Below are 125,803 nucleotides of genomic sequence, written 5' to 3' on the forward strand. Positions count from 1 at the left end.
TATCGAAGAGCCACAATTGATCGACAACAGTAAGATTTAGTCTCTGATGAACAGTATACTTATGTTCAGAAATCATTATTGATTACTTATAGCTTGTAGTAATATCGCAAGTTGTATCGTTTGTTATGATAATTAATTAATTAATACACTTAAGTGTATTACACTAGAACGTATTTATTATGAATTTATATAATTCACCTTACAGCGAACACTCATTACATCACATGCGCTGTGCTGTCACAGACTATATCGTGATTCACACTGTCAATGTGGCCAGAACCACTTGACAACTACTGCATCCATTACATCTCCCCCTTTTACACATAATCTTTGAACCAGTAAGGTTTCTTTACTTTTCTTTCGGACCTACGTGGCTTATCACCAACTACTCCCCTTAGATTGACACCACAACTAGTTTCTGTCACATTTTGATTTCTCGTTACATTGTCTTGTTCTATGGGTTCTTGATTTTCTTGCACACCCTGTACATTATTATTAGTTACATCATCATACTCACACAAGTTTTGAAATTCAAATTTGTTTAGAGACTTTCTTAAATGTATTTTATTCCTGCGATACACCTGATTGTTTGTGTCTTTTACTAAATATGATCTTGGAGTGTTTTCAACATTAATTACTTGACCTGGTACCCATATCTTATCCTTTTGCAACAAACAATTTTCCCCTGGTTTAAATTCAGGCCTTATTTTAGCTGTTTTGTCATAAAGCATTTTATTTTTCTGCTGCTTCTTTAGTAACATTTTGTGTACATTTTCTTGAACTTTTGGTTTTAGCAGCTCTACATGTACTGGCAACTTAGTTCTTACCCTCCTACTCATTAACATTTGAGATGGTGACATATCTGATCCTAACACAGGAGAATTGCGATATTCAAGTAACCCTAACCTGTAGTCTCTCCCTTCTTCTTGGCTTTTCTTTAAAATTCTTTTTGAAATTCCTACCGCTTTCTCTGCCAATCCATTCGACCTTGGATACCTTGGACTACTAGTTATAATAGTGAAATCCCACTCTCTAGCAAAATCCCTGCATTTCCTTGAGCTAAATGGTACATTGTCAGTCACCACAATTTTAGGTATACCATGTGTTGTAAATACATTTTTAAGTTTGTCATTTACTTCTACAGAAGTTTTTGACTTCAGTGGTAAAAGTTCAAGCCATTTCGAGTAATAATCCATTATGACTAGAAATGACTTACCCCCAAATTCTAAGATATCAACACCTATTTTTTCGAATGGTAAATTTGGTATGTCATGGGAAATTAACGGTTCTTTGGTATTTGACATTCTGTACTTCTCACACGTCGTACATTTAAGGACCATATTTTCTATATCCGTTGCTAACCCTGGCCAATACACTATCTGTCTTGCTCTTGCTTTAGTTTTTTGCACTCCAAAATGACTTTCATGCAACTGGTTTAACACTTGTTTCCTTAAACTAACCGGTACAATTACTTTTTTACCTAAAAACACTAGGCCATTTTCTACAGTAATATCCTGTCTTAATTTATGATAAAATTTTACACTGTCATCTAATTCCTTCTTATCATCTGGCCAACCCTTGTAATACAGATCTAAAATTCTACTTAACACAGGGTCTAATTTAGTTGCTTCAATGAACTGCTCTTTACGTGCATCACTTACTTGTAAGTGAGAAGTTAGACTATGGATTACTTCAGTAAGTGACCTGTCGTCTTCTTCAACCTCATTAAGATATGACCTTGACAACAGATCTGCAATGTGCATATTTTTGCCTTGCACATAAACAAGTTTAAGATTATAATTCAGTAATTTGAGCTTCATTCTTTGTAATCTACTAGAAGGCACATCTGCTACATATTTATTCATTATAGAAACTAGAGGCTTGTGATCTGTTTCTACCTCTACTTCCCTACCATAGATGTACAAATGAAATTTTTCCACCGCATATACAATACTAAGTAACTCCTTTTCGACCTGTGCATATGATTTCTCAGTTTCTGTAAGGCTACGAGAACTGTAAGCTACAGGATGCCCATCTTGTTTGAGACAGCAACCCAGCCCTTCACTTGAAGAATCACATTGTAATGTAATTTTCTTATTTACATCAAAATTAGCTAACACAGGAGCACTAGAAAGTTTTTGTTTTAACGTTTCAAAAGCCTCCCTATGTTTCGGTAACCACTGCCATTCAATATTTGATTTTAACAATTCCCTTAACGGTGCAGTGATTGTAGAGTAATTTGGAATGAACCTATTTACGTAATTTACCATGCCAATTACTCTTTGTAATTCCTTTTTATTTTTGGGTTCTTTTAACTCAAGTACAGCTTTTACCATGTCCCTATTAGGTCTAATTCCCTCTCTACTGTACACACGCCATAGGTATTTAACTTCGTGTACCTTATATTGTAGTTTTTCAGGATTGAACTTAATGTTCAAATTTCTTGCTCTCTCTAGCACTACATTCATGATTTGATCGTGTTCTTTTTCAGATTCTGCCCCTATTAAAAGATCATCAAAATAGACGACTACACCAGGAATATCTCCAAAACACTTTTCATTTAATTTCTGAAACACTTCTGGAGCTATGCTTAGACCAAAAGGTAGCCTTAAAAACCTCCAACACCCAAATGGTGAGCTAAACGTACACAATCTACTTGACTCTTCATCAAGCTCAATGTGATAGAAGCCATCTTTCCAATCTAAAACACTGTACACAGATTTTTTATTTAGCCTTGCACAGTAGGGATTATTGCATAATTTCGTTTAAGAGCTTTATTTAAATCTTTAGGATCCAAACACAATCTCAGGGACCCATTAGGTTTTTCAACTATAACTAGATTGCTTACCCAACCGGTTGGATTTTCTTCTTTACAAATAATTCCATCTTTTTCTAGTTTTTCGATTGCTTGCTTAAGTTTAGGCTGTATACTTAGCGGCACCCTTCTTGGTGGCTTTGCAACAGGTTTTGCGTTTTTGTCAACTTCTACGTGTAGTTTCCCCTTGTACTTACCAATACCTTCAAATACGTCCTTATTTTGAGATATAAATCTACTCTTGGTCATTGTTGTTACAATATCAACAGGTACTCTTTGTATTAAATGTAACTTTGTGCATGCACTTAGGCCTAATAACGGCTTAGCTGCGTTACTTACACCTTCAACTATTACAAAATCTAAGTATTCATCCGCGTTTTTTGACACACAATGTAAGTTTACAATACCTACGGGTTTAATTTTATGACCACCATAGACTTCTAACAACATTTTGGTAGGCCTGACCTTAAATTGTTGATTTACACGTTTAAATTCTCTAATTGGAAGCACGTTGACTTCTGCACCTGTGTCCAACTTAAATGTGATTTGTTTATCTTCCACCTGAATGGTTTCTTCCCATTCTTGCCTTCCTGACATTACAGCATTAATGTGAGATATTGACACTTCTGATAAATACAGTACATCACTTGTGTCCGTCGTTTCCGCTACTTCTTCCTGTATGCACTGGACTTGTTTAGCCTTGCACCCCACTGCAAAATGATTAAACTGTTGACACTTTCTGCACTGTTTACCGAATGCTGGGCACTGCGCTTTCTTATGTACTGTGTTGCACTTCTTACATTTGTACTCATTATTGTGAAAACGCGGGTTCCTTGCACTGTGTTCTTTACACTTATTTTTGTTCTCTCCTGTTGTCCATGCTTTACCTGGCGGAGCTGATAACTTTTTCCCACTTGCACTTTTTCTTCGCACTTCACTAACTTGTTTGTTCTGTATGGTATCTGTTTGTTGTCTGCTCAATTCCGCTGCACGTCCCATTTCAATAGCCTTATCTAGTGACAGTTCTCCTGCACGTAACATTCTTTCCTGTAATACCTTATCACGTATTCCTAACACAATACGATCTCTTATTACACTGTCTGTTTGGTCACCAAATTCACACGTCTTAACCAGTTTCTTTAAATCGGTAACGAATGAGTCAAACGATTCTCCTTCATCTTGCACACGGGAGTTAAAAACATAACGTTCTACGACCACGTTTTTCTGGGGATTGAAGTAAGTTTCAAAAGTTTGAACAACTACCTCGTACTTCTTTTTGTCTTCATCACTTATCTCAAAAGTGTTGTAAATTTCTACAGCTTCTTCACCAACTACATTCAGTAATATGGCAACTTTGGTGGCACTGGGCTTTAAATCTTGACCGCTTGCAGTCATATAAATATCAAAATTTTGTTTGAATTTTCGCCAATTCTCACACAAATTACCGGTAAGGCAAAGTTCCTTCGGGACTTTAGCTGACTGCATTTTTTGTTTTGCTAGATGACAGTCTCACTGTTAAAAGATAACCGACTGCGCCATGTATCGTTTGTTATGATAATTAATTAATTAATACACTTAAGTGTATTACACTAGAACGTATTTATTATGAATTTATATAATTCACCTTACAGCGAACACTCATTACATCACATGCGCTGTGCTGTCACAGACTATATCGTGATTCACACTGTCAATGTGGCCTGAACCACATGACAACTACTGCATCCATTACACAAGTTCTTGGTTTAGTGTTTACATAAATAAGTAAATACAATTTCTTAATACTACCATAGGTTCCCATGTTTAAAACTACGTCACATTCATACTACCACTCATTCGATATAAATTTAACATTTAGGGCACGAAGTCCATATATATATACGGACTGCGTGTTTCTTCTAGAGACGCGACTTCCGTATTTATACGGACCAAAGAATTGTGTTATGTATGACTCTCAAATTCGTATACAAACGGATTTCGTTGCACGGATATTGTCTTTGGGGCTTGTTTTAAGGTTTTTGCCATGTTTTGGCAGTATGGTTGCACCAAAAGTGACGGGAAATAAGTTATGTTTCGCAATCGTTTTGTGTTTATATTCGTGTAATATGGCAGAACGTTGTAGAGAAGTTGTTCCAGACGATGAAATTTAAATGTTGATTGATAAATTGTCGCGTTATGGTATCAGTAACGAATGTTTACCATCTGAAGAAATTATACAGATGACATATCAGATATAGATGAGTATTTCGATGAACCATTCTTCGTTTCTGTGTTCGAAATCGATAAGTATAGTGTGTAGTGTTCTGATAAAGCATAGAAGTTGGTTCAATGCGTACTCGCGGAGAAGAATTTTGACAGTTCAATTTATTATTGATCATTGTGAAATAGTTCGAGGTGCAGTAAAACAAGAATAGAGCATTTCCTTTTTTGGTAATCACACCAATAATGTTTGCACTGTTTATACAAACAGGCTCTGTATTGATGTATCATTGGCAGAAACTAGAAACTATGCAGACAGTATTGGTCGGAACACTTATGAAACAAGAAAACTATACTTGTGCACAGGGTGCGAATTACCGGGGGGGATGAGGGGGATTTCCCCCCTCAATCACATTTTGTTCCCCCCCAAAGAAGTCAGCTGAAGTATCCCCACCGGGGATGCTCGCTTTCCCCCTCAAACTATGCTTAGTGTAACTCCAAATTTCACTGATTTTTGTTATTTCTTGTAAATTTAATCTTCTAGCTGTATTTCGAAATGATCGATGTAAACTGTTCAGTTTTGGTCATTTCTACTTACCACCTAATTACCCACTATTTTCAACGTTGTTTAGTAGAACTATATTATTATGACTACGGTTGTTACTTGCAACTATACCTTCGTACCCTTCAGTTCGTCATCGTTTGTGAATTTGAATGTACTAATTGCGTATACCATACTTGGCGAAGTTCGGATATGTCTTATTCATCCTCTATATTTGTATCGATTATCATCTTATTTTAATTTTTGTTATAACATGTTATTTCATTTTCCAGTGTACTCTTTGTTAGCACATTGTCTTCATTCCCTAGTGGGTTGTGTGTATGCAACTCAAAAGTTGCATTTAATTTGTGATAATTAGCATAGTAATCACTGCTTTTACAGTTTACGGAAATGAAATTTTGAAACTGTACTCAAAATCTGAGATATAGGTATTCTCTCGTAAGTATATGTTAACGTACACGCTGGGGGATACGCTCGTAGTGAGCAGACATGTTAATGAAGGTGATTGTTAGGTGAATAAGCGAATAATTCAAGATTTGTTTCAGCACTTGTTAATACGACTGGTTCTCCGTGTCATTGTCCGTGTCTGTATAAGCATTTCAACTGGAGCGAGTTTTTTAAAAGTTAACCCTTCATTTTTCCATCTTTTCGCTGTACAGTTTGCTGTCCACGCAATTAATGTTGTCTGAAAAACTTCAGTGTAATGTTTTACTTTATTTAAATAGCGTAGCCCATAGTGAATCAACTCATCTTCAACCTAACAGTAAAGTAATTTTTAAGTGTTGACTTTCCGTGCCCATCACGGAATCGATATTTGGAGAAAAAAAGTCGTGATGAGCATAGCTTTAGCGGAAAGTAGAAGCACAAGCTCGAAATTTGAATTGAGAGATTTTAAATATTTGGCCTTCGATTTGACCTTGATGTGAGAAATCGGGAACAGCAACAATCCATTTCTTATTTGATAGGCTAATATCTAGATTTTCTTAAAAAAAAAATGTCCGGTTTAACTGGTAATTTTAGTGGTTTTCACAAGACTGAAGTAGGTTTCTTTTCGCAACCTGTATGTATTAATGCAAAGTGGAAGCTTTCAATATGAGTGGAAAAATTAACATATGCTTGTGATCATGGCTATCGCTCGAGCCAAATTATTAACTAAATAAACCTTAGAGAGCTACGGGGACAAGAGTGAGTACAACATTAAAACACGTTCAGAAAGGTTTAGTGGGGTGTGTGTATGTCAGACAATATATATGTGCATAGTTATTGTCGGTAGATTTATTAAATTAATAAATATCTCATTTATTACAGGTCACACACACACACACACACATCATATATATATATATATATATATATATATATATATATATATATATATATATATATATATGGGGGTAAGGCATTTATTGTCTCATTTTGAAATTTGAACCTTCAGACTATGTCCTTTGGCCTAATTTTATCCCCCCCAATATAGATTATCTAATTCGCACACTGCTTGTGCACAGCATAGTGAAATCACAAAAAAATGTATATTTCACGTTTTATTCGCACAATCAGTTCAACCAACAAGTAAGACAGGAACGCAAAATATTGGTAGCGCGAAAATTGGCCGGCTGGTTGAACGGCACTTTGCAGAAACCCCCTGACACAACGAAGATGTGCAGTGTGCACTGTGAAAGGGAAAGCAAAGGGCCAGAGAGTAAAAAAGGACAGTAGGTATTATTGCCCACATTGAAACGTTGTTCTTTGCGTTTCGGAATATTTCCGTTTATCACAAACAAAAAGCAGATGTGATTTGTAACTACAGAGATCTACGAAATACAGACAAGTTTTGACAGGTATTTTTGGTGCACCCTGTGCTTTGTTTTTGGTGCAAGTAGTACATTCTATTCTCCTGTGTATCATACAATTCTCTACTGTTCGTGGGATGCATTTTTTATGTAGAAATAGTGTTATTGTACTCAGTTTGTATCTTTATAACATTTGTATTCAGGTTTATAACTTTTTTCAAACTAAAAGATAGTTTCTTTCAAAATATCGCAAATATGCCAATATCAGATATATCGGAACAAAAATACGCTAATTATTCAACGAAGAACCATACTTTATTATTTTAACAAAATTTCACATATTATTTTATTTATTGCTACTGTATGTCAATTTGAAAAAAAGCCAAAAATCCTGCCGCAAGCGGAAAAGGACAGTGCTTAAAGCCTCCGCACCCAAAGTGATAAACATTTAGATATATTAGATTAGATACATATCAAAATAAAAATCATTACCTACTGTTTTACAGAAAGTAATTATTGCAATCAACAAAAAAGAAGAAAAAAGTAAGAAAACCACCCTTTATAAATGACAATATTATTACTACCAATCATTATGTCATATTTGATATGATAATCTTCACACCAAGAGGGTACGTTGTTTAAATTTATTTTGTTATTCAGAAACTACTCATTGGAATTCCTGTTTTCTGAATCTATTAAAATCAGACCTAAGTATAAAAACAAAGAAATACTGAGCTATATAAGGTAGCTAAAGGTCTAACATATATCGTCTGGGAAAGAAAATACACTCTTATTTCGTCCTTGAAGAAAGAAAAGAATTATTTTGTATGTCTTTCATGCTCAAAATTAAATGATACATATATTTCACTTTTTGGGCTAGTTTTATCGTTTATTTCTTATTGATATGTAGTAATGCACTTGCACGCTGCTTAACACGCAGCCAGAAACTAAAGTGCTTGGAAAAGGAAAATACACACCGCAGAACCGTATGTTTCGAAACCTAACCTAATAGAACTAGAAATCACTATAAAGAAATACAAACCTAAGGGTGTAGACGAAGTTCAGGCTGAGTTAATTTTAGTTAGAGACAAAAAATTGTGGAACAAGATACTTAAATTCATTCACCTTATCTGGAACAAGGAAGAATTGCCACGAGAGTGGAAAGAATAAATCATTCTTCCAGTTCACAAGAAAGGCGATGAAGCTGATTGTAACCATTTTCGAGGCGTTTCTCTTCTGTCAACGTCCTATAAAAAACTCTCAAACATTCTATTAGCAACATTAATCCCACACGCAGATGAAATTATTGGAGGTTGTCAGTGTGGATTTAGGCGAAATCGATGAACTATCGACCAAATATTTACCATTCGATAAATACTCGAAACGAAGTGGGGATACAATACCCTGGTACATCAACTATTTATTGATTTTAGAAGGGCTTACGACTTGGTTGGGAGAGAAACATTGTACAACATTCTTACAGAATTTGGAATACCGAAAAAGCTAATTAGATAACTTAAAATATGTTTAAATATCACAAATCCCAAAGTAAAGTCCGGGTAGGAAAACTTTTGTCCACGAGTTTTCACGTCGAGAATAGTCTGAAACAAGGTGATGCGTTGTCGACATTATCATTCAGCTTTGTTCCGGAATACGCTATAAGGAAAATTAAAGATAGGAACCAGGGCCTACAGTTGAATGGTGTTCACCAGGTTATGGCATATGCTACTGATATAAATTTAATAGGGAATGTTATGAGAACAATAGAAAGAAATGCAAAGGTCTTATTAAACGCTTGCAGGGACATGGGTTTAGAAGTAAATGCAGAGAAAACTAAATACATGGAAGTTCGTCGGGATCGTAATACGACAAATTACGGATGCGTTAAAATATCGATTAATACTTTTGATAAACTGGACATTTTCAAACATATAGGATCAATATTAACAGACGAAAACTATATTCACGAAGAAATTAAGTGTTGACTAAAACAGGGAATTCGTGTTATTATTCAGTTCAAAATCTCTTGTCGTCCCAAATTCTGTCGAGAGCTTAAAATATATATAACGATAATCATGCCTGTTCTGTATGGTTGTGATACATGGTCGCTTACTCGGAAGGAAGAACATAGACTGAAAGTATTTGAGAACAAGATCCTGAGACGAATATTTTGACCCAAGAGAGACGGGAATTTCTGAAACTTCATAACGAGGAACTACGTAAATTATACGATGTACCAAACGTTGTTAGGGTCATCAGATCTAGGAGGTTCAGGTGGGGAGGTCATGTAGCAAGGGTGGAAGAAAGTAGGAACGCTTTCAAAGTCTTAATTGGAAAACCAACCGGGAAATTACCATTAGGAAGACCTAGGCGCAGATGGGAGGACAATATTAATATAATCTCGCAGAAATAGAAATACCAAGTATAAACTGGATCCAGTTGACTAAGGGTAGAAGTCAGTGGAGTCATATGTATTTGTCAACGTGGCATTGAACCTCCGGGTTCTATAGACCATAGAGTTAGTTACTTAGTTGGTAATGCACTTGCACTTTTACGTCGTTCCAATTTAAGACATTAACAAATGTTTATGATGATACTTGGACACAAATGAAATGGCACGACAGTCTATACAGTCATAAATCGGTTAGTAATTTTTCGTCCTTCCGGGCTTCCAGTTTCCAAATGTTTAAATTACTTATTTGATTCTAGTTAATTTTATGGGGGGAGGGTAATTTGTCACCTTTGTCGAGAAGTTTCCAAATAATAGTTTGTCAAATTGACTTTTTTTTTTATTGGGAAACGAACAATTATCCAAATAGACGCCACTAGGAACGAATACCATTGGGAAGGTACCTCCAACGGATTAAATATTAACCATGTTTATTGAAATCAATCAATCGAAATTTTTGATTCACTTAGTTTTACTTTTAGTTTACACTAACTAGAACTAATTCGGAGATACGGTAATCACTGAGGAGAAGATGGAGGGTAAGTTACATAATTCTAAGAAACAGGATTTTACTGCATGGTTCACAAGTAAATCGTGGTAACCTGCTTATCTGCTTTATCCCATACATACCTTTTAGTAGGTGTTAGTACGAGAGTTAAGACAGAAATACTTCACACATAAACCCACATTTACTGATCTAGGCGGTATATTTTTATGGTTGACAAAAACAAAGAATTCAAAACCATAACCATTCAAGACAAAACTTGACTATTAGATTATATTAAATTCATTAATCATTCTATGGACCACGTTACATGTACACTTGTATAAAATGGTATAGAACTCGTCAGTAAATAAATTCGATACAATATTTAGTACAAATGCAATGCTCTTGTTTTCAATAACTTATGAAACATCTAGTATATACAATTCGAAATTAATTACTTTCAGAAGTTTCAAAATTCGCTTCTAAGATATTCATTTTCAGTGTCCGCTGCTGTTCCAGGTAAATTTGTGTAATTGATGGAATTATAGATCAAAGTATTTAAATATTCTGAAGTAAAATTTGGTAAAAGGTGCTGAAATGGGAAGTAAAGGAGAACTTCCAGTAGTTCCAGGATAACGATCCCTAGCACAAAGCACTCAATGTGCATTCGTGGCTCCTTTGTAATTTTCCGCATGTGCGGGAAACACCTTCGTATTTTCTTGATATTAGCGTGTGCAGGGTCCGCAAATTGTAAAATGTACAGAAAAAATTGGTCAAATCTTAAATTTGCCCATTATATGTCGAGAACAGAACCCAACTAACCCCTGCGGTGCTTCTAACCCGTTCCTTATACTACTAAAACTCCAACTACTGCTTATAGTAGAATCTGTATAGTGAAACTGCACTATTAACATTATTCAGCACTTAGGGTATGTGGTCATTTGGAAAACCGGTCAAGAAATCATGCTATTAAAAGAAAGGAAGACTTGGAATCAGTACCTCAGACTGAATGGGGAAAAATTTATCCTTCCTTGTGGGAAAAAGAAAAAAAAAAATGCAAAATTCATACCCGAAAGATTGAAAGCCATCATGTGAAGTAGAGGATTGCCAACAAAATATTAAATATATCTAACAACACTACAATTTTGCTAGAAATTAAATTCTTTTTTGACATGGATTTAACCTGTTTTCGCTCTTTGTATTTCTTGATAGTCATGAAGTTGAGTTTTGTCAGAGATGTCTCTATTTTTCATAGGTACACAATATAGAATAATTAAATATATATACATAATTAAACATATACAAGAGAATAAACATTTTAAAAGTTCGCTTCAGACTAATATATATATTTCTCTGAAGCGAACTTTTGGAATATTTATTCTCTCTTGGAATATGTAAAGAGGTGTATGTCCGACTTCTATTTTGAGCCAGTGTATATGTTTGGACAACTTTGCGCCTATGGGAAAATATGTGTCGTTGTGAGGTATACGCAAGATAATATGATCATTGCATTAATTTACTGGCAATCAAACAATTCTGCTCGTCCGTGTCAACTTTTCGCAGTTTACTGAACATTAATTTTAACCAATTTATGTACGTAATCAATTCTTGCACATGACAATTTTAATGCAATAGCCGACTTGACTCGATAGTCGCGGCTAATGAGTTATGTAATTCATAAATATTTAATTAACTTATTTATTATACCTGATTTTTAAGGGTACGTAGGTAATTTGCTAAGGTAGTTTTCACGCAACAATTCTTTATGAATATAGTATTTGACTTCAAGCATTTATTCCTTGATAAACTACCAAATAAAAGTCAATACTGAAGACAACAGTGTTTATGAAGTGAGGTTGCTTGTGAAATACATATACTTCGTGTCTGCTTTCACGTACACAAAATTCCGTTTATTTCTTATTGTTGTTAGCTTAATTCCATAAAGTATAGCCCGCTCCCCCCAGTGTTTTTAACGAATCATAATGATTCTAACGATTCATATTAGTTCATAATGAATCGGAATCGCATGTTATAAAGATTTAAGATGTAAATCTTGTGGTAAGGAAGCTTTAGTATAAGTAGTAGTAGTTAGTAGCAATAGTAGCAGTAGTACTAGTAGTAGTGGTAGTAGTAGGAACGGTTAGAAGCCCCGCAGGAGTTGGTTGGGTTCTGTTCTCGATATAAGTAGTAGTAGTAGTAGCAATACTAGTAGCGGTAGTAGTAGTAGTGACTTCCAGTTCCGGTGACAAAGCACTGGGGGAGCGGGCTATACACAAGCCTAATTCCATTTGAATGGTGCACAGTTTTGAATTCTATCTCTGTGTTAATGCCTTCCTCACATGCCCATCGTTTACATATCACTCGTATACCTTTTTTTTTTTTTTTTTTTTTTTTGTAAATTAGATAATAGGTTATACGTGTAACTTTTCAAGGCATATGCATATAAATTGTTGCTCTCCTCTTCTAGTTAGTTATTATGTTATCACTTCAGGCCTTCGTTATAGTATTTCTTGCTACAGTATGTATGACTAATACATTATAGTCGTATCCCGTGCATGCCAATTTTGGAAGTTTAACCGGTACTGTGATACGATTTTATATATGTAAGATTTAAGAATAACTTTGCTCCGAAATACTCAGTTTTAGATAATTTTGCTAAAAATACTTTTTAACGATCAGCCCAAAAGTATTTCCTTGCTTGCAGCATTAAAGGGTTAAGTTTAGAGTTACCCCTACAGTTTCAAACCCACAAAAAAGCAGTTAAAACATTAAAAGATTTTTAGGCTAGGTTTGGTTAGTTTAGGTTAGGTTAGGTTACCCGTTATAACTAGTTAGACTAGAACAGTGACTGGAACCAGTTCTCATAGAAGCTTCAATGGCCTACGTTTAGCAGAAGGGGTCCAGCTCTTTTCTCTAAAAAATGTTACAATTTTGGTAATTTCTGTTCACATTCGGTTAGTTTATATTATATTAGTGTAGGGGTTCGGCATAATTTTCAAAAGAATGAGATAAATATGGACACATCTAAGGTTTTTATTTTCATCTTTCACACAGTCTGCTGAAAACTCCATGAATAAAGAACGATTCTCTAGTTTTAACTTAGTCGCCTTGAGTAAAATTCTTACGGTTAATTTTCTAGATAGACTGGTGTGGGAAGAACATGGTTTGAGCTTAAACAGTAAAATATGCAGTCTAAATTTTGCTTTATATAGACTACAAGGCACTGTCTCTCAACATACTTCGCTTTTATTATACTGTGCTAAGATATATTCATTTCTCAGTTTCGAAGTTATTTTTTGGGGAGTATCGCATCTTCCTTATCCATCTACCGCATACAGTTAAAAGCTGTACGTATTTTGTTTAATTTGTAACCAAGATCATCTTTTAGAGAAATATTTTAACCCCATAGAATTCCCTCGCTCCCATCTCTCTACATATACAAAAGCATTGTCTTTCGTAAGATTAATTGGCATTCCTTTACAGTTACATCTTCTACGGATGTTTATGATTATAGAAGATTGTATAATCACTTACTCCAGCATTTTAAAAACATTAAGAACATAAAGGTGTTAAGAATGGGGTGTTTAAATTTCCTGTAGATAAAGCTCTTATAGTGTTATTGAATATTTAGAGTGTAATTCTTAAACTTACAGTTAGTATATATTTAGGTGTATTCTTTGCTACTAGTTGTAATCTAATTTTTCTTTTTAGTGTTTTATTTTACTTTTTATTATTATCTTTGTAATTTGATGTATTGTTTTCTGACGTATCCTATGTGCTTGGTCTTCTGCAACCTCTATGTGCAGAAAGAATGAAAATAAACTAAACTAGACTGAACAAGTGATTTTCTCACAGAATCACATCTTACTTATCATTGTTTAATAAGGTAAGATAGGGATAAGTAGGGTAGGATCGGGTCAGCTTAGGATTAGGGAAGTTTGAACCCATTTGTTAAAATTAATATAGTGTAATTTCTTGTATTGCTATGTATTGTGAATTGCTTCCGATAAATGTTCTGCTGAAAGTGATTTTTGCCGTTTCCTTTACCACAGAGTAGGAAAGTACAAGAAAGAGTAAAATAGGATTGAGACCTAAAGTAAAAGTAATTGAAAAACTTATTAACTTCAGAAAACCCGCTCCAATTATTATTCTTACACAGACACGAAAAATGAATTACTTTCGTAATATGACACTAAACGGTCATATACGCACCTACCCCAACACACCTGCCTATTTCGGATGGTACTCCTAATACTGATCAATAAAAATGAAAGTTTTTAGTGTAATTATGGTAGTAGTTGTTGTATTAAAATATAAATTATTTTATTGGGAAATAGTATTTTGATTTGTTAGAACTGACAACCTGAGCATAAGAGATAAGTTTATTTTTTTAATATGTGGAAGTTAAGTAAAAGAACAGTTTTACCTCTGAATGCTTGGACCACAATTTTATTAACAAAATTATAATTTTAACGAAAGGAGAATAAGAACACTATATACGTTTTCTCAGAGTTGCTATTAACACGTCAGTACACGCCCCCCAATTGTAACATGAGGACACGCCATGACGGCAATTTGCTCACGCAAGTTTTGATAGCTAATTTCAGTATTTTTACATTTTTATTGAGAGTGAAAAATTTATTCTATGAAATTTTGACTTCTTAGCTTATTATAGACACTTTCAGTACCTAAAAAAGAACCTAAAGATTTTGGTAAAATTTTTGTTATGTTTTCACAGTTTTTGAATTTTCTATTACAACACGAGAACACGCCACGTTAGCATATTGCTGCACTCTTGAATTTACAAAGTAACGCCAGAACACGCGCTGTGAGCAAATTGCCGCATTAGCTATTTGGGCTATAGGAAATTTTCTCCGTCATATTGACACACGTTTTATTATTACAAATACAAAAAAAAAGTACAAAAACATCATTAATGTACTAGAACAGTGATGTTATGAAACTAGTCCAGTGAAATTTAGAACGTATATTTACATGTCACCTTTTCCGTCCTTATCGTTTACAGCTGGTCCTTGGCCACGTTCGGTGCAGTTTGTACATGATGGTCTTATGTTTTTTGCATATCGGAGTGTTGCAGTTGATGCATAAGACAGTAGTTTTCCTGTTCTTTCTACGAGGGCAGATACCGCAAACTCTATTGTGACTTCGCTGATCAGGTGCTGCTTGAGGTTCTTGTCTAATTGGCTGAATATTTCAACTAGCCGGTCCTTTATTGACCTTGCGATTGGGTAGTTTGCAGCTATTCTTATTTGCGCATGATCCGAAAGAAGCTGTCGGTCAAGTGATTTCAAGAAGTCTTTTCTTGCAGGCTTCTTGAATTCATCGTCTTCCATGTTGTTGGCTTTCCAAATAACAAACGAATTTATTTCACCAACATTCAATTCAAAGAAAAACATTGTTAGTGGCCAGCGATTTGATACACGCGATACGCTATACTCTTTTGCATGACGTCACTGACATCTACACCACATTTGATTTGTTGTAAAAGGTAATTGATCGTTTGCATGCATCACCTGTACTTTCACCAATCTCATCGTCCCCCTGCCATGTGGAAAGTAATACAATATACTTGTTATTTGCAGCTTTGTACGATACTAGTGTCACCTGTTGTTTTACTCTTCAAACAATACGTTTAAAGAATGAGCAAACGGCCCTTAAAATACAACACTTAACACTAGAACACGCCCGTTAGCAGCCTGCTCACAACAATCCTTATGTGGTTACACGCGCCGTTAGCAATTTGCTCACGGTGACCAATACACACCCTTCCACTCCAAAACCATGCGCATGACGCAAAGCCGTTCAGGGTCAGGTAGAGGTGGGGTGGGTAGGGGATAACTCGGCCCCTCCGCCCCTATTGTCTTAGAATAAGGAAAGTGCAGGTGTTTTTGCAAAACTGCGGCAATTTGCCGCGGGTGCGTGTAACGACGAGTTAAGTTATATGTCACAACCATATGTTCGCAAAAAGAACAAAACTGAAAGCTCAGACATATGTTAATGAAGGTGACACATGCATATATGAGAACCTGTAAGTCCAAATTTCGTTCTCACGTACATAGGTGCCTCTATTCCCTCCGTCTGCCACATTTGGTAGTTGCCAAGACCAATGGTGATCACCCGGTTCATTTAATTACAAATTTTTAGTTGTTAATTTGAAATTAGATCCTAAAACTATGATTTTTCAGAAATTAAAAGTCCCATTAGGTTATATTACCTTTGTCCCTTAAGGACAAGTTATTTTCAAAAGAAAACTTTAATAGTTCATTCAGATTACAATCTCAAGATCTTTTTCTTTTCTTATAACCACACTTAATCAAAACCTTGTAACATATTAGCATCTCCATTTATGTATTTATTTTTTAAATAAAATCTTCGTCCTCAAAACAACTTACTCTGCTGCTTCATTCTTTTTGATACGGAATAATCTCAATACATGCTGGTAGATATTTTTCGCACAATTGCACTGAGCATATCATATAATAAATAATACAACAATGCCATCTGTCGCAAAACATTCCTACATCTGTCCTACTTTTTTTTGTGTAAAAGTATGAACTAGTGCGTGTAATGTTGAACTTACACTTGCATTAACTCTTATGTGATAAAGAGCACACTTTGCATTTCATATTTCTATTTTATTATACATGTGAAAAGTAAGAGGCCGATATACTTTGATTACTTACACAATCCTATTCTGAAATAAAGTAAATCATTTCTTCCGTAGGTTTTACATATTTTCTCCTAAAATAGAATAGCACCTTTTAATGAACGGTGATAAGAAGAAACCAGCTTTTTATTATTATACTGAATTTGAAGCTGTTTAAGAATTTTCGTGAAATTTTATTGATTCTTTTGTTTGTTACGTTGAAATAGAATTTTTATTTTTGTCTCGTGAATCGAACCCTTTTCCAGTCATGTTTGGTGATGTTATCTTTCTGTTTCTAACTTGTTTCGTCGTAGCACGGGGCACTTCTACCTCAATTTAAAAAACTTTTTCTTTTTTAATTGTGTACTAAGAAAGATAAGAAACACGAAATTCTTATGTTGGCCGATAGTCCCACCGCCCACTCTCTCGCTGGTAAAATCTGAAATGACGCTACTGTATTAAGATGTGGATTTCTGTCAAGTTTCTTTGTCTTCATCGAATGGGTACAGTTTGTTTTTTTTCTTTCTTTTCTTCTCCTTTAGCCTAAACGGCATAACCGTGGGGCGTAAAACTGAAAACTCAAAAAACTCTTTCTTTTCTTTTTTATGTGAATATAAATGAAGCTTCTAACCAGCCATTTATACATCGTGAAATTAATATAGCTGTAGAGCCTTTTATTTCTAGTGGATCATCAGAATGATCGCTTACAAATGTTTTCAGCAGTCACTTCCATGTTCTCTTTAGATAAATATTTTAAATTTTCTTCAACATGAAGATTAATCAGTCTCTCTCTTCTGGCACCAAATCAGAAGGTATTTGTGTTTAACTACCTAGCCTATAAACACAATTATTTTTTGAAGTACCGTAATAAACAAAAGAGTTTTCAATAAAGAAATATATAATACATTATATGCAAAGTCAGTTGATAAAATTATACACATTTCAAATTATAAAGAACAAATTCATGCAGTATATTTAGATCCTACCATTGTTATTTTGTGTTATTTATGTTCTACGTATTACATACCTTAGATGGGTTTTTATGTGTGTAGTTTGGTTTCTTGGTGATATTTTCTTCTTAGTTGTATTGCGGAATTTTAACTTTCTGTTCATCTACAATGAAAAGAACCATAATCTAAAACGAGTTTCTCATTATTATGAAAGCTTTAATTGTAACTTGCTACATGCAGTGCTGGATTAAGCTTCGTCGGCGCCCAAGGCACAAACTTAATGTGCGCCCTTCTCAAAAAAAGAATAGTCTTTGCAATATTTTAAGGCTAATATAAAATTAGCGAACATATTGAAATAAATCGTGAAGGATAAAAATCAATAATCGAAGTAATAGACCTAGTACAAACAATTCATGTGTTATACCTAAAATTATGCAACGTATTAAGAAAGTAAATTCACCAGTCATCAGGCATAAATGAAGCTGCTTCCGCCGCACTTTGTTTGTTGCAAACTCGTGTATAAGTTCTTGAAAGTTGATGTGTCCATCAGTCAAGATGTCTGCTTCGATGTGGAGAATAGATAACTCGTTCAGTCATTTGTTACACATGGTTGAACGGAGATAAGGCTTCAGTCTTTTTACAACCGAAAACGAACGTTCAGCTGAACATTTTGTTACAACAGTACACAAAAATATTAATGCAATATCCACATTTGGAAACACAGATTGCAACTTTTCTTTCAGATAAACGCTAATGTTTCTGCTTATGAGTCACAGATTCCTCTGGTTTTCACAAGCCCCGAAAAATGCACATATTTATTTGGAAATGTTGATTGTAGATCAGTTTCATATGCAGCTTGAAGGTTGGCTGTGCGTTCAGAAATAACACAAGAAGGACTTTACAGAAACTTACTAAAAACCATGAAGTTGCCAGGCATTATTTTATAGCTTTCCTTTCTTTTAATTAATCAACGTGCAATTTATCAAGAATAGGAAGAAACATCTCATCTTTAAATTTTTCTCTTCCTGTTGGAACAACCTCATTGTCTCTTACTTCATCAGCTTGAATGCTGCGTTTTCTAAACCTTTTATAACTACACTCGTAATCCATATTAGTTTTCTCCATGGATTTTTGCTCATAAGAGTCGAACGTGTCACAAAGAGAAGTTATAAAGTTCACAAGTGATTCAACTAAATCATGTACTATTGATAAATCTATGTTGACACTTTGTAATTTCACGGCGACACTGGAATCTCTGCAGTATATCATTCTGTGATCATGAAAGCTGTTTCCAGCCTGTTGATTCAAGAGAGATAAGGCCTCATTTCGAACTAAAGGTTTCTCAAAAGGATAATCGCTTACATAGTAAGGGTCTCAATTACACTACCCCAGTTTTCATATATACATGTACAAGCCTCCTCTCGTGGTGGCCAACGTGTCTGTAATAAAGATTTTAGTGTTTTCTTTCCTGGGTACATGAAAGAAGCAAGTGAATTCCAGCGTTTTGTTGAGATGAAAAAATAAAATTGTAAATATTTTGAAGCATAGTGAGAAAAAAACACGCTTCTGTAGAAAAGCTTGCTGCATTGCTTCCGTCCAAATTCAAAGAATGAGCTGCGCAGGGCACATAATATGCTTTAGAATTTATTCCTTTAATTCGAGCCTGTAAACCTGTATATGCCCCTGACATATTGCTGGCATTGTCGTACAACTGACCTCTGCAGTTAGTAAGGTCAATAGAATGTCTGGTTAAAATACCTATCTCAGCTTCGGATAGATTTTCCGACTTGTGACCTGGATTTGACAAACGAAAAAAGCCTTTCAACAAGTTTACACACTTCATTAACAAATCTTAACACAAAAGCTAACTGATCAGTATGCGAAATATCTGGAGTTGAGTCAACTATTATGGAGAAATATTTGCTTTGTTTTATATCATTAATAATTTCTCTTCTCATTCTATCAGCAAGCAGTTCAACAACTTCATCACAAATTGTAGAAGACAAGCAGCTTGTATGACATTTTCCCCGATTTCCATACCGTTCAATGTGTTCCGCAAGAAATAGATCAAACTCGACAATAAGCTCTAAAAAACATCATGTATTGCCCGCTGTGCAGAGAATTAAATTTTTCTTCGTGACCACGTACGGGAAGCCCGCGACTTGTCAACTTCTTTACGACAGAGAAAGCTCTTCTTAAGATACTGACCCAGTACGTATGTTCTGTCAGAATATGTGATTGAAAATGGTTCTCAAGGTTCCAAGAGATTTCCTATCTTGTTAAGAGTGCCAACTTGCAGTTTTGTGTTCTTCAGAATTTTCGTGTGATACTAGAATATTTGAAATGTTTTTCCAGTCTGAAATGCCGTGAGTTGCGATCCTTGTCTTGCCTTTCAACAACCTACATGATGCACAATAAACGGCGCCAGTGCTACACTAATATACGAAATAATTCCGCAAAATCGATTCGCCATTTACAAGTTTACAAAAAAAAAAAAAAAAAAAAAAAAACACTGTTATTTATAAATCTTGTCTTACCTGCTATGAATCTTTGCGATTTAGAAAAATAGTTTCCAGTATTCTGATTAATTCCACGTCAATTGTAGACTTATTCAGTCACCATTCGGCAGTATCGTCACTAACGAAATTTGCATTCTCACTGTCACAATCACTAAATTCTACAAACTAAGGAGACATTAAGTGCACTTTCTTTCTCCGCTAAACCCACAATATTGTCAACATTTTTCGCTTCACCGAGTTCACTCGATGTAACCACTTCCACTTCACTTACTGAACTGCTTTCGGAAATCACTTGTTCCTTTCGCCTAAAAAATGTGTCAACTGTACTAAGCTTTTTCTGCAAGGTTGCTTCTTTTTCACGCTTTTTGTTTGCAAGTTTACGATAAGCCGCTCCAAATTATTTTGTTAAGTTGTATGAGGCAATGAAAAAAATATGTCCCTTAATACAGATCACAATTTTTCATTTTATCCTAAAGTTATACAAAAATGGTTACTCGGAAAAAAATGATAATAACTTGTTACATTGCCTATAGTATTAGAAATATAATAAAGAAAGAATAATCCTTCTACGCTAATTAGTTTAGAAGTTATATGGCATAAACTAAGTGCATGTGAGAAATCTAAGATGGCAGACTATTTATTCAAAATGGCGGAGGTTAATGAGGAAGAGGTCATGAACAAATTCCAGAAGCTCCCATCTTTTTATTCGAAATGTCTTGGTTTGGCCCGTTGTTGATGTAATTTGACGGCTGTTTTCCGTAATTATAATTTTTTTTTTATCTGTGTGTGTAGTGATGTTTTGAAAGCAATCACAGGTGTCAGTTCTGAATATATCGCAATTGATTTTGGGTTTTGAATGTGTATTGATTCTTGCGTTTGATTGACTTCAAATGGTTCAGAGTACAGATAGTGTCTAGTTTTTATGTAGTTAAATTCCTTTAAAAGTATTGAAAGAACTAAAAGTTTGATTTGCCATCACAATAATGCTAAATTAGTTTGTATGCTGGAAGCAACAAATGATAAATAAAATGATATATATTGAAAAACGGGTAGAATAGACATGTGAGAGGAAACAATCTAATATAAACAGAGGACCATATTGCCTACTCTATAATACTTCTTTGCTTACCTCTACTCGAAATCGAAATTTAGTATTCATAACTACATTTGTATCAATATTATCGTGTCATGTATGTTGGTTGTATTATGACAAGTTAACTTCCTGTAATCTGCATTAAGATAAATGTATTCGCTGAATTTTACTAGTTATTTCGAGCGTCCAGCAAGCAGAATAAAGACCATTACTAATGTGAATACCCATAAATTAATTAAGACAATTCGTTTTGTATCCATAGCAAATAAACTTCGCTTGTATCGCATTTACTCAAACATGTCATTTTAATCACTTATCTGAAGTGCTTTTACACTTGTCATACGTACAAAATAATAGTTAGCCGAATCATATTACAAACAAAATTTAAAAAACTGCTAGCATTTAATGTACGTTTTGTAAAGTTATGAAAGTGTGCTTTGCTTTGACCATTATGGCGAACGACACAATAAAGCAGATGAGTTTCCACTGGTGTATTTAAATCTTTAATGATTACTTCAGCTTTAGTAAACTAAACTTTTAAGTAGATAGGCAGTTAATGCTGTAATCACATAAACAATCGAAAGTATATTTTATTCACTTTCTTTCTCTTTTCAGATTATAGTCGCGAACCTTACGCCGTTAGAAGACACTCAGTGGCGGATGAAGATCGATCCAAAGAGTATAATACAATTCAAAGTGTAATAAAGAAAGTGGAAAAATTATGTATGAGTAAGAATATGGTAATGGATATTGCGTAATAATTGTGCGAGCAACTCTGGAAAAGGAGAGCGTGTTTTAATGTAATATACCAGTTCTCTCATAAACAACTTACTATGCTATTCCGTGTCGGTTTAATTGCATCTTTCTTGGAGTTCATAAACTTATAATAACGTCCGTGAGTCGAGTTTAAAATCCCTTCATAGATATATTTGTTTTTTGAAGAAAATGAACATATTAAAATTAGTCGAATAATTTTAAAATGACTCAAATCAGTATGGTTTTTAAATAATTAAGTATCTTTTTTATGCCATTTTTATCATAGTATCATTTTTCTGAATAATGTATGTTTAGCGGCCGTTATAGCATCGAAGCTATAATTCTCAGTAATGTAATATTGTAACTAGCTAAAAATTGCTTTCTATGTAGCTATGACTCTTTTCCTTCAATGTAACACTATGAAGTTTCTTTTAGTGCTTTTGAAATTTTTCATATCTCTCAAATACTGATTAGTGAGGGTCTGAAGGGTCATTGTAAACAACTGTTGAGTTTACTAAATGACTTCTTACTCTAATGCTTGGATTGAAGGTGAAATAAAAACAGAAAATGTGTCTATAGAAGATTGCAGTTACAGCAAGTATAATAGTAATGAAAGTGACTTGGAATGTAAATATCCCCTTCCAACGTGTTCTTTCTCATATTTGAATTGTATTAACTTAGAAGATGGAACGGATAAAAAGGACGACTTTAAGTTGTCCGTCTCTTTTGAAGGTCATGAGGATAATGCAATAGGAGAACCAGACAGTAACACATCTGACATTATTGGGAGTCGCATCGAAGAAAATGTTCCAGGAAATGCTGTTCCAGATATTGTTAGCAATTCTCAGGAAATCAGGTTCGTTTGCATGTCGGCTTTTCTTTGTTATATATTTTTCAACACTTTCAGTACTGTTTGCTTTTTTTTTTTTTTTTTTTTTTTTTTACATTAGACTACTTCCACTGCAAATAGTTTGGTAATATTAGAGAAACACATAACTTAGTAGCTAGCATTGAGATTTTTATTTTGTACTTAAGTACGATGCGTTAGGTTACCCCTAGGACGTTTAACACTAGAAGGACCGAACGGTTAATTTGACAGTTTTTCTGACTTTTCCCGTTGTTCTTCTCTAACCATTTCACTTAGAAATCTGAAAGTACCTGAGCTTTTATCATTAATAGAGTAGACTATGTGTAAAAATTTTGGAGACTGTCACATCATTATGGGAGACGCTATGCCGCAATATCCCAGAAAGACCAAGGGGTCATTTTGACTGCTTGCTTATACTGGCACTGAAAATATTTTGTTTGCAATTGATGGTCAGTAATTTGGTTGCAATTGTGGTGTGTGAAGTCATTGTTATTGTAATAACACTTTTCGCGCGCACAAAAGGAATTATCTCCGAAAGAATAAGGAATTGTATTCCACTGACATTTACAAAAACCGTAGTGATAAAGCACTGACAGTTTATCAAGTGTCTTCCTTTATACCATTTTCATTATGGTATCATTTTTCTCAATAATATATGTTTAGCGGCTGTTATAGGAAGTGTAAAAGAATCAAGAGTGTAGCTATTTTCAGTGCCATTCATAAGACAGTTCGTGTGTCATAAGATAAGAAGAATAAACTTGAGACTGACTTTATTACAACAAAACAAAATTTGGTGTCAATATCGTTGACCAGATGCTTCGGAAATGCTCGGTAAAATGACCCAGTAGGAGGTGGCCGCTTCATGTGTTTTATAATGAAGTGGATATAGCATGTCTCAAATCCTGGATTGTTTATAAGTAACGAAAATATATATATAACCAGAAGGCAATGTTTGACTAAAGCTGAGCATGTACAGGGCAAGAGTTACAGTTTGTCGGATGCTGATGAGCGACCACGGTGCAAAAAGAGAAAACAAAGTCAAATTATGCTATGTAATGACAATAAAACTACGGATGTGTGTAAGATGTGTAAGAAGTGAGTTTATAGAAAGAGTGTCGGAAGATCGGAAGAAAGTGTTTTGTAAGAAATCTGTTTCTCATTAATGTTCAATTTGGAAGAGATTGCAACATTGCAACAGAGAAGTAATTGATATACATGTAAACTGTTTCTGTATAAAACATGAAAACTTATTTTCATCAATACGCAATAGACATTCTGTGGTAAATGAAAGTATTTCAAAATTATTTCAATATTGTTTTACTCTTTTAGTTTAAAATTAGTTTTTTGCATGTGTGGCTATTATAATATTGCAGGAAATACATGACATTGCAGTGGATATCTAAGATATTTACCTCCAATCTTTGTTTGCAAAATTTCTTTTTCCAATGATATTTCAAAATTAGTCTGAAATTAAATACACAACGTAAAGAGTTTTTAAATTCAAATTTAAATGTATACTTCTTATCGGAAATATATATAACAAATGTTATATACTTGTTAATTTCTAGTAACGGATTATGAAGTTATTAAACTATTAAAAATTATGATTGGCAAATTGAAAATCAGATGGTATCAAATAATACTATAGAAAATATACAATAAATCGCCAAAAATCTGCTACCACCTTCAAAAATAATTTAGCGGTCAAAGTGACCGCATGATCCTTAGAGGGGTTAATTTTCCCGGTCCTAGTGTTAAGAGCAGCTTTACGTGCAATTTATTAGTGAATGTAAACAGAAATAGCAAATTTGGCATAAGTATGCTAAATGGCTTGTGCCTAATCAAAATTAGATCTCCATATGCTATATACAGTAAAACAACCTTACAAAAATCAGTTCTTTGGAAATTTTGATAGTCAGCAGCTTTACATTTCTTTCCAACACCGAAACTATATGAGGCATAGACCTACAGCTTAATGTTGACTCCGAAGCAGAAGAATTCACATTGGGATTAAACTCACTGCTTTTGAATTGAGTTCAAATGCATGGTTAATAGGAAATGAGTAATTGCCGAGACGAGAAAACGTAGCATTAAGTTGATATACCCAGGTATATAACTACAGGAAAATGTATAAAATGTCAAGATATCAACATGTTCCTTCCAGAATTGTGATAAATACAGATCTATAATTTTATTTACTTAGAGATCTTCATCAGGAAGTAAAGCCCTCAAGCCCAGACGTTGATTAGGTTCTGAATGTCGATGTGATATTTTGCACTATGTGTGCTCTTTCTAATAATATGTTACGTAATACTTAATTTTCATATATGTGGAGTACAGAGATGTGGATTTCAGGTTAAAAGAGATTTTAAGCCACCTCAGTATTGATATCCTAAACTGCAAATAATTCCAAAATAAATAAATAAATAAATAAATAAAGATATTAAAATGAAAATCTAAAACTATTATTATTATTATGATTACGAAAACCTATAAATGAATATTTTTGTAATAAATATTTAAATAGGATCCGCGATGGCTTAGTAGTAGAGTGCTCACCTCTGGTACATAGTGTCCCTGGTTCGATTCCAGATTTCAAGTTGGTTTTGTGGTGGAAAAACATCGTATGTTCGAGTTTTCTTGAGGTTCTTCCATTCCCTCCCACTTCCTTCATTCCAACATTTCATCCAACTCATTATCACCATCCACCTTAGCCTCGGTGCATAATCGTGGGGCATTCAACACTCTCGCTGTATATATGCAGTAATGTCTACCCGTTGGAAAAGTTAACGCTACGCTAGTGAATTTTATACAGGATGTCATTGACGTATATTAAAATTTTAACAAATCAATTTAATTACGGAATGCGTTTCTATGGTAAATGTATTCATATTTACTTTTTTTGTATGAAGTAGTTCTAAATATTGCTTCGTTGTCCGAGAAATATTTTAAACCGTAATAATGCTTGCTATTTTCCATATTTGGAACACTGAGTATTTAAGAGCAAGAACGTTCATTAAAACTCGTTATTTACAACAAGTCATCACATACTTACATTCAGAAATTTTAGCTACACAAGAGGGAACTAGATGTTTACTATATTTAGGAAAAGTATAAGGGTTACTAGTATCAAAACTTTATTTTGAAATAAATAATTTGAAGCTGATGGAGATGCTAATTTTATGTAATCATTCTATTCATTTATACTTCGTCCGGTTGGTGGATCACACAAAATATTTAATTCAGCAAGCAATCTTCCACTAGTTAACTAGTCAGTGTTTCGATCTTTATAAGAGTCAAGCAACGGAATGTTACCTACACTTCAATGAAGTGACGGTGTAATTCACTAAACTGTACATAATTTCAATTTTATGTCAACTTTGAAGGACATTTTCAACTTGTTCGTTCTCAGCCAGCTATAAATTCTGGATTTTGTTATTTGTGTGACAAGAAAGATCCAACGTTATTTTCCATAAAATATAGAAAACTTTATATGGCATCATTCTCAACCAATCCAAGGAGTGGCAACGTTATTTTCAACTACATTGGCTTCTTATAACCTACAGGTAACGTGTGGGATTACCAGTTGAAACCACATATAATGCAGCAATAAAAACTAACATTAACTCATTTAAATTTATTGAATGTTAACTTTCATTTAATGAAAATCCGTGCATTGAGTGTCTTTTTTTTTTTTTTTTGTATTATACAAGTTCAAAGCTGCAAATGTGTTTCTTCGTTGTTTCTCATGAGACTATCAAGTCCACTTTCATAAGTTCAAACGTTCCTTAGCTTTTCATGCAGAAGGCAGGTCCAGCTATTAAAGTATGACCATTGTTTGCAACTAACACTATATGGATAGAAACTATAATTAGCGCGTTTCTTCTGTAATAATACCGTGCATATACGTTATTATTGATGATCCGTAGGGTATACTGGATAATAGGAAAAAAAATAAAATTGTGAAGATCAAGACTAGTGATCATTATTCGTTGTGAAGCAGGAACGTACCCTAATATCCCCAAGAGTAAGAAAGAAAGACTATTGAATTCATAGATTACTCATTTCTTATAAACTGCTGATTTTGCTCGAAGAAAAAAAAAAAACTATAACATAGTTCTGTAAAATTCTATCTTCATTTTAACGCCCCATGATTATCCGCTTTAGCCTAAATCGACGGATGATTAAGGTAAAGTGAATGATAGTGGAAAAATTGGTGGAATGAGAATGTGAGAGGAAACGAGAGTATTCACAGAAAACCCAGGGACACAAAGTTCACCATAAACTTTTTACGCTGGAGATGATCAAGGGACCTCAGGCACCAGAAGTAAGTCCTCCACAGAGCGATCCTGCTTCGGCTTGGAGTCTGTCAATGTAACATTTATCATGGAATATTCTAGATGATATAGAGTTTCGATCATGTGTGTGTTAATCCTCAGTGAATTCTCGACCATGTCCAACAATTTTAAGTCGTTTAATTTAGTTTTCGGTTAAGATCCAAGAATTCATGAGATGCATAAATTATTTAACCATTTTAATATGTTCAGTACGGTCCACTACAACCAAAACTGCAACGATAACTTTTATATAGTGTTTGTGTATATCCAGCTTTAGGGCAACATCCTTTAAATATCGCATTAACCAGAGGAAAAGGAAACGTCAGTTAAAAATTGTACTGATTAATATTGATTTGTTTGTTGATTATGCCTTGTGTGTAAGTTGACTCCTGTATTTTACCCTTTGTTATTGCAGCAAATGGTATTAAGAGACTTGTTTAATTATTACAGTAACGATATAACGGTTTAAATAATCAAACTATAAGGACGCATGTAAGTTTGCAGAATTGTATAATACAAATATTACTATTTGTATTATACACTTTTGCAAACTTTTGCAAACATGTTGGATTTTTAAGTTACTCCATCTAATGTGTTATTATTTTCACGTTGGGTAGTGCATATTAATTATTGCACTAGACTAGTGCACCTTACACTGTCAAAAGAGATATAATTCTAGGGCAAAATCAGTATAATCCTTCTTTTAATCAGTTTTTGTTAAGCTAATTTCTTTCTTTGATTCTCCGTACTACTTGGTTTTATTTCTTCGTATTTCCAATTCTAACTTTAATTTCTGAGCCCTTGTTTCTAATTGTTTCACTTTCCCCATCATTAATATTATCCCGATTAATACTTGATCGTGATTTTGTCTGAAAATAATATGTTACTATAGTTTCTTCATTTTATTTACAGCTTCTCTTTCCTTTTCCATGTTACTTGTTCGACTTTTACTTAAGTTCTTTTCTGTCAATTCTGGCTTTCTTAAGGAATTACATTGCGACATTACTTTAGCCTTTATCTGAATTAACTTGCTTTGTTTTGATTTTTTCAATATATAAAAAAGGTATAAACCAGTAAATATTAATACTGTTACTCCCTTTAATGATGAATTAGACTCCCATTTGTTATTAAGGGATAATTTGTGATACTCATGTAAGTTCATGTTCCTTTACAATCTGTTTTTCATACTTTGTTCATGATCTTTTAAAGTTAAAAGTTTACTTCTTGCATCTTTAAAAGTTAATTGTTTTGATTCTTCATGTAAAATTTCAATTATTTATTCTTCTTATTTAAAAAAGGTTTAACCCATACCCCTGATTTAATTTAAAAAACGAGGTCTTTATTAAGTTTCTCCTTTTCATTCCAGTTGTTTGATTTCGCGATGTCCATAAACTTGTCTACTGACTGCAATGTTAACTCATAAATGACGAAGATCATGAATTACGTACACGTTTGACTTTTACTGCAAATGTGAGACCACTTCGCTCACTACTTAGTGTTTCTGATTTTTCTGATTTATATTTTCCCGTTCTATTTTTCTGATTCTGATTTTGTTGTTTCTCCCATCCGTATTCTATCGCTTGTTTCGTAGTGCAGATGATCTACAAAAAAATTGTATAAAATTGAAGTAAGAATTCTCAAATCTGAAATTTACATGTATGATATTGTTATATTTTTGTTTTCATAATTTTACTTGATATTGTGAAACTTGAAGAATGGAGTATACTATCTACACTATTGAACTTGATTTATCATTCTTGTCAATCTAATCCTGAAGCACTTTTGCCTCCACAATTAGCTTTAAAATGCGAATGTAACATCTTTAATTGTACTTACGTGGTTACAAGGAATCGTTTTAGCACTATCCGTCAATTTACTTATGTAATATTTGTAAATTTTCAACAATTAACCAAGGATTGTAAATTCAAAGTACTTTCTTGCTTAGAGAATTCAATATCGGAATAGAGTTCAACATGTGTTTCATACATGAAGTTCTTTATTTCTTTCCGAACCAGGGCTTGCTGTACATTGCACATTCAAATTGTCCTCTACTATAAGCGTGTCTGACATTCATGTTGCTACTCTGCCCAAATTTCTATGAATGGGAGAAATAATTACAAACAGTGATTTTGATTACAAAGTAATAAATTCTTAGATTGTGAATGAACTTAATGAAAATTTTGTCCCTTTTATTTTAAAGATAATTATTTAGATTTGATTTCACGTAAGCTCGTTTTCGATATTGATTTGATTTAATTGTTGCGATATAGAAAATATATGCTTCGGCACTTAAAAACTTGGACACTTCTACTATTTCTTGGTATTATCTACTCTAGTTTGGTTGCGGTGTCACCTAAATCCACGAGTTGGGTCTTCTGTTTCTACAGAAGCTTACAACCTTTGAGGAGCATGCATAGAAGGTACTGAAAGATTTTTTTTTGCGTTTTTATTTATTTGAGATGATAATATGTTATTCCAGCATATAGAGTAAAATCCACAATTTTTTCAGTATATTGTTTGTACTTGCTGTCATTGTGAAATTACTACTAGTGTCAGTTACTTTTGTAAACACCATACTGGAACAATAATCAGCGCAGCGAAATGGTTTCATCAAGTAAGATGCGAGAAAAGGAGATGAAACACCGAAGATTGGAAAGCTTGTTACATTTGTGTTACACATCGTGTAATATTCTGCCGAGAAATTACTCTATTTCAAAAGTACAGAACTTGCGTAATACTATGTTTGTACCAGTTTTAAATTTAGACAAAGGGTTCAAAGTCCTTCAACTTAAGGCTTAGCAATAGTAATGTTTTCAGTCTACATTTAACGTACGCGTAGATTTGTATGTTATAATTAAATGTAATACTGTCCATATGTGCAATATGTTCTCATTGTTTGGGCAATTGAATGGTTATAAAACCTGTCAATAGCGCAAATTTTTTTAAAAAGTAAATAGTATGTAATAGGTGCATAGTTTCTATCTTCAGTACGTCACTAAATACGCAGAGGATAACTAATTCATGAAACTATTACTATTTGCAAAAAGTCATTTTTCTTGTTTTAGATGTATTACGACAAATTAATGAACTGATTAGAAGTTGGATAATACTTATTTCAATTTTCATTTCCTTGTACATTTAAATTTTTTACAGGTTCCACAAACATACACTTTCTACAGAGTACAATTCAGTTATTTCACGAGTTGAAAAATTTCCTCATTCAAAAGAACCTTATACAGAAGGGGAATGTCATGAAAGATTTCCTGTACGTTCAGATGTAAAAGGAGACATAGTAAAGGATAGAAATGACAAACCCTATACGTGTGACGAGTGCGGTAGAAAGTTTATTCGAAGAACTAGTTTTGCAAAACATGTAATATCACATACAAGCAAAAAATATTATATTTGTCAGGAGTGTGGAAGAGGATATATTTATAAATCAGATTTGAAGCATCATTGGCTCAGACATACAGGTGAGAAACCTTATATGTGCGAGGAGTGTGGGAGAGGATTTACTCGAAAATCAGTCTTATTAAGACACATGCAAATACATAATAATGAGAAACCGTATTCTTGTCAGATGTGTGGAAAGGGATTTAACGATCATTCAAATTTGAGGTCTCATATCTTAACACACATAGGCGAGAAACGTCATACCTGCCACGTATGTGGAAAGGGATTTGTTCATAGTTCAGGGTTATCTGTACACATGGTTATTCATACTCGAGAAAGACCTCACAGCTGTGACAAATGTGGGAAGAAATTTAGCTATAAATCATATTTAAGAATCCACCTGTTAACGCACACGGATGATAAACCTCAAAAGTGTGATGTGTGTGGCAAGGGATTTATTCAGAAGTCACAAATGAAAATTCACATGTTAAAACATACAGGCAAGAAATCACACATATGCCAGGTGTGTAAGAAAGAATTCAGTGACAAATACAGTTTGAAAGGCCACATGTTAAAACATACAGGTGAAAAACATCATTCATGCATGAAATGTGGGAAGAGATATGTTCGAAGAATAGATTTGGGTAGACACGTGGCTCTACATACGTGAGAATGTACATGTGAAGAACTTAAAAAATCAACTTCAAGAAGCCTCATTGTTCTACATGAAGTTGTTTAACCTCATCTAATTAACGATTGTGTGAGTGAAAGATTTTGAAAATTAATTGATAGAAATAAAAAAAATTATATATATAACTCAATAGTGTGTGAGGATATTCAGTAGTATATTCGAAAAAGTACCTTTTAATGCATGTATTTGAAAACCTCGTTCGCACCAGATTTCTAGAGAAGAATTTGAGCTCCCTCGTGGCTAAGTGGTTAGCGTATGCGCCTTTGGCGCGGGAGACCCAAGTTCTATTCCCGGTGGGAGCTCATGTGGTTCGGATTCCACGTTAATCAGTAGGTCCACGTCTCATAGAGCCTCGCTGCTGAAATGGACGCTAAACTAAATCAACTCAACTCAACTAGAGAGGGATTTATTCAAGCAGTAAGCTGTTGAAGATAGATGTTAGCAGATAAAGAAATAAATAATCATACGTGTTAGGATCTTGAGAGGCGATTCAATCTTTAATTAACTTTCAAGAGAAACATTTTAAAACACAGGTTAAAGAAACTCAGTGTTAGGCGTGTGCAGGAGAATTTAGTAAGAAGTTAAATTCAAATATTTACATAAGGATGCATTCAGATAAGAAATCTGATACTGCCAGAAGTTAGAGAAGAATTTTGTAATACCTGATTTAGGGGTTGTAAATTCATCAGATACGGTCAGCAAACTTCATACGTTTGAAGAATGTGGAAAAGTGATCAATCATTGGTACAATTAACAAGGGATATGCTACAGTGCGTCCCACTAGCTTTCGAACCCGAAAAAAAGTTACAATTTCCGAACAAATGTACATAAGAAAATGAAATTCACAATACACGTACCGTGTTTCATGCTAAGCACGAGAAAGTATTGAAGAGAAGTTCACATGTCAAAACAAAGACGATAGGTGGCGCCAGGGAAAGGGCTGCTTGGCGTGGTGCGCGTGCGTTAGTGTGACTCGAATCGCTGGATCGTGAGGATGGTTCTGTACACCGTACAGGAACGCGTGTTCATTGTAAAAAAATGTTGGATATCGGGATCGTATCAGACCGTTCAACGTGAATTTTGCCATGAATTTGGATGCCGTAAAGGACCATCGAAATCATCAATACATCATTTGGTGAACAAGTTCGAAACAACAGGAACGTTGCGTACGGGTCATGGAGGCGCCCGTCCACGGATGTCCGAGGAGAGAGTACAGAATATGCGGCAACGTCTTTTGCAGTACCCTAAGAAGAGCCTGCGTTGATTACCACAAGAGGTAGGGATGTGAAAGTCAACTGTGCAAAGAGCCGCGAAAAGAGCCAAACTGTTTCCATATCGCGTTACTGTCGTCCAGGAGTTGAAGACTACAGATTGGGAAAAGCGCGTGATGCATTGTCGTTGGTTGCAAGCTTTGTTGCATGACAATCCAGGAATCCTAGACTATACTTGGTTCACAGATGAAGCTTGGTTCCATCTCTCCGGTTATGTGAACTCGCAGAATACTCGGGTGTGGGCCGCCGAAAATCCGCATGTGTACCACGAGATTCCGCTTCATCCCTTGAAGGTGGTAGTTTGGTGTGCAATTTCCCGACAGCGTATCATTGGATCCATCTTCTTTGAAGATATAGTAAACACACAAGTTTACTTACACATTTTCAGTGAATTTGTGAATCAGCTGGACGAGCGTCGCGGTTATTTCCAATAAGACGGAGCAACATGCCATATTTCCAACGTGGCCATGGCAGAAATTGAATCCTTTTTTGGTGACAAGATAATCTCCAAAGGATTGTGGCCCCCAAGATCCCCGGATTTACACCACCTGATTTCTTCTTATGGGTTTTTCTTAAAAGTTGTGTCTACAGAAACAACCCACGATCACTGCAAGAGTCGCAAAACAACATTGAGAATGTGATTCATGAGATCACACCGGAGACTCTACATCGGACTTTTCACAATATGGAACGCCGTGTACAAACATGTCTTGACGTCCAGGGAGGACATTTTCAGCACCTGCTGTGACGGTCGTGTATTCAGCATGATACAAGGTACGTGTATGGTGAATTTCATTTTTCTATTTGTATTTGTTCGGAAATTACACGTTTTTTTCGGGTTCGAAAGCTAGTGGGACGCACTGTATCATGTTCAAATGATCAACCTTACACGTGTGGAAAGTGTGAAAAGCCATTAAATGTTAAATTACGCCCGAGGGACATTATTATATACGTAAGTGAAAGAGCTGTGACATGTCATATGCGAAGTGAGATGTTCAGAGATAAGTCAAACTTTCAAAAAACATACCTTCTCGAACCAGTAAGAGCAAATTAGGAAACCTTACATTGTAATATTTTAGAGCAACGTAAGGTTTTGTATCATTATATCTAGTAAACCACGTGTTTCTGATCCCTAACTATTTATTCAAACATTCGTTTGTGGAAACCAGTTGGTCACATAGAGAAATTTTAAAAAAATATTTGTGGGTCACGTAATTTAGTCAATAGTGGAAAGTTAAAAGCATCGTGAATGTTAACAAACAGGAGTGTAACATTATTTTTGACACGTATGTGATACAGTTGAAGGTGTAATGATGTTTAAAGATCCACGTATTGTTCTTATTTAATAGAAAAACATATTTTCAGCTTCTTGAATAAATGAAATGAAATGAAATATTTAGGTTTAACGTCCCAGGTTTAACCCTTCACACTAAGGAAAATTAAGATTATAGTAAGGGAGTGATGATGGAAGAATTGGTGGAATAGGAATGTGGGAGGAAATAAAAATAAGTAAAAAAAACTCACAGACAGAATTTTGTCCACTACTAAGATACTTGGTCAGAGATCGAACCAGCTGCAGCTCCCGGAGTAAAGCTAGGATAGCTTCTAGTTTTGCTTCAGGGGTTATTGTGTGTAAGCGTAGGTTGCGTCCGAGCGTCAATTACTGCTCGGATTTTATACCAAATTTGTTGAATAAGTAGCCGATTTTAAAAATAAAGGTCGATATATTGTCATTGGAGCTTTGCCTAAAACAGACTTAGTTTACTAAGCGGCTTTTATGTAGCATATTATTTCTGTTTAATTGCTGGTCAGATGTGAACAAGATTTGTTGAGCAAGAGGGCTATTGTCTAAGGATTAAATATCACTCATTATATTTGGTGCAAGAGCTCGATCAGAAGCAAGCTGGACTTGGCTTGCATATGGTATTTATTATCTTCACTGTGCTTGTACGTTTCCTTTAAGCAAATAATGAATGAGCAGTAGGGAAATATCAGAAAAAAGAAAATGCTCCAAGAATATTGGGAGCGAAAAATCTGTCCAGTTTTCTTCCCTTAAGGTTGGTTAAAATACTTTCTCCTTCATATGTTGTAATAGACTGAAATAGCGATGTCGTCATTTCCTTTTCGTTGTCATGATGATCGCCATGTTTTTTCTATACAAACTCATTAAGCGAATGGTGTATTTTAAATTCTAGTACAAACAAGGACACCAGCTGTAAATTTATTTACAATTATAAAATGTTTTAACGGCTCTAAAGTTGGTGGGACAGGATACAGATTTAGAATATGGATATGCGTTTAGGAAACTACGAATAAAATGAAGAAAATTCAAAAAGAAAGAGTAATATGTAAGGAACTTATTTTAAAAGCTACACATTTCTAAGTGATAATGTAGAAATCAAATAATTAATGTAAACATCATTATCATGTAATCCACCTTACGAAGCAATTGTACAGAATATAAACTCCCTAACGTGCAGATTGATAAACTGTCGGCACAAGGGGAACTGTAAAAACATACGATTTTAAAAGAAAACAATGTTTTAGAATAATGTTAATTCTACTGGGACATTTATTTTTCTTGTGACCACTCTTGATTATGGAAGTGCACAATATTAATATCTACAATATTACAAAAGAAAGCGGAGAAAAGCAAGCATTTGGAAATTTTCAATCCGGACCATCAGTGGATATAGGTAAGATCTTTTCTGATATTCCCTATCAATTTTTTAAAGCATTTAGAAACAGTTCAATAAAAAACATCAAATTATGAATGGTTCAGCATATATTTTAAACAATTGTTAAACATTAATTCTGTTCATATATGCAATGTTATGATACATATATTAATTAATCAAAAATTTTCCAGAATTATTTAAGTGTAATATCTGATTATGAACAACGTGAGTACACTTGTTTTCTCTTTCTTTTTTCTGTATCTCCTTTTTTTAATTTCATTGATTAGAAATATTTAAAAAGAAATATAAATATTTCATTCACTCGGTTCAAAATCTCTTGTCGTCCAAATTCTGTCGAAGAATTTGAAGCTTAAAATATATAAAGCGATAATCATGCCTGTTGTTCTGTATGGTTGCGAAACATGGTCGCTTACTCTGAGGGAAGAACATAGACTGAAATTATTTGAGAACAAGATCCTGAGAAGAATATTGGGACCCAAGAGGAACGGGAGTGGAGAATGGTGGAAACTTCATAACGAGGAACTACATAATTTATACGGTTTACCCAACATTGTTAGGGTCGTCAAATCTAGGAGGCTTAGGTGGGCAGGTCATGCAGCTAGAATGGAAGAAAGTAGAAACGCTTTCAAAGTCTTACCTCGAAGACCCATCGGAAAACGACCATTAGGAAGACTTAGTCGCAGATGGGAGGACAATGTTAAGATGGATCTCGCAGAGATAGGAATACAAAGTAGAAACTGGATCCAATTAGCTAAGGATAGAATCAGTGGAGAGCTTTTGTGAACGCGGCATTGAACCTCTGGGTTCCATAGGCCATAGAGTTAGTTAGTTAGAGTTATAATGTTTGCAATTCCGAAATATTTCATTATGTTTTCGCTTTGTATTTAGGTCCTCAGGTATTTAAGCTACTTGCTGTTTACAAAATAAAATGGCGATCACCATGGTAACGAAAAGGATGTGACGTCACATTATTTCAGTCTATAGACTTCTATTTTATAATGTCGAATCTAGGACAGTGCTTCATTTCCATTGAAGTAAGTTCTATGAATTAACAATTATAACAAGGGTATATATATATATATATATATATATATATATATATATATATATATATATATATATATATATATATATATATATAGAGAGAGAGAGAGAGAGAGAGAGAGAGCGAAAAAGTCTCGAAACGGTCCGTTATCTCGTGAAAATACAGACTAGCAAAATAAACAAAACTCCACATTAATAGTTCTGAAAAAGCTATCCAATGACACCAAAACCAACCCCTTATTCCCAACCATTTCGAGGGCAAGGAGGGTAACTTATATTTTAAATGTTAACCCCCATTACTTATCACTGATTTGGATTCTTCAGAAAAAGGGTCAGTGGAATGACCGAGAACTGAAACTGCCTTCACAGATGGAGCTTGAATCGAAAAAAGGGGTGGTTCCAGAACATAAAATTCTATTTGCCAATCTCTTATTCTATGGCCATACGGTTAGTGTAATGAACTGTTGAATCTGAGTTCGGAAGTTTGATTCCCGCTTGTGACAACTTCTTATCTTTTGTTGTTATTCTTGTTTGTCCATATGATTAAACTTCAATTAATACTTTATTCAGTTTACATACAAAACAAATTTCGATAATTTTTTTTGCAAACCTCTTTTATGAAGTAGTTCTTAGTAATAAGGTTATTAGGATTAGAGTTCATAGAGTTATTGACAACAAAAACAAACTACCTTTGTCGCCATTTGTACTTTCTTGCAGGTTAATAAACTATGGAAAAAACATAACTTTTATCGAAGTTAAAATGTACGAATTTATTATTTAGGTACAAAACATACATATAAAAACGTTACTCTGCTTGTTAACCGAACTTAGGATATCTGAATCCGCAGTGCAATAGTGCGCTAACAGTACGACAACAGAGCACGGGACTGACAATTTTCATTTTGATAACGTTTTAATATCCTCTGTTTTGTATGTGTCTATTCAAGCGCCGTCCATGAAGGGACTGTTTTCAGTTCTGGGTCAAATCACTGTCCTTTTCTCTAGAGAACCCAAATGTGCAATAAGAAATGGGGGTTCCCATGTAAAATTTTAAAGTTAAACCCTTTACCTCCGAAAATGGTGAGGATAGAGGTTGTGTTTAGTATCGTTGAATAGAATTTTCAAAGCTATTCAACACGTGTTTTTGTTTGTTTTGTGATCTGTATATGTCGCGAGATATTAGACCGTTCCTAGACCTTTCCCGCTCTCTCTCTCTCTCGATATATACACTTCACATCTTTAGAACTCCTCCGTGGCTAAGCGGTTAGCGTACGCGCCTTTGGCGTGGGAGACCCGGGTTCGATTCCCGGCGGGAGCTCATGTGGTTCGGATTCCACGTTAATCAGTAGGTCCACGTCTCATATAGCCTCGCTGCTGAAAGGGACGCTAAACTAAAATCAACTCAACTCAACTTCACATCTTTACATCAGATATGAATTGTTACCATACAATTAATCCTCAAAATATGCGTGAAACAAACCCTAATAGTAACTTTTTTGCAAACGGTTAATGAAACTCTTGAAAGAAAGTTGAAAATTCAAATTCAAATTAACTCAATAATCTGTAACTGATTAATATCTGAACACTGAAACAATAACAGTTCGATACTAATATGTTATGTGTCAAAAGTTTTATGAAACAGCAACAGTTTTATGGCTCTCGAGTGATAGAAATTTTAACTATATGTGCTGAATTTCATTCGTATGTTTTTGTACAGAAACGATCATTTTCAAAAACTGTTGTACGTTATTGACTTGAATGATGAATGAATAAATTTATTTTGTATGAGGATTGAAGTAAAAATACGTTTTTGATTAGATAAACTGAAACTGTGATGCTCTCTAGCAGTTTGTAGTACGTATATTATACTTGATCTGTATAAAGTTACAGTTGAGAACTGATACAAAAAACGTAAATAAGTCGTTTGCTATTAAAAAAAAAAAAACTGCGATAGGACACCAGAGATCTGATTTCTCCTTCTTTCCGTAGGTAGTTGAAAAATCTACTTCATCTTTTCAACGTTTCAGTCTAATGTGTTAAGCGTAAGTTAGCTTTATATACGAATGTCTTCTATGTTTCATCGATTATTCCATTGATATTCGAAGTTGTGTGATTGTTTTTGAAGAGTTTCTTAAGTCAATTATTTAAGAAATTCCCAGAGAGAAAAGTCACAGCGCGTTAGCTCAGAACAGTCAGAACTTGTACCTCACGGTTTGTTGCCAATTTCATCCTTAATAAGTTAGTGAATTTTAAAAATAAGGGAGTGTTCCTTGAATGCAAATTTAGATATCTCTAACAGTAACCTTTACATCTGAACAACTTCTTTAAGAACATCTTTAATTTTAATATATTTTGTCTTATTTATATCTCTAGAATGTAGTTATTATTTTCTGCCTTTTACTTTTTATCATTATACTTAAAACAATTGTTTATTATGTATTACTCTTGCCCACATTAATAATAATTATAATTGTAATATATGAAATGGAATTGTAGATTTATGTATTTAATTGTAGTCTTCGTAACTTTCTTCTTTCGCTTCTGAAGGAACTATAGAAGACGAATTGCTTCGTAAATTTGAACGTGTTTAGCAATTTGTTACGTAAAAGAAACATGTGAAAGAACAATAATACTAAGCTAATATACATATTTAGTGCTATATGAAAATAATATTTGCCTATTATGTGGATGGTACTAGAGAGGTTTGAAGAATACCTCATCCTAAACGAAGGGAAAATTCCCAATTTACATTTCCTCGCGGGAGAAAGCGGGCAATATTTTAGGCGTCTAACGTAAATTGGTATCAACTGACTCCAGGATAAGTAGCCAAACTCTACCAGGTACCAACGATCTCTGAGAGCGGATGAGAAGATGGAGATCAGGGTACCTTCTTGTCCTTGCACAGGAAAACTGTTCTAAAACGTAAATAAGCCACAGAGTGGCCAACGGCATGGAAGTATGCAAAGGGTATGGGAATGCTACCAAACTATGTTTTTCCCAGGATGGACGAAGAAGGAGAAAAATATAATGATGGTTCTTCTTTTGGTAAAATACTACCCGTTCGGATCTCCAGGTGGGGACTACTCTGGGAACAATCATAAGAGAAGATAGTAATAATAGTAACTTTCATTTCAGCATGGAAACCTGGAACGTACGTATTGTATAACGGGCGGGTAAAAGTGGAAATGAAAAATTGAAAACTTAACATAATGAGGTTCAATAGTCAGGAAAAGGTGAGACAGTATCGGACACTACACAATATTGTATTCAAGTGAAGTTAAGGCCGAGAATGGTGTCACGATAGCAATAAGGAACGCAATAGCAGAAATAGTAAACGAAAAAATGCTGCAGTGCACACTTGATGTTTGTAAAGCTGTGTACAAGACCAATGGATATCGTGATAATAAAAGTGTATACGGTATTCCAAGAACCGACCATGGCGGCAATGAAGTAGAAGTAATATACCATGAGATTAGTGACATATTGCATCAACAGGGAAGAGGAATGGTGAAGACCATACTAATGGGAAAACCACAGTAGTATACTGTAGTAGAAGAAAGAGCTACGAATAAGGTGGTGGATCTATTTGGACTAGGTAGAAGAAACGCACGGGGGCAAATACTTTTCGATTTCTGTATGCAACATGATGTGGTGGCGATGAATATGTGCTTTACGAAAAGAAGAAAACAAGCTGTACACCAGGAAAGGTCGAGGAGATGACAAACACTACCAAATCGATTACATTCTTGTGAAGCAACGTTTCAGGAATGTTTACGAGACGTGAAGACACTACCAAGAACAAACATTGAATGAGATTACAATCTCCTAGGGGTGAAAGTACAAATCTGGTTAAAGTCAATCAACAAAAATGGGAGGAAAAATCGAAAAATGGAAGTTAGGGTGATTAAGTATTGAGAATAATGTGAGGAGAAGAGTTAAACAAATAATACTAGACATCCTTCACAACAACAGTGACAGTATAGAAAAAGCACCAGGAAAAGCATGGTAACTGAAGTGATGCTTAAAGAAGACTGAGAAATGCAGAAGGCCGAAAACCACTGACAAAAGAATACTGAAAGCTGAATGATCAATTGAGAAGAAAGAAGGAGAAAAAAAGTGCATGGAACAGATATGTGAAGAATTTATGGAACTTTAACGGCTCGGTAGATATGATATGATGTATTAGGAAACAAGAATTAGAAGGGAAAGGTAATAAAATATATGCACGTTTGGAATGTAAGATCAAGAACGTCGCGTATTCACTGACCTTCAAACAATCCTTAAAACCTGGTGTTGATATAGTATAAAGGATTTGCATGATCAGAAGAACCGCCCAAAATTATTGCGATCGAAAGAGAGGAAGAAGCGCATGATATAGAGAAAGGACCCGGTATATTGAAAAATGAAGAAGTTCAAGCCATCAAATACATGCGAAGGAAGAAAGCCACTGGCGGCGACGATATACCAGTAGATTTGCTCAAAGGATTAGGAAACAATGCAATGAAGGTACTGACCTCACTTATTAACAAGATCTTTCTAAGTGAACAATGACCAAAGGATTTTCTCGATGTTGCAAGGTTGCATTACCTTACAAAAAGCAAGCAAAGAAATGCACTAATGACAGAATTATTAGTCTTATTTCCCACGCTGGAAAGGTTATTGCGAGCGTATTGAACAGGCAGCTGGAAAGTAAAATAGAAGAGACGTTGTAGGAAAATCAATTTGCATTCCGGAAATTAAAAGTCACACAGATGCTGTTGACTTAATGAGAATTATATCAAAACGAGTTCTTGATTTGATTTTGATTTTAGCTTCTCTTTCAGCAGTTAGCTTTGTGAGACGTGGACCTACAGCTAACGTGAGATCTGAATCACGTGAGCTCCCGCAGAGTAATGAACCAAGTCTTCAACGCGAAAAGGCGCGTACGCTAACCGTTTAACCACGAGGGAACTCCAAAACACATTCTTGACGTAAAGGAGGAGTTGTGTTGGTACTTCATCGACTGGCAAAATGCTTTTGACCTGCTCAATTGGACCCAACTTCCGAAGATTCTTAAAGAAATCAGTTTCAACGAAGAGATCGACGTTCATTCACAATCTGTGCATAGGACAGCGAGTGAAGTTGCACTTGAATCAAGGAGAAACAAATAGTATGGAGCTTGAAAGAGCAAGTCAGACAAGGATATACAGATGGTGATCAGAAAAATGGAAACACCTGAACGAAATTGCAACTCACCAGATTAATATGGTGTCGGGCCACCTTTCGCCTTCAGAACAGCCTTGATGCGACGTGGGATGGAGGCATAGAGGTCGTGAATGGTAGCAAGTGGAATTTTACACCATTCCACGTGCAGGGCATCGGCCAGTTCTGTGAGAGAGGATGGAGCTGGAAATCGTCGCCGGAGTCGTGTTTCCAAGAAGGACCACAGATGTTCAATTATGTTGATATCTGGGGATTGGGCGGGCCAGGGTAGGTGTTGAACTTCATCCCGATGTTCCTCAAACCACGCTGCAACAACGCCAGCTGTGCGAATGGGTGCATTACCATCCTGGAAGATGGCGTCATTGTCCGGGAACAACATCCGGACCATAGGATGCAAGTGGTCTCCTAAAATTTCGACATAATCGTTGGCAGTGATTCGTCCGCTAAGTGTGACCACAGGACCCAATGAAAATCATGATATAGCGGCCCACAGCATCACCGAGCCGCCGCCATGTTTCACAGTTGGGCGGAGACACTGCAGATCATAAGCTTCTTTGGGCGTTCTCCACACATAAATACGGCCCGTGGTTAGGAATAGGGTGAAGGATGACTCATCCGACCATATCACACGTTTCCAGTCCTCAACGGTCCAAGTTGCATGGTCGCGGCACCATTTGCGGCGTGTGAAAGCGTTATGGTTCCTGATGAGCGGTTTGGCCCTTGCAACACGACCCCGTAAGTTCATGTCATGTAATTCGCGGCGGACTGTGATTGTCGAAACAGGGTGGGGGAGGTGCTGATTGAGTTCCTCCGTCACTTGCTCCACAGTGGCACGACGGTTCTGCGTGACAATGCGCTTTAATACCCGGCGTGACCTGTCACTCATGATTTTCTTCCGCCCACTGTTCCGCTTCCCCGATGTGGTTTTCCCTTGTGTTGTGTAGGCCATCATCACCTTCGACACTGTCCCACGCGACACATCTAACACAGTAGCCACTGCCGTCACACTCACTCCACATAACCGCGCACCAACAATTTGCCCTCTTTGAAAATCTGAGAGGTCTCCCATTTTACACTACCTCCGTCTGCTGCAGCCACCGGACACTACTGTTCCACTGCGCCTGACGTAGTGTGGAGTCCGACCTAACACACCACCACGAGCGGTCCGGCGCTGCGGCCACGACACCACTGCCAACCCATACATCTGACATGTTACCAATTACAGGTGTTTCCATTTTTCTGATCACCATCTGTAGTATGTCGCCCTAGTTATTCAACATTTTCAGTGAATGTTAATGAAGGAATCAATAATGGGAATTGGAGAAATCGGAATTGGAGGGCAGATCGTTGACAAAGTCAGGTAAGCAATGCTACGGTTATTATAGATAACATCGAAGAAAGATTACAGAAGATCATAGGAAAACAGTTGACAATATTATTGATACTGAGAAATCACATGGAATGGAAGTCAGCATCTAAAAATCTAAAGTCATGAGAATAACTCATGAGAACGCGCCCTTATGTGTCAGAGTAGAACACAAAGAATTTGAAGAAGTCCATCAGTTTAAATGTCGGAGAAGTATTTCGACGAAAGACGCTTACTGCACCAAAGGGATGAGGTCAAGAATTGTCAGTCAAAGGGCCATTCAACAAGAAAAGATTACTTTTAACCATTAGGCTTAATACTAGACTAAGAAAGAAGATGGTCAAGTGATATATATGGAGTATTCGATTGCATGGTTCAGAGACCTGGACATAAGGGAAGTTAGAGAAGAAATACGTAAAAAGCTTTCAAAGAAAGACAGAGAAGATAAAATATACGGAGAGAGTAGCAAACGAAGATGTTTTTAAAGTAGGAAGAAAGGGGACAAGCGTCCTTCGTAGGAAGGCCAATTGGATTGGACACAGCTTGCGAAGAACTTTTCTTCATATCGTCATAGAAGATAAGATGGAAGGCAAGCGAAGAGTGAGAAGAAGAACACAACTAATCGACAATTTGAAAAATAGAAGAAAATATTGGGAGTTAATGGTCTTCACTACAGCGAAATTAAACTACCGCTAATTTTAGAGTTTTTCTGTAATTTCTTCAAAACAAACAAAAATAATCGAAAAGTAGAAACGTAATGGACTAGACAATATGATTTTGCATGTGATACCTTTAGCACAATTCACTTATCTGCTTTTAGTGTGGCGCTCTTTACAGAACCCGCAAACAATGCAAAATTATCTACAGTTCCAAATTGAAAGCAGATAAATGTGCTGTGATAACGGCATCACATGCAAAATCGTATTGTCTAGTTCACTACGTTTCTGCTTTTTAAATATTTTTATTTGTTTTGAGGATATTACAGAAAAAAACTCTAAAATTAGCGCTAGTTTAATTTCACTGTAGTGAAGACCCTTAAAAGAGTAATCTGAAGACCCAGAAACGTGGACGAAATAATTGCAAGTCGAATCTTAAAAAAGGAAGAACATGACTCTTGGTTCCAGGACCTGCCAACAGGCAGAATACTCAACACTATGTATTACCGTGGAAAATCTAACATAGGAGATACCGTGGGGTGTCTTAGAGATCCTAATTAAAAAAATAATTATTAGTGTTTTGTACAGAAATTTTATACAAATGTATTTCAAAACAATAATGTATTGCGTTGCACTCCAAGTCAGACTTTCACCTTCGAAATCAGTACCATTATCATAATCTAAATTAGAAAAGAAACACTTTACGATCTCGTTACCAGGTAACAGACGCAACTACAGCGCAGAATATTTAAGTCATATAATCATTTTGGGATTGTTGCTTTAAGTAACGGGCTTTATTTAGCCCTTTGTAACTAGTCCGGCCTAAGGGGCTTTAGGCCTTTACTATTCACAAACTGTTCAAAAACATAAGTAGGTTTCGATATATCTATTGTTTCGAACTGTAACCTGAAGAAAGAGACAAGGTCACAAGCAATGTAAGAAAACGTTTTCTTACTACGACCTCAGCAGTAAACAATCGCTTAAGAGGATAAATAAAACCCATCCCAGAGTTTGGAGCTCTTAAAAGTAGCAGTATTACAACCTACTGCCAGCCCAGAAGTCCGTCTTGGATTCGCCCCTGAAACATACACTGGGTAGAAAATCCAAGAACAGACGTTTAGACACTCACGTTAAGAAATATACTATATTAAATATTTCTGGCGTCCCAAAAGGGCCCCAAGGTAATACACAAGGGTTAATAGTAATAATAATTATTATGTAGCTTGTATAATCAATGTACTCACTATATTTTGTTCACCAATAAAAGCAAACTGATATTTGTGTTTGTATTTTTTCGTTCTTTCTGCTTTGGTTCAAACAATTGTGACAAAATGAATGAGATAGAAAGTAATTCATCATATTTATATTTACAATATATCAGATTTGTTAATACAATAAAATGTGCTCGTTTCACAACACAAGCGGAGCAAACTGGAAGAGAGTTAATTTTCCATCTGCACACACGAAAACCAAACCATTTTCTGCCTCCTGGATTATTTTAATAACACCTTCTGCAACAGCTGAAGCTCTGAAAATGAAAGACATATAAATAAGACAGGGTAAATATAATTACAATATGTATACTAAAGAAGACTCAGAAGGAATATAGGGCGAAGCAACCACAGGTACCTTGTACAATTATTGTCTATCTCTACTTCACCATCTGGCTAAGTTCACTATTAAGATTTGTGTTTAGCCGCTTAAAAACTGCAAATTTTATTTTTCACACATTCTCGCATAGCGATTCATTGTATCTGGGGTAACATTAAGAGTGTTATTGTCTAACATTCAACAGCCCTTCGAAAATGATAAAGCCGTTTTATCTCGCTTTGTACTACAGCAATGGCCACTATTTCTTATATCATTGGCACAAGTGTCTCGTGTCTGGCCTACACATTAGCATCATTTTATCAGCGTAGAGTGACTGCAAATGTTGCCAGGGCCCTGCAAAAACAATTTCTTAAATATTTTTAGTGTTTTTTTTTTGTGATTCTTCTTCTTCTTCTTCTATGAATATGGTTGGAATTGAACGAATATTACCTCGTTGGGATCTGTGCTCTATATGCTTTCCAACGGTGTATGAATCATGATTCTGTGATAATTAGGAGGATCACCAGAACCCTTAATGTGTCTACGAGTTTGTTAAAATCCTTGGCGGCCGTCTAAAGGTTAACATAATTAAATGAATCCTCTCACATAACTTCTGCCAGGAATTGGACACTGAACAAACTAGCGAAACTTTGATAAGAAAAGGGAAAATTTTTTCAGAAAATCTACGAACACTGCTTAAAAGGGTAGTTTAGTCATCTTTGAAGAAATAATGAAGTTGGACAGACAGTACTGCCGTTGAGGATACATCGTGATCATTGATTCTTGTATGTAATTGTGATCCTGTGCAAACAAGAACCATTACAAAGTGCCATATATTCTCTTTTCATTCATCATCAGATTAGGACAAAACATCATTGATATACTTCAATCACGATAGCAGTTTGCAGGAGTCACTCCAATCCTGTTTGATGATTGTCTTGGAGATTAACCTACCTTTCAGCATCGAAGCCAAATAAGACGTGGAGACTATTCCTGTGATCTGGAACACATGAGTCTACAGAACTAGGGTTGTCCACGCTGAAGGTATACGGTCATCATATAGTCACGAAGGAGCCTCCGAGACTTTTAGAATGGATAGAGGAAATATTAAGCACTCACGTACGACTGATAATTGGAACCAAGATCAATCTGCAAAGTCCCTGTTAATATATCGGGCAAATGGAAATGGGTAAAATTTGATTTGTTCGTAAAGTATTAGAATGTAAACCCTACTCTACATTATGACAGTTTGTGACAGAAAACAATGAAAATTCGTCTGTTTTTATTATCTTTCTAATTACCAGCGTTAAATCAAACAGAAGCTGTTTATTTTAATTCCTGGACACTAAATACATGTCAAACTACTATTAGAATAGCAAACGGAAGCATTTCTTTTGTGACTTAGCATTTTCTCTCAGCACGATGTTTGTTGACCAAAGTGGATTACAACTTAAAATTGAAACCAGAAGGAAAGTAAGAAAGAAGAAGTTAAATGCTGTGAAGTTGAAAATTGACAAAGTCAGAAGTCAGTTGATATGAAAATTAGAGTATATGAGACCTAAGGATTTTAGTGATGATGAATCGCAAAGAAGAAATCTCAGTATACAGTATTTTAAAGGTTTTCCAATTGAGTGATTTCAGGGTTATATTTAGTTTTACTAGGCCAATACTAGGGTGGTAACTTAAAATATACTCTGACTTTGTTTATTGCCATTCAAAATAGTTCTAGCGTAAACTGGATCGGATTTATCTGAAAGTTTGCTTAAATATAAACTAATTATTTGCTGAGCAAAACTATATATTTTCATTAAAATTCAACACGTGTTACAGTTTCGCCAACTAACTCTGGCTTCATCAGACACTATGAGATACAGTATTTTGCTGAATGAATATGCTTTCTTTATTCATTCTTGAGCATGCGGTTTCTGAAAATGTACTTAGTATCAAAACTTCCTTCATTCTTCACCATATCTGAAAGTCTGACTAATGGATAAATTTACTCTATTGTTTACAACAATCACATAACACATTATACAGTATTTAAATAAATATATAAGTTCGTAATTAATAGGTTAGAAATTATACTTACGATTGACCGTCTTTCACCAGGCCTATCAAGTGTTCTATGGCATCTTCCCTATTTACTTTCTTTCTTACATTCCCAGCTGCAATGTTTGTTATCGTCTTCGAGGGGCATATAGCATTCACTCGTACACCAGTTTCTTCGAAGCACACTTTATGCTATCATGTAAATATAAAAAGAAGTATGTGATATAATAAAAAAATACTTCTGTAAACGTGTGTATGTCTATCGTATGCAAGACGACAGAGCAGAATAAGATGTACAGCCCAGCTGGAGTGATTTGCTTGCTCAGTAATTATCTACCAAGAACTTTCTTCTACATTTTTGTCATGATTTGGGTTCAAAATGCAACCCCTCTCTCAATCAGGTCGTTGATAATTCTATGCAGTAGGATTATCGTTAAAATATTGCAACAACGAGGGTGCTTAACTCTCTTACGAAAACATTCTTTTGGAAAATTTTGTAACTTACTAAATGTTAGATTATTTTAAAGTGTAAAAGATAATGGGTTGTTATATGTCTTGCTATTCCTTAAATGATAGTTACTGAATGTTGATTCTATACTGTAATAGTATATATATTTTATATTGTAGATTTAATTAGGACACTATTTATATTGTAAGGATCCTCTTATCACAACATGAGCACAAGTTTATAGACGACACGTGCTAACGTTTATAAACAAGCAGACGATACACTGAACAGGAAGACAGAAAGATCAACACGATGAGAACCGAAGGAAGACTAGCCACCTGAAGAGGGCCTATAAAAAGGAACCACAGAGAAAGGAGGCATCAGTTGAGCACTTGTCGCCAACCCACAACAGCTCAGGAGGTCATACTGGACTAAGGGGCTCTACCTATCCTAATATCCCTGGAGGCTGCTTTGAAGTGAAGGGGATTCTTCAACATAAACCATACCTCACGAGGCTGCCACGAGCCGAGGAGGTATCCTAGGATCATAACCTGGAGTCGCTACAAGACATCCAAGTGGCTGCCATGAGCAAAGGGGTTTCCCGTATAAAACGTTACTTCCTTCACCGTTGGTCATAAGGGAGATTCTGATATATTAACTTTGTAAAACACAAAGACTATTTTGTATTTTTATAAATAAATCGGTGAAGGGATTATCATTTCTGCACCATTATAGTATCTACCTACACAAAATATTACATGATGCTAGGCGCGGAAATTTTGTACGGGACGCTCTTTTTATTAACTTTTTATCAGGCACAAAAATCATATAGGTCAGTACATTTTTTTTAAGTTCCATGTTTTCCTCTCTTCTTCTTCATGTTCTTAGAGTGCGATTTCATGCCGGAAACAAGGTCTGGTAGGCAGACATATAGATCAGGAGAAAATGACAATAAAAATTTAAACATGACAGAGGGTGCGTCTAGTATGTCTCGTAGTATGTCTCATCCTACTAAATATTCATGAAGACCCAGGTAGAAGAGGGGAGATTCTCAGGCACCTCAGAACACTTCCCTTGAACCTCATTCCTTTTATACTTTCCAAGGGGGGAGCTTGGTAATAACATTAAATCTTCATGTGTAATTGCAAATATTAAATATATAAACAAATACGAAATGATCAGTTTTTCAACTTCCTACTAAGGAATCTGTATCGAAATGGAATCTACTCCGAGAAGCCATCATACCATGCCTTGGGAAAGGGGGCGAGCGGGGCGACTGCGCCGGGCGTTGAAGTAAGGGGGCGCAACATTCGGGAGAAAAAAGGTATATATAAAATGTCAGGAAAAAGTATTAAAAAGTGATTAAAATGAAAGAAAACAGGATTTACTTTTGAAAATTTTCTCACGTTTCGCGCCAACCATAGTGACGCTTTGCGGCTAGTCTGTCGACCTCACTCATCTTTACGGGGCGCCGACGTATACTCTCGCCGCGGGCGCTGATTTTCCACGGAACGGCATTGGATATCAGCGCCTATTTTATATACTGTTAAACACAGTGTTTTTGTACGAACTTCCCTACAAGATGGGTGTAAATGGGCAAGCAAACTAACTAACTCTATGGCCTATGGAACCCGGAGGTTCAATGCCGCGTTCACAAAAACTCTCCACTGACTTCTATCCTTAGCTAACTGTATCCAGTTTCTACTTTGTATTTCTATCTCTGCGAGATACATCTTAATATTGTTCTCCCATCTGCGCCTAGGTCTTCCTAATGGTCGTTTTCCGATTGGTCTTCCAGTCAAGTCTTTGAAAGCGTTTCTACTTTCTTCCATTCTAGCTACATGACCCGCCCTCCTAAGCCTCCTAGACTTAACTACCCTAACAATGTTGGGTAAACCATATAAATTATGTAGTTCCACGTTATGAAGTTTCCGCCATTCCCCATTCCCGTTCTTCTTAGGTCCGAAAATTCATCTCAGGATATTGTTCTCAAATACTTTCAGTCTATGTTCTTCCCTCAGAGTAAGTGACCATGTTTCGCAGCCATACAGAACAACAGGCATGATTATCGTTTTGTATATTTTAAGCTTCTAATTCCTCGAGAGAATTCACGACGACAAGAGATTTTGAACCGAATAGTAACACGAATTCCCAGCTTTTAGTCGACATTTAATTTCTCCATGAATATGATTTTCCTCTGTTAATATTGATCTTAGATATTTGAAACTATCCACTTTATCAAAAGTATTATTTAATATTTTAACGCATCCATAATTTGCTGTATTCCGGTCTCGACGCACTTCCATGTATTTAGTTTTCTCTGCATTTACTTCTAAACCCATGTCCCTGCAAGCGTTTAATAAGATCTCTGCATTTCTTTCTATTGTTCTCCTATCATCCCCTATTAAATTTACATCATCAGCATATGCCATAACCTGGTGAATACCGTTCAATTCTAGGCCCTGGTGGCTATCTTTGATTTTCCTTATAGCGTATTCCAAAACAAAGTTAAATAATAATGGCGACAACACATCTCCTTTTTTCAGGCCATTTTCGACGTGAAAGCTCGTGGACAAAAATTTTCCTACCCGGACTTTACTTTTGGATTCATTTAAACATATCTTAATTAATCTAATTAGCTTTCTTGATATTTCAAGTTCTGTAAGAACGTTGTATAATGTTTCTCTCCTAACTGAGTCGTACGCCTTTCTAAAATCAATAAATAGTTGATGTACCGGGGTATTGCATTCCCACTTTTTTTCGAGTATTTGGCGAATGGTAAATATTTGGTCGATAGTTGATCGATTTCGTGTAAATCCGCACTGATAATCTCCAATAATTTCATCTGCGGATGGGGTCAGTCTTCCTAATAGAATGTTTGAAAGAATTTTATAGGATGATGACAGAAGAGAAATGACTCGATAATTATTACAGTTAGTTTTGTCGCCTTTCTTGTGAATTGGAACAATGATTATGCTAGTTTTATGCATTCTTTCCACTCTTGTGGCAATTCTTCCTTGTTCCAAATAAGGAAAATGAGTTTGTGTATCTTTTTCCTCAACTTTTGCCTCCAGCCAAAATTAACTGAGCCGGAATTTCATCTACACCCGGAGATATGTGTTTCTTTAATTTCTTTATAGCGGTTTCTACTTCTATTCGGTTGGGTTCTGGAATATATGGTTCTGCAGTGTGTATCTCCTTTTCTCCACACACACACTAGTTTTTGGTTGCGTGTTAAGCAAATCGTCAAAGAAATCTTTCCATCTATTTAAGATGCTATCCGTGTCAGTGAGAACTGTACCGTCAGATTTCTTTAATATATAAGCACGAGGTTGATAGTCTTTCTTAAATTCGTTGATTCCCTTATACATGTCCCGTATATTTTTATTTTTGCTATTATCTTCAAGTTCCTTAATTTTAGCTCTCAGAAAATCGCGTTTCTTTGTTCTAAAAGTTTTGGAAGTTTCCCGCCTGATATCTGCGAAATTTTGTGTAGTCATTTCATTCGGATTTTGTAGCCAACGTAATTTACTGTTTCCTCTTCTCTGCTAGTTTTATGCATTCCTGGTCGAACCATGGTTTGTTCCTACGTATTTCCTGGACCAATTTTTCTTTTGCTGAAATTTTAATGCTATCTCTAATTTCAATTCAGGTATCCTCAACACTAGTGCACTCCGAATCTTCTAAAGCCGAGAATCTATTCGAAACTTCAATCTGGTATTTCTCTCTTGCCTGGCTCTCTTCTAATTTCTTTAAATTGAATCTCTCCGTTTTCGGACAATGAATATTATAACAGTATCAGGGTTCCAGTCCTAGTATTGTCCCTGTGATATCGGGCGACATATATAACAGTATCAGGGTTCGAGTCCTAGTATTGTCCCTGTGATATCAGGCGATATATATAACAGTATTCGGGTTCGAACCTTATTGGTCCCTGTTCGGGAAAACCATATATAACAGTACTGGGTTCGATCCAGATACGTCTCGAATAGGGATTAACCATATACTAGAGTATTAGGTTCGAGCCCAGTACTGTTATATATGGCTTTCCCGAACAGGAACCAATAAGGTTCGAACCCGAATACTGTTATATATGTCGCCCGATATCACAGGGACAATACTAGGACTCGAACCCTGATACTGTTATATATATGGCGCCCGAACAGGGACAGAATCCGTACTGTTATAATATTAACTTTATTCAACGATAACCTCTCTCTTATTATCGCTGCTACCAGGTAGTGGGCAGTGTTACAGTCAGCCACTCTAAATGACCGGACATCAATTATGCTAGATTGCCTTCTTCTATTTACTAAAACGTGATCAATTTGATTATGCGTTTTTCCGTCTGGTGATGTCCAAGTGTACTTATGAACGTCGCGATGTGGAAATTTTGTACTCTCCAGGATTAGGTTTTTGGATGTTGCAAAGTTCACGAGTCTAACACCGTTGTCATTACTTTCCTTATGCAGACTTTCGTTCCCTAATTTTGGTTTGAAAATATCCTCTCGTCCTACCTTCGCATTGAAATCCCCTAATAGAATTTTCATATGGTATCACGGGAGTTGGTCAAATATCCGTTCCACTTCTTCGTAAAAACTGTTTTTTATATCGTCATCCTTATCTTCAGTTGGGGCATGTACATTTAAAACAATATCACACCACCGTCCCTTAAGAGTAATAAAAGAAAGTCTGTCAGTAACAAATTCAACCCGTTTAATTGCTGGTAATATACGTTTATGAACGAAAAACCAAAATGGGCAAGCAAACACATTTCTTAAAGAGTATGTGGTGAGAAATAAATGTACTACATATTATTACTTTTGCGTGATAAAAGCGAGCCTCCAGTAAAGTAAATAGAATTATTTGTGTACACCTGCTACAACAGAACAGCAGAAATATACTTATTTTCGATTTTATTTCATTTTTGAAATAATTCCTATTGAGATTTTGTGTGTTGATTCACAGGGTGTCCTGCCCTGACACAGTAAAATTTAGTTTTTTTATTATTAATATACATATTTGACAAATTTCTCTTATGTGGAGTTTGTTGGAAAATTTCATCATTTATGCATTTCCGTGTAAAGAAAATCATTTTGAGTTAAGAATTCACAGAGTTTTGTAGCATTCACTTGGTAAGTCGAAAATCACTTCTCTTTTTGTCCCTGCCCGCGACAGATGTTTAGGATTTAATATTTTCTACTCTAGATAGAAAAAAGTACTGAAAACATCAGTTCATATACTCCTAAATCTGTAATGCTCACATGTCATACATCAGCTGAATTTATCTTGTACGATTAGCAATATACAAATTTAAAGCATCAAAAATGTAGTATAAATGTCCTGCCAGTGACGATGGTAAACATAAAATACAGGTGTATTACTTTGTATTTAATTCTATTGCTTTTAGATTTTTTTAAAATAAATATGTATTTTCATGGAAAGTATTGAATTGTGCCTGTAAGTCTTCTGAAATGTGGTGCGCCAAAAGTACACCAGCACCCTTCTGAATTTTATACCTTTTTTCTTTTATTTTAAAAGAGGTACCCAACTTAACAATATAGCGCCTTGCATAGGAATTCAGAATTTTTTACTTTTATTAAATAGAAACATTTCATAATATTGAAAAACGTCATTTGGTCAGACAAGAAAACTTCACGTGTATGGCACGAAGGGATAGGATTTCCTTCGAGACATGTTTTAACATTTTTTCGAAGATTAATCCTAAGATATTTCCTAGGACTTATCTCATAGTGTATAACTGGCCAAACTCTCCAACGTCTGATGAACATATATAACCCAAACCACTACACTTTCTCCTTCGTATTTTACAGTAGGTTGGAAGTTCTTGACATTTATCTCTGTATTTACTTGTCGAAAAACTATTATTCAAACATCATATCCATGCAGGTTTAATTTTCGTTTGTAGATATACAACACCTATTCCCACCAATTTTTGGGCTTATCTTCGAAAGCTCTAGAAAATTTTAGTATCTTATATTTCTTGATTCTTCTCTTGTATAATATATGGTTTCTTTCTAGCTATTCTACCATTATATCCTTCCCGCATTAAATCCACATGCTACAATACACTGACCAGACAAAACATTGTTACCATTGGGACTCCTGGTTCCTCGTGAAAGCTTAAGTTTATTTGGCTCTTTTATTCTATACTTTCAAACCAAGTATATAAAAAAAAGAACTTAAATACGTAAATATAAAGTAAATATCATACGAAATAAATATAATACAAAGTAAATATAATACAAAATTGACTTATAGGCATGGGTAAAAGTGAGGGGTAGCGAGGGGATATGCCGTCCGCCCACTTCCAGAAAATATCAGTGGCGTCCCCCTACTTTCTAAAAAATGCAATGGGCAAAGATAGACACAAGGGACGCCGTGACGTCATGCGTCCTACTACTTTCAGATCCACTTTTACCTCTGCTTATAGGTCTCAGAAACCTTGTGTTTCTCATAACGTTTCTGAAACTCATGTTTCGGTTAAAGTGTAGTTGTAATACATATTTGTGAAATACGAACTGAATGACTGTACATAATAGATATTTTAAAAGGTTGTTCAAACCAAACTCACCTCAGCAGTAAAATACACCTTTTGAATTCTTAATAATAATAATAATAATAATAATAATAATAATAATAATAATAATAATAATAATAATAATAATAATAATAATTCCGAACGGTTGTAAATCACGGCTCTAAAAATGTTAAAAATATGTCTCGATCATTTCATTTCAATTAAGGAAGAAACGATTTTCACCAATGCCACTTTCGCTAGCTATGAGCCCCAAAAGGCCTTACATTCAAGATGTGTACTGAAGTGTTTTAAAATTTCAGCCTTTCTTCAAGTTTTTCCAGGTTTGCTGGTTTTGTATTCTTAAACGAATAAAATTTATTATTATTAATGACACCTACCTACCGGTAGACCAGTGGAGAAAATTGTGTAATAACTAAAGGTAAATATACCTTTCACCATTAAGTGTTGTGTGATTCATATCCATTGGTAGACCCAGAGAATTTGGTACTATCATTACACGAAAACCATAAAACACTGGAATTTAAATACGATGTATTAACAGCTGTTTTAAATTTTTCTCTTCTTATGAGACATCAACAAGCCAGCTCCCATATTTGAAAAGTCAAATTCAATTTTACATAGTCCGAGTCTAACTTAAATGGATTTTTAACTCCAGTCCACTTTCATTTGTGATTATCTAAGTGTTTGTTTTCCCCATTTAAAAATATTGGAAATGAAATATTGGTATTGCTATACCTTCATTAATATACGTAAATAAAAGTGGAAAGGGATTTCGTGCACCACATGGGATGTACCTGTATTTCAAACCGTGTTTCGAGTTGGCATATAAAATATCGATAGAAATTCCACCTGAACACATTCCAGGTGTATGGGACCTTTACCACAAGGAAGATTAAAGACGTAGAATAAAGAAGTCTGTAACAAGCAATTGCAAGCAGCGGCACATCAGGCATCCCGTGGTTGCCATCCATGTATTCGCAAAATGTAAGTTGATGAAGAAACTGGTCACATATAATGAAAATGATAACGTTAAGGAAAATTCCAGGTTTCTGGTTAAATTCCAGTTCCCCAGATCTTTCAGGTGCAAAAATATATTCCGAGCCAATTTCAGGTTTCCAGGTCAGTGGACACCTTCACATTAAAGCTTATGACACGCTCGCTTCTTTTCCGCTTATATGAGAAAAATATGAATGTATCGGTTTCTTCCGAAACACATTCCTTATCATTTCCAAATTTCAAGGCAACGTAGAGAATCACCAACATATCGAAATTACTGCTTTAGAAACTAGCAGATTTAAATACTTACTCCAAATGATCGTGTGAGGCCTATAACACCATGCTTGCTAGCAGAATACATAGGAAAACCATGCATTCCTGATAATCCTGCAACAGATGATGTGTTTACTATGACTCCTCCTTTACCATTAGTATCCTTTCCCATGTACTTCAGACCCAACAACATTCCAATTGTTACGCCTTTCTGAGAGAAAATGAAAAAAAGTTTCAAAAAATTAACTTTTATAATTGCACAGAATTCGGGACAATAATTTATAAGAGAGTGTATGTAGATACAAGTGACGAAGTTATTATGTATTGAGTATATGAAAATTATACGTACTACTGCGTGCATAACATATATTGACTTTCTCAGATACATTTGTTACATAAATAATAAATACAATGAAGATAAACGAAAATGTATGAGGTATGCTACATATTGATATACTCTCAGTTATTATCGAAAGGCATAATATAAAAAATAAGCAAATTTTCTTATAATCTTCTATTTAGAGTTCGAATTCGAAGGCAACACTGCAATGTATACTATAACCTTGCAAACGTATTTTAAGGAATAACTACTTATTTTCCTTTACATGCAAGACGCCTTGTGTATGTTTTGCGAACTGAGATTAAGACTAATATTTTACATAAAATAACCTGACTGTCTCCTTTTTCTTTTCAGACACCAATAAGCATTGCATTGTGCTATTGCTTTCTTGTTGCAAGATATTCCAGTTCAAAATGGATGCGAAGTCTATTACAAACGCACACCTAGAATTTTCTTGTTTGAAATGAAAATTATACGTCCTATGGTTATGTAGTGTAGGCTAAAGGAGACAGTGATGATAATAAATGAAACGGGAGAATGAGTAGAGTAAAAGAAACTGAAGAACACAAAAAAATATCACACACACGATATTTGTCAACAATAAGATCTTGCTGAAACTTTTCCGTTTATTCCGTAGACAGAAAGAAGTAACATCTCCAGAAGGCGATTCTTGTTTGTAAAGCGTAAACTTACGTGGCCACCTTACCCATTGCATGGAGCTGCCAAACGAAAGTGGTACCAGCTCGTCAGGAATGCTGTCTGTAAAGCTCACTTGTGCTTCTATGAGTGTGATTAGTATAAGCATCTTTCACGCGAGAAACCGTGAAACGGTTCCTGGGGCTCATGTATTCGACTTCTACGTTAGGTTATTAGTCCAGTAAAGATAGGATTGAGAAAGGAACAAATTAGTAACAAGCTGAAAATTGGTATGGAAGTAGGCGGATGTGTCAGGAATAACATACTAAAAGTCCCCTAAAATCCCACTGTAGCTTTTCCCGCAATTTTGAGTTGAGTTGATTTTAGTTTAGCGTCCCTTTCAGCAGCGAGGCTATATGAGACGTGGACCTACTGATTAACGTGGAATCCGAACCACATGAGCTCCCGCCGGGAATCGAACCCGGGTCTCCCACGCCAAAGGCGCGTACGCTAACCGCTTAGCCACGGAGGAGCTCTGCTCCCGCAATTTTGAAAAATGTCCGCCATCTTTAGACGACGACAAGGAATTTATGGAAATCGTCACCCTTTATGTTTATTCCTCTAGCCACCGTTCTAATTATCACAAAGCCATGAATCATATATGGTTGGAAAGCTTGAAAGACAGAAAATCTAAGTAAATAACATATATGCCCATCGTGCTAAATTTCTAGAAGCAGAGGAAGAAGAAAACTGCTTTTTTATTTAAAAAATATATATTTTCAGAAATCATGAGAAGTTTGCAACACTGATAGTTATTGCACACCAACGAAACACCACCAACAGATGTCCTGAATATTTATCTCAATCATAGCCAACAACGACACAAATCGGTGCAATACAAGCCGAGAAAAAATATAACTTCTGTTACTTTCTGACCTCTTTGTACAAAAGTTCATAAGGTGACATACACTTTCACGGTTCTAGTCACCTTCTTTTATCACATAGGACCAAGACTTATATATCATTGGAAACCTTAAGAAACGTAAATTCGAACGAGGTAACACTTATACTAATCAAGCCCAATTTGGGGAAGAAGCACAAAACTCAAAATTTCGGGACAAAACGTGATTTTCGCAATATATTTTTTTAAACTTGCAACACTGACAATTATCGTATGTTAACAAAACTCAGTTACCGTTTTCACTATCATCATTATTAATTTACTCTTAAAATGGCCAACGTTTTTCCCAATGGAGTAAGCTTTTATGACACATGGTTTTACATCACTTAAATATAGCACAAAAATCATTTATTGACAGTATTAGAAAGTAGCAGAAATTGGTATTCTCCTATTCATAGGAAAATCGTAATTCACACACTAAAAATAACTCTCAACTACAATAGTCAATTGAATGTATTTTTTTAAACATGTCTTGTTTATAACTAGAATGCAATTTTCCTCCTAGTATTCTTCAAATCAACTTAATATTTACATTACACGTTAGTATGCACTTTAAGAACATTTTTGTAACTAGTCCATTCGGACTTATTTCATTAGAAATCGATGAGGTTATCATTATCTCGTTCATCTCTATGGTCTTCATCATTTGATTTTGCATTCATGCATCCAATTCCTCGACACTGACATAAATTAGAGCACACAATTCCTGCTTTCCGACAACCGTACATACTTTCACAGGGGCAGCCCTTTTTACAGTTACAGGATATTACACGGAGCGGGTTATTTGGTCATTCTTGCTGGTGCGAGAATACCTCCTAATGTTGTCCATTCATATTCAGTCGCTCGCATATCATTGAGCAATACCTGGGCTCAGAAAACATACACTGTCAAAGAATGAATGGAATATACCACTTTTAACGTACACGCGCAAAGGTAATGGTCTTTCTGATTTAATCATTGAAGATATAAGATATCTTCGTGTTCTGAATATCCAAACTGAAATCCACCTTCTGTACGATGTAACATGGATGTCTAGTGGTTGTCAAGTGGTTTAAGACACCAACTTGCCCGAATTGGAATGGATTTATGCAGCTGGTGACAAGCAACAACCATAAGTACCAAGCATATTAAGTACTAACTCAACCTTTCATCAATCTTTAGCCAATAATCATGGATGCTGTATACTCGTCGCTTATGTTTGCCAGCAAAGAATGTGCAGAAAAGAAGCAAAAAAGCGTGCTTAGTCACGTTGGATCAACCTTTGTACTCTAAAGCATGTGACATTGTAGCAACATGTAAAATTCTGGTGAATTACCGTCAGTGATTGTTAAACTTGGGGGTTTTCCACACTATAATGTCATTTATGGAAACAGTTGCATATATAATGAAAGGTAGTGGCATTGAAGAACTTTGGTCTTGTGTGTATGCTAGTAACTCCATGCCACAGATAAAGCCAGGCCATTCTTATTGCTCGTGCTTTGCGAGCTAATTTTTTTTAAACACAGTTAGCAATTGCAATATATACTGTTTAATTAATGAATCAGACACCACTGAGCAGTTTATGCGTCAATTGCGAGATGTTTGTATTCCTCTGATGACTGAAGAAGATATCGATAGTGATGTAGTGGCTCAACATTCAAACATAGTCAATCAAGATTGCAAATGACCTGAAGTTATTCATTGACACTGCTGCAGAAACAAGCCATATCTTTAAGTTATTCGCTCTGTACTTTCAGCTTGTAGAAATTATGCGTCTTTTAATTCGAAAGAACTGGAGACTTGAATCTTCATCTTCACTGCATGTGAGAAATGTTACCATACTTCTATGCAGCTGAGCATCTTTTGTATGCCAAATGCGCACATCTGTACTTACAAGAAATGTTGCGGTTGGAGGATGAAATGGGTCTTCATGAGTTTCAGCTATTTACAGAAGACGGTTACTTCACTATTCCTAGAAAAGATATATTTTGGAGTGGTACATGGTCTGATGTGACGATTGAGCAGGTTTTAGCGAGAGCAATGAAGAGCAGCGGTGGACTGACCCATAGGAGAGACATATCTGAAAAGATAATATCTAGATGTGTGTCAAGTATGCCAGCAGCGTGCCACTTACGAGAATGTCTTGAAAAATTATGAAACAGAGATAGGCAAGAACTTCACACTGATCGGCATGTGGACCTGTACTAAAGCAGTCAATCGCCTGATATATTACATCTAAAGAAATTCTTGCGTTGGTTTTGCCAGCATTCTCCATTCCCTTCATATCCGGAGCTAGCGTCCCTAAGTACTGGCATGGTAGGTAATGAAATGGTCAACTGATAAATCTAAGGAAATCGGATTGGCTGCTATGGAAGAAATGTTTGGACGGACTTTTGGAAATGTGAAACTTAAACAAAAAAGATAAAGTCATCCCACTATCCGTAATGCACAATGTAGTGCGTATCCGTGATAAGCTACTGGCTGTAAACACCATACTTCAACTGAATCATATGAGTAGAAGTCCGAAAAAGAACTCCAGCAGTGTTTTGCTTACGAGCTTACACCCTATTCACTTTCTCTTTTCACAGAAATGTCCATGAGAAAAACGAAAAACCTTTGTACGACATGTTTGAATATCGGACAAATTTTAAAACTCAAATTGTAAACACTGTGTACGTTATAGATGGAGGCTGGGTTCTACATCATGTTGTTTGGCCACAACATGGAACATACCTTGACGTGCACAACTCGTATGTGTCCTATGTACTCGCAAAGTCAGGAACGAAAGCAACAATTATTTTTGTTATGGGTATTGCACTGAAAACTGTACAAAAGCCGCTGAGCGGGAGCAACGTGAGTCAAAGGTTCAATCAGCTTTGGTGTTATTTACAAAAGAAACCACATTATTAACAAAAAAGATAAATTCTTAGGTAATTTCAAAAATAAGGATTGTTTCGCCCGTGAGTTTATGGTTTATTTGACTCAAGCTGGAATTCAAACCCAGCAAGCAAGAAGTGATGCTGACGCACTTATAGCTAAAACTGCTGTAACCAAGTCTTGAAATCCTTGTAGGCACGTCGTAATAATTGGCGAGGATGTTGACATTTTAATCATTTTGCTTGAACAAGGTAATAATCAGTACGACATCACATTTCGAAAGCTTGGACGTCTACAAGACGTGAGTAAGGAATTTAGTACTAAGAAGTTGTAAGATACACAGGCAAATATACTAAATGTTTTGCTCAGCTACCATGCTTTAACTAGATGCGACACATCATGTGGTTTGTATCGACAGGGAAAGAAAAAGCCATTCTGATTACTTCAAAAACGGGAAGATTTATGCCGATCACTTGAAGTTTTGAACCATGATAATGCTATTGTACAATCTATGAAGCTGGCACATTATTTCTACTAACACACTAAGATTTTCCAGCAATAGTAACCTTTCTGCATGAATTCCAGTATCATTCATACATCCTTGCAGTAAGTCGCTCCCCATTCAGAATGAAATACAATTGGCAAAATTGCCACCCACCAATGATGCTGCGAAACACCATATCATCAGGTTCAATTGTACCGTGGAAATGATTTGCGAGCGACTGAATATAAATGGACAACATTAGGAGGTATTCTCGCACCAGCAAGAATGACCAAGGAACCCGCTCCGTGTAATATCCTGTAACTGTAAAAAGGGCTGTCCCTGTGAAAGTGTGTACGGTTGTCGGAAAGCAGGAATTGTGTGCTCTAATTTATGTCAGTGTTGAGGAATTGGATGCATGAATGCAAAATCAAATGATGAAGACCATAGAGATGAACGAGATAATGATAACCTCATCGATTTCTAATGAAATAAGTCCGAATGGACTAGTTACAAAAATGTTCTTAAAGTGCATACTAACGTGTAATGTAAATATTAAGTTGATTTGAAGAATACTAGGAGGAAAATTGCATTCTAGTTATAAACAAGACATGTTTAAAAAAATACATTCAATTGACTATTGTAGTTGAGAGTTATTTTTAGTGTGTGAATTACGATTTTCCTATGAATAGGAGAATACCAATTTCTGCTACTTTCTAATACTGTCAATAAATGATTTTTGTGCTATATTTAAGTGATGTAAAACCATGTGTCATAAAAGCTTACTCCATTGGGAAAAACGTTGGCCATTTTAAGAGTAAATTAATAATGATGATAGTGAAAACGGTAACTGAGTTTTGTTAACATACGATAATTGTCAGTGTTGCAAGTTTAAAAAAATATATTGCGAAAATCACGTTTTGTCCCGAAATTTTGAGTTTTGTGCTTCTTCCCCAAATTGGGCTTGATTAGTATAAGTGTTACCTCGTTCGAATTTACGTTTCTTAAGGTTTCCAATGATATATAAGTCTTGGTCCTATGTGATAAAAGAAGGTGACTAGAACCGTGAAAGTGTATGTCACCTTATGAACTTTTGTACAAAGAGGTCAGAAAGTAACAGAAGTTATATTTTTTCTCGGCTTGTATTGCACCGATTTGTGTCGTTGTTGGCTATGATTGAGATAAATATTCAGGACATCTGTTGGTGGTGTTTCGTTGGTGTGCAATAACTATCAGTGTTGCAAACTTCTCATGATTTCTGAAAATATATATTTTTTAAATAAAAAAGCAGTTTTCTTCTTCCTCTGCTTCTAGAAATTTAGCACGATGGGCATATATGTTATTTACTTAGATTTTCTGTCTTTCAAGCTTTCCAACCATATATGATTCATGGCTTTGTGATAATTAAAACGGTGGCTAGAGGAATAAACATAAAGGGTGACGATTTCCATAAATTCCTTGTCGTCGTCTAAAGATGGCGGACATTTTTCAAAATTGCGGGAAAAGGTACAATGGGATTTTAGGGGACTTTTAGTATGTTATTCCTGACACATCCCCCCACTTTCATACCAATTTTCAGCTTGTTACTAATTTGTTCCTTTCTTGGCAGAAAAATGGGCTATCTTTACTGGACTATATAGGTCCACGTCTCATATCCTTGATGCTGAGAGAAACGCTAAACTGCAAATCAGTTAACTAGCTATCGTCTGCAATTAAACGATAACTTTTCTGAGATACCTCTTGCACGATCTCTTAGGAGCTCATCAGAACATGCCCTTGTTCAACGCCCAAAGAACTAATTTTTCGATGTTATTTGTTTCAACGGTCTGTAACTTCACAAACCTACGCTGTGTAATGCGTTCAGTCACCACTCTTGGCCCAAATGCACTGTTTATGTTTTCTTAGTATGAACTTTGAATTCGTAAAAGAGGATCACTTGCAATGGTGTGTTCTCCATTACCTTGTTCAAAGCACACCACGTCCTGAGTGACTAGCCATCTTACTCTGTTTTCTGAACACCTATGGAGTTTGTGGTTTCGTATACGCGACCTGTATCAATCCAATGCTTGGGTTATAGAGGGTAGTTTCCCCAAGTCGTAAAATGAATGTTTTAATCAATTGTATATGGACATTTGTAGTCCATACATATACAAAATATTTTAGTACAAATATCTTGGTATTAAATTTTTTGTTTACTGTGTTTACTTGGCTTGGTGCACCTGATGTGTTCCTAGCTATGAGACGTATTAAAGGTAGAATTTAGAGCGGATATGGAGCGAAAGCTCAAGTCATTTTATATACATTGTGGCACATATCGCACCTACTAATTTAAAGCTGGCAATCTTGGCATAGTGCAGGTATATGTGGGAAATACAGTGCAAAATTGGGGTTGTCCAGGATGGACATGTCTTCTGACAGTAAAAGCTTTCATCTGAAAAGGCTTCATGGAAAGTCAGCCTTTACGAAGATTACCATGCATTTCTTCCTAATACCGACATTTTGAAGTAAGTTAGACGTGGAGAACCCGAGTGCGTCAGTGACCAGCTCGCAAGAATTTTTTGGGCCAAGAGAACTCTGAGGACTTGAACAGAGTCCTTCTTGTTTCTAAGACGGCGTCATGTTCCAAATTTAAAATTCATTGAGTCGCCTGCTGGAAGGTCTGAAGTTTCGTTTTTATAAACATTGACTATGTTCAAAATTTTAAACCTATCACAAACAACCTTGATTTTTATAATAATCTTCAATTGGCACTGCACGGATAGTAATGTGTGCCAATTGTCCAAAAGTCTCCATCACATTATACGAACTATATTTCGTGAGAAGTGCATACACATAAGGTTATAGTGCAAGGCTTGGTAAAATTGTATTATATATGATTCACCTACTAGATTAACGTCATATGTTCTCTCCCAGTCAATTTCATCGACTATTCCTGCGTTATTGAAAACTATATCCAAAGTTCCAAATGTAGACAAAGTCTTAAGGAAACAATCTGCAAAAATGTAAAGATAATATGTTAAAAGAAAAGACATATAAACAGAGCTAAAGCAAGATATTTTAAAATTTCTAAAAACCTGCAACTCTATGGTTAAAACTCCCCTTTCATACACTGAATACATGGAGCTCGAACTTCTCATAGTGTTATTGGTGTATTTTTGAAATAAATATTCGTGGAGATGTGAGAATTATTTAGTTAACTAGGAGTTGAAAAAAAATCATTCAAGAGATTTACAAGATTAAAAGACAATGTTTGGAACTTATTATATTATTAATAGTTAAAAAAAAGAGCATTTTACACTGTGCTAAATTAAAGGTATATATATATATATATATATATATATATATATATATATATATATATATATATATATATATATATATATATATATATATATATATATATATGACAAACAATGATAAATAAATTCTAAAACGCTCATTATTTTCTTTAAAATTTGGAATAAAATTTTAAGCTGTTTACACAAATCATATTTCACATCATGTCAAAGGTTTGGCAATTTTGGGTTGCGCACAATGTTGAATACAATGTCCCATGTATATCGCACATTAACTACTTCGAAGAAAACAAGTGAAAAACAGCATGCGGAAACCTCCAGTGTACAGAACTGAAATACGATTTAAATCTTTATAGTAATTTTCGTGGGAGGAAGGGGAGTAATCATACTATTATTAAACTACACACACTATTAGTTGTGACAATTCTTCATTATGCCATATTGCTGTGTTACTTTCTTAAATATTTATTTTTAAAATAAAAAAAATGGAACCGTCATCGAGTAGTATGTATGAACTCACTTTCAAATTCATTTTGATCTGCAACATTGCATTTAATGAAAATTACGTTTTCCGGTGAGAACTCTTCTTGGAGCGATTTTTCTTCTCTTTCACCCCATTCTTCATTGATATCACAAAATGCGACCTGTAAAGATAAGAATTTGAAATTAATTCATTTTAAAACTTAAAGGTTTTTCCTTTGGTTTAGGCTCGAGAACGCGTTTTTGATGCGTTACCCCCCGCAGTGAACACGACCTAGGTGGCTACTTGGAAGCTTATCGGCGATTTTACTTTCACCAGAGTTATAAATCATACTATGAGCCAGTCAGGGTTTCCAGGTCTTTTTTTTGCCAGGTCTAGGTCTATAATAGCAGGGGGTTCCAATACTCTGCACAAACCATCTTCCAAGCAGCTGTTTCTTGTCAAAATTCCCTTGCCTGGCAACACGTCTTTCCTTTTTTCCTTCCTTTAGACATCTTTTAAACAGCATTCGGTCTATTGTTCCCAAACGCATCAAATACGCTCGAGCCGACGTTTTCTGCGTTCGCGTTTGCAGTGCATTGTGATTAGCCATCCACATTTAAATACATGATCAGTGTATTCCAAGCGCACGCATAAGCAATAATAACGCTTTGCGAACGCTTCGATTAGCCACTCAGTTATACAAGTTCATGTAAATTAAAATATGGATATAAATTATCGTTAAGTCTAAAGCATCCATAAACGGCGAAAAGTATGCTCACGGTGATTTCTGCAAATATTATAAAGGATTAACAAACTCAAAAGAAAGAAAAAGTGATGATAAGTGCTATTAATTTAAACATGATGGTAGAGGGTTAGTTCTAACATAGTATACAGGGTGTTTAAAAATATGCAGTACCAACTTTAATAGTACATGCAAGCAATGTAGGTGCCCACACGCACAGTTGTTCAGTCAGGCAGTAGGTTGAACAGATACCGTACAGTATATTTGGCACGGCAGATTTCGAGCAACTTCATTCCCATTCCGATGTCCGCTACATGGAGGGAGATGTTGAATTATCGACCCTTACAGATTTCCTTCCCTGTGGGGGCAAATCCATTATGCAGCACGTTCTCAGGATATACCCACATGATAATTTTTGTCTGTGAAAGATTTATCGCAGACAAATTTGTCTAACCTTCTCTCTGTTTTATACATTTTAATATTCTTCCATTTTGACTCAATACATTACGCAGGTTTGACATTCGGTGGTCATAAAAACTATTATCACAAATATCAAAAGTACTAGCTGCAGTTAGAGGTGTTGCTAAAATATTATTCTGGTTTTAATGCAGGGCTCCTTCGTGGCTAAGCGGTTAGCGTACACGCCTTTGGCGCGGGAGACTAGAGTTTAATTCCCGGCTGGAGCTCATGTGGTTCGGATTCCACGTTTATCAGTAGGTCCACGTTTCATATAGCCTCACTGCTGAAAGGGACGTTAAACTCAAAATCAACTCAACTCAATTCCGGTTTTAATGTATTGTACACTGACGATTGCAAATATGAAAATTCTATTGGCTGCCTTCATCAACGGTTAGGGACCTCAGAATTTAGTCTGAGTTGCCTGAGTCCAATATTCACTGTTCAGAGTGTTACATGAAGACTCTGTGGGGCAACAAATGCGTCTCCCTGTGAGTAATCTATTTTTATTTGAATATATTGGAGTTCAGATGTAGTTTTACCTACAGAGCAGTGATGATCCACATTCTTAATGAAGAAATGCGGTGTGAGGAAACATTTTATTTTGGAAGTTGGTAATATTGGTAGTAGAGAGGGTGCTGCAACGTGTAGAATGCGTAACGACCATAACCCCATATTGAAATTTTCTAAATTAGATGTAAGTTTGAAATTTTAAATGGGAAATTATCACGTAACACCAGTCTGAGCTCAGTAACTTAAATGTGTAACTGCCTCTTTTTATATTGTGTATGTTTTGCACGTGAAGAATACTGAAAGTTTGAAAATCATCTACTAATGGCACGCTACACCACATGTTTTATGTTGTCATCCTGTCTAATGCGCAACCTATCTGCTCCGATGCCTATGCAGAAAAATATTCAAACCTTAGTAGCCTATCTGCTCCGACGCACATGCAGAAAAATATTCAAAAAATGCGACTACACGTGTGTTGAATCCATTCCTGTAGGTGCCTTATATCACAGGTTTAACCAGCATATACCATCTGCTTCAAATAATCTCATAAATAGAAGTCAAGGGATGTGAGGTCAGATGAACTGGGCAGCAATTCCACCCAACAACATTTACCAATCAATTCGTCTGCGAGTTGTGTATTAAGCCACTGACGAACACCAGCGCCATAATAAGAAAGACCCTCATCGTGCCGAAAATAAGAAGGGAAATTGCCGTTGGTTTCAAAAGAAAATGAAAGATTTGTAGGATGATGTAGGATGATGTTTCTGCAGGAATGTCAAGTCCTGTCGAGCCGTTAACGTGATGTCTGTGAAAATGAAAGAATGATGCAAGTGTTTCATATGACAACTACACTATTAACTTTGGAGGAACATTTGCAGGACACCTATACGGATTACTGATAATTATGCAGGGCACCTACATGAAAGCATTACTGATAATTATGCTGAATAACTTCCCACTCAAACAGAAATAGGAGTGGTATCTGAACAATATTCCACGTATAAACAAGGGATTCACTTCGTGTTGCTCTTTAGGCCAAATGCAGAACTCCTCCCGTCGATATTCATAATTATCATGTAGTTTATGTCCTATGAGCAACTAATAATGATAAATATAATAGTATGCAATTGCTACAGAATGGAGGACTGGTTAGTATAACTTTTTATTGAAGGAGAACGAATACTGCTTTGTACTATTCACATACGATACTAGAATCGTCATTGCTGCCTCCTCATTGTGCAGTCTTTGGTTGTCCATTGTCTGACTGTTAGTTGAAGTCTCCTGCAATGTCTATAGGACTGCGTTCCAGCATATTAGGATGATTTTTATCAACCGTTTCTTTGTCAGGAGCAACTTACATCATATGAAACAATAAGATAATGAAAGAAACTATTACATTTTGAGCTCGCGCCGATGTTACTTGATATGCAATATGTTGTTTGTCTCATTTGAAATTTCGAACCTGGATTCAAGATAGTGGCCACACTTGTAATATATTCTACAGGTTGCATTGTCCTTCTAGTAACACCTTCCATTAAAATATTTTCTCTTAGGTTTCAAAATAACGGATGTCCAGTAACTTTTGGCTAACCCTGTACACTTGCTTTGTTTTTTTCATTCTAGAATTAGAAAAGTTTGCAATATTTGCACTACGCGTTTCCAGTATCAGGTATTCCTCGAGGTAGGGTTTTAGTAAATGCCTTATCGAAACGGAATACCAGTTATGCATAACTTCGGAGCTATCATTTTTATGTACCTAAAATTCATAAAGATGCTCATATTCCTAACTTTTACACTTCTCTTCACGTCACTGGATTTATTGAAGATAACCTAAAATTTAATTGATCAGCTCGGATGAACATAATGATAAGCGCCACTCCCGGTGAAATTGAGTTATTAGATGAAATGGGTTCTGTTCAAACCACATAAAAGTATGTGGGTATTTTAATTTAGGAAGTGTACCTACAGATGGCAGGAGAAGCTTGTTTGCGTTATTCCGTTGAATTGCATGGAAATTGTCAACCTTCTTTTCCAGTTTCTTGAAAGTGAGAAACTGTGAGATGCCATTATGTTCGCCCGAGCTACTCAATTCTATACAGCATTGATTACGAAATCATTCGTATCAAATAAAAACATAAAACAATCACAAAAGTTATTAATTTCCACCTCAATCTTATAATCATCTTTATTCAATAATTTTAAGATTATTATTTTAAACAGGTGTTTCAAAAATCATCGACAACGTTTGGGAGGTGATTCCTGACACCATGATAAAACTAAAAGTACAGACCAACCTGGGTGCACAAATGCTTCATTTCGGAGTTATAGCCTGCCGAAAACATGAAAAAACGAACTTTAAAAGCCCATAGCTCCAAAGCTATGGAACCTACCGCAGTCGAGTCAAGAATTCGCTTAGGAACTAGTACGTGCTGTATCCAAATATTCGTTTCAGAATCGTGTGGCACTTCCGCAACGATTTTTATATAGGCAGTTGGTGAGTACTTCAAATTATTTGCCCGTAGCCAAACTCTCTTTATAAAAATTGTTATCCATTAAGATTCTGAAAAATGGATATTTGAATATTGCACATATTAGCTCCTAAGTGAAGTCTTGACCCGACTACGATAGATCCCATAATGTTGGAGCTGTGGACCTTTAAAATTCATTTTTTTTTATGATTTCGGCAGCCTATAATTCCGAAAGGAAGCATTTGTGCGCCCAGGTTGGTCTATACTTTTTGCTTGATTTTTTTTTTGTCAGGAATCACCTCCCAAATTTTGTCGGTGTTGTTTTGAAACACCCTGTATATTTCTTCTCATTGCTCTTGCATCCGTTCTTTGCTCAATTTTTATGGGACTTCTGTTCTCACTCCTCATCTCTTCACTTTCATACTGTAAGTATATCACTACAAATTAAATTAGAAACATGTTATTTCGATGGAGTTTCACAACTAAGTTCAGTTGATACTGAAATCTGAATCATTCTTTCCGAGGACGTTTTTGAACTCCCTGCGCATCACAATATAAAACCTAAATTGACCAAATGACAGAGCATATTCCACTTTATTTTTAACTGTAATTGAGTTGAGTTAAGTTAATTTTGGTTTAGCGTCCCTTTCAGCAGCGAGGCTATATGAGACGTGGACCTACTGATTAATGTGGAATCCGAACCACATGAGCTCCCGCCGGGAATCGAACCCGGGTCTCCCACGCCAAAGGCGCGTACGCTAACCGCCTAGTTTTAACTGTAATTGTAACTGTAACTTAACTCTAATTTGCTTGTAATTTACTGACTGTTGTCACGTGTTCATCTGACTGTTATTTATTTATTTATTCATTTAACAATGACCAGATACAGCTCAGAGGCCATTTTATAGTGGATATCTAACAACAACAATAACAAAGGACAGGATTTGGGAAGGTATCGGCCAGGGCTTGTTTAATAGGTACCATCCCGGCATTTGCCTTGTAGAACTGAGGAAAATCCTGGAGAACCCCAGTCAGTATGGTCGGCAGTGGGAATCGAACCCACGACCTCCCGAATGCGAAGCCAATGCTCTACCACTTCAGCTACTTTGCTCGGTTATATCATGATGCAATTTTTCGTCTGGAATCCAAACCCGGCGAGAATTTTAAAAGGCTTTGTACTTGATGTTTGGGACATACATTTGTCCCGGTTTGCCTCCTAATACTAAATTAACATCAACAGATGTGTTCTCTATCGAATAATAAATTGTGATAATGAGTATTGACATCCTGTGCGTGTGTATTCATCCATGTACTAGTAGTATCAGTTATAAAACGCTGTTCCACATATGTTTACCAAACGCGATTTCTTGCCCGTGCGCAATATGCACTCGCCCAACCTTGGTCAGGCTTGTCTGTTAGTGTAGTGTGGAGGTGTGAGAGAGTGTTTGTTTCTTCCTAGAGTCGAAAATCTCTCCAAACTCAGCCGCTCTCCGGAAGAGTACGATTTATAAAAATTCTTTAAGTGTTTTTTTTCCTTGATGGGATAAAAATGCCGCCAAACTGGAGTCGTTTTTGGTAATGTTATATTGTAGCCCTTTATAACGCAAAGTTTATGATTATAATGATTAGAAACAGTAGCGTATGCAGGAATTTATTTCGGGAGGGTCAAAACTCAATATGAGGATATTTTATATTAAAATTACTAAAATTACTCCTAAAATTAGGCTAAATTTACACAAAAGTAGAAATTTTGGACGGGTCCGGACCCCCAGGACCCACCCCCTGCGTACGTCCCTGATCAGGAAGTAGTGTAAAAGTGAGGATGTGATATTAGTTTAAATTTGAAAAATGTGTAACTCCATCCATCTTGATTCTCGAATTACTATTTAAATAATTAATATTTTTCTTACCAGAGTATGTACTTCTTTATTAAAATAAAAATAAGTCATAACAGTTTCAATAACGTTATCTTCATCAGATGTTAATTCGCATATATGTCGCCAATTTAAAATAATCTGATCAGCAAATATAGGATTCCATGGTCTTCTCCTCCAAGAAAGAAATGAGAACACGACCATGCTTTTAACCACCATAAACATGCAGCTAAACTTCATAGAATATCCCGAGCCAAAGACTAATTGTGAATCTTCAAAAAATCCCTTTGAAAACTGTCAACCTCACTTTGCCAGCATCAAGTGAAACTTGAAAAGTTGTGTAAGCTTAGTGGTCATCACCTTACTATTACCCATCGACGGGAACTCAAGTTTAACGTACAGAAGATGTACGACCAGCACTTAGCAAGCCACAAATGACGGTACGCACTACATTGGGTGAAGCGTTGGTGTATCTTTCCGATTACCAAAAAAAAAAAAAAAAAAAATCATGTATAAAACAAAGGCAGGAAGCGATTCATAAAGTGAATTTAATTGTGCAAGTGAATTTAATTTCCTAAAAGGTTGAAGTTCACCGAGGCAAAATGAAGACCATCAGAGAAAATAACTGCTAAATCAACTCGTAGTACTGCCAGGGAGGAGATCCTGAGTCCCTCTATGAGCAGAAGGTAAGCAAGACAAAACTTTACTCCAAGATCGTGCCTTGCATTATACTAAGATACGAAGGAGGCTACTGCTTTACGAGTCCTGCATCAACGAAATACTTGTGAAGTCCTCAGACGAAAATCCAACAAACTTTCGTGGATTTCGGCTGATTTGGAAGACCACGTTGGAGAACCATAGTTAGGAATCAGCGGAGAAACATTGAGTACTGCCATACTTAGTACTGTAGTTTTTCATAAGTATTTTATACGTAAAATTTAGTCAGATGTATGAGGATAATCTTTGTACTTATCCACAGAATTACTATAAATAAGAGCTTTCCATCTTGAATATCGGGACATCCCATAGTGTTGTGTGGCAGTGTCAAGAGTGTAAAGAGATTGTTTGTTGTGAATTCAGAATATAAAACAAATTTAGAGCTTGTGAAAATAACACTCAATTTCCTTCTTCTCGTTCGGACTATAACTCATGTGTATGGGTGTTGATTTTTACAATTTTATGATCAACAATCAATGATCGTACTAGTTAGCTGTTCGTAATGCAATACAGTGATACCTACCAGTTCATATTTCCACTTTTCTCAAATCTTGACTCCCAAATGTGCGACGAGTATGTGAGATTGTAATTTTCGCCATGAAGATGAAGATGTAACTGTCATGAAGATATAACTTATTAATATTAATGTAAATGTGTTAACGTAGTGTTTCTATCTGTTAAAAACGATGTTTATTGTATTACACTCTCTAAATTCCATATAAAAATTAAAATTTCTATATAATAAAGCATATTGGTTATCTATGCTCTATAATTAATATCAATCAATGAGAGTCGCGTAAAATCATTTATACTAATAAAGTGTCGCGAGCACTGTTATAAATATGAAAGATCGAGTTTACAGTATGTTTCCCTCAGGCCCATAGCGAGCCCAAAAATGTAGGGGGGTCTTGGTAGAAGTAAGGGAGGCCCGATCCAACCATATTATAGTTTATTTTCAAACAGGAAAATTTTAGAGAGGCAATAAAAATTTAGGGGGCGACCTCAGTGACCCTCGTGGATACGGGACTGATTCCCTCCCCTAATAAGGATGACAGTATTTTCCCCATCTCGTTTAACGAAATATTATTTTTTAAAGGAAAATCTCTTAAATAAACGCTGTAGTGTGGGCTTGCACTTTATTGACAAAATTGATATGTATATATAAATATAATTAAATACAAGTAAGATGAACCCTAGCCGAGGAATAGTGACGATTATTATTATTATTATTATTATTATTATTATTATTATTATTATTATTATTATTATTATTATTATTATTATTATTATTATTATTATTATTATTATTATTAAAGCGTGATTAAAGTATAGGTGCTTAAAAAGATATCTTTTAATTTACCTTCATTCCAAGCTTCAACATTTCCTTTACTGTAGCTAATCCTATTCCAGAGCTTCCGCCCGTAACAAGGGCAACTTTTCCTGATAAGTCCATTTCGGTCTGTCTGTAGAGAAAACGAAAACAGTATAATGTGCACGTTCCTTCCTTTATGTTTACAGCGAGCGCATTATCTTAAAAATAAATTTTGTTTTCACATTGACCTTCACAGAAACAGTTAAATAATTTGGTGATACTTGTGTCGACACATTCAGAGATAAGGGAAAATGTATATGAGAAAGAAACTATTTATCTTTCTCTTCTGTTGAGTTCTAGAGAATCTAATAATAATAATAATAATAATAATAATAATAATAATAATAATAATAATAATAATAATAATAATAATAATAATAATAATAATAATAATAATAATGATAATAATAATAATAATAATAATAATAAAAATAATAATAACTATATTTTTGGAATATCTAACACTAAGGACAGCCAACGCCCAACATACATAACAGAGTGCACAAAGGCGGAAGGGATAAAGTACAGGGTAGTCCATACGTCTTAGTACAGTGGATTATTTTGGAAACAAACATGATTAAAGCAAATCTGACTGACTTGGGTAAAGGAGCTACCGATTGATGCATGCGTGGCCGTCATCTTAGATCCAGGTAATTTTTTTTTCAATTGGGAAGGTAGGCATGTGACACATCAATTAACAGTGTTTTTTTTTTTTTTTTTTTTTTTTTTTTTTTTGCAGAAGAGTATAGTCCCGCAAGCAGAAATGCGTTATCAAGTCCCGTTCCAAAGTTATGAGGCCCCAAAGTCCCACCTACAGGATCTGCTCCACATATTGTCCGTCCATTGCAACACAACCAGAGTCTCTTAATCCAGTCCTCCTGAACCCGTAACAACGCAGCGGGAATGATGCTATCACAGGCGTCCTGAATACGTCCTTGTAAGTGTGCAACACACCAAATCTTCTCCTGATAAACCAGGTGTTTTAAGTGTCCAGATAAAAAAATGCAAGGGAGTGAGGTCCTGCGACTAGGCTCGGTGAGCGATCCAACGTCCAGGAAAATGCAGATCCAAGCGTTCCTGCACAGACAGTGCATAGTGCGGTGGGGCACCATTTTGCTGAAAATATCGCGGCAAGGTGGCATCAGGACGAAAAAGCAACTGAAACACCAACTCTTGTAACATGTCCAGATATCGGACACCATTTAGAGTGCCAGGAATCAATAAGGGGCCTATGATCGATGTGTTCCATATGCCACACCACACCATGATATGAGCAGGGGTAACCCTCTTGCAAGGATTGATTGCATGTGGGTTTGCATCCGACCAATATCGCATGTTCTGGCGGTTCACTTCCCCATCCAAATAAAAGTCTGCCTCGTCTGTGAAGCGAACACTGGCTGGGAAATACGGTTCTCGATCATTTGGGTATGTGACAGCCCAATTGGCAAATTCCATGCGCCGGTCTGGATCCTCCTCTGAAAGGTTGTGGACAAACTGCAGCTTGAAGGAATGCTTCTTGTTCGTATGGAGAATCCTCATCACGGAAGCACGTGGTACGACTGTTATCGCTGATAGTTGTCTTGTGCTGCGCTTCGGACTTTTCACACTCTCAGCAAGCACCATTGTGGATGTCTCCTCATCTGTCGCGGTTGTGGGACACCTGACCGTGGTCTGTCGGCAACATTACCAGTTGCACTGAATTTTCTAATGAGATAGCTAACGGTGTTGTGGCTTACTGCAGGTCTTTCGGGGTGGCGCACGACTGCTTCTTTCACCAGACATTAGAATGATCTCAATTCTTTCCTGCTTCATCAGTGCCATCTCGCTCTACCTGCAACGAAAAGAAACCCTGTCAAATTTGGGGCGTCACGTCTTTCTTGCAGCGTTAGTACCATATCCCTCTCCCTGCAAGGAAACAGAAAACCGTCAATTTTGGGGCTTCATAACTTCGGAAGGGACATGATAACGCATTTCTGCTTGCGGGATTACGTTACCCTGACGAAACAGAGTTTATTAATGTGTCACATGCCTACCTTCTCACTTCTCTATTTAAAGCATGCCTATTATAATGTTGTTTGTGTTTCTTATCCCATATTGCTGGAACATTTCTCACTAGTTCTATTAATATGTCTTTCATAATCAAATTTAATAGTGCAGCAAAACCTCTCGAGCCTAGACACACACAATCCTCTGCAGACGAAATTCTAAACAAATGTAGACTTTATTCCGTGCAGCGCTTCAGGGTGAGCCAATGTGAACACGAGTCACAGCGATGATTCCTCTGTAACATCGATGTAGAAATAAACTTCTTTGTTTATCATCGCGACCACTAATTCACTCTCGCGGTCGACCTCTAGGTCGCGATGTAGAATATATCTTCGACATGCGTTTACCCATTTGAATCCATGTGTTTGTGCCAGTATCGAGGGTGCGACCGCGACTTAAACGTCGACCTCGATCGCGAGGTCTCTTTGATATGTCTCTACCCTTAGGCTAAGGGAGACAATGATTGAGGCAACTGAATGATGATGAAAGAATTGGTGGAATGAAACAGTTGGAGGAAACGGGAGTATCATGAGAGAAACCAAGAGCACGACGTTGTCTATCACAAACTTACTTGGTCGAGGATCGAACTAGGGATCCCACGAACCAGGGGTAAACGCTCTACCACTGAGCAACTGTACCTCCCGTCCAGTGAGTGAAATGATGCAGTAAAGTTAGGAGTGTCCAGTTTCCTCAATAATTATGCCGTAACTTCCTTTAACTCTCATGACATGTGACTATCTAAACGGAACATCTACAACCTACTTTCAAATTATCTTATCTCTTGGCGGATCTAGCTTGGGGCCTGGAACTGGGGGCCCTAGGACCCCCAGGTTTTTTGAGTGTCAAAAACAATTGAAGCTATTATTTACATAGTTTTGAAAGATTTTAGTAAACTTATGGTATATTTATCATAGATTGGGTTATGGCTGCTCCTAAATTTTTACTTTCTACATCCGCTACTGTACACATCAACACTTAATTGAATTGAATAGAATTGCTCTTTATTTCAGCGGGCGAGGTTCAGCCTAAGGCTGCTCTGCCACCTAATCCTTGTCATCATTACAAAGAAAAAACAAAGATACAAATAAGATACAAGATACACAAATAACAACATAACATGATACATTCAATAAATCTAAGGATAAACAAAACAATCAGTAAATGTAAATGTAAAAAAAAAAAAAAAAAAAAGCTATACTCATACTGCTAGTTTAATTTCATACTGTAGTAAACCTTTCATGCGTGCCAATGCTTTGTCTCTGATCTCTAAATAATAATGTTTGGAGTGATGATTTAAATGAATTGTACGGTTTGTTAGTGATTGACTTTGGTAGGGAGTTCCAGATTCTTACTGCCGAAATTGAAAATGCCTTCTCTGTTATTCTTAAAGTGTGCCGGGGCATAATCAGTTTATTACTTCCTCGGGTATTGTAACGGTGAATTTCTGATCTACTGTACATGTTAATTTATGATGCAAGTAAGGTGATATTTTTTATGTGAATGTATTTTGTACAGTAAACAGTACCGGAGATATCGTCTTCGGGACATGGTTAGGATATTATATTCATTAAGTATCGGCAGAATGTGCTGAGACTTTTTGTAATTGAGTGAGAAGAGTATAGAGTAATTCTGTATTTTCTGAATTGCCCTAGTATTTTGAGTGGAGAGAGAACTACCATATATTGAATCGCAGTAATCGAACAGAGGCAAAATGAGAGTGTTAACAAGATATAGTCTTGTTTCTTGCGACAAATAGCCTTTTAATTTATAAAGCTGTCGTAAGATTCGCTTAGCCTTAATAAACTGTTCAGAAATGTGTTTATTCTAGCCAGTAGCGTACCCAGGAATTTATTTCGGGGGGGCGTCCAAACTAAATATGAAGGTATTTTATATTAAAATTCCTAAAATTAGGCTAAATTTTAAAAAAGTCGAAATTTTTTTTTTGGGGGGGGGGGGTCCGGACCCCCAGGTCCCCCTCCCTGCGTACGTCCCTGATTCTAGCTAAGCCCTTGGTGTATTATTAAGCCTAGATATTTTACAAAGGGAGAAAATGGAATATTGGAATTCACTACAGTTACTTTTAGGTCATCAGGGTGGACTTTGCTCAACTGATGTGATGTTCCCAATACAATGAAAACACGTTTTAATGAATTAAGTAAAAGACCATTCTTAAGGGTGCAGACTACTAAATATTTTTTCAAAAGCTAACAATTTTTCTTTTACCAGTTTTTCGTAAGTGAAAAGAGATAATGAAATGTAACTTACCTCAGTAAGAGATAATGTTATTCTACACCCGAAAATACGAATCGGAAAAATTTTCAGTGTTGCCATCCATAGAAATTACAGTGTGACCATAATTTGAATTACCCAAAAATCTAAGTTATGGCAGCGACTAGAAATATGAACTGAACGGCAACTGATGACTTATCATACTGTCTGTGTTCCTTGTTAACTACTTTTTAAATAATATTTGTATTTCTTTTGTAATAAAGAGTATACAAAATAAATAATTTTTAATAATCAGTAGAATTAAAATAAAATTGTGTTTGTTCACATATGTTGTTGTTGTTGATTTTAGTTTAGCGTCCCTTTCAGCAGCGAGGCTAAATTAGACGTGGACCTACTGATTAACGTGGAATCCGAACAACATGAGCTCCTGCTGGGAATGAAACCCGGGTCTCCCACGCCTGTTCAGATATCAGTGCTCTTAATGTTATGTCATTTACTGCTGAATGAAGTGAGTGACTGTCTGTCTACCAGCGCTCTTTAAACATGACAGTGTAGACACGTTTTATCTAATAGAAAAAAGAGTCTCTAGCACAGGCAGGGTAACAAAGAGGCACACTTGCTTCTAAACGTAGCGCTATTTCTATCCGACAACTTTCATGAGAAACAAGCAAATATTATATTCATTTGCATTATTATTTTTAATAATTACGTAGAAGTACACAAGAGAAATTGTCTACTGCAATTAAATGAAAGGAAGAATATGACCAATGTGTATAGTCTTCCTATGACATAAGCTTTTCATCTGGGGACATGGCACATGTTAGGTTAAATGGTCAAGCAGTAAATTCAAAATAGTTGTTGTTAAGGAAGCTTGTCCTTCTGCCTCGCGTACCCTCGTTCTCGCGAAGGAAATTGTTTCTCGCTCTAGCGCACCCTCGCCCTCGCAGTGATAGTTGGTCCTCGCCCTCCTTTACCCTCGTTCTCGCGAAGGAAATTGTTCATCGCCCTTGCGCACCCTCACCCTCGCAGTGATAGTTGATCCTCGCCCTCGTTCACCCTCGTCCTCGCGAAGGGAGTTGTCCATCGCCCTCGCTCGCCCTTGTGCTGAAGATTTGTCATCGTCCTCGTTCACCCTCGTGTTGAGAATTTCTCCTCACCCTAGAGCACCCTCGCCCTCGCAGTGACAGTTGGCCCTCGCCCTCGCCATCACGAAGAGAGTTATCCATCGTCCTCGCTCACCCTCGCCATTGTATTGGGAATTTCTCCTCGCCCTCGCGTCATTGTGTGCGAGGAAATTTGAGGGTGAGGATGCCCTCGAGAAGGCCACCCTTGCGAGGGTGAATATTTCTGGTCTCAACTACTTTCTTTTATCCTTTTAAATAGATCTACATTTAATTTTGTTCTACTACTCCTGGCATTAACTCATTAGTTTTTGCTGGATTTAGGAAATTGATGGATTTCTTCAATCTTCTCTACATCAACATTTCGAAAACTAGTCTTTATGTTACTTTTTAATATAATGATTTTAAGCATGTTGCATAAGATGACAAAGGTGCACAAGTATCCGCGCAACACATTGGCGACATATTGTTCCTCTTATGGGCTTTAATTAACCCTTAATGTATTAATGAGATAAAATGACACATCTTCAGTCGAAAATGTGTATCTTCTACCACTAATTTCTTTAATTTTGTTAAAATTTTCTTATTTGGTGAAAAATTGTCGTTTGGCAACCTTTCAACAATATATCATATTCCATTCTAGATATATTAAATTGTTGGCCATTAGGGTGGGTCGTTTTGCCACTTTTTTTTCGAAACGAAATGTAATACCTGCCAAAAGTGGCCCACCCACATGGACATTACAGGTATAGATTTTTTTTCAAATCAGATAATATCTTCTGTGAGAACTATTGCCTCAAAGTTTCAAAATTTCACTGAAAATTACAAAAAATACCAAAATTGTTCATTATTTTTAGTTATGTTAAAGTAAACATATTTTTGGATTTATATATGCCAGATGCTAGGAAAACTGACATTCAAGTCTCAAAATGCCAGTTATATGCCCCTGAGGTGGGATAGGGGTGCCTCCTCTGGGACCCACAAAGGGGGCAATTTCAGTAGAATTAAGCGTTTCTACAGCTATTTTCGTCCTTGCCTTTTCCTTCTACTGGTGGTTCATAGTGGTAGCAGAGCATTGTTATTTTTCACCATGACACTCCCACCCCTCCACCTCACAATACTGCAACGCCCTTCTGTCCCGATCAGCGTAATTCAGCGTCACTATCAGCAACGAGCTGGATACGCTTCAAATTGGGCGCCATTTCTCAAGCGCTATATTTGGTTACTGTTTCCTTCATCTTTTATGAATTGGCCGTTACAGATAATAGTTTGCTAAACACTATTTTCACAGAAAATTCTGTATTTCTTTTTTAAAACTGTCAATCTTATTTATTATATCACAAAAATTACTTCAATGACAATGAAGCAGACCTTGAAGAGAAAGCAGAGGAAATCTCTTCTGAGGAAGAGGCCAAACCCAGAGACAGAACATCTAAACCGAAGCTAGATTTGACTGAAACTGCTATGATTGCTCAGAGATACAATGTAAGCGAAAAGGCTGCGGCACATATAACATCAACTCTCCTTCAGGCAGCTTTAAAGGCTGGAATTATAACTTCTCAACAATCTAGCAACATAACTCTGCTTTTATTGTGGACAGGAGCAAAATAAGGTATGCGAAACTTAAAGTTGCTCGGAATTTAAAAGAAAGTTCTAGAAATGATGATCCCATTAAAAGCCTATACTTTGATGGTCAAAGGAAAGACATTAAAACACACGCAGGCATCGTTAGAGAAGAGCACTTATCACTTGTGGCTGAACCTAACTCTCAATACGTTGGTGACGTGACATCATCCTCTGGCTCTGGCCATGACGAGACCACGGCTATTTTCGAGTACATCATGAACCAAATCGAAGGTGGCTTTGATGAAGTTGAGGTTCTTGGATGTGATGAAACAAACATTAACACTGGTCGGAAGGGAGGTATTCGTCAAAAATTAAAGGAACTAACAGGCTATTTGTCTCTTGTATTTTAATGAATTGCTCTCTTCACGAATATTAGCGCTAATTCAAGCCCCTATTCTTACACAGGTCCCATAGGTTCAAAACTATCTGACTGTGAAAAACTTCCAATGGTGTCATTCAAAACAATAAAATGTGACTTACCTCATCATAGTCAGAAGAGCTCAGAAAACTCAGTAAAGACCTTCGATACTTTTTTGTCTTCCATTCCTTGTCACGTCGTTGAGAACATTCACAGGTCTAGATACTTACCAAATGAATACCAGGCTGTAATCCGTTCATCCATTCAGACGAATGCATTTCTCGCACTCCCAGAGAATAATCTTTTCGCCATGATGACTGATGGTCTACTTGCTGTCCGACAAGATGCATTACATAAGATTCTTAGTGCTCGAAAACACGAAGCAGAGAATCTTCATAACACTATTGGATATAACATCATTCCCGGACTGAATTTGGAGGCGAAAGATTACACTGAAATGATCTTTTGGGAAAGAACTGATGTTTCAATAACTGTACCACCAGTTCTAAGGTATCAAGCAAATAGCTCATGGACAAATTTTCATTTTCTGACAACACTGTGCCAGAATAGTCTTCCACCGTCTATCCATACGACACGATGGCAGTGAAATTAGTCACTGAAGCAGCCTCTCGAGTATGTGGCAGTGATGCTAGCCAGGGACGGGATGATCAGGTCAACCTTACTTTCTAGGCAAGCTGTGTCAAAATTACAATCAAAGTCCCAATTTGTGACAATTTTTCCTGACAGTGACGAATTGGATTAGTTCATCCGGGCCTAAATATGGTTGGTTGATTGGGTAGGGCTGGCGCAGGAGCCCTAGGTGCAGCCACTTCCACGGGGTAGACTCTGGGACGCTTGGACAGGCTATATGACCAGGTGAGCGAGGACCTGCACAACCACTTAAATGTACTGAATTTGGCCCCCATTTCTGGCCCCAGAGGAGGTATCCCTATCCCCCCAAGGGCACATAACTGGCATTTTTATACTTGAACGTCAGTTTTCTAAGTAACTGACATGTATTTAACAAAAAAATGTTTACTTTAACATAACTAAAATTCATGAACAATTTTGGTATTTTTTGTAATTTTCAGTGAAATTTTGAAACTTTGAGGCAATAGTTCTCACAGAAGATATTATCTGATTTGAAAAAAAATCTATACCTGTAATGTCCATGTGGGTGGGCCACTTTTGCCAGGTATTACATTTCGTTCCGAAAAAAAAGTGGTAAAACGCTGCACCCTATTGGCCATTGTTACGTACTACCATGTTTTATTCTATATCTTCGAAATTTAAGATATTTTAAAGAAATAAGGCTCAAATTGGAGAGCAAGGATATCTCTGTGTTCCTGTCAGAAAGATTGTCCCTTATCGTTAACGAAAAGTGAGTTTTTGTTTAACATATGTAATACTAATTTATTCTTTTTACTAAATATAACCGATTCGATTCCATGATATCTGAAAGTGACACAGTACTATATGGCTTCCAAACGACACACGAGTCAGAAATATCTGTAGCTTTCGGAAATACCAGCAGAAATTACATTTGTTGCAATTGATTCACTTTTCTGAAATCCAAATGATAATATGCATTTACAGAAGTGTATTTTGCTGCACCCTGTATATGTTTCTTCCAACTCAGAACAAAACATCTACTTTCATGTTCTCCACATTATGATCGATAGAAAGTGCAGAAATTAGCAGAAAAACTTAAAATAATGAAATTAGAACCATTTGTTCTGCAAGAACCACTTTAAAAGTAATATGATGAAAACCCAGTTTACCCTAATTACATTCAAAAATACTTTTGACACGAGGTGTCCCGGATTTTGCCTCAGCTCCCACCAACTGGACTTCGTTGTGGACAAACACTGTGTGCGTGGTTTTCTCGCGGTTCTCCAGTTTCTTTCCAATTTCGTTATTCCAGCATTATCATTCATCTCATCATCACTGTCTGTATTGGGGTCGAAGTGGGAATTAAACTTTAAAAAAAATCAAAAATTAATTTAAGAGGCTCAGTGATTTTCCTGCAATTCGATCCAACATAGTTTTATTTTTACATACGAGTATAAGATTAGAATTTCTACCTTCCGAGCTTTAGGAAGAAGGGAAGATTGCTAGTTTACTACCTCTTCCAGATTTTCACCTGATCCCTTCCTGCTTTTACTTCTCTATCTTGCTGCGTAAGAATACGAGATACAAAAGGAGAAAACTTACACTTCAAAAGTAACCAATTTTCCGTTTACGAGAGCAGAACTCTTCTGCACATTTTACGAGTTACCGTTGAACTGAATTGACGTAGTCTTTCATTGTGCAATGAAGCGGCTAGATTCATCCACGGCTGTTCTACAGCGCTCATAAACAATTATAAGAGAGAGAGAGAAAAATATGCATTGCGAGAAAAGTTATCATGCGTGCATGCATCGTAATTTTCTCTAACTGCTGAAGTTTACCCATTTGGTAGTGCAGCCAAAAAACAAAGGATTTTGCAAAGGAAATTATGTGTTATCGTAGGAAGAAATGTGCCCCTTTGTTGGTTTTAAAATAAAGTTTGAGACATTTAGTTCCAACTTTAAATACATTTTGTATTCAATACGCGAAATGCTTGATATAATGTTAAGAAACTGGCATCAAAAAGCCGCGAACAATTCAAATCAACAAAGATAGTTGCATACCGATAAATTTCCATGTCACAGAATGAAATTCAAAACAATTAAATGGGTCTTATATTCATATCCAATAGGCTAAACGAAATTGAAAGGAACTCTCTGAATATTTTAAGAATTTGCGAAATAACAACAGAAAATAATACCTTGGAAACCCGAAGAATGTGTATTGTTCACAATCAGATTTGTGTGTGTGTGAGAACTACAGTATATTACACGAAATTACTGACATAAAATAACGTTTACTTCTGCTTGACGTGGAAAGTTGAAATATGTCATGATTGTAGCTTTTCGAGACATCCCATAGGAAAATTGCCAAAAGTGAATATTTATAATTTTTAAGGGGTCTAAAGGGAGAATGAAGAAATTCCACATGTTATTTAAGTGGGCCTTTTTTGGACTTATAAACTCATGTTTTAGGTACTTGGAATTTGAATAAAAACATGAAATTCGGTATGCTTGTACCTTTTAGTTTGCACCATCTAAGTAAATCACCAAAAATAAAAATTTCCAACTTTAGAAGTGGTTTTATGGGGAACTGAAAAATCTTTCCCATGTTATTTATGTATTTAAAAGCATAAAAAGGTTATTTTAAATACAAAAGTTTTTATAATATTGTAAAACGCAGTTTTTCCTACAAAGCATAAGTTCGGCGTTTTATAAAAGGAACTAAAAGTTTCTAAACCGACACTATTTAAATATATGGCAGACGAGATTGCTACAACATCTAAGTACCTTTTCTTTAATCATGGTTCCGATTCCCAAACATAAGTATGTCCATTTCCATGTTTTGTTGCCATTTTTTAAAGATGACCCTATAATTTTATGCTTCAAGGTATGTACAGGAGCGTGGCATATGCATATGCGGCAAAAGTGAAATAACATCTTTAAAGTTTGAAAGAATACGAAAAATACTTTACCCCTTAAATTTGTTTTATTCGCATTGTTCCCTGCGGAACAACTCTAGTTACCTGTTTCATCATCATTGTCACTTGGTACAGAAAAACTAAACGATGAATCAATGTCCCGAGGAACGCTGTCATCGTCGTTGATTCCTTTTACAAGCCGGTATATTTCACTTCCCAATTCACATTGTATAGTAATTGTATTTGTATTTATTTCTAAAACAGTGCCCTTAGAATCATGAATGCCACCATCACTATTAACCTCTAATGCCTCGTCTTGACTACAATCGTCGATTGCGTCTTGTACGACTTTTTACGTAGGTAACTGGACATACATAGGCGTTTGTTCAATGGCTGGGATTTTAAACCTTTCATTAATATACTTGGAACACCATTCTTTCTCACTTTGAGTGTAAATGATTCTCATGGTATTAGGTTTTCTTTCAGTAAACGTGACTGCTCGAAGTCGGACTCTTCAAGATGTTTGGAACAAATACAAGTGTTTTTATTTGGCAAAAAAAAAAAAATTCCTATAGCTTTTCTTAAGCCATAATTTATATCGATCTGGTGATTTCTCACTGCTTAGAAACGTAAAACAAGATACGTTATATTTCTCGGCTTTAACCGCATGAGAATTACAACCGGAAACACAGCACATATTAAGCATTTCTATCTCAGTTCACAGACGCAGCACGCGCTGTACTAATACGTGTTTTCTACTTCGCACCAGTGTTTTTTGAGAAAAAGAACACTTATTTTTCGAATGGACACATTGGGTGATATCAATAAAACGGAGAAGTTACTCATTACGCCCAATTTTGAAGCAGTTACTCGCATTGGTATCAATAAAAAGAAAACTGAGCACTAGTCGTCTCGGCTGACCTCGGAGAAGCCCCGCCCTTTTGAAGTAACCACACCTCTATTCTCGAGCCGAGTAACTACTACGCGTTTGATATCAATAAAAATCAAAGACTCCTCTGTGATGCTAGTAACTTCTCCAAATTTGTGGAGCAAGCTAAATAGGTGACTCCGTGCGAAATATTGCAGAGTATATGATTGTTTTACTACGTAGAAAATCTTATAAACTGCATAGAAATGTTGGAAATGGAGATTACAAAAAGCATTATAAGTTTATGAAAGAAAATGTAGTGATTAGCACAACATTTTTTAAGGAGAATCAACCGAAATTCGGGGTGGTGGACTACGTAATGATGAAAAGATGCGGGTTTTCTTCAAGGCCCGGGCCCCCCAAAGCTCATGAGGGCCCCTATTGTATTTATGAATATACAATATTTGGCATAATTAGAGTGCAATTTGTCTTAAAATCCTGATATATATACCTTCTGCATTTGAAGTCCCCCCCAAATTTACAGAGAAATCGGTGCCCTTGGTTTTCTTGCGTTACGTGAGTGATCCGGGATTCCAGGTCGGAATGTCAGGGGATTCTGGTGTGGCTCAAAGTACTGTCTATGATTACCTGAAAATGGATCGTTTCCGGAAGTGTACGTAATATACAAACAGCAAAGGCAGAGTGACAAGAACAATATACATTTCCGGGTGCTATCGGAGCACTTGACGATACACAAGTGGCATTAAAGAAACCTAGTATTTTGGAGAGTAATACGTTAATAGGAAGAGCTATTTCGTGGCTAAGCGGTTAGCGTACATGCCTTTGGCATAGGAGACCCGCGTTCGATTCCTGGCAGGAGCTCATGTGTTTTGGATTCCATGTTAATCAGTGGGTTCTGTCTCATATAGGCACGCTACTGAAAAGGACGTTAAACTAATAATCAATTCAACTCAACGTTGATAGAAAGAGTGTATACATGAGAATGTATTTTGTTTATGTCAAGGCGAAAGGGGACACGTATGGTGTGGAAAACGCAATCAGATGGACGTGATTTATGACGTGGGTGGCTGGACTTTTTTTAAAAAGAAAACAAAGGAGCCAAGTGTCTGATTTCGTTCTTAAAGCTAAACAATCTACAAAGACCTTGGACAACACGTGATATGCGCTTGTCGTGTTAATCTTGATATTGCTGGATTCCAATCAACATCCATCAGCTCAAATAGGTTCATTCCCATGGTTTCAGTATTACTTTCTTCTTTCCCGTTTTTTTAAATTTTTTTTCTTCTTTTTTATTTTTGTTTTATTCTCGCTCGAATATTAAAGATTCTCTTTTAAATTTGTGTCTCAGTCGTAGATGTATTTGATATTTCGTTGCATTTCACTGTAATTACCTTCAAAGTTTCGGCTTTCCTTCGTTTACTTTCTGGTACCTGTGACTTTGAAAGTACCACTGGAAACTCTTTTACAATATCCACAAATGCATTTTGATTGAAGCTATCGTTGCTACTTGCCCCTTTCATGGCTTTTAAGATACTACGCTATAGGTTAAAAACAACGAAATGACTGCGCGATGAATGGGAGAAATGAGTAATCACTTCTTTTATTGATACGACTCAGTGCTACGTGCAGAGGAAGCGCGAGTAAACGTTCATAAATCTGGAGCAGACTAGACCTGAGTAGTGGCTTGTTTTATTGATACGAAATTGAGGGAGGAGATTACTCCAGGTGTAGTTACTCCGATTCTCGAGCAGGACTTCTCAGGAGTAGGTACTTATTTTTATTGATATCACACATTATTTTCACACGGTATTATTATATTATAGACGTATTATTTTGGTCTCCTCCGGGAGGGGTCACTATGAGAGCTCCGAGTGACAGTGCCTCACCCTAAAACATGTATGAAAGAAACACCGCTTCGCACAACACTACGTAATCACTACTTTCTCTCCCTCTTGCTCTCTGTCTCTCTCAATCTACATATATTTAATGCTAATGCTGTAGGGAAAACAATAACACGTCCCTCACGACTTCAACACAAAGCAAGACTGCTAAAGAACCCAAAACTATCTATTTAAAATCAACTGCACACCATGCAAATCCTGGGATGGTACATAACGTACAGCTCCCAATCCACCCCCTCCCCAATCATTTTTCCTTCCATTTTCTCGGATAATGTGACCACCGAGGGACGTCATCCCTCATACATGACGGGTTGACATGGCCACAGTGCTGACAGCCAAGAAGTTTAATTCCTAACACTAATATTATTAAAGAAAGAAGTGATAGTTGGTTTTCTTCATTGCTTCTTTTTGTGCGTAAGCCAAATATGTCGTAAGTTCGTCTAGATTTGAAATTGCAATCATGTAATTCACTCACGAAATATCTCAGTATTCCTTTCCAGTCCAGAGAAGACCTTTCCCGCATCCTTAAAGGGAAATCTTGTATCAGCTCAATCGATATCAAAAAAGTTATTTCCAAATTTCACTTCATTTTAAGATCCATTCTAAGAGTCATAAATATATAACATTTTGAAGTAAATCACACATGAAAGTGCTACTAATATTTGCGTTGCGTAATGGAACATAAAACCTCAGCCTATAGTGACCCGAATGCTTCCTGTTGAAATACAAACACGCATCACTTCTTTTGCGGACGATTTAACTATAATATATACAAATTGGAAGGAACAGCTCTCAGAACTAGAGTTATTTCTTTCAACGACAAAGAAAACGTGATTTTCAAGCCAGCCCGAAGAAAACACACTTAGTATATAGTGAGATCAACGTGGATGGCTTCAAGTTTCCGGAAAATACATGAAATTTCTCTGAATGTTGCACACAAAATTAGACACTTTAAGATAACTACTACTAAGAGGACTCTAGAAAGTTCTGAGTTTTGTGTTCATATTTGAGATCAAACATCAAAAGCTGAGAAAATAGATCAATTTCAGTCACTCTTGCATAGAAATTTTGAGTTTAAATGGTCTTTGAAAATAAACTTTTCGAAAACCTCAATGTAGACATCATTTGCTCCATCATCTTGACCCTGCCTTAGAAATTCGCGCTCACGCAGATGCATCAAGCATAGAGATTGGGCGACTTTTAGCCTCTTACAATCCTAAGACTAAAGAAGGACAAGTAGTTTCTTATTGTAGCCGCCTTTGGTGCGAGCGGACTCGGGTTCAATTCCCGGTGGGGACACCCGGTCAAAAGTAACAGCTTTTGAGGCCAGCCATCTGAGTAACATTCTCTTTGGTTTCCCTCATTCACACCAGGGAGAGTGGTACTTAATATAATAATGCCAGACCGCTTTCTTCCTTCCCCTTTCTCGAATAGCCTGCTCGCGAAGGAACGTCATCCCTCATATACGCCTCACTTGGAGCACCTTCATAACAGATGATTTCAGTGACAAGCATGATTCTCCGACTGGTCAAATCCTCTTAGTTTACAGTAGAGCACTGGGCCTCCTTTCCCTCCTACCTTACGTTGATGCATTGTGCGGACCTTTACGCCTGTCTTTGCTTGCGTTAGAGCATAGAGAGTTTTTTTCTATCACAACACCCGCTTAGTTTGCAGTAAAGCTTTATCAGGGTTGTATCCCCTCTGTCCTTGCAATGAATCATTGAGTGTCTTCCTCTGACGTAGTTTATTTCGTGAAGAATGCTTCCCGATACCCTTAGGACGGGATACCTACGTATTTTAACTCAAACAGTAGAGAATTTGTACTTACTTGCATGATATTCTTTCATAGTGTAATTTTGAAATAAAATATCGTAGTGGGAAAAAACGATTCCGGACTGTAATTTGCTCTACCTATGTCTGCGTAAGCGAAACTTTATAATGTACATTTTAGAATTTAGAACACTTCTTGTCTTCGTAAAACTATCATTTAATGACACATGTAATAGTACAAATAACGAATTATTTGTTAATTTCGCCGAGTGTAACAAAAATATACCATACTTAACTCGCACAAATTGTTGAAAAGCATTAAAATTATACGATAACACTTGCTGAACTCGAGTTTTTTTGGACATTCGAAATATTTACTTATTACACTTCGTCTATTCAATACTTTTACCCACAGGACCACAAACAATACTTTGTTATCTTCTCTTGGAAATTTTGAAGTCCATCCTTCTGATTTTGTATCGATTCTGGACAAGATTTACTCGTATCATTTCGAAATGTTTTCTGCTTTAGAATATTTTGTACAAATTTTTAAACTTTTGTTTTTGTCTTAATTCCGTTTACAAATTATTAGAATCCTTCTGCATCACAAGTGGTCCACGTGGACTGCGAAAAGGAATTTGAATCGTATTTATTATTGGAATTTATTACGTAATGAATCGTGTATCTCTAGTCATTAATAAATACTACTCAATATGTTCATACACTCACTTTATCAATGTACGGTTTTACATTCTAAAATATATAACAGTGATAAATTGTTTGAGATTTAATATTTTAGTTAATTGTTATTGGTCATGTGACCCGTGAGATTTGCCGTTTCGCCGTGAATTTAAAGGATGATTCTTCTCTCGTTTTCGACCCGAGATTAACAAGTTTTCGTCCTAAGGGCAGTGTTATGAGATGGATATCTTCTACAAATTACCTCTCTTTTCTTACGTGAAGTTTAAATTGTAAATTCGTTGTATTATGCGCTAAGAAATAAACAAAGCTCACCAAGATAAGTTTTGTTTACCACGCAAAATATAAGTTTATATAAATACAATTTTCGTTTTGATTTCTTAGGTTTAAGAAAGATAAAACATTTGTGAATGTTTAATGTTGGTGCTACACAATCGCGAAAAGTCGTCCTAAATTCCGACCGGAAGCGTATCTTTCTCAGTCTCCCTAAGGAAATGATTTTATCATTTCTTTATAATATAGACCATGGCCGACTTCTTTCTATCTTTTTCTTGTTATATGCAATTTACGATTAACTTTTAATGACAGCAATACATCTGCTTCAGTAGAAAGACATGGAACACAGCCGGTACGGACGCCAATATTAGTAACAAGTTCTTTCATTTCAGATGAGTGATCAAATGATTAAGTATCACAACCGTAATTAACTTGAACCGGAAAATTAAACCGTATAATGTCAACAAAATTATGTAATCAGCACTTCCTTGGCTGTGAGGAATTACTCCAATCGTGTTCGTACCTTTAAGAAAGGGGATGTAAACTCACGATTGTATGGTGTCCACGTTAAGTCACGATGAAAGATCAAACCCTATCAATAAACGAGATACGAATATCACCAAGATAGTGGTCCGGTTTATCAAGCTGCATTCTTTAACTATAGTTTTTACATATTCACTTTTTTCGGCAGAAAACCAACATATGTCATTCGAATAGTAAATGAAACTTGCTAATGCATTCTAAAGGTATCTTGTGATAACGAAAATATGTTAACAGCGGCCATAAATTTCAATGTCCTCAACATAAGTCTTACCATACACAATGGCCTGGATCTACTTCGGAATATCGTTGACTGGCAGCAACTATTTGATACGAGGAGCACCACCTCGGGAAATAGTTGTCCTACAGTAAGATTCTGAGAGGTTACGAACCTGCCGTAACGTAGAGTTACGTCTTTAGTAAAAGTGTAATTTTATTTTTGCTGTATGCTCATGACACGCTCTATCATAATAGTTTCCCAAATGAAGAATATGTATACAAGGTCCTTGCGATTCGGGAGAAAACATTGTTAATTGCTTCTCTTAAAACCAATCTTATCCCGAAACGATAAGATTGGTTTTAAGAGAAGCAATTTACATGGAAGAGTATTCAGTAAAATACCGTTCGTGAGCAAGTGCAATAGACAAATAAACAGAATAAAACGAAAAAAAGTAGCCTGATTGGCAGCCAAAAGGCAAAACCAAACAAATAAGAGAAAGTCGTAAGTCCTCTCAGGTGCACCTGTGCACAGGTTTTGCTGCTTTAAACTCTGATTTTTTTAAAGCAATGTATTGTGTAGGTACAGGCGACAAATATTATCCAATCTGCAACATTTTAAACAAAGACAAGCCACAGTGACTTTGGTAGCAGTGACGTATTCAATGGGGCATTCCACATAAGCAAAGGATCAGTGGCGTACGGTGAGGGGTGAAGTTGCCTGTAGAACATACATATGCACACTACTTGCTCAAGATATCTTACAGGTGGTAGCACATGTTTTTTAATTAAGGATTTTAACGATTCATATGGTTGGTTGCGAATTACGCTAAACTTAGAAATATGTTTCTGATTATGTGTATCCCACTGCAGACATACAAGGAGCTTCTCAAATGTTCATTTATGTTGATTTCTTGATTATGGAAAGCTTATTTCGAAATTTTGATTGACAACGGGAGCAGCAACGTGATTACCATTGTTAAACCTATTAGCACTTATTAGTATAAGACATTACACGCTGGAGTAAAGCTTGGGTCAAATATTCATTCTCGGTGTATAAAAGATGTGGTCCAAGACTTAAAACTGTATGTTATAACCTTATTTGAACGATATTTGCTTGCCAAATCTTACAAAAGAAAACTGCGTGGAAACCATTTAATGATGCTTGATAGACTTACCGTAAATAATCTATCTATCTTGCTAGAGATCCTTGCCTTTTAAAAAAACAATTAAATAGTTTGGAATTACAGAAGATGTTGTTAAATGTTACTCAGAGTGTAAGCAATCCTAAATTTATCAGTACATAAGACCCACAGAGCAGTCCAAGCCTTTATAGAATTCCGACTCTGTGCTATGGCTTCGTAATTATAATAGTGGAAATAGTTACTCTAATTTGTGAATTAAATAAAACTAGAGTGAAATTCGTTTGTAATGAAACGGTGAAATCCGCCTTAAAGCGATTATCTTAATTCGCAAGCTACAACCTGACTTTCCTATACTCAATGAAGTAAAACACTGAGCAAGAGGGATCGTACAGTGAATTCAATGATAAATTGCACTCCAACCGTTATTTTGCCGAATGCTACAGTACTTTTTCTTTTTTTCTTTCTTTCTTTCTTTCTTTTTTTTACTGACCTTATATGATTCTTATCCTAATAACATACAATGTAGCCTCCACATTCTCCTCTTACTTCTGTGACGGCAGCATCTGGGAAAAACTGTTTTCAGAGCCTATAATAATAATAATAATAATAATAATAATAATAATAATAATAATAATAATAATAATAATAATAATAATAATAATAATAATAATAATAATTACTTGTAATATCCGTGAAACAACAACACTCGAAGGGAGTAACAAAAAAATTAATAAAAATGAATTTTTGAGATTTACTGAAAAGTAATAGTCGACAACGGCGACGAGAAATTACCTAGTTTTAAGGTTAAGCCCTCCTGGGTCAAATAAACTCTACAGGATGATTATAAGGCAGTAATAGTGGTAATCGTAATAATTAATCGATTTCTTATAAATCCGTATGCATTTGGACTAAATTGCTTTCTGGTTCTAAGTACTGTTAACTAATACCAGAAATTATTATTTAGTTTAATTTTTCTTTCGTCTCAATGACTAGTGACCTGCTTGGCGTATTCTGAAAGAACGATAGATTTTGAGACTATGGGTTTTAGTATTAAAACAAAGAGGGCTACGTCTATAATTTCAGTTGGCAATAGAGAGATAAGGTCAAAGATGGAGCGTTCTATTCAGGCACTGAATCTATTAAACTGTTCTCTATCTGTTTGTTTTTGATCCAGGAGGATCAGGATTTTTATAATTTTCTTCAATTTCCAGCTTTTTAAAAAAGATAAAGGCGGAAAGAAACCTTATTTGTACGATATGAATCTTTATACGAAAACTATTTGTAGGTATATGTTATCGCGTTTCTTTACATCAGTCTGTATAGAAACTAAATTTTAATAATAATAATAAAAAAAGAGTATCACTCGTTAAGTTTGAGTGGAAGTATGAAGGTGATAATATGTGCCTACGCTCAATTCATTTCACGAAGCAGCTTTCTCCTATTTATTGTTTTCTTTTTCGTAATGACCAACGCTGAAATCGAAAATGGTTAATTTCTACCATATTTTTAATGGACAAGATTATCTGCTGTGTAGCAAGTATGTTCATATTAAAATAGTTTCTTGATCTGTATTACAGCTTTTGCTGAAGCACCCAGTTTTCACTCCTGCCATGTATTAATTCTTTCCTACTTTAAACTCACCTTTAGATAGAAACGTATATGTGAATTATTTTGGAGCCCATTTGAGAACGATGACTTCTAAATAATCTCTTACCCATCAATTGTAATTTGTATATATATAAGATTTTGGGTGAAATATATATGAATTAGTTTAGCTTGATTTAGGTTGCCACTTTATGATTTCTTTTATTCTAAATAACGGGTGTTGAAATTAATATTTTCTACGCTTTTCAACGGCTTAGGTCTGAAAGTACGCAGTTTTAATCCTAGTTTCTTATCAACTTTTGCTTAATTATATGTGAGGAACCACCTCTTACGGTTTGTCTATTTAAGTTACTAACACTTTGTGTATTATTCCAAACCTATACTTCCATATTATATTTTGCACATTAAGGAGCTCGCCGCTTGTTTATGTTGCTGTGTTGTCAAATGGTGTGACATATTAAAGCACACTTTGAACGAAGTATTATGAGATAATATCAATGACACAAACTTGGATGTAGTCCAATAACGATAGTACCGCTTTCAACATGCCTTTATCTTTCACACAGTTTCAGTTGATTCCAAGTGTCTGAAGAACTTTTGAACTGGTTATAGTATGTACATACCTTATATCCAAATATAGAAACAGAATCGTTATACACACTGTTCATTTGAAAAAAATTCAGGGCTTTTTCTTAGGTTCGTGTTTCCTTCCAATTGCACGTTATGTGGGCTAAAAACTTACGATAGTCTCTGTGTAATACTTTCATGTTGTTATATTGGTGGCAGGTAGTGAAAAGGTATCACTCCGTCGTAAGGCAAAAGAGTGCCTCAAATGAAGAAACTCTTCCATATTGTCAATGTGTCTGTTGCCATTTTTTGCACAATTTTCTGTATGCTTTTCAATATTGTTCAGTTTTTTAATTTTGATTTCAGTATATTAGTTGTCTTTAATATAAACTATAAATTATCTAGCATGTTTACTCATGTTCGAAATATTAAAAAAAGTAATTGAATTACCATATTAACTACTAATTTCTTTGTACTAACAATATATATAGCAAAATTTTAGATCAACATTGAATTATCTCAACGTTTTCAAAGCTACAGGTTGTGAACAATTTTTGACATTTTTTTGCTCATGTAATTATTCTACAGAGTGCAACATGTGATAGTGATATCGTTCGAAGGAAAGTTACTCAGGAAAATTTCGGAAAAGCAAGATTATTTAGTGGAATTTAATGCTACAAAGATGATTAAATTTCTCTGAAGAACGTCTTTTCCAAATAGACAATTAACACATGTTGCGTACGTTAGAAACTGTACTTCATTATCTTTCAAATGCGCTATGTCTCGGTTCTGTAGAATGACTACAGACATATTGTAAAAAATGCCTCAAAATTATAGATGTCAAACCATTGAAAATAGGACTCGTATTTATATTACCTTTTTTCTTAGAATCACTCTTACTGTCTTTTGCAAAAGTATTACCATCTTTCCGGACCATAACTTCTCTTATAATCCTAGATCTTCAAAAATTCCTCAATCAAGGTAGGCCTAAATTGTACATAATCGGGAAACCTCTTGTACATGTGCCTACTGTTGCAGATAAACAGTGACCAACTCAATTCATTTACGTCAACGTCAAACTGAAATATAAAAGGTGCGTCGGTACAACTCTTGTGATTTATGCTACACCGATCTTGACACCTGATTACGTACGATTTACATCGGCGAACTTTGTTCCACGGTGGTGAACTTTCTGATATCCAAAGATGTAAAGGTGTAATGTCGCTAAGTCATATGGATGCTGCAAAATATACTAGGCCACCTTAGCGATTCTCTGTGCTTCTGCGAATGACGTGTGGTCGTTATAGCACACTGTTCGTGGAATCATAAGCCACATTTCCTTTTGAGCTGAACCATAAGACATGTAAAGTGCGACTGGCAGCTTCGTAATTCTGATGCTAAGATCCGCACGATCATTTCACCTGTTCGGTTGTCCTGCGTCAGTCATGCTGATGGAGATCCATTGTCTAATTTGTCTGCAATATCGACTTCTCCTTTGAAACTTTTCAACCATCGTCTGACGTTTATCACGTCAACTACAGTGCACTCAGAATCAGTTGTAACTCAATCATTGCGCTTCGTTTATTCTTGAAATTCATGACTATCTTCAGTCAGTCTGAACCATGCGGTACACAAATGTTAGTAACATCAGCAACGCTAGCTAGTCATTACTGACCTATCTTGGTCGGGTCAAGGCAACTTATGAACTATTATATGCCGTATCCAAAAATGCGTGTTTCAGAATCCTGAGGTGCTTCCACAACAATTTTTATAGAGGGAGTTTGACTACGGGCCTATGATATAAAGTACTCTCCAACTACCTCCGTAAAAATTGTTGCGTTAGTACCTTAGGATTCTAAAACATGTATTTTTGGATAGAGCACATACTAGTTCCTAAGTGAAGTCTTGACCCGACTACAGTAGACCCCATAGTTTTAGAGCTATGGACCTTTAGAATTCATTTTTTCATGTTTTCGGCAGCCTATAACACGTAAACGATGGGGTTTTCGCCCAATGTTTATAGGAACTTTATTGTTTGTTTTACTCTCAGAAATCACTCCTCTGCTTTTGTACAACGAATTTAGCGCCTTACTATATATATATATATATATATATATATATATATATATATATATATATATATATATACATCAGGCACCTTTGTAATTTTAAGCTAATAGAGTAGAAAAGGTGAAGAAACTGTGCAAATATCAGAAGAGCGACATTATATATGATAATTTGTTGTACCACCAATTTGTGTTTTCATAACATATTTTTTTTTCACAATGTACATGTAAACGAAACCTTACAATATCATTTTTTTTATTCGTTATTGTTTGTTTATGGTAAGAAATAAAATGTTTTTCTTTCTTTTTTCAAGAGTTTGTGTACTGGATTTTACATCTCGAGCTTAAGCAAATCTTCACATTAATTATTTCGTGAGTAAAAAAAATTGAAATTCGTGTATAATAGAAATAACTTCTTCCTACTCAAGATGGATTCTCGAGTTCACTGACAAACAGGTTCGTTAATTTTTGAATAAGATATTTTTTTCCGCTTGTAGGATACCAGAGAATTATTTCTTGTCTTTTGTTTCATTGACAAATGCAGTGTCTCTCAAATTTTAATTGTTTACCTATAGAAAATCTCGTATGCCTTGGGCAGTGATCAGTGAGTCGCTTATATTCATTCTTTACATTATATATTACTGGTGATTTTGTTCGCTAAAATACTTTCCAATTACTGGCTTATTCGCTCAGTGGTAGAGCGCTTACCTTTGATTCGTGGGGTTTCTGATTCGATCCCTGTCCAAATAAGTTTGTGGTGGACAACATAGTGTACGTGGGTTTTCTTGCTGCACTCCTGTTTCCTTTGACACTTCTATCATTGGCTCCCTTAGCAAAAGCATAAACGTGGGACGTTAAACTGGAAACCTTCATTTCATTTTAACTTGTCAGTTACATTTGATAATAAAACGGTCAACTTCTTTGTACGTTCTAAATGTTTTTAAAGAAAAAAATACCTTAACCTAAAATCAGCTTTGCAGTAAAGCTTTTGTGTTATTATTTTTGAAGACATTAAAGATAAGGAAATGTAGCGGTGTAGCTCTTCCTGAATGTGTCAGTTTTTACTGTTTAACTGAATACATTTCTCATATTCCAAGACCAAAATAAAGTTAGTAATTCAAGAAACTGGTATTTCAGTTTATAGGAAATAATATTTTCGTTGTTTTCAATACAACATACTTTAGAGACTGTATATATGATCTTCTTTCAATAACTAAATGCGATTTCTTTTAATGCGCACTTTTTCCATAAAAATCCCAAGTGCTTGTAATTAACTATTGTACTATGTCTTCAGATTTAATTACAGATAGCCGATCTGTTGTTTTTGAATCTTTTATAATTGCTTTACTTCCTGTGATGGATTTGATTGATTTCGTTTATCAATTAAACACACATTCGATATACAATTCTACATACACTGGCATATTCATTTAAAGTGTGAGAACGCCTTTTATTTTTATCTTTCAAACCTTTAATTTCCTTCTCTATCAGTTTTAAATTTAAGGAAACAATATAACGAAGTATCCGAATTTGTCATTTGATAAAGGATTCCCTGTCGCGTAAATTTTTTGCGATCGAATCACTGCAAACGCTTGGTACACGATACATGACGTTTTCTTTTTGGTATCTTCTTCCTTTTGGCATCTCTCCAAACCCATCTCTGTGTAGCACACGATCGTTCTCCGACCTGTTTTGTATAGGCCAACATACACTAGAGTATTTTCAGCGCGCATTTTCGGTCCGTAAAATGATGTCGTAAATTTCGGTCCGTAAGTTGGCCCATACACCTACCGTAAAAATAGGCGCGTAAAAGAAGAAGAAAAAGAAGCGGTCATTTTTCGCTCTTCCTCTTGCCTGTTGTTTGAGCACATGGTCGTTTTCCAGTTTACTCAAGTTGCTTGAACAAGATGGATCTATCTGAGGCCATGCTTTTAAGTGCAGGTGCTATAAACATTGTGTTGTTAAGTAAAAAAAAATAAAAAGAAAGCATAGAAGAAACAGACTGGGAGCCACGCCGAAGAGGATTAAGAATTCACATTTATCTATATTACGTCCAAGCAGCTCAATCCACTTGGCCTAGTTTTGGTACAATCTTAGATCATTGTACTTAGTGATCTGTGATCACTAAATATTTATATAAATCGTACTTCGAAGGAGGAGGACACAGGACAGGGAAAAAGTTATATTCAATTTTTTACGATGTAAATTGCAAACATTTAAATTTCTAAACAGACACAATGATGATTTAATATAATCTGAACGAGCTTGATGTGTGGTTTCCTCTTACCTTCCGAAATAAGCCTATTGTTTGGAACTGCAGTTTACAAAGAATAAGGGAGTAAAGGAGTGTTCCGATAGTTGAATAATTGATTGATTTTTTTGTTATACAATGTTTTAGACTGTTGACTTTGGTGGTTAAAAAGTGGGCTACTGAATGATAAATTCAATTTAAAGAAAATATGATTTACTAATGGTTGCAGCTTTCGTTTTTTTTTCTTACAAAATTAACGAAGAATATAGTAGTAACAAATAGAATAAATTATCCCCTCACGGGATACCAATTTTTATTGTTATCCACAGCTCAAAATAGGGCAGAAAGGAAAAACAAAGCTTATACAACTACCTCCAGCCCCAAGGGCGTCGTTAAGGGGGGTAAGGGGGGAGCCTCCCCCCTCAAAGTTACCAATTTCTTGACAAGTTGGAAACTTGAAGAATGCCGTTTTGTTCAATTGACTTATTTGGTTTAACATTTTCTTAGATACCCAGTTGCTGTAACTTATCAGTTCTTTTATAGATTTGGCATAAATTTTGTGTAGTTTCCTATCTTGAAATAAATTGATATATTCGTTTAAAGCTCCTTTACTTGTTGCATGTGATCACACTTCACTTTTGTTCATTTGATATTCCTAAACATTTTGAAGAATCTTCAATAAAAAAATCGAGAAATTGTACCACTGACAAAAGCACAATAGAGGTGGCGTACAAAATTAAAACAAAGACAGATAGAAGAGGCTTTTCGGTGGCAGTTATATTGGAAACAAAAGCATTTGATACAAGATCGTATACAAGACAACAGGCATATTGTGGAGATTAATGAAACTAATAAGAATTGATATTAATAGAACAAGAACAAAGCAGTGACTGGTTAGTATAAACTTTTTATTTCAGTTCTGTTTTGCAGTAAGACTTTCTATTCACAGGGCTTTTCGAGTAGGGAGAACTGAACAGAAGTGTGTTTTGGGAATGGTATAGCCAGTGCCTTGTATAAGGGGGAAAGCGGGGCGACAGCCCCGGGCGCCGAAGTAAGGGGGCGCAAAATTGGGATAGAAAAGAAGAGAACGAAAGAAAAAAGAAAGAAATGAAAAATTAGAGGAATATTACTAGTATGTACTTAAATCCTCTTTCTGCTTTAGGAGGTGGTCCTATAATGTTACTCATGTTAGGAAAATATATGGGCACATATATAAAATGGAAGGGAAAAAGAAACAAAAATTGCTAAAAATCAAGGAAAATCAGGGTTTATTTCTGAAAATTTTCTTACGCTTCGTGTCAACCATGGTGGCGCTTCGCGGTTGGTATGTCGATCTCACTCATATTGTACATGGGCGCCGTCGTATACTCTCGCCCCAGGCGCTGATTTCCATGGCATGGCACTGGGGGGCCACAGTAGGTTTCTCAGGCGTTCGATGGGGGGAAGCTATAATGGATGAGTCGAGTCATTTTGTAAACCTAAGTGCATGGTTCCAAAAGTCACATTCTGGAGGGCCAAACAATACGTCTGCTGGGTGAAAGCATAGACCGGCGTGTCTTTCACTTCATTTTCATACAGATGAGTTGTCATTCCTACCTTAGTTTTAATCCCGTAGTTGCTTCTTTCGGAAAGTTAAACAAAAATTGAAGTTCTTCCTTTCTTTATAGTACGTATTTATAAGTCAAAGCATTACGTAACCATTGCATGTTACGTAGTTCACAGGGCCGCAACTATGGGGAAGAAAGCAATTCACGTGCCCCGGGCGCGTGACTGGTGGGACGCCTAAAAGGGAGGTTAAATATTAGTATTTTTCCTGCCGGTTTTTAATACTTTTCATCAGAATGCGAAATCATGATATCGAAGTGGGAGGAGACTGGAGGACAGAAAAAAAAGCTCTGCGCACTTCTCGTAAGGATTGGCTGGCGGGGATTATCTAAACTATGATAACCATGAGTTGTCAAATTAACAGTTGTGCATCATGGGTGATGATAATGATCCTGAATTGAGCTGTGAAATTGGACTCGAAACCGGGGGGTTATTCGTATTCATATCTCAGATGATGCATGAAATGGGACGAATATGAAAATAAGGTTGCTGTAAAGTTTTCCACAGGGTTGGTAAGTGTGGCATTTTTTTTTTATCAAGACTTGGCAATTTCAAGTTTCATTTCTCCCCTTCCCCCCCAATCTTGTAACGCTCGCTACGCCGCTGTCCAGCCCCATTCTTTAGAAATAGTTTGATCCTTGTTACCTCAGCTTTTGTAAGTTGAAGGAATCCTCCCCGCTGCTTCCACCTACCTTTTTTTTATTTCAAAGTTTATCTTGCCATTTAGTTTTTATCTAGTTGTTAAAAACCATTTAAATATTTATTTATTGAAAGGTTGGGTGTTAGCGGACTTGGGTAATTTCATCACCGGAATTTTCGTCACCGGTAATTTTGTCACCAAAATATTAGCATGTAGGTTATTTCGTCACCGGAAATTTCGACATAGTAATTTCGTCACTTGTAATTTTGTCACCAAAATATTAGCATGCAGGAAATTTTGTCATGGTCATTTTTTCATCTTTGTTGAACTAAGTAGAGACAAAGTAAACGACCGAAACAGCTGACCTTATCTTAATCAAAGTTGGAAAACAATTCAGTTAGTGTTCGACTCTAGAAAATCAAAGTTTCGGATACTCGAAGCAAGAACAAACAGCAGTAAAATAACATAATGTCAGTTTCAGCAAATGTTAAAAGCACAGGCAAAATGGGCCAGTAATGGATTTATATATATCACTATTTACAAATATAAGTTTTGGCAATATTAAAATTTCAGAACAGAAAATTAGCAAACAAAATATAACTTGTATTAATGCAATAAATGGTTTACATGTTCACTCTACTATAGGAAACAACAAGGAATTTTTTTTGAAACATTTAGTTCCAGTGTTATACGTTAAGCACAAAGACTAGAGCCGTTTCTAAAAGATCTGGAACACTCTTCTTGCCCCACAGCATCTTGATGAAGCACAGCTGAAACCGTTGCTTCAACTTGTTGAATTTCATGAATAAGCTTCCAAATAGTTGCGTGGGACATTCCTACTAGATGATGAAACTTCTAGTTCCACAATTCACAAATATTAATTATCCTAGAATTGCTGCTAAAGGTAGCCTGGTGAACGTTCCAATTGTCTGGGGGATATAGACGGGGCACATTACGCAAACAAATATTCCCAGACCGAGCTTTAACAGGGCGATACGTGTTTGACACGTAAGTGCTATCAAAATAGTCCAGAAGTTCCAGCTCTTCCTACGAAGTCACTTGTATTAATCGATGCACATCTGCTATTGGAAGAAATGCAAATCTGTTTATTTTCTCGCAAAATAGACGAAAATTTTCATTGCTTTTGTACCGTTCTAAGAGTCCAAGCTCTTGGACCTTCCTCCATGTTGACTGAGTCAGGTGAAAAAAGTAACGCTATAAACGAGTTGAATCTCCAAAAGTTGCATTTACAGCCAGCATTTACGCTATATCAAAATCCATTACCATAGTTACAGGTCCGGATATTCACTAAATTCACTGCACTGATGCACCACCGCACGAAACAGTTCTTCATATGAATTTTGTGTCTTGGTCTACATTAGGGCGTATACCTAGTAAAGGAAGTCTCACCTCAAATAACATACACTTTTTTTTTTGGCGCCATTGAAAAGTTGGCGTTCACCATCCATGTTTCTAGGGATGCATTCGAGTCGAGTCGAGTCGAGATTTAAGCCTGTCTCGACTCGTCTCAAGAAAATGTTGTCTCGACTCGTGTCTCGACTCGAAAATATGTTTCTGTCTCGACTCGTGTCTCGACTCGACAGTCTCTGTCTCGACTCGACTCGAATTCGAGTCGAGACGTCTCGAAATTCGAGTCGAGACAAAATGTACGAGTTAAAATATACGCACACATCAGCCAGACCATCATGACTACCTACTTAATTGTCAGTATGGCGACTTTTGGCATGGATAAAAACGGCGACTCGTCTTGGCATACACGCAATGATCCTTGATAGGTCGCTGGAGAGAGCGGGCACCACATGTGCTTACTCAGGTCACCTAATTCCCGTAAATTCCGGGAAGGGGGGCGATGTGTTCTGACGTCACGTTCAATCACATCCCACAAGGGACATCACTCAAATGTCCGGCTCTAATTTCAATGAAACTTTTTTTGCTGATAGAAGGCATGTATGCATCATTACTTGTGATGACAAATTTTTGCCATGGTGCATGTTTTCTATTTTTTTTAATAACTTTTAAGAGTTGTGATGTGGTTATTAGATATTACTACAGAAGTCCCTTACTACCCTTTGTAAACGGAGCGTTAATGAAGAAAAGTGAAGAAAAACCATGTGGATACATATAAGTCCTGGGGGGAAGTCGTATGGTAGATATGACCTTGATGGCAGCCATCTTGAAATCCGCCATTTTGTATTAAGGTCAAGTTTTCAAAATGGGAATAGGGTAATATGATACATAATTTCGGGCTAGAATTTAATTAGAAAAATAATGGTGAGGTTAGTTTTAAGATACACGTATTTGGGGGAAAGTTACAGGCATATTAATTGTTTTTACTTACTGTGTGCGTAAGTCCCTTCTTACTTTCGTCTCAAAACCTGTAAATCGATCGCAACGGCAGAGCCCGGTTTTGCACTAGTGTTTAGAAATCTTTAAACCCACTTGAGGCAATATTTGTGGATTATTGTATTGTATTTTGCCTTTAATTAAATTTGAACCCACTTCATGATCTTGTGTAAAGTATCACTAAAAGAGAATTTCTGTTTTTATGGAGAACGTAAGCATAGCAATTATAAAAGGTGAGTAAGGTGCGTATGTATTTATAAGAAAGTTTATTTTACGAGTCTTTTGTGGTTCCGCCAACCTATTCTTTAGTAGTTGTTTTTTTTTTTTTTTTCAAAATACTCATATCTCATAAATAAAAGAGCTATTATAAAATATCTTACCACTATTCTTTAATACTTATAAAATTTTATTTATTGTAAAAGCACTGGCGAGATATTTCTTATCGCCCACTAAAATTATGGTGGACCTCCTTCGTGGTTAACGGTTAGCATACTTGCCTTTGGCGTGGGAAACTGGGCTTGATTCCCGGTGGGAGTTCATGTGGTTCGGATTCCACGTTAATCAGTAGGTCCACGTCTCACATAGCCTCGCTGCTGAACGGGACGTTAAACTCAGAATCAATTCAACTCAAAATTATGGTTTTGACTTTATTATGATGTCATTAGTTTAAACGCCCAACTGCCCAGTAATTATAAACATTGACTACATTATAAAATTGTAATTTGTGACGACTAAAATATCAGAAATTAAAGATTATTCTTTGGGTTTTGGAACATTTTGAAAAACGTGAAAAACTGGTACTGCACCGATACAACACACCTTTTGGATTTGTCATTGTGTAAAGTGATACAAACTAAAGAAGAATTACAACTTTATGAAATTGTATTAGGACTTATTATTTAGAAATAAACACCAAATAAGTGTAATAGTTCATATCCGTATCAAATACCAAGTTTATGATTAATCAACTACACAAAGTAGGATCCAAAAACGCTCATTGCAATTTGTTCCATCCTTCAGTCGAACCAGGAACTGAAACATAAAGAGTGACATTTTCTTTTTAAAGATACTTTGTCCAGCTAAGTATTGTGAAGGTTTATGTCAGTAGAAGGAATTGCATTCCATTATACAAGCGCAATCTCACAACTTTATGTACACATTACTAAAAATCGAACACCCTTGTCCATATGATTACCGTACGCGTCTTTGGTGCGGGAGACCTAGGTTCGATTTCCGATGGGAACTCCTGTGGTTCTGAACCAACGTTAATTTGTAAGTACACGTCTCATATAGCCTTGATGCTGAAAGGGACACTAAACTCTAATCTAATACTAAATACAAATATTTAAAGAAAAATGATGACGCACCAAGATGACGTGAATTTGGCTATCAAATCCATTTTGTGTTTTCAGTTATTTTCTAGTAGTATTTTTTCTAGGCACCCTTTCAAAAGACAGTGATGCAAATTTCGTAACTGCGAATTCCTGTTAGAAGCCATGAAATTATCCGATTAGATGCAAAATTTTCCGTCCACTAAAATAGATACCGTAAATTTACAATATCTAACAATAAATAATTTTGAAAGATATCGCTTTCGAGGGAAAAAATGAAGTGAAATCTTTGAGTTTTACGTCCCCCGGTTAGGCTAAAGGAGAGGGGTGATGATGAGAAATTAGTGAAATCGTGGAATGAAGAAAATGGGAGGAACGGAAGAACCCCGAGGAAACCCACGCACACGGTGTTTGTCCACCACAAAGTTCACTTGGTGCGAGCTGGGATCGAACCAGGGTCCCCAAGCACCAGAGGTGAACGATCTACCACTGAGCCACCGCGGCCCCGCTTTAGAGGGGCCATGACGTATAGTTGAACTCATTCTCGTAGTATGAAAGGCATTATTTATAATTATGCATGATAGGATCACAAACAAAATTTAAAAATATTATGTGCACTTTCTTTTAACAAACATTATATTGTCTTTTATGGTGTGGAAGGGAATGTTATGTTCGAAAAAAAAGTCCTTAACACGATTCTTGATGCTACACACTGCACGTTCCTAGCCACAGAAAAGATGCAGCGATAGGTAGGCTATTTTTCAATTGCTTTACATTAGCTTGATGTTTCAAGTCTTTTGTGTGTTTCTGAAGTTCACTTTTACCACAAAAGAGCTCAATATTAACATGTCTTACATAGCTTTGGTTCGATACTCAAGACGGACTGCAACTACCCGTTAAATTGTGCATCCGAAAGGCACTCTTTGTTAAACCTCGCTTATCACCGCTCATCTTAATAATATATATAACTTCACCGCGAAGCAAATGTTGCATTTCTCTCTTTCATCCTAACACAAAACAAAACTAACCACAGCTGTGACACGAAGGAGCTATTTCGAAAAGAAACAAGCTGTGCTTCATAGAGATGTGTACCAAATGATAGAAGTATAAAATATTGTTTTCTTTCCTGTTTATTGATATCAGTTGGTGTTCTTAATGAGTTTACTCTCCATAATGGTACCACGCGGAAAACTTGGTATAGGCCTACTTTTATCTTTTGGCTGTTTTGTATCATATATATCGGATGGTTTTGATATTTCTTCTGATCATTAAAACAACAATGGTACCTGTGTGCGTGCAGAAATGCAAAAGCACAAGGTAACTTCCTATTTGTTTTGGAAACAACAAACCCATTTCACGTGTGCGAGAGAAATTGAGCACAGCGAGATCGGATGTTTACTCACGGTCAGTTCGCAGCAGGAGTCCATGGTAAAAGATTTGGCTATCTCGAAAACACTCGCAAAACCTTACAAATACAAAAGACTGCGCTTCAAAGAAAGTTTAGACACAGATGTTTCAATTTTCTTTTAGCATCTTTCTTCAGCAAAAGAGTCGGTTCATTGTATTCGAAAAAGGGAAGGGAGAAAGGGTGAATTTATATTTTATGTGGGGGGTAACGTTGTAAGTAGTATAAACAATACATACCGCTTCCGACTCTGTACTGAAGCACTTCCTTTAGCGGTATATCACTAGATCTATCCTGACCCTCATCCCACCTCAAGTTGTAAAGTAGAAAGGGACAGAAGTATTCAGTTCACAATACTAAAACCAGTGAGCAAATAAACAGTTTTGTAGGATCGTGTTTTACTTCTTGAATTTATTTTTGAACATTTCTGTGAATTCAACAACAGAACGCAGTAGAAATACGGACTAGTTTTTACTCCAACCATTACTTTCGCTCCAACCCAGGGATGCCACATTTATGATTTCGTACTAGATTTCGTGATTTTACTATTGAACTAGTGATCTAGTACGTACTTGGGTAAATAGGCACATTCTAGTGATTTTTTAGCATTTTTTTCTGATGCAGACAAATGAGAAGGACATGGTTCTTAAAATAAAAGGAAGAAGTATATTGCAATTCAAAACAAATGTAGAAATCTTAAATTATTTTTTCTTTTCCCTCTGACTGAATGAAACCCCTGCTGTGTAACGACCTTAGGTAAACAACGGCTATCTTTGGTCCGCTACCTCCTTTTGTTAGCCGACATGAGATGGGTTACTTTTTTTTCTGGAAGAAAGTGAAGAAATAATTATCCAGTACATTTGCGTTTTGTCAGGCACACAGGCGCAGTCTGTACTTGTTTCCTAACGAATTTTAGCAACATAACATAAATGAAACATATGTACCAGAAAATAGAGGCAGTACAAACGGAAATTTTCATCTGTGACACATTTGATGAGAAATATAGTTAGATGTCACGTGCAAGCACTCTAAACATGTCCTATCCTGTAATTCTATTCGTATGTTTATGTAGGTGAGACTGAGAAATCAAGAAACAATAATGACTGGTTTTCTTCCAGGGGAAAAATCTAAATGTGAAGGGGTGACTTTAATTGCGTCCTTTGTACAAGATTAACAAGTAATAGCAATTTTTTAATTTATTTTAGTTCTTGGGGAGAGGAAGAAGGAAGCGAACCCTCGTAAGGACCTCTGCAAGGAAACATGAATACTATGTTTCACAAAATAGTTTTACATTACACAAAATAGTTTTATATATATATATGGAGTTTTAGTCAGGGTTTTCATTCTGCAGGAGAGGGTGGATAGTAATACCTGACGAACATTTTCTATTCTCAGACTGTTGCAATGATAGCATTTCCTTCATTATAACTTGGCCAAGCTAGTTGCATTATATGTAAGGATTAAGTTAGCCTAAAAAGCTTAAATTTCTATGGCTGTTTTACTCTGTAGCCATGTTTCTCATTTTCGGTCTACGGGACTCTGTGTCCGGAAATTTTCGTTGGCTTCCAAGTCGGAAAATAAGTGTATCAAAGGCATATATATTATATCTATGGTTATATGAGGCATGGATCTACAGTTTAAAGTGGGATACCGGTAACAACTTACCGGATACCGGATGTGTTAACCATACAGCCACGAGGAAATTCACATAAGCACACACATATATATATTGTTGAGTTGATTTTGACTTTACCGTCTCTTTCAGCAGCGAGGATATATGAAATGTAGACCTACTGATTAACGTGGAATCCGAACTACATGAGCTCGCGCCGGGAATTGAACCCGAGTCTTCCACGGCAAAGACGCGTACACTAGCCGCGGAGTTCACACACACACACAGAATCAGAGTCCTCACACACCAAGGGTGAGAGCTGTGCCACTGAGTCACAGCGGCCACGGGGCTAGGTCGAGTCCACTTTACGTTCATAGTTTCTTACTACATAAATGTTACGATTATGAAATAGATTTTCCTTAATGAGCTGCATAAAAACAAAAGCTTTCGAAATGCATTAAACAATTAGCTCGATTTGAGTGTGAACTTAAAGTTATATCAGAGTGTAAATACGGATACGCACCAAAGCTCGAAAACTTAATACACTATTTCTCCTATATAGTCAGCATGTATCAAGCAATCGTTCAGCTTTCATTTGAGAGGATGGAAATCGAAGGCTCCTGAACAACTATGTTACTAATGTGCGGAATGTATTTATCTTACAGTGAACTGCTTTGATGCCAAGTGGCCTAACTCCAAAATTGAAATTTTCCAGGAGTGAAAGTTGAAGTTCAATATCTCATGAACAATCCATATTTCTTTTATGTTGGGAACCAAAACCATAACTACTGTATGTAGTTCATTGTTTTTTAATTTAGTGTTTACAAAAATCCTTTTAAAAAATACCTATTCATAGAAGTGAATGGTACTTATCTGTACTAGTTCTTGGCATCCAAGCAGTCCATTTATTGTAATACTAGCTTAATATACCCATTCTTCGCATGGGGGCTGTATTTGGAAGTCAACACCTGTGGAAGTATCACCATTCATTTCAGTGACCGCGAAAACTATGGATTTGACACTAGTATCAATCAATATGGGCTATTTATACATGTCTCGGTATTCCTCACCCGCTGACACCCGGCCCGCTTACAGTAGTAGCTGAATTTGCAAGTCATCGCTGATGGAAGTGTCACCATTGATCTCAGCGACCGTGAAAACTATGGATTTGACACTAATGTTGATCAATTTGGATTACTTTTACTACATGTCTCGCTAAACGCCCCCCTGAGACCCCCTGGTTCCAATTTTGACAAAAACGCTTCGCCTTAGACTGGGACCTGGACCAAGGTATCCGTGACCAAAATTTGGTAACTCTCGGTCAACTTGTCTGGTCCCCAGGTCGGTAAACGTCCCCCCGAGACCCCCCTGGTTCGAAATTTAAAAAAAAAAAACGCTTCGTCTTGATCTGGGGCCTGGACTAAGGTACCCGTGACCAAATTTTGGGAACTCTCGGTCCACTCGTCTGGTCCCCAGGTCGCAGACAGACAGACAGACAAACACACAAACAAACTCTTTATTTTATTTATATTAGATAAGATATACTATGTAAAATAGTCTCGTATCATAATATGTGATGTACAACAAATGTTACATTATATATTATCCGTAGCTCGTGATATGCTGCAACATATTAAAGCCTCAGAATAGTTGGGCAAGCGAATAATCCAGAAGTTACGTAACCCTATTGCGTTCATGGGAACGAAAACACAATAATTCTAACTATGCTAAATTACTATAGACTACCAACTGCTCATTCAGAGAATTTATGAAGTTCACTTTATCGCAATAGTTTTATACAAACTAGATTTACACTACGGATAATAGTTTTATACAAACTAGATAATCAATTATTATTATTATTATCATTATATTTGCAGTACAACCAAATACAACATTAACTATTAGTTCTAATTAACTGAATTGAGCTGAAAATTAAATCTTGATCTTTAAAGATTAACTATTAATTTTATGCGTTCTGTACCTTTCTGAAGGAATAAAAGCTGGAATTGGTTTCAAGGCTGTTTCTGAGTGAATACTTTCTTCAAAATAATACTAAAAATTATAGAATTATTTTCGAGACATTCGAGTCGAGTCGAGATTTTTAAGAGCCGTCTCGACTCGACTCGTGTCTCGACTCGAAAATTCGAGTCGAGAAATACGTTTGTCTCGACTCGTCTCGAATTTTACAAAGTGTGTCTCGACTCGAATCTCGACTCGAATTCGAGTCGAGTCGAGTAGAGATTCGAGACATGTCTCGACTCGAGCGCATCCCTAATTTTCTTCCTATCCCCCAAAATAAAGGAAGTTCACTGATAGATGAAAATAAAAAGACAAACGCGATCTTATCGAAAATGACTAACGATTCTTCTTGTACATCAATATTTCATTACCACTTTTACTATTTGGCATAAGTTATTTCTGTGGTAAAAATACAAAAAGGTTAGTTTACTCTTGCCTATGAGTTTTTTCGAGATATTTTCTCAAACACGAGTCAGTTAATTTTGTTCGTAATTGATAAATAAATGGTTTATTAATAACCGGACAATATGAGGTAACTAATTTTCCCTGAAAAGATCCACAACGGGTTGTTTATTCTTGAGGGAGAATTTTTTTCGAATTTCTGAAAAACGCCTTAGGTGATAGTTCATATTTCATAAATAAATGTTTAATTAATAGCCTGCAATATGGAAACATCCACACGAAGCAGTCTTGAAGATGAGATTCTACTATGTTCAATATGTAATGTCTATGAAAAATATACACTATTAAGTAGCAGATTGCGTCAATTATGTCAATTCTCCTAATAATGATGCATATACTACTTACAAACATAGTAAAACGATTGAGTTGTTAGTGAAATAAATTATTTAAATGACAAGTATTGAGTGTTACATAATATTTTATAGCAATATATCTTAAGTTGACATTTATCTAGGAAGGTTTGATAGTACTCGCAACACTGAGATTGAGAAATGCTTTAATAAGTTAATTTAAATTTATGAGTGTATTTCCTGTAAATGGGTGTAATTTTCAATTCTGGTCTTAGTTATGATCTCTTTTGGGCTTACATCTATTGTACTTTTCAGGTAAGTGTTCGTAAACATATCCCCATCATGATGTGATATAATACAATGTTGAAAAATATTCAACATGGCCGGCACCTCGAATTGAACCAGAACTTTTACGGCTGGAAAGCAACCATACAGAAAAAAAAACTGTACAACGATTTGCTATTTGACTTAGTATATAAGCATTAATGATGAAATAGGATTATTATTAGATTTAAATATTTGCACAAACTGAGGTTTGGAACAATATTCGAAGAAAGAAACATTATATATCGTGGTTTATTGAAGTTTTTTACGAGTAATATCAAGATCGCGTGAAAAAGTAGTTACTTTCTGAACCTATTTCGCTATAAATTCTTGTAAAGTTAAGAAAGTATTTAAAATAACAAGCAGCACATTGTCAAAATAGCAAGAATCGTCATCGAATTTCAATATTCAAACTCAATTATTTGCTCCGTGTTATCAGGAAAATATCGGATAGTATCTTGTTCAAGGTCAGGATTACTACTATTTAAACTTACAGATACAGCACTAGACCATTTTACTCTGAAACATTTTAACAATTTGATAACAATTTAATAACAATTTGAGGTCAAGATGGTACAAGACAACAGCGACATTACAAAAATAGCTTATTTATAGATGATCTGAAATTATACTCACTTGAAAAAACGTCTTCAGTTTCTGGTAACTGATTATAGGTACTGATCTAATTTTGTTTAGAAGAGACCTTTGGATAATATTACCTCTCACAGCTCGAGTGTAAAAGAGATCACTAGACCGTGTTGTTCTCGCGGGTACGCGAAAATTGATCTGACTTAACAACTGTCCATATGATATGTGGCCATTTATAATTTTTTGGAAAAATATTAGGTCAGAAATTTTGTTTCTCACTAGGGGAGGTTTGATATTGAGGGATTTTAAAACGTTATTTTTTGGAAGTGTTCGGAGGTGAGGTACTCGGTAGGATACAATGGCTAAAAAGAAGTTAATTACGGGAATGTAATTTTTTAAATGAGTAGGGCAGGCCATAGACCAGATAGGAGAACAATGCTCAATAGTGGGAGCAACATATGATTTATAGATAATTTTCAATTCGGCAAGAATTGGCCAAATGCTATTGACAGTCATGCTTTTTTTTTTAAATATCACAACAGAGGGCCACAGCGGCTCAGTGCTAAAGCACTTATCTCTGGTGCGTGGGGTCCCTGGTTCAATCCCCGTGCAAATAAGTTTGTGTGGGCAACATCATGTCCGTGGGTTTTTTCAGGGTACTCTCGTTTCCTCCCAAATTTCATTCCACCAACTCTCTCATCATCATTCACTTGCCTTAATTATTGTATTCTTTAGTCTAAATGGCATAATCGTGGGAAGTTAAACTCAAAGATTTCATTTCAGTATCACAACGTGGGTTACTCTGAAGGTGTGACTTCATCTTTATATGCGCCTTTACCTGTGTGAAAAAAAAAACTAATGTCCAAATATTAAATTAAATCTTAAATTCCTAGTCGAAAGGCATGAGGTTCGATAAGTTTAGCGAGCCTATATGAGAAGTAGAACCCGAACTGCATGAGCTCCCCCCTAGTATCGAACAGGGCGCCCCGCACAGAGGACGGGTACGCTGACTATATAGCCACGGAGGAGCTCTCATAATTTGCGAATTCAGATTAGGAAGTATTGGATTTAAATACCTTTTTCTCTGTACACTCAAAATTAATTATGAATTTTAATTAGGAAATAATGTCTCGTTTTGTGCAATAGGAAATATTAGTTTAGCCGAAATCGTATCTTGTATGGAAAGACTGAAACTAGATTGGAATGATGATTTCTGGTGAGTCTACCAGCAAACCTCAGCAACGATTCGCGAGGACAACACAAGAACATGTTTTCTCTTCTGAAAACAATAAGACCAGACCAGGGAGAAGGCCGTGGAAAGGGCAAGAGACCACCTGCTGCTCGAAAACCCTTTCATCTCAGCCGTTTTTACGCGCCGTATTTACGCTCGAAGTTAAAAGCAGCCAGACTTTTCCAGCGTATAAAAATTCGGTACGTAAACATACGCCAGGCCCCATACACTAACGTATTGACAGCTGCTAACAAGACTAGCGCAAGAAATTTTATGGCTACGGCGGAAAAATACGTCAGTGTATGGCTCGTATATCAGATATTGAAGAGTAGCAACATTGTGTGATGTGTACCTTTCCTTTTTTTCTTTTCCGATGTTCTTATTCCTATACACATATCACAATTCAGACAGAGGCTTCGTTGGTTTCTTTCCTGCGTTTCTCATTGGCTTTTCCTCTCATTTGTGTTTTTGCGGATCTCTTTAACAGGCTCTTCTTTCGCGATACATGGAGAAGGCGCAGAAAATAACCATTTGTTCGTGTCCTCTATCTATGCGCATAATCTTTCCGATCCTTGCCACTTAAACTCCAGCGTTTTTTCTTTACTGTTTTCGTTTCAAGGAGAAATGTAACTTCTTGTATTGTTTCTAAGTTACAATTTAGACATCATTAGCTGACCAAATCGTTGTGATATTTGACTAATAATAAGGAGTCTGCAGTTAAGCTAATACAGTTGTTCAGTATCTACACATTATTTTCGTTTTAGGCAACATTATGCATGAACCTGCACCCTGACCCCATAAGATTGGTGTTGTATCTGTTAACTTGAACCACCACAATAAAAGCACAGAATAACCGTTGCTAAAGATTGTAAGTTTTCAAGGATAACATTTAAGGCGAAAGCCGGCAAAACTGTATCAAGTAGAGACAAACTTGAACATTTTCTCTATCTCTTTTATATATATATATATATATATATATATATATATATATATATATATATATATATATATATATATATATATATATATATATATATATATATTAGGTGTTAGTGAACTATACCGACAAACTGTAAGAGATAATTCCTCACATCAAAATAAGAAAAAGTTCATGTAAACCTATGGAGAAAAGTGCATAGTTTCAGAGCTAGGGCTGTCGAAATTTGAGGAAAAGCTAAATTTCAACAGGTCCTATTTCGAATTCGTGAAACTATGGATGATGATTCTTATTTGCGTAAGGGAAGCCACGCATACGCAATTCAAAAATACATATTTCATTAATGTTCAATGAGTGTGCAGGGTATTCTCAGATATACTCTCAACAGTGTTTTCAGATATGCCCTAATTAGAAAGTGAATTCAAATAGACAAGATGTAAGGTTTGACAACAATGGACACCCAGTGCTTCGGAGGGAGTTCGGAAGTTTTATGAACCGACAGCTCCATGAGTTTTTGTGTTCGGTATAACTTATGCTGTAATGTATTTCGTCATAATATATTTCACGTTTTCTTCACTAATAAGCATGAAAGAAAATATCGCAGCTTGCGTTTTCCCGAGTACGAGAGACCATCTTGCAGACGATTCTTAACACTTCCGACATCCCGCCAAAGGATTTCGTGTCCACTACTGTTGAAGGTTATCGTTTGCCTACTTTGGACCAAGCATAAAGTTAGAGCACATCTGAAAATTCAATTGACGGCATGTCTGGAAATTACGTCCTGCAGAGAATACTCTATACACTCATTAAATATTGATGAAATATGCATTTTTGAATTGCGGATGCGTGACTCCCTTTACGCTGATAACTACCACCATCCATAGTTTCTCGAATTCGAAATAGGGCCTGTTGAAATTTAGCTTTTTCGCGATTTTGGACCGTCCTAGCTCTGAAACTATGCACTTTTCCCCATAGGTCTATAGGAACTTTTTTTTCTTATTTTGATATGAGGAATCACCTCTTTCAGTTTGCTGGTATAGTTCATTAACACCCTATATATATATATATATATATATCATTCTGGCAACTACTAGAAAACGTGGAGTATATTTACTTCTAAGTGCGAATTTGTGAAGTTAACATATTGTCAGAATAAATATCAGTTTTGATTTTCTAAATTTCCAGAAAAAAGTAGTAATTTTTATTCTATAGGTAAAATGGAATCGGTTCACGTTATATGATTATGAAACCCGAAATATACGGTGGGAAGGAGCAGAGGTCGTAGAAGTAGAGAACAGAACTTTGGTGAGAAAATGGAAGGGAGCCAGGGAGATTATGAAGGCAGGAGACAAGGTGATGGATTGGAATGCAGGATTCTCGATAAATAAAGAGAGGGAGAAGATTCTGCTTAAAGAAGAAGAAATGTAAAGGAAGAAGAAAGAAAGAGAAAAAATTAGCAAGGAAAATAAGGATAAATTAGAGGAGAGAATGTATCCAGCGAAAAAAGTAAGCTTTTAATTGGACACGTGTGCAGCTAAAAAGTGAAAGTGAAAGCTACACAATTGTTACTTTTTAATGAAGGGGCGGGGGCTAATTAAAAGTTTATCTTCGGAGAGTATATATGTGATGACCAACTCCCTAGCAGCCAGAAGGAGTGGAAGTCTGATGAAGACAGTTATTGTGTTGAAACTGTTACGTGATGCTGTTTTTTCATATTATCACATAGTCTTGCTCGGTGTGTTATTGTGTATAGGTACAAAATGGAAACAAGGCCTGATAAAATAGTTGAATTATTCGAGTCTTAGATAAAGACTATTTCTACTTAGTTCCATATCTGAGTCATGTAGTCTCTGATAAAGGTCCGCAATTCGCATCAAAACAATGGAGATGTTTTTGCATAAAACACAAAATAAATATATTTTAAAAACTCCATACAATCTACAACGTAATGGTATTGTGGGGCATTCCAATCGCGTGCTAAATCGACTTATGAGAAGTGTCTCGAAAATCATACTAAGTGGGAAGATGTATTGAAACATCTGTAAGATTTATTGAATTATTCTCATAATAGTACTATGGATTGTACACCGGCAGTGATTTTTCTTGCATATTCGGCTAGTCATAGGTTTCGAGAAAGTTTTCCGTGGCCATTAGAGTTGCAACAAGCAAAAGTATCAACCAAGTATATTCAGGTCGTTCCTCGAATGCTCACCATGACAAAACGAAAATTATATTCAAAATCGTTTAAACCAGTAGAAATCTGTGAAGGAAATTTACTTACGGTGAAAGCACATTTCCTTTCGGATGCATATAAAAAACAACACAAATAAATATACGCCAGTGTATAGTTGCCCATTATTGTTACTAAAGTATGTAGAAATATTGTTTGTCTAAAAGATTTGTAGGGGAGGGAAGTAGCTAGCCAAAACATACCAAATATAAAATTATTTGACTTTTCTGATGAGAAGAGAAAAGAATTATTTAAAAATTTCAAATAAAAAATATTATTCCAGGCGCCGAGGAACAATGTTACAAGCTGCTTTTAGCAAGCCGCATCATTGAAATGAATAAATAGTTATATATATATATATATATATATATATATATATATATATATACAGGGCCGCCCACAGGGGGGATGTATGGCGCAACCTGCGCCATTGAGAAAAATTTTGGGGGGGATTTTACTCTACTTTCGAACTAGCAATTTTACTGTCGGAATAGCATTAAAACACGATTTTGAGAAGCTAATTTTCAAAAATTTTCCGGGGTGAACCCCCGTATCCCCTGCTTCGATACTCGATGAATGAAGTACCGCGCAAGTAGCCGTATGAAAGGAAAGGTTGGTTCGTTTTAAGAGAGAAGGGCCGCCCACAGGAGGGATGAATGGCGCAAGTTGTGCCATCGAGAAAAAAAAATTGGGGGGAATAAAAAAATTGCGGAAGAATTTTACTCTAATGTCGAATAAGTAATTTTGCTGTTGTCAGAATAACATTGGAACACGATGCGATTTTTTAAAAAAAATCTCGAGAATGAATCCCTCTACCCCTGCTTAGAAACTCTATGAATGAAGTGCCGCGCAAGTTGCTATATGAAAGGATGGGCTGGTCGGTTTATCGCTTTGTGTAGTTAATTTACCCATTTTCTGCTGGGAGCATTTATTTATTTCTTATTTATACCATGTACGACACTTAATAAGTAACGCTGTTCAATTGCTACATGATGTATAATAAATGAATTAATGATAATATTTTGTATAGTTTTCTGTTTGTGCGATTACATTTTCCAGGGCCTGCGGTAAACTGAAAACCAGCTCAAAAGTGACATCCGTGAAAGGTCGCTCCAGTAGTATATAAATAAATGTAAACGTAACCGAACAATAGATCGGTTAAAATAGCGCCAAGAAATGAAATCACAAAAATGAGCGCCAAGTTCTTGTGAACAACAGTTACAAACACTCAAAGAATCACTTTCATATTTAGATTTGAAACTTGCCTATGTTGTCTGTTGAAAATTATAAAGTAGTTTGACATAATTGTGAGCTAGTGGCAACCATACAGACAACAGCCAAGTTTCAAATCTAAATTTGAAGTGAGGCAGTGAGTGTTTGTAACTGTTGTCCACCAGAACTTGGCGCCTATTTTTGTGATTTCAATTCTTTTTAAGGCCACTCGTACTTGGCTCTTTTACAGGAATGTTTTTTGTTGGATATCACTTCTTTTTGTAGGCTAATTTCGAGGATAACATTTTCTTTTGGTATCAAACTCAATAACTTGTAACTTGCGTCTTACTTTTCATGTACAAGTGAATTATATCAATATTTTGTAAAGAAAAAAAATAATACTACTAATTGTAAAAAAAAAAAAAAAAAAAGGACACAGTGTGTAGAAGTTTTTATACCCTTCAATATCCTTATAGAACATACTAATAAAAGTAATGCCATTTTTATAATTACTACTGCCCTACTACTACTACTACTAAAAACAACAACAAAAATAACAATTACTAGTACTATAAAAACTACTGCTACACTGGGCAATTGTTTTTAGAGGACTTGAGTTTTGAGGAGGGAAGAGATTATTAGTTTTGGGGGGGGGAGTGCGTGCGCCATCAGCTTTGGGGGGGATGGGCACCCCTGTATATATATATATATATATATATATATATATATATATATATATATATATATATATATATATACTATTGTCAATTATCAACGTTTTTTACCTCTGTGCGTCTAATGTTGACCTGTGCTAAATGTGAACAAGGGTACATATTGTTGGGAATTGAATTATGTTAGTTTCATTCATGTGTAGAAGTGGATAATATTGTATAAATATATTTAAACGATCCTTTGGGCGCTGTATAGTTCTCGCAATTTCGTGTTTTCCTGACTTGAAGAGAAAGGAAAGTAAAATATACATCCAGGCACGTAGCCAGGATTTCGTGAAGGGGGGGGGGTCCGTGACATGAAGTACTGTGGTCATCACAAAAGGGGCTCGATCACTCTAAACAATTTTACTGGAACATATGTTGGTTCGTTTAGCCAGGATTTCGTATCGGGGGGGGGGGGGTGACATGAAATTCTGAAGGCCCAGGAGCTCGATCAATCTAAACTACTTTACTATCAACATATATTGTTTTGTTAGGACAATAAAATGAGGATATGTTGGCAAGTATTTTAATAACAAACTATGAAGAAATTTCGAGCAAAATAATAATAAAAAAAAAGTATTGAAAAAGATTTTGCAATATTTACGTCCTACTCCTGTTTATTCAAATATAACAATTTTCCTTTCGTTATGACCTCAATTATTATGACCCCAGGCCCCAGATCAAGACGAAGCGTTTTTTTTTCAAATTTCGAAACAGTGGGGTCTCAGGGGGGCGTTTACCGGAACCGGCTTGGAAACCAGACAAATTGACCGAGAGTTACCAAATTTTAGTCACGAATACCTTGGTCCAGGCTCCAGACCAGAGTTAAACGTTTTTGTCGAAATTCGAACCAGAGGGGTCTCAGTGGGGAGTTTACCGGGATATGTAAAAGTAGTGGAAATGACCGATATTTATTTCTTTATTTAACAATCACCGGATACAGCTCAGAGGCCATTTTACATTGAATATCCAACAACATTAACAATGGAAAGGATTTGGGAAGGTATCGGCCAGGGCCTGTTTAGTAGGTGCCATCCCGGGATTTGCCTGGTAGGACTGAGGGAAACTCTGGAAAACCCCATTCAGGATGGTAGGCAGCGGGATTCGAAGCCACGACCTCCCGAATGCGAAGCCAACGCTCTATCACTTGAGCTATTAGTGTCGAATTCATATTTTCGTGGTCGCTGAAATCAATGGTGAAACTTCAGTCACATTAATTTCCAAATTCACGGTATTCGGCTCCGGGCCGGGGGTCACTGGAGGGAGTGAGATACAAAGACATATAAAAGTAATCCAAAATGACCGATATTAGTGTCAAATCCATAGTTTTTGCGGTCGCTGAAATCAATGGTGACACTTTCATTAGCGATGACTTGCAAATATGCGGGCCGGGAGTCAGAGGGGGGTGGATACCGAGACATTAAAAAAAAATTGCCCAAAATGACCGATATTAGTATCAAATCCATAGTTTTCGTGGTTGCTGAGATCAATGGTGATACTCCCACAGGCGTTGACTTCCAAATACAGCCCCTGTGCGAAGTATGTGTATATTCAACTAGTTTTACAATATATGCGTTCCTTTCTCGGTTGAATCAAATGCTAACAGAAATGTCTTTCAACATTTTTTTATTATTATTCCGTGAACTACTGTCGGTTCCAAATGACAGGTTAAAGAAGCAACAGAAAATTGTCCTTGAAATAACATGTTTGATACTGCAAGGATGCGATGACGAAAGTTATGATTAAAAATGCCCACGCTGTTACACAACGGCACTTATGCTTTCGAAAGCTTGAAATCTCCCTGACTAGTAGCAGGAATTCTGAGAATTCCATAACTTTTCTTGAAATTTCAAATTCCCTGACTCTTCCAGAATACCTCGCTTATCTTGCCACCATATTGCAAGTAATACAAATCTCATAAGAAAGAGTAAGCAAAAGCTTCCTGTAGTTTTCTTTTTAATTTTTAACGCTGATCCTTCTTTTTGTCATTTCATTTTGTTTTATCCTTCCTCATTTTTTTCATTTCTGGTCTCGAAGGGGGGGGGGTCCGGACCCCCCCTTGGCTACGTGCCTGATACATCGATGTTATTGCTACAATTTGACACAAGATTTTCCTTCTTATTGTACCGAATGTGTAGAACCGGGCGTATATCTCAGCACATTGTTTATATATATGTGTATTCAGATCAAGAAAAGATTGTTATCCTTCACCGAATTAATAAATAAGAGTTCACTCAAAGTACAAAACCATTGTTTATTAACTAATTTATCAACAGAATTTGAGAATTTATATAAATTAGATTAACAGAATTTGTTGTAAGTTTAAGTTACCATCTTCAATATTGATATAAATTGTCCATGACTTTGTTTTAAATGTTGAATGATTTCTTTACGTTGCAAACTGCAATGTGTACTTGAAAAATTAGAAGAAAAGATTGACAAATTTTAAAAGATGTTTTGTTTCAATTTAAAGGAAAAATCATCTAAGCTGCATAAGATATATGAGAATTCTTTCTTTTTAATGTTATAGTAATTGAGATAATTCCAAGTTTCTTGATCGGAGTGGCACTGCCACAAAGTCCTGCGTAATTTCTAATAAATTTAAATTAATAACCGTTGCGCTTAAGATGAATTAGAAACCAAAATTTAGAGTAACTTGAATTTGTTCAGATGTCAAAATATCAAAGTGGCTACAATAATCAAGATTTAGTTTCCGACGAAGCAATAATGTCTCAAAGTGGCGACTTCCAGGAACAGGCTATATTTAATGTTATTAATTAATGTAGTAAGTCATTTTTTTAATATTTTGTGTGGTGCACATCTCCGACATCAAACTGGGTAAGCATTTAAGCCAATAAGATTGAGGTTGTTCTTTGTTATTTTCCTCTCTCTTTTGTCCATTTATCTGTCTCTTCGGATGTGTGAGACTAGCGAACTTTTAATGGAATGATAATGGTCGTTAATTTTAATGTTAGTGATACTGAACCAGATACTCGTGCATCCTGTAAACATAAAAGAATTCCAGATTGTTGCGAATCTCTTTGCTGTGATAAGTGTGAACGGTTCTCTCATGTGAAATGTGTAACGTTATTGAGATTAGAGAACGAATCAATCAAGCAAAGAAAAGGAGTTTGGGTGTGTCAAACATGCTTATTGGAAATTGGTGTTGGTGACAACCCAAGTAAAAGTGTGCGAAGTAACGGAACAGGTTGTAAGACTCAAGAAGGTGTTATCGTTTTCGGACGAAATGAATCAGAAGTGGTTGCTCTTGCCGAAGGGGAAAGAAGTGGCACTGCAATCGCTCAAATTTTTAAAATGATTTTACGAAAGCTAATACCGGGGATTGATATTGGAGAGGGGCCACTACTAGAGAGTTTGAAAAATATAATGGAAGGATTTCAACAGAAGTTGTCGATGGATATTAACTTGGTTAAGGTGGACATTAATTCTGTGAAATCTAATTAGTTACAACGCAATTGACTGAAAATTTTATCGACGTAAAACCTAAATGTTTGGAAGACTTAGATACTGTTGTAACAGATGTAGAGAATATAAAGGAAAATATATTAAATGTAGAAAGAAACTTTTATGAGAGTATTCTATCTATAACAGAAAGTGTGGAAACTAGGATAGGTGAGGATTTTTTGAAATTAAGGGTGGAAGTAGATAGTATTAAAGAAAATTGTAAAATTAATTTAGCCTTTACGAATGAGTTGATTTTGAATTTAACGTCCCGTTCGGCAGCGAGGCTATATGAGACATAGACCTACTGATTAACATGGAATCCGGACGACACGAGCTCCCGCCGGGAATCGAACTCTGGTCTCCCACGCCAGAACTATACGAAAGAACAGTGTAAAAAGTTAAGAGACAAATGAGAAAATGATGAGTCAAGTGAAAGCGTTAGAACGAAATACAGCTGCTGCGTTTCGGAAAAGATCGGAAAGATGTAGCAAGAAAGAAAAGAAATTGCATAATTTAGTAAGCCAGAGGCTTCATGAGATAAATGAGAAATGTGAAAATTTCATTAAGGGAGTCATTAGTCAGTTAGGTGAAAGAATTGATAATCACTCATATCGGTTGGATAGACAGGAGAGGCGTAATGAGGGATCGAATAATAATCTCCATGCCTCACCGAAAAGTCAAAAGGTAAATTCTAAACTTGTGTGTAAAAATAGTAGACCGGTAAAAACGAAAGCAAAGGAAAGTGAATAAGAGACTCAGTTAAAAGATTTTGCGGATGATGAGAATAGTAGTGGAAGTAGTACTAAGACGTCGGTACTAAGTTCTAAATAGGATGAGAATACAATTGACTGTGATAAAATTCCAATTCATGATGGTCGACGTAGGTCTAACCGGAAGTGAAAAGTAATAGTGAATCAGTGTTCGAGGGTGAATGGAAATTCTATCCGAAGAAGTGGAGAAGATATTCCGGACGGGAGTAATTCGTCTGATACTGTGTCGGTTGTAATATCGGGCAAATATTTATGGAACTTGCATCATTTTCCTGAATTTTATGGGAAAACAACCGGATAGGCTAGAATATTTCTGGGTGGTTTATTAAAAACAATGAGTATGCACCGCCTTCTTGGGAAAGACAAGAAATAAATACTATCTTGGTCTTTACAGCGGGTCGCTAAAACCAGGTATCGAAGTGTCGAATCTAAAATAAGTACATTTAAAGATTTCCTAAAGCTCTTTAGGTTACGATACATATCTCCGCAAGTGGAGAGAGCTCAGAAATGCCGCCTCTACTCGCTGAGATATGATAAATCTAAGTTCACATCTCTGTCGGAGTTAGTAGGGCTCATTATTGACAATTATCATTCCATAGTGAGTTTACTTTCAGACCAGGAGTTCAAAGGTTTAATCCTTGACTGCTTGCCGGAAGAAGAAGCAAAAATATTCAAATTAGGAACAGTTAGTACTGTTTGTGAGGACCCAGCTAGAGATGAGTATCATGTACAATGTGGTCTGTGTGATCGCTGGTATCACCGCGTGTGTAGTCAAATGACAGAAGAAGAATGGAATGCTCAAAATGAACTCGAGGATGATGCACCCATTGAAGCATTATGGAAGTGCGGACAGTGCAAACCACATAAGGTGATGGAGAAGGGAGAACGAAGTCTGTCTTTGGATGCGATTTAGCAGATGCTTATCCGTATGTTTGAGAAGTATAATGAAAAGGGACAATGTGAGTTGAGATCGAAAATCAAGGAAGATTTTCAGATGGAGATGAAGGTTATTCAAGAGGATTTACGGGATAGTAGAGAACAATTGGAGAACAAGATTGAAGAAGTTAGCAGGAAGTGTGACAGGACGAGCGCGTCGTTAACTCATCATGTAAATGAATTGTCACGAAAGATGGACGGAACTCAACAGGAGATTCAAGATTTGAAGAATACTGTCTGTAAACTCGAGGAAGTGGCAATACTAACAGAGAAAAAGGTGAGTCAGCAATTTGAAGAAGTAAATAGAAGAATCGATCAGGTATCCAAGAGCTGTGTAGCAGGTCTGGCACAATGTCAAGACAGGATGCAGGATGAGATTGCAGATGTGAAGCATGCAATGTTACAGATGACTACCGCACAGATAGAAGATCGGTTGGCCAAAGAAGAGTTAAAAGTCATGCAGAAGACTAATGAATGTAGGAAGGTGATAGAAGAGGTGCCTGGAAGAATGATTAGAGCCAACGCAGTGATGAATAATCAACTGCAAGAGTGTCGCGCGGAAGTGAGTCAGTCGAAGGCTTTCATGTGGCAAAACACTTCGGAACTGTGGAAAGTACAAGAAAAGTTGGCTTGTCAGGAGGTAGCAATCGCGTCACTTCAACAAAGGATCGAGGAGGAATGGCGAAGACATAGTTCAGGCGTAGAAGAGGAAACAGAAGTGAAGCGACCATCCAATCCTGCTCAATCTCCAAGCTTAGATGGAAGGCGCAATAGAAGTGATTCCTGTGGTACCTGCTGTGGAAGAAGTGCCCTCAATAGTACGGCGGCTTCTCGGAGCAAGGAATCTGAGGTGCACCCAAGTTATCGAAGAAGACGAAGGAGACGGATCAAGACCAGTTCGTCTGATGAGAGCGGGTATTCAGAAGAAGATGGATGGTCCCCGAAGACGGAAAGAAGGAACCGACAAAGAAGACAGCTTTCTTCTAGCGGTAACGAGAATGGAAACGCCAGAAGACTAACGAATCGTCGCGGAGCCTATCCGGAAGCAGCTCAGGACTATAGGGAGGAAATGGAAAAGGAAGAAGACGAAGAGGAATTGAAATTGCGATTAACGGATATAAAATCGTTCACGCACTATCCACCAGAGAAAGGTGATTTGTCAGCTCAAGCATTTATCATACAGTTTGAATGAGAGTGTGCTCTAATGGGGGTGCGACCTAGTCAGGCGCTTAAGGTATTACCGTTCGTACTAAGAGAGGCAGTGGTGTCATGGTATTATTGCAATGTGAGCAAATTCCTCACGTATGCCGACTTCAAGCAGATGTTCTTAAGGCATTATCATTCAGAAGATGTGACATGTGCTAGGCTAACGCGCCTTAAGACTGTACCATTCAACCCTAAGGTTGATGGGAGTGTTGAACGTTTTGTTACAAATAGATTCTGTCAGATTAGGGACTTGGATTCACAGAGCAGAGAAGCCCAGATTTGCAACACTATCATAACTTTGCTACCAGTTCAGTATCAGAGACAGTTGGTTTCATCACGGGGCCAGGAGCTAGCAGAAATTCTTGAAACAGTCCGACGACTTGAACTGATTCATGACACATGGGAAGCAAGACGGAAGACAGGAAGAGATGGCGCTAGAAGATGGAAGGACGGTGAAGAGTTGATCACTCGTAAAGCTAAAGTAGGAGCTATATCGAAGGACCAGGAGGAAAACAAGACAGAGCCTGCGAACCCAAGAGAAGGATCACCGTACGAAGGATGAGATGGTGCACAAGGACGCGGGAACTATCGACGCGGCAGACGAGGTGATCGTGCACGTTCTTGGAGGGGAAATAGATGGCCAGGAAGAAAATGGCACACACACGAAGAATATGAAAGAGATGATCCGAGATCTTCCCAAAAGGATATTCAACACCGTTGGGATCCTTGGGGAAGTCCAGATTCAAAAAACTAAATGAAGTATCCACCTCGCGGGTCGGAGGTAGGTACGACTTGTGTTGTGAGAAGACCCATGAGAAAAGTGTAAGTGAGGATATACCTGAGGAAGTGTATAGTGATGTATATAGTCCTTTATGTGTACGTGAGTATGAGTGTGGGAATGCGGTAAATATTTTTCGAGTTAAATTTCAATGTATAGCTGGACAAGAGTGGGAGTATAACACAGATTGTGAGAATAGTGATGACGTGAAGACTGACTTTGAACGAATAAAAGAATGGTCTGGTATCATACGAGTATGTGTGTTGGATGAAGTTGTGCAAGCACTTGTTGATAGTGATGCGGAGGTGAGGTTGTGTAGCCTAGAGTTGTGGAGAAAGGTTACGAAGATTATATCACATCTGAAATTGAAACCAGCACCCCACGTAGTTCTTGTCGATTATAGTGGAACCAGGAAGAAAATGGTGAAAGGAGAAGTATACCTTCCTGTGACAATTAAGGAAATACAAACGGATGTTCGAGCTTTTGTGGTCGGCGGGCTCAACCAAGATCTTCTACTGGGTCGTGATTACATGAGCAAGTTTCAAGTCAGAATGAATTTTGGAAATGGTATGGTAACCATTCAAACTGGGGAACAAGAAGTCGTAGGACCCATGGTTCAAGCGAAGGCGGAAGAAAATACGTGTAATAATATGATTAATGAGTTGAGTGTGGATTACCATGTCCCTGTAAACGTCGTAGAAGGATGGAGTGAATGCGAATGCCATCCAGACGAAGTATGCAGCTCACAGGTATGTGGATGCGATCATAAAGATCTGAAAGAAGTTTTAAATCAGTGGAACAGCGTATTGATGCAACAAGAAGATTCGTATGATGAAGCTAGGTCAAGGCAAAGAGATGATTGCAACCTGAGACGAATTACGCTGGCACAAATAAAGGATCAAGCCCTTGTGGAATCTTTGTATGACCCACTTGTTCAGGAGATCAATATTCGGCTTGCTGTCCAAAGAGAGTGGAAGTCATGGAAGTCAGGGAGAAAGCGACTGAAAAGAGTCTGTACGCTACCCCAGAAGAAGTGAGAGAAGTGGTGGAGAAAACTCCTATTGCTCCGGAACACAAGCAAATGTTGTTCAATGTGCTGATGAAGAGAAGAAAAGTTTTCGCTCATTTCCCAGGAAAATGTAACAAGTTTAAGTACACCATCCAGGTTACCACTGAAGATCCAATTGTGAAACGACCTTACCCAATTCCACTGTGTTATCGAGATAAAGCAAGGGAGCAGATCCGAAAATGGTTGCGTCAAGGTATCATTGAGCCTGCAGTGTCAAAACATCACCATCCCCTGGTAATAGTCAGAAAGAAGAACTCGGATGAGGTTAGAGTCTGTCTTGATCTGGTCCAACTTAATAAATTCGTATCTTTAACAAATCTGAAGGTCGAACGCCTTGATGACCTCTTTGCAAGATTTAATGGGATGACCTGTGCAAAGTCCTTTGACCTGGTGCATTCGTACTGCCAGATCGAGTTAACCGAGGATTGTAGGGATGTTGTAGCATTCTCTTTTGAAGGCCGGATGTATCGGCTTTGCAGAGTATCTTTTGGCTACAAGAATGGTGGAGCTTGTTTAATGGCAGCGTTGCAGAGAGTATTGGGAGTTGCTATTCTTGAAAAGATCTTACTGTATATAGATGATATTTTAATTCCAGGGACTAATCCAGTAGCTCATATCGAGTTGTTAGATCAAGTATTGTATAAGTTAGAGGAAGCAAATATGACGGTCAATTTAAAGAAATGCACATTTATGGTATCTGAGGCAAATTTCTTAGGTTCTGTGGTACCACCTGTAGGGATAGCGAAAAATCCGGAGTACGTGGATCTAGTAAGGTCATTGCCAAGGCCAACAACTATAAAAACATTGCAAAGGACCTTAGGATTTTTTCACTGGTGCTCCAAGTTTATACATGATTTTAGTCGTAAGTCAGC

At 36.2% G+C, this 125,803-nt stretch overlaps 3 protein-coding genes across 11 annotated transcripts; 1 reads left to right on the forward strand and 2 right to left on the reverse strand.

The window, feature by feature from the left end:
• Positions 1-2,728: 2,728 nt before the first annotated feature.
• Positions 2,729-4,300, reverse strand: LOC145675059 (uncharacterized). Its single transcript, XM_081745424.1, has one exon. It carries the CDS (start codon positions 4,298-4,300, stop codon positions 2,729-2,731), a length of 1,572 nt encoding a protein of 523 aa, XP_081601550.1.
• A 7,400-nt stretch (positions 4,301-11,700) lies between these two features.
• Positions 11,701-42,001, forward strand: LOC145675852 (uncharacterized). 9 transcript variants are annotated; one of them, XM_081746612.1, is made up of 3 exons: positions 11,701-11,785; positions 22,147-23,143; positions 30,646-42,001. In XM_081746612.1, the coding sequence occupies exons 2-3, from the start codon at positions 22,806-22,808 to the stop codon at positions 31,553-31,555; spliced, it is 1,248 nt and encodes a 415-aa protein (XP_081602738.1). In that variant the 5' UTR covers positions 11,701-11,785; positions 22,147-22,805; the 3' UTR covers positions 31,556-42,001. The 9 variants fall into 9 exon arrangements, with proteins under 9 accessions (XP_081602738.1, XP_081602733.1, XP_081602739.1 ...); XM_081746607.1 differs by having other exon boundaries at positions 11,764-11,895; XM_081746613.1 differs by lacking the exon at positions 11,701-11,785 and adding an exon at positions 12,003-12,022.
• A 1,049-nt stretch (positions 42,002-43,050) lies between these two features.
• On the reverse strand, positions 43,051-91,819 carry LOC145675019 (15-hydroxyprostaglandin dehydrogenase [NAD(+)]-like). Its single transcript, XM_081745387.1, has 7 exons — positions 91,743-91,819; positions 72,896-72,998; positions 64,823-64,946; positions 63,892-63,998; positions 55,770-55,943; positions 47,494-47,645; positions 43,051-45,342 (listed from the first exon to the last, which is right to left on the reverse strand). Exons 2-7 carry the CDS (start codon positions 72,986-72,988, stop codon positions 45,225-45,227), a joined length of 768 nt encoding a protein of 255 aa, XP_081601513.1. The 5' UTR covers positions 72,989-72,998; positions 91,743-91,819; the 3' UTR covers positions 43,051-45,224.
• Positions 91,820-125,803: the final 33,984 nt, after the last annotated feature.

Source organism: Thermobia domestica, chromosome 18 (genome assembly GCF_964235325.1).
Source record: "Thermobia domestica chromosome 18, izTheDome1.hap1.1, whole genome shotgun sequence".
In the NCBI taxonomy this organism is placed as follows: Eukaryota; Metazoa; Arthropoda; class Insecta; order Zygentoma; family Lepismatidae; genus Thermobia; species Thermobia domestica.

Bases quoted from the DNA above. Each gene is read 5' to 3' on its own strand.
- LOC145675019 (XM_081745387.1), bottom strand. From the start codon at position 72,988: ATGGACTTATCAGGAAAAGTTGCCCTTGTTACGGGCGGAAGCTCTGGA. The intron at 47,646-55,769 runs GTAAGTATTTAA...TTTACATGATAG, and splicing joins GCCTCACACGATCATTTGGA to CATAAAGTGTGCTTCGAAGA. The intron at 45,343-47,493 runs GTAAGTATAATT...TTTCATTTTCAG, and splicing joins CTGGTGAAAGACGGTCAATC to AGCTTCAGCTGTTGCAGAAG.
- LOC145675852 (XM_081746612.1), top strand. From the start codon at position 22,806: ATGACTTCTTACTCTAATGCTTGGATTGAAGGTGAAATAAAAACAGAA. The intron at 23,144-30,645 runs GTTCGTTTGCAT...AATTTTTTACAG, and splicing joins AGCAATTCTCAGGAAATCAG to GTTCCACAAACATACACTTT.
- LOC145675059 (XM_081745424.1), bottom strand. From the start codon at position 4,300: ATGCAGTCAGCTAAAGTCCCGAAGGAACTTTGCCTTACCGGTAATTTG.